Source organism: Mustela lutreola, chromosome 8, assembly GCF_030435805.1.
Source record: "Mustela lutreola isolate mMusLut2 chromosome 8, mMusLut2.pri, whole genome shotgun sequence".
NCBI lineage: Eukaryota > Metazoa > Chordata > Mammalia > Carnivora > Mustelidae > Mustela > Mustela lutreola.
The window spans coordinates 67,767,285-67,911,463 of record NC_081297.1 but is presented as its reverse complement, the minus strand read 5'-3'; the positions used below and the strand labels follow the sequence as shown (position 1 = coordinate 67,911,463).

At 38.9% G+C, this 144,179-nt stretch overlaps 1 protein-coding gene and 2 long non-coding RNA genes across 7 annotated transcripts; 1 reads left to right on the top strand and 2 right to left on the bottom strand.

Moving 5' to 3' along the window:
• Positions 1-46,724: 46,724 nt before the first annotated feature.
• SLC38A4 (solute carrier family 38 member 4) lies at positions 46,725-110,907 on the bottom strand. 4 transcript variants are annotated; one of them, XM_059185565.1, is made up of 16 exons: positions 110,771-110,907; positions 74,901-75,130; positions 71,149-71,239; positions 70,531-70,646; positions 67,725-67,798; positions 67,163-67,255; positions 62,782-62,863; positions 62,412-62,494; positions 62,253-62,311; positions 61,102-61,377; positions 60,910-60,989; positions 60,341-60,441; positions 58,507-58,631; positions 52,611-52,755; positions 51,142-51,239; positions 46,725-49,689 (listed from the first exon to the last, which is right to left on the bottom strand). In XM_059185565.1, the coding sequence occupies exons 2-16, from the start codon at positions 75,017-75,019 to the stop codon at positions 49,588-49,590; spliced, it is 1,644 nt and encodes a 547-aa protein (XP_059041548.1). In that variant the 5' UTR covers positions 75,020-75,130; positions 110,771-110,907; the 3' UTR covers positions 46,725-49,587. The 4 variants fall into 4 exon arrangements, with proteins under 4 accessions (XP_059041548.1, XP_059041549.1, XP_059041547.1 ...); XM_059185566.1 differs by lacking the exon at positions 110,771-110,907 and adding an exon at positions 104,081-104,379; XM_059185564.1 differs by lacking the exon at positions 110,771-110,907 and adding an exon at positions 83,646-83,734.
• Positions 110,908-110,986: 79 nt separating this feature from the next.
• Positions 110,987-141,392, top strand: LOC131838847 (uncharacterized). Of its 2 annotated transcripts, XR_009356718.1 has the most exons (5): positions 110,987-111,064; positions 124,918-125,138; positions 126,560-126,620; positions 135,908-136,153; positions 137,722-141,392. It is a non-coding gene; the product is annotated as an uncharacterized LOC131838847 (long non-coding RNA). The 2 variants fall into 2 exon arrangements; XR_009356717.1 differs by lacking the exon at positions 135,908-136,153 and having other exon boundaries at positions 110,990-111,064.
• LOC131838848 (uncharacterized) lies at positions 116,313-125,579 on the bottom strand. The gene is made up of 3 exons (XR_009356719.1): positions 125,402-125,579; positions 117,231-117,353; positions 116,313-117,124 (listed from the first exon to the last, which is right to left on the bottom strand). It is a non-coding gene; the product is annotated as an uncharacterized LOC131838848 (long non-coding RNA).
• Positions 141,393-144,179: the final 2,787 nt, after the last annotated feature.

The window sequence follows — 144,179 nt, the reverse complement described above, 5'->3', positions numbered from 1 at the left end:
AGCCTGCTTCTCCCTCTGATCCACCTCATCTAGTTTTCTCTCTCTCTCTCAAATAAATAAATAAATAAATAATTCTTAAAAAAAAAAAAATGATTCCACTACAGTATGGATAAAAAAAGAGTATTTAAAAACCCCTAAAATTTCCAAGTAATAGTCACTGCACCTCTTCTTTTTCTACTTTTAAGACACTCTCTATATCCACAGACAAAATAAATACTAACTTAGAAGTTAGAAAGTATCACTATTCATACCACAGTATGCTATATTCTAGAAGAGATTTTCTCAGAAGCAGTTTAATCTGATTGTCATCCCATAGAACTAGGTTTGAACTTAGTTTTCTTAAAAAGAATTGATAATCCAGTTGTTTATAGAATAAACCACAAAATTCATTTTTACTGAATTTTTACTTATTTTTATTTTTAAAATTCATTTTTACTTATCAATTATATTTCTTAATGCTATGCAATGACCAATGGATATTTCTTTAGAAAATATTATGAAGGAGGCATTATAATAACCAGTTATATAAAATTACATTTAGTAATTCAGCATCATAGTAAACCATATAACATTTTAATTTTGAATTAAATTTGAATTAATTTTGAACAACATTTTAGTACAACAGACATGAAGGTAGAGAACTGCTTTTTTGAAGTAGGTGCAGTGGCTCTAATATTGTATATATATTTTTTTCTTTTAGTGAATTTCAAGATCAATTGTTGAATTTGAAGGGGTTGGAATCAATTTTCTCTGCAATATTAGTATAATACATGTGAAAAAGCTGTTGTGTTAGAGTAGAAGTTGGTGTGGTCAAATAGATATGGTTGATGTGGTTTTTTAAGAAATAGCATGAGCTCCAGATTGGACATGAACATAGAAAACAAAAATACAAAAACAGATAAACCTCTAAAACATGTCACAGCCTCAGTGGCAACTTGAGAAAATAGATATAATTCAGATTATAATTTACAATGGACTTATGCATCTGGACCCCTGGGCAGAGTTCTTTGTGTGATTACAGTATCACTGAAATTATGTGATCAACTAGGAAGAAAACCTAAAGACATCAATAGATGGGTCATATACTGGAATCCTTTCTATCATCTTACTTCTGTAATAACTGGGACAAATGCCATTGGAAGATGGGTTTCTTGATGTTTAGGTGATTTCAAGATCACACTTGTATATGCTTTCTTACTTTTGTGAATACTTTGTGTTTAGACACTTACAGGAACTCCATTTATTGTTTCTTACCCAAATGACATATTTTCACTCATCTACTCTTCCTTTTTAGAGCAGCCCTAATTTTTTTTTTTTTTTTTTTTTTTTTTTTTTTTTTTTTTTTTTTTAGAGCAGCCCTAATTTTTAACTTTCTCTTCTGTGAACTCTTTCCAGTTTATTTATAAATACTTAGTAATGCTTGGGTGGTTCACCTCTTTTCTTCTTTGGGAAGTAGAAGAAAAAAGAGGAAATGCCATTTTATCATTATTTTTTTCATGTGTTTTACTAAAATGGCCACCAGTTCTTCCCTTCACTGCAGCCACATGCTTATAATGTGAAATTACAGATCCTCTCTTTAAAAGGCTAGTCTCTAACCTTGCCCTTTGAATATGGGTTAGTCATGTGACTTGCTTTGACCAATGGAATGTTAGCAAACCTAATGCGTATGAGGTTTGCCTCCTTGCTGGGTTTAGAACCGAGACAGACCCCTGTTGAATAATCAGAGCTAATCTGCTCGAAGATGGAAGAGAACTAGAGAGTCCTACACAGTAGCCTGCCAACCATCAGATGTGAGTGAGGCCCTCCAAGATGATCAGTCACTGTCAAATGTACTAGCTTACCCCAGAGAGATGAGAAAGCCTGGTAAATATCAGATGAACTTGCCCAGTTCTAAATAACTGAAGATCATAAACTGTAGTGAGGATTAAAAGTACCCACAGTGTATGACTTTTCTATTGCTATGTAATAAACCTTCCCCCAGTTTTGCAGCCTGAAACAACAAACATCTATTATCTCATGATTTCTGTAGGTCAAGAGTCCAGACACAACTTTTCTGGGTGCCTCAGGCTTGAGCCTGAGTCAAGGTGTTGGCTGAGACAACAGTCATTCCAAAACTCTGCTAGGGAAGAATACACTTCCAACCTCACTCACATGTCTTTTGGCAAACCTCAGGTCCTCACTGGCTGTTAATAGGAGATATCAGTTTCTTGTCACATGGGTCTCTCAACAGAGCTCCTCACAAAATGGCAGCTTATTTCTTCCAGAGAGAGAGAGAGAGAGAGAGAGAGCGCGCTAAGTGAAAGCAAGTGACAGAAGACACAGTCTTTTTATAACCTAATCTCAGAACTGAAATTGTATTACTTCTACCACATTCTATTTGTTTGAAGTGATTTATTAAATTCAGCCCCATTCCAGGAGAGGGAATTACACAAGGACATGAAAGCAAGAGCCAAGGATCATTGGAAGTGATCTCTGAGGTTTCCTACTTCACATACTCTTATAAAAAGATCAATTTTTCTCTAACCATTGAAACAAATAGTCACCATACCAATTTTAAATCCATTTAATAGATCAACTATACCTTGCTTCATTAAACGTGCTTTCATAAGCCCAGCCATCAGTATGGGCCTCTGACTTTCGTAGATCAATCAGTCAGGAATGAATTCACTGTCTCTGAGTGTGCCAACCAATCAACAGAAGTCTTGTCCAAGTAGCCATGATTCAATAAATGATGCCAACTCACTTGTGACCCTGAAAATCCACCCATCTTTGTTCTCCATATATCCTCCAAGCCCTGTATAAGATTAGCATTCTGCTTGGAATGACTGTGCCTGATCGGGATAGCTCTCCCAGATCAAGCTAGCACAAAGTTCAGTTTTATCATTTTGTTTGGGATATTGAGTGATGGTTTGTCATCATCTAACAACCTAGTAGATGTTTTTAAGTCACTAAATTTTGCTGCATTAAGCAGCAAAAAGCTAACTTACATGCTTTGGCAAATAACAGATCAATCACAAGTAATTTTGTTTTTCATCCTCAAAGAAGTAGGACCCTGACTCATTTGACATGGTATTTGGAGAGGGTATAGATTTTCAATCATTAATGGAAATGCTGGCTTGTAAAAGTGCTTGAGAACCAAAGTTATCATGATCGTGAATTCAGATTAATTTGTGATTCAGTACATTTTATTGTGTCACTCCTATTAAAGTCCAGAATTACAGATGTCTTAAATATTTCTGAATCTTTTCTCCTTGGCTTTAATGCATTCAGGGGGCTTGAACTTTTCTTTTAAAATACTAAAGATGCTGGTGTTGATCTTGTGAAGGCACATCCTCTCACATAATTGCAGAATGGATTCTGAGAAATTGGTATCTGGAAGGCACATTTTAAAAGCTCTGATTTATTTTTATGATGAAAGAAAGAGGAATTATTAAGAAATTCTTGGAAATGGGCTGTGACTATGGTTATTTTTTTCCTGCCACATTTTACAGGCTTTCATGTGAAGCTCCCTTAGTGCATCATTGGTCAAAACAAGCTCCATGATATCTTGTGCTAATTTTCCTTAAAAAAAAAAAAACAAAACCAGCATCCTTAAAAAGATTCTGAGTTTTATCACAAGTTGGTCAACAACCAGATGATCAGTAAGCCCTACAAAGGAGCCATATGGCAAGAAATAGTCTGAGAAATAAAATTGTTTTCTTCAAAGACAATTGTATTCAGTACACATTTTTTTTAAAGCCAGTTTGATGAAGAATGGAAATCTAGGGGGGAAGATATGATAAGCCCAAGAGTATGAACTGAGAGTAGTAAACTGGGGGAAGCTTAGCAAGGCCTATTTGTTTGGATTCTTCTTAGTGTTCCTGTCTTGGACATAAGGATGCTCCTTTCCTTTGAGTATAAGGAGGCACCTCTCACGTGAAGATCTTATGACTTGCCTCAAGTGTGAAGGGTGGAGGGAAGATCAGAGAGACCTCCCTGTTTCTATGTTTTACTCAAACTCCTTAAGCTTAAAAATTCAATGTGTCAGAATGCCATATTTTGGGGTGCCGTTCTAAACTCTGTTACTATCTACTACCTCTAACTTGGAAATGGCTATAGTAAACAATACCTCTAAAAGTTATCTCATCTATTCCTTTTGCCAGTTGTCTCAGAAGATGTGGTAAATGAGGATAGGAAACTTGTGTTTTAAAAACTTCAGTTAAAATTTTTAATTAGTTGAAGTTTAGCTGTTGTCTTTGAATGTTTTATTTTTAATTGAAGTGTAGTTGACATGAAATATTTTATTAGTTTCAGGGATACAGCATAATGATTCAACATTTCTATATGTGATGAAATATTCACCATGATAAATGGAATTACGATCAATATAAATTTATGTCTCAATGTATATAAAGAACTGGGTTGAGGGGCTGGAATTGGAGATAAAACCAAGAAAGTGGAATCTTTAAAATGCCATAATAAAGAATTTTAAGTATGTTTTTAAAGAGCATAGGAACTTTTGAAGTGATTTAATACAACAATGACATAATCAGAGCTGTGTTTTAGAAACAGTAGTCTGGCATATGTGTAGGAAAAATAGCACCGGGGAAATAATAGATGGAAGGAGACCAGTTAGGAAACCACTGTAGCACTCCAGGTCATAGGTTCATACCTGTTCTACCACTTACCAACTATGTAACCTTTGATGCCACCTAACCATTACACTTCAAGCTCCCCATCAGTAAAATGAAGGTTGATTCATATAATCTCTAAAGTCCTAAGTAGAACTTGAAAAACCAAAGCAAAACTCTTTCACTCAGGGTTTCTCTGGAGCAAAATTAAAGCAAATTAAGAGTTTGGGACATTGACAGAGCAAAAACAGCTTTAGTGAGTGTTGGTCAAGGGTAAGCCTCCTTCATTTCCTTCAGCCATCTCCCAGTGCAGAGATCCCACCTCCACAATAGCTAATAGATGGTCCCCAGTCTTGTCTTCAATACCTCCTGTAATAGGGAGCTCATCTTCTGAAAGCTTTATCCACTGCTGGGCAGCTCTCTTTATGTCTTCATTTGCTTCTATGGGAAGTCACATTTCCTCATTATTAGCAGGTCTGTTATCTGGAATTACACTAAACAAATCCATTAAACTTGAGCTTGGTCCATCTTAGTCATTCTAAAGTATATTTAACTGTTTTCTGAGGATGTGAGGATGTGGTTTTTGGACTCTTCACCATCTTGAATATCCAGAACAAAATGGTTGTAGCTTGTATGAATGTCTAAATGCTGCTGTGACAGTCATGGCTTCTCCTCCTCAATCTCCTCTTCCATTGCTGGAATGAGAGCACAACTCAGACTCTCCCTTCCTGATAAAAACTTGTGGTTCCCCAGTGTGGGGGCTCCAGGAAAGGGGCTTGTGGAATGGCCCAGGAACCCCCTGTAGATTGTTAACCATGAGTTGGCTGGAACTGAAGGCCCCCATTTCCTAGAAAATCTACTAAGTGAAAAATTCAATCCACATGTTTTGAGAAGAGAAATTATATCCAAAATTCAGGGCAGGGCTGTACCTGGACCCTATTTGGGAAGGAAATCATAGCCTCTGGACTAGTGGTTTCTTTTCCATAGTGGGAGGGGCTATGGATTCCTATGGACCCTAAAGGTTTCCAGGTCCTGGGGAGCTAACATTTCTCGGTACTCCCCCAGTAAGCCTGCATTTAAGTTCGGGTGGCTTAGCACCAGAGACTGAGAAACTGTTTCTTCCCTTCACTAATAAGTCCACTTTCAAGCTTGTACCATAAAGAGAGCAGAGGTCTCCAAACTTCCTTGGATTACACGTTTCCCCAGTAAGTCTTGTACTTGATACCTAGTCTGAACGTTTGGAATTTACCCTCATCCACGTCACCTGGTTACAGTGTACACACCTACACCCACACCCACCCACCCACCCACACACACACACAGGCGTGCACATGATTCCCCTCCTAATTTCTTCCCTTTGCTGAGGGATTATGTCCTGGTTTTCAGATATAATTTCTCTTCTCAAAGCCATGTGGATTGAATTTTTCACTTAGTGTGTTATCTGAAAGCAAAAGTATTAATTCCAACCACCTGTCTCTTACTCAAGAGGCAATACATGTTCTTAGCCCAAAGGACACAGCGTTACCCCACAAATATGCCTGCCAGCTAAAGATAAATTCTGGGGGAAGGAGATGCAGGGGCCTCCCAGGCCTCCAGAACGTCCCTCTCTGGGTGACTCCTCTATTCAACATCTAGAGCACAGTCACACAGGAAACAGGAGCTGGTGTTTGTCCAGACTAATCTCTACCCCCTGAATCCAGAGTTCCTATAGTTTCTGTTCCCTCCAACCTGATCAATTATTACTCAAGCTGGCCTCTGGTCCCTTAGTCATCTTTCTGTTCAGCATGGTACACTGACCCTCCATCACCAGCAAACAAGAAGGGGCAATGTCTTCTATTGGGAGGAAGTTCTAGGGTGGCAGTTGTCCATCTCCCTACTGGGGCAGAATTAGGGAACTTCATGGAGGTAAAGGACTTATAGGTATCAGCTAAAGAATAGGAGCCCCTAGGGAACAGATCATACCTGTTTTTTATGATCTGTTAAGAAACCTCTATATCATCTCAATCAGGTAAAAAGGCAGAGCCATTTCTTGGATCAGAAAAGCCCATTTATCTTATAAAAACAGATTAAATTTCCTCTGCATGGTTAGCACTTATAGCATGCCTTCTGGCTATGACACTTCACTGTGAATATTTCAGCCTACTAACAGTAAGAACTAGTTAGTGCTTATTTGGTATTTACTATGTGCAAGACACATTTCTGATTATTTCACAAATTTTAACCCTTTGAATCCACAGAACAGAAATATGGAAAAGGCACTTGTATTAACTCCATTATACAGATGAAGGAATGGAGGTGCTGAGAACTGGTACTCTACTCTGGGTCACACAAGGACATGGCAGACCCAGGACTGGGACCTAAACATCCAGTCTCCAAAGGCAAGGCCTAATCACTGCACCACCCTGGCTCTCCAGACATTACTACCCCTTTAGTATGGCCCTAGCTTACCTTTCTAAGTCAATCTTTTTACTTCCCACTAGGAAAATTGGAGAGCATTCACCATTTTCTTTACAATATTCATTTTCCCCACCTCAGCGTCCTCTCATGATCTTTTCTGGGCCTAAAACACCTGTCTCCATGTCCCACTCTCTGCCTGTAAATCTCAAACCCATTTAGAGGAGAATCCATCTCAAAGATACCAACAAAGCAAAAGAAACCAACATTCACTAAGTTCCTATATCTTTTGGGTAGCATACTATGGAAATTCACATAAAATATGTTTCGTACTCAATATGACTTTTGGATATAGGATACAAAAAAAACGGTTTTGAGTTGAGTTCCCTGCTCAGCCAGGAAAGGGCAGAGCCGCACTGTCTGTAGCACCATGCACATGCTGTGAGCACTAGGTTGTTCTCTCTTTTCCTGTCCCTCCCACATAGTACTTTGAGCATCTCTCAGGACACTTTGCCATACCATATAGTACAGGTATTTGGGTAATGCCCCTACAACAAGACTTCTTCTTCTTTTTTTAAGATTTTGTTTATTTATTTGACAGAGAGAGACCACAGGCAGGGGGAGCAGGAGAGAGAGAAGCGGACTCCTGGCTGAGCAGGGAACCCAACACCAGGCTCAATCCCAGGATTTTGGGATTATGACCCAAGATGAAGGAAGATACTTAACCAACTGAGCTACCCAGGAGCCCAACAACAAGACTTCTGATAGCAGAAATTGTGTCATGCTTCTTTTCCTCCTTGGGGTGCCCAGCCTGGTCCTTTATACCAAAGTCAATTAATGAAAGTTTGTGTAATTAAATGACACTGAATTGAGGATCAGGGAGGTAGCCTTCATGGGGAAGACAGGCTCATGCATGCCAACCCCAACACTTCTTCCAATTTCTGAAATAATGAGCTGTCAGTTTCCTTGAGTTGCTAAGCCTTTTGGGAAGGAAGATGTGAACAGAAACAAGCAAGTACCTGCCTCATTCCACCAGGAGGAAGCTCCTGCTTTCAGACATGACAAATTCAAAAAATATGTGGTGTTAACTCCAATAGCGTGCATCTAGCACAACCTGAGACTACATAGGCATGTGCAAACCGGCTTGGGAACAAAGAGACATCCTAACCCCAAAGGTGCCAGAATATATGACACCACCACAAAAGCGATATTAACTTGAATATTGCATGGTGTCTGCAAAAAGAAAATAAGTTGTAAATTTTCTTTTATCATATGCCATGTTTTTACTTAAGTGTGTCTAATTAGCCTGTGTTTGTTGTGGGCTAGCTGTGCAAGTAATTAGATAAGGAGCCCAGGGCACCATGTCTATTCCACCATGGCTGGATCCTGATTTCTAAAAAATAATAAAAAAAAAAACTTTTCAATTTCTGTGGCCCTTTGCTCTCTCATTCTGAAGCAGAGGGCTGAGAGCCATAAAGGTAAGCCTGCCATTCAGGGATTGCAAAAGAGCTTCAAGTTGCGAGCCCTCTTTATCTTGTTTTGATTCTAGATGGTTGGAAAGAGGAGTGCCTTTAAAATGCATAAACCCAATGATACTATTGCCAATTAAATACTGGAGGAAGAAAAGAAGGAGGTTAGCTTACATTTCATCCTATACATAAGAATGCAGGGAGGTTAACAGTATGATGTGGTAGAAGTTGGGTCTGATATCCATCAAAAAGTCTATACGTGGGAGTGATCAGTTTCAAGAGGAAAAGAAATGGGTCCAGTGAGACCCAGAGAAAACCATTGTAATCATTTTCTGAAAAATGATAAGAACACTCTGGGTCATGTTAGAAGGAATGATGAAGCAATGACAAATCTGAGAAGTATCAGGGATGTATTGGGAAAATGTGGATAATCGATTAGTTGAGGATTGGTGAGGGAGCAAGGACGATCCCCTTTCTACAGACCGGCTGGGTGGATAGTTTGTCAGCACCTGAAATGCAGAATACAGGAACAGCAGGAGGTGTGAGTAGAAGATGATGTAGAAGTTGTAGCAGCTTAAGCCTGCTTGCTCCAGTGTTCTGGGTGAGTTAAGATGCATTGCCACCTGCTAATAATGAGAGGAGTAGGAGTGTGTTGGGGCATGGTGAAGGTTTACTGTGGTAACTGAATATAGGGAAGATGCTGAACAAAGGTTAAAAAAATAAAAAAGCAAGGGGCAGAAGTGAAGACTCAGCAGAGCCTGGAGAACACAGATTGGCAGAATAGTATGACTTTCTCTAGTAATGTAAACTGCCCACCTGTTGGAAGAGAAAGAGCAAAGTGGGCACAAATGGACCAAGAAATAAGCTTCAAAAAGGTGACATTCTATAAGGCCTATTCTGGTCTTATGTACTCTAATTGCTAAAGTCTTGGCTGAGATAGGGAGTATCTATTCAGGCCAGATACTGATCTGAAGAGTTTTTGTTTTAAATGAATTGCTGTGTGAAGAAACATACTTTGAATAATCAGTGTGAGAAAGATTTGAGGGAGCTAGGGAAGGAGGAAGGGAGACCCACCAGGAGGCGGTCTGTGCAAACAAGAAGGTTCTGGTCTAAGACATTATTAGTTGAGATATAACTCAGGACCTTATGAAAACAACAGAAATGTAGATTTTTCATTTCTCTATTTTTTCCTCTGCATTATTGTATGAATGAGCATTTAAGAGAGAAAAAAAAAAACACAGGTGTTTCATTTATAAGAGATGGTATGATTTGGCAGGTAAAAACACAGGCTCTGTTAAATCCCCTCCCCACTGGGTTCACATCCCAACTTTACATGTAAGAGTTGTGTGATCTTTGACAAGTTACCCAACCCTCATCTGTAAAATGGAAATAAGGGTCTTACTTATGTTATACAGTTATTGTAACAATTAAATATGTTAATACAGAAAAACTGCCCAGTCCATATTAAGAACTCAATAAATGTTGGTATTATTCTCATATACACTTAACTCAAATGTCATCATCCCAAAAAGTCATCTTGTTTTTTCTTTTTATTTAAATTCAGTTAGCCAACATATAGTATATCCTTAGTTTCAGATGTAGAGTTCAGTAATTTATCAGTTAATTATAACGTCCCCTGCTCATCATATCACATGCCTCCTTAATGCCCACTACCCAGTTACCCCATATCCCTCACAACCTCTGTTTGTTTCCTGTAGGTAAGAGTCTCTCATGATTTGCCTCCCCTTCTGATTACTTCCCTTTCAGTTTTCCCTTCCCTATGATTCTTTTTTTGTTTCTTATATTCCACATATGAGTGAAACCATATGATAATTGTATTTCTTTTATTGACTAATTTTACTCAGCATAATAGCTTCCAGTTTGATCCATGCCAATGTGAATGGTAAGTATTCATCCTTGCTGATGGCTGTGTAATATTCCATCGTATATATACAATCTTCTTTATCCATTCATCTGTCAATGGACATCTTAGCTCCTTCCACAGTTTAGCTATTGTGGATATTGCTGCTATAAACATTGAGGGGGCAGGTGCCCCCTCAGATCAGTACCTTTGTATCTTTGGGGTAGATACCTAGTAGTGCAATTGCTGGGTCATAAGGTAGCTATACCATACCGTTTTCCAGAGTGACTGCACCAGCTTGCATTCCCACCAACAGTGTAGAAGGGTTTCCCTTTCTCTGTATCCTCATCAACATAGATTGTTTCCCAACTTGTCAATTTTAGCATTCTGACAGGTGTGAGGTGGTATCTCATTGTGGTTCTGATTTGTATTTCCCTGATGTTGAGTGATGTGGAACATTTTATCATGTGTCTGTTGGCCATTTGGACGTCTTCTTTGGAGAAATGTCTGTTCATTTCTTCTGCCCATTTCTTGACTGGATTCTTTGAGGTTTTTTGGGTGTTGAGTTTGCTAAATTCTTTATAGATCTTAGATACTAGCCCTTTACCTGATATGTCCTTTGCAAATATCTTCTCCCATTCTGTAGGTTGACTTTTAGTTTTGTTGGCTGTTTCCTTTGCTGTACAGAAGCTTTTTATTTTGATCAAGTCCCATTAGTTCATATTTGCTTTTGTTTCCCTTGCCTTGGACACATATCTTGTAAGAAGTTGTTGTGGCCAAGGTTGAAAGGTTGCTGCCTGTGTTCTTCTCTAGGATTTTGATGGATTCCTGTTTCACATTGAGGTCTTTCATTCATTTTGAGTTTATCTTTGTGAATGGTGTAAGAAAATGGTCCAATTTCATTCGTCTGCATGTGGCTGTCTAATTTTCCCAACACCCTTCATTGAAGAGACTGTCCTTTTTCCATTAGATACTCTTCCTGTTTTGTTGAAGATTAATTGACCATAGAATTCAGGGTCCATTTTTAGGTTCTGTATTTTGTTCCATTGATCTATATGTCTGTTTTTGAGCCAATACCATACTGTCTTGATGATTACAGCTTTGTAATAGAGCTTGAAGTCTGACAATGTGATGCCACCAAATTTGGTTTTCTTTTTCAACCTTCCTTTGGCTATTTGGGGTCTTTTCCAGTTCTGTACAATTTTAGGATTAATTGTCCCAGCTCTGTGAAAAATGTCAATGGTATTTGGATAGGGGTTGCTTTGAATGTGTAGATGGCTCTCAGTAGTATAAATATTTTAACAATAATTATTTTTCCAATCCAGGAGTGTGGAATATTTTTCTATCTCTTTGTGTCTTCCTCAATTTCTTTCATAAGTGTTCAGTAGTTTTTAGAGTATTTTTTAGATCCTTTACCTCTCTGTTTAGATTTATTCCTAGGTATCTTATGGTTCTTGGTGCAATTATAATAGTTCGATTCCTTAATTTCTCTTTCTTCTGTATCATTATTAGTGTATAGAAATGCACTATTTCTGTGATTTTTCAATTTTTTTATTTTTTAATAAACATATAATGTATTACTAGCCCCAAGGGTACAGATCTGTGAATTGCCAGGTTTACACACTTCACAGCACTCACCATAGCACATACCCTCCTATTTCTGTGATTTTTATGCATTGATTTTATATCCTGCAGGTATTGCTGAATTCCTGTATGAGTTCTAGCAATTTTGGGGTAGAGTCTTTTGGGTTTTCCACATAAAGTACCATGTCATATGAGAAAAGTGAGAGTTTGACTTCTCCTTTGCCAATTTTGAATGCCTTTTATTGATTTTTGTTGTCTGATTGCTGAGTCTAGGACTTCCAGTGCTATGTTGAACAACAGTGGTGAGAATGGGCATCCTTGTCGTATTCCTGACCTTAGGGAAAAAGCTCTCAGTTTTTCCCCATTGAGAATGATATTTGCTGTGAGCTTTTTGTAGGTAGCCTTTATGATAATGAGGTATATACCCTCTACCCCTACACTGTGCAGAGTTTTAATCAAGAAAGGATGCTGTATTTTGCCAAAAGCTTTTCTGCATCATTGAGAGGATCATACAGTTCTTGTCCTTTCTTTTATTAATGTGGTGTATCACACTGATTGATTTGCAGATGTTGACCCACTCTTGCAGACCAGGAATAAATTCTACTTGGTTGTGGTGAATAATGTTTTTAACATACTATTGGAACCTATTGGTTAGTATCTTGGTGAGAATTTTGATATCCATGTTCATTAAGGGTGTTGGTCTATAATTTTCCTTGTTAGTGGGGTCTTTGTCTGGTTTTGGGATCAAGATAATGCTGGCCTCATAGGAAGAGTTTGGAAGTTTTCCTTCCATTTCTATTTTGAAATGGTCTCAGAAGAATAGGTATTAGTTGTTCTTTAAATGTTTGGTAGAATTCCCCTGGAAAGTCATCTGGTTCTGGATACTTTTGGGGAGAGTTTTGATTACTGCTTCAATTTCCTTTCTGGTTATGGGTGTCTTCAGGTTTTCTATTTATTCCTGTTTTGGTTTTGGTAGTTTATAAGTTTCTAAGAATGCATCTATTTCTTTCAGATTGCCTAATTTGTTGGCATATGGTTGCTCATAATATGATCTTAAAATTGTTTGTATTTCCTTGGTGTTGGTCATGATTCCTCCTCTTTCATTTATGATTCTATCAATTTGGGTCCTTTCTCTTTTCTTTTTGATAAGTCTAGCTAGGGATTTATTGATCTTATTAATTATTTCAAAGAGCCAGCTTCTAGTTTCATTGATCTGTTCTAATGTTCTTTTGGTTTCTATTTCATTGTTTTCTACTCCAATCTTTATTATTTCTCATCTCAGCTGGGGTAAGCTCTATTTGCTATTCTTCTCTAGCTCCTTAGCTGTAAGGTTATCTTGTGTGTTTGAAACTTTCCTAGTTTCTTGAGAAAGGCTTGTATTGGTATGTACAGCTCTCTTAGGACCATTTTTGCTGCATCCCAAAGATTTTTTAATAGTTGTGTTTTCATTTTCATTTGTTTCCATGAGTTTTTAAAATTCTTTTAAATTTCCTGGTTGACCCATTCATTCCGTAGTAGGATATTCTTTAACCTCCAAGTATTTCATTCCTTTCAAATTTCCTCCTGTGATTGAGTTTGAATTTCAAAGCATTGTGATCTGAAAAAATGCAGGGAATAATATCAGTCTTTTGGTACTGGTCGACACCTGATTTGTGACCCAGTATGTAATCTAATCTGGAGAATGTTCCACTCAAGAAGAATGTGTATTCTGTTGTTTTAGGATGGAATGCTCCGTGTATATCTGTGAAGGCCATCTGGTCCAGTGGATCATTCAAAGTCCTTGTTTCCTTTTTAATCTGCTTAGATGATCTGTCCTTTGCAGTGAGTGGGTTATTGAAGTCCCCTGCTGTTATTATATTATTATCAATATGTTTATTTTATTTTTTTATTCATTGGTTTATATAATTGGCTGATCCCAAGTTAGGAGCATAAGTATTTATAATTATTAGATCTTCTTGTTGGATAGACCCTTTATGTATGCTATAGTGTCCCTCTTCATCCCTTACTACAGTCTTTGGTTTAAAATCTAATTTGTCTGATAAAAGCACTGATACCTCAGCTTTCTTTAAATGTTCATTAGCATGATAAATGGTTCTCCACCCCCTCACTTTCAATCTGGAGGTGTCTTTCGGTCTAAAATGAGTCTCTTGTAGATAGCATATGGATGGGTCTTGCTTTTTTATCCAATCTGATACCCTGTGTTTTTGATTGGAGCATTTAGCCTATTTACTTTCAGGGTCACTAATAAAGGATATGAATTTAGTGTCATGGTATTACCTGTAAAGTCCCCATTTCTGTATATTATCTCTATTTCTATCTGGTCTGTGTGACTCTTGGGCTCTCTCTTTGCTTACAGGATCCCCTTTAATAATTCTTGCAGGCCTGGTTTAGTGATCCCAAATTCTTTTAGTTTCTGTTTGTCCTGGAATCTCTTTATCTCCCTTTTCATTCTGAATGACAGCATTGCAGGATAAAGTTTTCTTGGCAGTATGTTATTCTCATAGTACCCTGAATATATCATGCCAGCTCTTTCTGGCCAACCTATCTCTGTGGAAAGGTCTGTCAAGCTCTTGTCTCAAGTTACATTCAGGATTGTCTTTTAGATCTGAAATTTGAAAGCTTCACTAGTATATGTTGGCAGTGTTGACCTATTTTTATTGATCTTGAGGGGGGTTTCCTGGGGACTTGAATGCCTGTTTCTTTCCCCAATTTAGGGAAGCCTTCAGCTATGATTTCCTCAACTATACCTTCTCTCTCACTCTCTCTCTCTCTTTCCCGTCTTCCTCTGAGACCCCAGTAATTCTAATATTGTTTTGCTTTATGGTCTTGCTGATTTCTCAAAGCCTGCCCTCATGCTCCATTAGTTGTTTTTCTTTCTTTTCATCAGCTTCCTTCCTTCCCATCATTTTGTTTTCTTTTTTTGCTTCATTTACCCTAGCCATTAGAGCATCCATTTTATTTTATTTTATTTTTTTAAATATTTTATTTGTTTATTTGACAGACAGAGATCACAAGTAGGCAGAGAGGCAGGTGGGGGGTGGGTGGGTGGGGAAGCAGACTCCCCACTGAGCAGAGATCCTGACACAGGGCTCGATCCCAGGACCCTGGGATCATGACCTGAGCCAAAGGCAGAGGCTTAACCCACTGAGCCACCCAGGCACTCCTAGAACATCCATTTTAGACTGCATCTCCATTAAAGCATTTTTTAAAAGATTTTTTAAAATTTATTTGAGAGAGAGAGCATGAGGGAGAGAGAGCACAAGGAGGAGGGAAAGTTAGAGGGAGAGGGAGAAGCAGACTCCCTGTTGAGCATGGAGCCAGATGCGAGATTCAATCCCAGGACCCAAGGATCATGACCCGAGCTGAAGGCAGATGCTAACAGACTGAGCCACCCAGGCACCCTCAGTTAAAGTATTTTTAACTTTGGCCTGATTAGGTTTTATTTCTGCACTAAGGAATTCTCTAGTTCTATGTTTTTTTCAAGTCCAGCTAGTAACTTTATAATCATTATTCTGTTCTAGTTATGACATTTTGTTTATATCCATATTGATTAAATCTATGTCAGAGAGTATTACCCCTGGTTCTTTCTTTTGTTGTGAATTTCTCCTTCTAATCATTTGGTGCAGAGAAAAATGGATGAATGAGAGAACAAAATCAAGGATATCAACCACAACCCCATTGAGGCATACACTAGACACATCCAAAGAGATCAGAAACCAAAAAGGAAAATAAAAAACAAAAAACAAAAACAAATAAACAAACAAGCAAACAAACAAACAAAAACACAGGGTGGAGGCAGAGAGTGAATATAATCTAACAGACACTTAGGGTGCCTGGGTGGCTCGTGTGTTAGGCCTCTGCCTTAAGCTCAGGTCATGATCCCAAGGTCCTGGGACTGAGCCCTGTGTTGGACTCTCTGCTTAGCGGGGAGCCTGCTTCCCCCTCTGTCTCTGCCTGCCTCTTTGCCTACTTGTGATCTTGCTCTCTCTGTCAAATGAATAAATGAAATCTTTAAAAAAATTAAATTAAATAAAAAAACTAACAGACACTAGATCCCAAAATTGTAAAGAAAGAAAGAAATGTATGTGTGTATATATATATATATATATATATATATATATATATATTCACAAAAATAAAACTGAATACAATAAAAGGAAGCCCAAATGAAGAACATATCTATAAAATATAAATATAAAAATGTAAAATTGGGGCGCCTGGGTGGCTCAGTGGGTTAAAACCTCTGCCTTCAGCTCAGGTCATGATCCCAGGCTCCTGGGATCGAGCCCTGCATGGGGCTCTCTGCTCAGCAGGGAGCCTGCTTTCTCCTCTCTCTGCCTGCCTCTCTGCCTACTTGTGATCTCTGTCTGTCAAATAAATAAATAAAATCTTAAAAAAAAATTTAAAAACATGTAAAATGTAAAAATGACTAAAAATTTAAAAAGACTTAAAAAAAGACTTGATAGGGGCGCCTGGGTGGCTCAGTGGGTTAAGCCGCTGCCTTCGGCTCAGGTCATGATCTCAGCGTCCTGGGATCAAGCCCTGCATCGGGCTCTCTGCTCCACAGGGAGCCTGCTTCCCTTTCTCTCTCTCTCTGCCTGCCTCTCTGCCTACTTGTGATCTCTGTCTGTCGAATAAATAAATAAAATCTTTAAAAAAAAAAAAGACTTGATAAAATAAACTATTTGAAAAGGGGGGAAAAAAGAAAAAGAAAATTTTAAACTGAAAGACTAAAGACTCATGAGAAAAAATCTTGAATTCTATATACAATTTTCCCCTAGTTCAGGAGTTTTCTAATCTGTGTACTCTGTAAACTTGGTATCAGCTAGTCTTCTGGGGGAGGGACCTGTTGCCCTGATTCTCAGGTGTCTTTGCCTGGATGGAGTTGCACCTTTCCTTGGCAGGGGACCAGGCTCAGTGTAAGCTCCTTTGGGTTGCTCTATGTGGTTTTTGTTCCCCGAAGGCTTTTCTTATCACTTCAGAGGAGGAAAAAGGAATAAAAATGGTAGAGCCCCATCTCCAGCCCTGGAGCTGAACAATTGTGGCCACCACTCTTCAGTGCACCCTCAGGGAAAAGCAATCAATCTCTTTTGTTTGTGCCAAACTCCACACACCCACTCCAATCCTCCCTGGGGAAGGAGGGGTTGTCCCACTAGGCTCTACTGTTTGCTGGGCCCCTGCTCCAGCAGTGTTTGCCTGATCCTGCACACACCTGTGGAGCTTCTCACCAGGAAAAGGAGAGAGGTCATGTTGCTTATTGGGCCCCTGCTTACAGAGCAGTCTTCAATCTTGTCTTGGTTGGCAGTTTATGGCAACACCTAGCTGAGAGGTTCAGCTAATTGAAGGTTCACTAATTGAAGCCAGCTTCCTGCTCCAATGCTTGGGAATTATGCTGCACTCAGCTAACCCCATTCTTTCTGTGACCTTGGGGATCCTGAGACCACACTGTCCCACCTAGGATTCTGCCCTGCTTCACCACCTGAACACCTTTCAGCCAGAGAGTCCCTCACAGGAGCAGAATTCTAAAAGTTCTGATTTTGCACTCCATTGCTCTATCACTTTCCAGCAGCCAGTTTATGGAAGCTCCCTCCCCGCCCCCTCTGTGGTTTATCTTCCTATAGATTCCCTCAGATTCACTTCTCCACATTTCCTATCTTGCAAAAAGTGATCACTTTTCTATTGCAGAGTTGCAGCAATTCTTTCTTAAATCTCAGGTTGAATTCACAATGTTCAGAATGATTTGATAGATAACCAACCGAATTCAAGAGATCACTTGATCTCTTGAATCCCTACTCTTCCTTCATCTTCCCTCCCTCTCAAGACATCTTCTTCTTGATTTTAAAATTAAAATGGCCAAAGAGCCTATCTTCAGTGCCCTCCCCCCATTCATGTACATTCCTGTAGATTCTAGCAGCTCTTGCTTATTGAACTTTCACCTTTTTTCTCACCTCCTCTGCCACTTCCCTTTTATCTACCTATTGGTCCAAAGATAGAACACAGCGTCTTGTCCTAGATTTCCCCAATGTATCTCCATCACAAGGCACGTCAGAAGAATTTTCTCTGAGGCTTTGAGGATAGCTTTGAGGCAGCTTGTAACACAGAGCTGAAACTTACCTGGGACTATCACACACCTCTGCTTTCAGCAGTCCATTGGACATGCCCATTTGCCAGGAATGTGTCCCTGCTGTGTCTCAAATGTTCTGATCCTGAGCTCTTCCTCTTTCAGCTTCACCTCCTTCACCTTCCTTCCTTTTGAGTCTAGATGCTTCATGTTCTCTTTCCTGAGCTGCCAAAGGAGCTCCAACTATTTTTCTTCATTTTTCACAGCAACTAGCTTTCTCTTTGTGTCACACCTCCACCTTCCAGAACCATGTCCTATCAGGGTGTTTTGTCAAGTAAAAAAAAATAATATGTTCACTACAAAATGCTGCTGTTGACTTTTGAAATAATTTTTTCTCACTAAAAATGCTTATGTTAATGATAAATGCTACATAGTGCTCTTCTACTATTAATGTCTCATTCTTCTATATATCAATGATTCTCAAACTCCAGTGAAAAGTCTCCTTTTATGAAGAAGTTTTCCATCTTTGTTCATGAGAGAGACTGATGTGCAGTTTTTTATTGAAATATTCTGGACAGTCTTTGGTGTCAAGATGATTCTGGCCTCAGAAAATGAGTTGGGATGCATACTATTTTTCTCTTCTCTGGAAGAATTTGTATAAAAGTACTGCTATGTCTTCTTTAATGCTTGGAAGAGTTTACAAGTAGGAACATTGGACCTGGACTTGTGTGTGTGTGTGTGTGTGTGTGTGTGAGAAGGTTTATTGATGGGAACTCAAACTGTTTTTGTTCTCATGTTTTTATATGTGGAAAAAAAGAGAACTAGTTATAAACTCCACATGGTCCATAATTCCTATATAAATGTAAGGACAAAATTTATATGCTAAAACCCAACAAATCTATAAAAACCATAATAATAAAAATTAACAATATTATTTCAGTGGGATGGATAATTGTTTTCTTTGGCTGAGTTGCAATTTGAAATGTAGATGTAGTGTCGTTTGGGTCTTCTGAGTTTGCTGTACCTACACTCTCTTGTGCCAAGGGATGACTCAACCCTCCCTTTCCTTTTCTTCATCTGAGGTATGAGAAACTTTTCTCATAAGGTACACAGTGACATCATTGGGCCTTCATTTAGCAGAAATGCCTCATCTATGCATAAGTCCTCAACCACTAGTTTTTACCCTAGTCTTAATCATTAAAATAGTCCATTTATTACTTTGTTACAAGAGGTCTTTTCATGTTGTCAGATCAATCTCATTTATTAACTAATATGTGAGATCGAGATTGCATGCTATGGGAAAATCTTTTAATAGAAAACTGTCTTCCAAAAGAGAACTTGCATGTTCATAACTGGTAAAATAATTCAACTTGAGTGTAATTGAGAGTAAGGGATAGTCATTTCTGTTTTGATATTAGGATACCCAAGGTCTGACTGCTGATACAACATCAGGCAAACATGCTTCCAATGCCTTAAAACTTATATGTGGTCACTAAAAGTGATTCCTCTCAGCTACTACAAATGCAGGTGCAGGGGCCAAAATTGCATGATAGTATTCCTTGAGGGTAAAGTGGTTGTCTAGATGATTACTAATGTGTTGATAATATTTTTAAAGATTATCATCAAAAAGAATATGTAGACTTAAAGAATTTCTGTAGGGAATGTGTGGGCCATTAAAAATATACTTACAGACCCCCATGAGTCTAGGGACACTGGTTGAAACACTATTCCATATTAAGGAATCATTTTTTTTTTAAATTCTGCTACTGTCTGATGGCCTATTCATCATCCAGCGCTTTTTTTCTCTCCTGTATGCAATCTGTTATTCTTGTCCCAAAGCCAAATTTTCCTTTTAACAGGGCTTTTACTGTTGGGCAGAAAGATTTCAGGCTTTGCATGTGCACATGTGGAGTTTATACCAAGTGTTGAGCTAAGAAGACTTTGCCGTCCTGAACAGATACTGTAACGAGAATGGCTGCCTACTATGGAGGGGGATCATATTCACCCATGTGGTTTTTGTTATTTAGTTATTTGTTTATCCTGTTACCTGCCCCTCTTGGGACTAGACTAGAGGCTCCTGTTGTCCAGAGAAGAAATCAGGCCATCAGACCCAGAAGATAAATGCCTTAAGTCCTGAGTTTTTAAGTGTCGAATGTCCTATCCTATCAAAACTGCCAAGTCTGTTTATTAGCCCTTCTGCTCCCTGCGGGATGGGGTGTTAGAAGGAGTTAGGGGAAAACCTCGAGTAGAAGTAGAAAGCAGGATGATGGCGAGGATCTCTAAACAGGTGAGCTGCACCCTGCTTCTCTGCCTTATGGTTACCACCAAGATGCGGGAGTGGGTAGATACTAGAACAATTCTTCAAAATATGAGAAGCCTTGAGTGAAGATGTTCTGCTTCCTCTCTAGAACTCTGGGAAGTGTTCATTCAGCAGTAGCATCTCATGCTTAGAGACAGAAACATGGATTGCAGGGCTCAAGGGGTCTCAGGCAGCCCCTGCAAGTTTCCTGCAACCCATTTTAGAAGATCAAGGAATTGGAAGGAGAGCAGAATTTTCCCATACCCTCAAGAAAGCACAAAAAATAGCAATGAGAAAACTGGCAGATCTGAAGTTGTTAGATCAGTTGCTAGGGGGATATCATTAAAAGACAACAAAGGATGGTATGTCTAGAAAGTCACTAAGAATGTGGTTGTTTAGAAGCTGCCAGCAAGGAGCGGCGGGACCATGACCATGGCTGTGACTGGGCAGGTGACTGTGGACAGATGACTAAGGACTAGATGTCTCCCCGGATGCCATCATGGTACATGAATCCCAACTTAGACGCCACCTCAGGCGAAGGAGGGGCAGGGGACAATCCCCAATGACTGAACCCAGGACAACTACAATGATCTGAGATTGACTAATCATATTTTACAAATTATTTTTCAGTATCTGGCAAAACTTTCAAAATCATAAACTTAATTGATTAAGTACTGTCCTGTAAACATATTTACCAAAGAATTATATCCCGAGGGCAGGCAAAAAACTATTTTCTGAGAAGATATTTGGGCTCCAGACTGTTGAATTATGCCCAGTTTAGGCACATTTGTTGAGCTTTCCAGGTACCTTATAGAGAGAGATCTTCTCTGGTAGACAAAATCTACAAAACAGGTTTATTTAAAGGCATCAATAATTTAAAACCTAGTAACCATAAAATGTAAATTTGAGAAAATTGTAGCTATAACATTTCTTGAAATGCCATATTTAAAAAGATAAATTCTAAAAAAGATAGACATGATGTTGAAGACAGGTAATGTAAGACTGAAGTTTGTGAATATGTATAAATTAGTAATTTTATATATTTTTACAAGGAAACACAATTTTAAATTTTATTTATGAATAACATGGATATATAAAAGAGCAATAATAATAAGTGTTGAGTTCACTGAATTTTCATAAACTGGAATCAGCAATCAGATGAAAAGAAACAGGACACTCCCAGGACCCCAGAAGCCCTCCACCTCTGTCTGCCTACCCCTCTCAAGACAAACACTATCCTGGCATCTATCACCATAGATTAGTTTTCCTTCTGCTTGAATTCTATTTATGACTTCTTTTGCATCTGGCTTCTTATGCTCAATATTAAATTTGTGTGATTCATCCATGATTTTGTATGTAGTGGTAGGTTGTTTATTCTCATTTTTATGTACCACAATTTTTTCATCTGTTCTTCTGTGGGTGGACATTTGTGATATTTTCAGTTTGGGGCTTTTGTGAATAGTGTTATAAACGGCATAAGTGTATTCTTGTGTAAGTCTTTTGACAAATATCTGTATGCTTTTCTGTTGGGTCTTATGGGTGGAATTCTTGGATTGTACGGTCTACATAGATTCGGCTTTAAAAGATGCTGCTAGACAGTTTGACAAAACAGTAATAGTGATGTACATGCTTATCTGTGGTACCTGTTCCAGATGCTGATGGCATCTTTATCCTCAGTAACATCTGCAGTTCTTCTTCTCCCACTTCTTTCTCCTTTTTCTCCTCTTCTCCCTCCTTCTCTTCCTCCTCCTTTCCCCCTGCTTATCCTTCTCCTAATTTCTCCTCCTTCCTGTCTCCTTTTCCTCTTCCTCTTTCTTCTCTTCCTCCTTCTGTAGCTCTTTTTTCTGGTGGATATCTACTGGTAACGTACTGTGGATAATTTGCATTTCCTTGATGTCTAATGAACCGGACCATCTTTTCACACGTTCTAGCCATTTGAATATTCCCTATTGTGAAATACCTGTTCAAATCTTTTGCCCATTTTTAAAAACTTGAGTTATCTGCCTTTTGCTTATAGTTATAGAGGCCATTATATATTCTGGATATGAGTCCTTTGTCAGATACGTGTATTTCAAATATATCTTCTCACTTAAAAATTATTACCATTAAGTATGACATGTAATACACAATTTTTATAATACTCCTTATCAGAAAATGAATTTCCTTTTGAGTTCTAATTTGATAAAGTTTATCATAGAAGAGTGTTGCATTTTATTAAGTGCTTTTCTGCATCTCTCAAGTTGATCATGACCCTTTTATCCTTTTTTCTATTAATGCATGTGAGATACATTGATTGCATCTGGAATGATAAACCAACTTCAAATTCTTGGAACAAACTCAATTTGGTCATTGTACATTTTCTTTTTCTTTATGTTTCAGAATTTCATTTTTTAGTATTTCATTTGAGGTTTTTGTATCTATATTGTTCAGAAATAATGATCCATAATCTCCCTATCTTTTTATGTCTATGCACAGGGTATTTCCAGGTTTTGATGACCCCATAATACAAGCTAGTAAATACTCTGTTTTTTTTCTATTCTCTGAAATATATTATATAAAATCAATTTTTGATTCCTAAAATGTTTGGAAGAATTCATGGGTAAATCTATCAGAGTCTAGAATTTTCTTTGTGGGATGGTTTTAAATTACAGATTGAACATCTTTAATAAATATAAAATTATTCAAGTTTTCAATACCAGTTTTTGGAAGCTCTATTTTTCAAGAAACTGGTCTAGTTCATTTAAAATTTCAAATATATAGACATAAAGTTACAACTTTTCATTATCATTTTAATATCAGTAGGATCCATAAGGATGGTTTTTTCCCCCCAATTCTGACATTGTATTTATAGTTTTTCCCCTTTTCCTTGATCAGTTTTCTTAGGAGTTTACTCTTTTCATTAGTCTTTGCAAACAACCACCTTTGGATTTGTTGAGTATTTCTATAAAGCACCAGATTTCTATTTTAATAATCTTTGTTCTTTATTATTATTCCTCTTTTCTGCCTCCTTTAGATATAATTTGCTAGTATCTAAATTTCACACAATACATTTTCTTATAAGCACAGCTTTGACAGCATCCCACACATTTTGATATGCCATATTTTTATTAACCTTTAGTTAAAAATATTTTTCATTTTCTGCTGTTATACCTTCTTTTATCTATAGTTAATTTCTAAGTAGTTGGAGATTTTTAATTTCTCTTTTTTTGTGGCTGATTTTGAGCTTAATTCCACTGTCTTGACAGCATACTTTGTATGGCTTCAATATTTGAAATTGTTTGAGGTCAATGACTAAGTAGGGTAACTATTCCATAGATAATTGCAAAGGAAGTGTCTTCTGAGACTGTTGGTGCAGAGTTCTATATATGTAAACTAGAAGAAGTTTGTTAATCATGTTGTTCAAATTGTGTATATCCTTACAGATTCTTAATCTGATTATTATAGCAGTCACTTAGAGATATATGTTAAAATCTTCTATATATAATCATCTATTATATTTGTGGAGTATATAAATTTCCTTTTAGTCCTATAAGTTTTTGCTGTATATGTTTTGAAGCTAAATTATTAGATGACTACAGATTTAGTATTTAATGTGTTATAGTCAACTAACCCCTTTCCCATTAATACATGACCTTTTTTATCTTTTGTAATGCTTCCTGCCTTAAGTACTATCCTGATACTAGTTAAAACTTACCAATTTGGGGGGCCCCTGGCTGGGTCAGTCAGTTAAGCATCTGCCTTCAGCTCAGATCATGATCCCAGAAATCCCAGGGTCCTGGGATTAAACCCCGCTTTGGACTCCCTGCTAAGTGGAGAGTCTGCTTCTCCTTCTCTCTCACCCTCTCCCTCTTTTACTCTCTCTCTAAAAAAAAAAAAAAAAAAAAAAAAAAAAAAAAAAAACTTAAAAAAAAAAAAGACTCGTTATATTTTGGTTAGTGTTTTTATGGGATATAGTGATTATATGGGACATCCTTTTTACTCTTATTCTTTGTTTTTATATATCTGTTATAACCAGTATGTATTTGTGGGTTTTTAAAATTGGGTCTGTTTTTGTCTTTTATTTAAAGTATCTATTCTATTTCTTTTTACTGTAACTACTAATATATTTAAATTTATACTCACCATCTTACTATTGTGCTCTCTTTGACCCACCTGTTCTGTTTTTCTCCACCTTCAACTTCTTTGGATTAATGAAATCTTTTATTATTCTACTCTTCTGCTTGATTAGTTTGTTAATTACATACTCTAATACCATTCTTCACAGCTTGCCCTAGATATTACACCATGCATTCTTGATGGATTGCAGACTAATATGAATTGTCACTGTTACTACTTTTTGGATAATGCAAGAACCAGAGAACACTTTATTAACTCTTCTTATCCTTATGTTATTCTTGTATTCTGATTTTACACATATGGTAAACTCCTTAAGACATTATTGTCAGTGTTTTGTAGAAATAGCGTTTACTTAGATTAACTCCTCCCACTCTTCATTCTTCATTTCTATTCATTTCTATTTTTAATGGAAATCTTGGATCATTTTTCTACTGCTTAAAAAGTCTCTTAGTGTTCTTTTAGTAAAGTGTTCAGTTTTTCTCTTAAAAATAACTTTATTTTACTATAATTTTTTAAAAAATATTATCTTCAGGTTGTGTGGTAGTTACTATCAACACTTTAAAAATGTTATATCTTTGTCCTCTGGATTCTGTTATTTTTATTGGTAAGTCAACTCTCAGAATTATTGTTGTTCCCTTGAAGGTAATGCCTCTTAACCTGGTTGCTTAAATTTATTTTGTTTTGTTTTGTTTTCAGTGATTTGATTATGCTGTGCTTAGGTGTAGTTTTCTTTGTATTTATCCTGGGTTCATAGGATTTTAAATTAGGTGATTTGATATATTGGTCAATTTTAGAAAATTCTCAAATATTGATTCTGCCCCATTTTTTTCCCTGAGTACCAAGTATATGTATGGTAGGTCCTTCCATCATATTCCATTATATAATACATATATATTACACATTATACACACACACACACATATATATATATATATATATTTGTTTAAATTTAAATTTTTTTCTCTCTTTATGTTTTAGATGCTGTACTGCATCACTCCCATTCCCCAAATAGGACTGAGAGGCTTATTTTTCCAACTGCTTGGTGTGTTGGTGCTGACAACTCTCAAGTGTTGGTCCTTTCCAAAAATTTAATTCAGCTGAAGCTAGCCACCTTCCCGAAGTTCATGCCCTCTTCCTGGGAATAGCCTGCATCAAATCACTGATCAATGCAGAGACATAAAACTGGGCCCTGTTGAACCACCCTTAGTGAAATTCTGAAGGGCTCTCCCAGTTTGACCACTTCCCATGGGATTGGCTGACTGAATGGGACCTGATTTTTCCCTCTGTCCAATTCTACTTCCTTCACTTTCTTTACTTCCCTCCAGATATTTTACCCAAAAGCTCTCCTGCCCAAAGAATCTGAATTCTTATTTCTATCTTAAGAGTCTACTTCCTAAGGAATCTGTCCTGCAACACTATCCCTCACTTTGTAGTTTTTCCATTAATCTATCTTATAGTTCACTAATCTTGTCTGTGGCTGTGCTGGCTGTGGCTAACCAATTCTTGAGTTTTTAAGTTTAGTTATCTAATTTATAGTTCTAGTTCCCTTAAGGTTTTTTTAAAAATAGATTTCACTTATTTGAAGAAACTCTTCATCTTGCTAAAATCTAACATGATAACCATAATATCTAAATCATCTGTGGGGTTTTCCTTTTGTTGTTGTTCCTTTCTGTTAACATGCTTGATGATTTTTTCAACTGAATATTAAACAACATGAAAAACCATGAAGATTTGGGGTGGGGTCCTTATTCCCTCCCAGGAAAATTTAATTTTTTTTCTGGAAGACAGAATAGGGTAGATTACCTCAATGCAGTTAAGCATAGATCTGACTTGAAGGTGAATACAGGCATTTGCAGAAACCTGTTTATTTCTGGCTCCCCTTGCTCCTGTGTTTAGGTCTGTAGGACTACCTTGAAACATAAGGTTTGTAATAGGCTCCTCTTACTTTTCTGGGTCCTAACTTCTATTTTGTTTGTTTGTTTTCCAGTAAGTAAGACTTCTGAAAGCTCTGTTTATTTTCTCAGGCTGTTATACGATGCTTTCTGCTCAGTCCAGGCTGCTAATTTGAAAAAAGTGCTCCAAATGAAAAAGTGTAGACCTACTGGGTTCACATCATATCACATCAATGATGTTGTCTTCTCTCTGACATCTTGGTCTTCAAGCCTCAGACTCCTAGATAGTTCTGCAGTGTTTCAAAAGAAATCTAAAAACAAACTTTCAATTCTTTTTTTTTTTTTTTAAGATTCCATCTATCTGGGCGCCTGGGTGGCTCAGTGGGTTAAGCCACTGCCTTCGGCTCAGGTCATGATCTCAGGGTCCTGGGATCGAGTCCCGCATCAGGCTCTCTGCTCAGCAGGGAGCCTGCTTCCCTCTCTCTCTCTCTCTCTGCCTGCCTCTCCATCTACTTGTGATTTATCTCTGTCAAATAAATAAATAAAAAAAATCTTTAAAAAAAAAAAAGATTCCATCTATCTATGTGACATACAAAGATCACAAGTAGGCAGAGAGGCAGGCAGAGAGAGAGGAAGGGAAGCAGGCTTCCCACTGAGCAGAGAGCCCAATGAGGGACTCGATCCCAGGACCCCAGGATCATGACTTGAGCTGAAAGCAGAGGCCCTAACCCACTGAGTCACCCAGGTGCCCCCAAAAAGCTTTCAATTCTACTTTCCTTACTTTTCTTGGAGAGATGATTGGTTTCCAACAAAATTCTTGCATGAATTTTTAATGTTTAGGTAATCAAGATAAGTTTCTTTCAAATTTTGTTTTAATGTACAAAGGTATATTTTTAAGGGAGAATTTTCTTTTTAAAGAGTTTTTGAATAGAAGTCTTATACATGTATACCAAAATAACAAGCCAACTTATTGGTAATGTTTATACATGCATTTATTTCTAGTGCCCATTTTCCTTCCCCAAACTGTTCTCAGTTGGAAATAACACCGCTGTATAACAAATAATTTTAAACCTCGAATGCAGAGGCCTAATTTGAATCACTTCAATAAAATGTCATAGCCTCTCCTATAATTTCTAGACCTAGCTTTGTGGTAGGGAGGGTCAAGTAAAATCTCCTGCAGTTCTTTGTCCATAACAAATAGTAAAAATGAGGCCATACTGCATGCCATTTAACTCACCTGTGTGACTGTGAAGACCTAGATGTTGGAGAATGACAGTAGGGTATCAGAAGCTTAATCAAATGGTCACTTTAATTGCAACTGCTATTCCTGGATCCTGGGTTGTGAGCTTGAGATGGTTTTCATCCCTTTTTGATTATTTTATCCTTCTGTGCTATACTGATTCATTTTCACATCTCAAAGTATAGCCAGTAATTCACATTTAAGATAATCAACCAAGCAAAAAACTAAAATCACTTCTAGCTGCTCTAACTAGTATAACAAACCTCAGATCTCTAAGTGCCCCCATATCCTTACTTTTAGCTGACATAACGATAACCCCACCCCCACCCAACTTGGTCTACTCAAGTACCATTAGAATCCATTTCCTTATTTATTTATTTATTTGGCCAACTTAGTTTTATTGTTGTCATTACAAATACATGGTAGGTTGAAAAAAGGATTACAAATTATTTGCCCCACTTCCACCAAAAAGTGGAATCTACTTCTCCACTTCTTAAAAATGAGCAGACTTCTGATTAGCTTTAACCAACTGAATGTAGAGAAAGTGATGTTGCTCAGGTTCTGAATTTAGGCTTCAAGAGGTTTTGTAGCTTCTTTCACAGTGGAAACCAACCATTCTACTACCTTGTGAGCAAACCCAAGCTAGCCCGTTGGCGCATTCGAGATCCTGTGAACATTTCTCGACTATCCACTTAAGGTCCCAGACGTGTGAGTGAACTCAGATGTGAATAATTGATCCCAACCCAGAGCAGAAGGACCACCCAGGCCTTCTCAGCCCAAATTGACAACCAAACTCACGAGCTAGATAAAACTGTTATTGCTTTAAGCTGCTAAATTTTGGGTTGGAATGTTATGTAGCAATATGGAAAATTAATTAGCAAGGTTTTGTAATTTTTTGGCATGTGAACATTCTCCTCCTGGATTTGACTTTCTCATTAGTCTCCTGGGGAATGCTGGGATATAATCAAAAGTCTGAAGGCAATGAAAGAAGGTATGTGTGGAACCTGAGGACACTTCAAGCAAGAATAGTGTCAGGGAGGCTGATGTGACTCTCAAAGGAGGATTAGTTGAGTTTGGGGAATTCAGAATCCTCCGAATCCTCCCAGATGTTACCTAATTCTCATGGTTCCACTCTTCTTCGTCAGTGCTGTTTCACATAAAATACATTGTAAGGCTCAATGCCCCAACCCACATGACGAAACTCTGCATCTGATTTTTATCTATTTTATCTGTTTTATCTATATATCCATTTTATTTATATCTGTTTTTATCCATCTGTTTTATCTCCCTAGCTAACTGTGTCATTCTTAAGTGGTTTTTTTTTTTTTTTTTTTTTTTTTTTTAGAATTCTATAAACATATATTTTTATCCCCAGGGGTACAGGTCTGTGAATCACCAGGTTTACACACTTCACAGCACTCACCAAAGCACATACCCTCCCCAATGTCCATAATCCCACCCCCTTCTCCCAAACCCCCTCCCCCCGGCAACCCTCAGTTTGTTTTGTGTTTTTTCTTTTTAGAGTAACCTGAGAAACTCCCTGGTTCTCTGTCTTTGTCTAAACATTTACACCACTAAGCCTGCAATTTTCTTTAAGTTCTGAAGTGTAGTTAAAAGCCTTTAACACTCAGCACTCGTATTTCATACTGTGCTATGGAAGAAGCCCCCACATGCCTAAATCATTTCTTCAACAGGCACTTTCCATGTATGGCTGTAAATGATAGTTTTTGTAGCTCTTTTGCCACTGCTAGTTGTGAATTCTAAGTATTCCATTCTCTCTCTCTTTTTTTTTTTTTTTTTTTAAGGGAGAGAGAGAATCTTTTTTTTAAGATTCTGTCTATTCTTTTGACAAAGAGAGACAGAGATCACAAGTAGGCAGAGAGGGAGGCAGAGAGAGAGGGGGAAGCAGGCTCCCTGCTGGGCAGAGAGCCCAGCTCGATCCCAGGACTCTGAGATCATGACCTGAGCCAAAGGCAGAGGCCCCAACCCACTGAGCCACCCAGGCTCCCCCCCCCCAACCTTGTATTCCATTCTTAAATGGCGAACGGATCCTCACTCCTTTCCCACCCAACCAAGCCAGATAACCAGTCCCCTTCAGTCCCTGTACCTCAGTGAAAGTTCAGTGGTAGATAACAGAATCCATTCAAGCTAGTTAGGGGAGTTAGGGGAATTAGGAGAGATTTAGTTAGGGAATTAGGTGCTTATAAAACTTTGAAAGGTGAAGAAGCAGTCTCTAGGCTGAGCTTCTAGGAATGATTCCCAAAATGTTATCGCAAAACTTGTCTACCAAGTGAGGGAGCTTGTGCCTCTGTCGTGATTAAGAACCTGGGGAAATAGGAACCTGCCTCCACAACTGCTGGTTCTAGAGACCCTCTCACCCCTGACCGCCACCGTGATATGGACAGTAAATGGATCTTCTGTTCCTTACCTCTCAAAAAAGCTAGGGATGGTCTAGGGAGCCAGCTTCTTTTATGTCTGACACAGAAATACTCTTATGATGTTGTTTCCCAGAGGAATAGAGTTGTGCTCTATTTTTCTAGATCCCCTAGAATATGAATCTTCCAAATTCCATGCAGGTGTAACTGCTTAGCCTAAGCTCTGTGAGTGGCTGAACTATAAAGGTATTGGAGAAGTAACCGTTTTTACACTTTTTATCCTCTGTCTCTTGATTCTTCAGAGTGTATCTGTTGCCTGATGACCTCCTCATCCTCTGGAAAGGGATAGCGATGAGTGGGATTATCTGTGGCCTATGACACAAGGACTTAAATACACATGATATACTTTGGATGAGTGCCAGTAACATGGGTAATGTTCAATTCATGCTGTTTTTTGTTTTGTTTTGTTTTTAAGATTTTATTTATCAGAGAGCATGAGCGAGGGAGGGGAGAAGGAGAGGGAGAAGCACACTCCCCGCTGAGCAGGCAGCCCAAGACAGGGCTGGACCCCAGGACCCTGAGATCACGACCTGAGCCAAAGGCAGAGGCTTAACTGACTGAGCCACCCAGGCGCCCCCTTTACTGTTGTTGGCCTGGAATTGCTCAACAAAAGGGAAAAGGCGGACTCCAGGGCAGGGACAATTTGAAGAATCAGGCCAGAGTAGAAATATGCCTTTTTGTATTTTCTTTTTGCCACCGGTGTTGTGCTCTTATGAAAGGTTTTCCCAAAATACCAATACTAGAAGGGGATTCGTTTTCAATGAGCAGCTTTTCACACTGTCTCTCTCATCATTAACTCCCTTCAGCAATTACTTCAGTTTTTTTCCCACCGGACACAACTTCACTTTCAGTCCTCATCTTTGATTCTCGATTCCCTCTAGTTTCCTCTCTTGCTCACCTCCCTCTGTTTCCATTCCTGCCATAAAAATAAGGTTTTTACATTATTAGAAACACTTTGTATTCTTTTTTTAGAGTTTTTGACTTTGCTGTTGTTGAGTTAATATTTGTAAAGCATTTAAAAACAATTCCAGTCACATAGTAAGCGTTGTTTGAAATATTCACTTCAATTTATTGACTAACTTAATTTACTAATTAAGAAATGACCTGCCTTAGGCATACTCCAGGGTCCACCATGTCTTATAGTGGTGTTCTTTCAAAACTTCAGGAACTAATATGCTTTGGCTGTGAACCCAGATGGACCAATTGAAACCAAATTTTGCTCCTGAGAGTAGAACACTGGGAGATGATTCAGTGTTAGTACAGCAAAGATCCTACCCCCCATAAATACTGTTGAAAATAAGCTGGTGCTGAAAGTCAGGTCTAACTGCACGAGGCTAACCTTAAATATGATAAATAAAAACAGCCCAGTTGTAGAAGATGCTCAGTTTCGCAGATCTTCAACACCTGTTCATGCGTACTTGTACTCCTGCCCAACAAGACCAGATACAGGTTTTCCAGAAGAACCCAGGAATAATTGAAAGGGAATTGCACACCTATTCATCACATACACGTTTATGTTTGAGACTATTTTAATTATATCCTGAACTTTTTTAAAAGCTGTTATTTATTTATTTGACAGAGAGGGAAATCATAAGCAGGCAGAGAGGCAGGCAGAGAGAGAGGGGGAAGCAGGCTCCCTGCTGAGAAGAGAGCCTGATGCGGGGCTCGATCCCAAGACCCTGGGATCAATCATGACCTGAGCTGAAAGAGAGGTTTTAACCCACTGAGCCACCCAGGTGCCCCTATCCTGAACTTTTTTAAAGGCCTTGAAGTCCGTAAGAAAACAGGGATACACTGACACAGAATGAACACTTTCAAGTCTGAGAGAATGTACTAGAACCTACATTCAGAGCCTGCATTCTGGAAAGCCCAAATCCAGGAAAACCTTGCTGGTGAGGATGTCATCTAAGATTCATAGGGGGCAGACAGAGGTTGTCAGTGGGAAAACCTGACTCTGGCTCACCTGGGCCCTTAGAGCTCTTAGCAGCGTTGTTTTCCTGTGCTTCAAGCCCAGTTGGGTTTAATAAGCCTGGTTGATGGTCTTTTTTGTCTCCACATGCTTCCTTATGTTTTCCTTAGCTGTGACCAACGGATATGAAGACAGCTTGCAGAGCTCTCCACCTCTGAGATAGTAGTATTATCTCTTAAATCCCTTCAGAGGAACATTTTATGGTCTTGGCCTCTCAGGTGTTGAATGTGAGGAAAAGATCATTTTAAACAAGGGTTGCATTAGACCTCAAATTGGGCACCTTCATTGTTAGATTTACCTCAGGAGTAAATGATGGCAGAATGGGAGGCTCTCAACCAGAATAGCCATTAGCACAGCTTGATTCAAGAACAGAGCCTGGTGTTTGCCAATCATCCCTTCCATGGAAGTACATACGTTGGAATGAAAGTTCTTCAACGATGCTGATGAAACCCCTAGGTGATTTGCAGCCAAGCAAGGATCCAGCTGTTTTCTCCAACTCCAGTGTATAGTAGTGGGTGTAGGCAGTGTGACTAATGACTACCTTATAGGTAGGAGGACTGTATAGCTCCATTTTCCAGACAGTCCTTGTTCACTCATATTGATTGTCCTGCATTCATCCAGTGAATCATCCCATTTAATCTCAATCATATCTAGATTGATCTACTTTCAGGTATATCAATTATCAGGGTAATAAACTTTATGGACAACTTACTTTCAAAAAAGAGGTCAGGAAACAGAGACAGGATAATGCAGCATCTCCTCTTGCCCTCTGGAGTTTCTGGAGTCCTGATGAATTGTTGGGATTCGTGCTAGTTGAATTGGGACATTAATGGAAACTTCAGTGAAAGTGGGGGCCCCTTCTTCCCACTGATCCAAACCCTTCTGACTGCTGTGCCCTCCCTCTGGCCTTCCCTTAAAACCATACAAGTGTCTTGGCGTCCATTAGCTCCTCTTCAGGCTTCCCATTTCCTCTCCATCTCCTAGCTGCTACAACGATTGTTACAGATTGCTTTTAAATTACCTTTGGGACTCTTCACTCAACAATTTCAATATATATTACAGTTGTCCTATAGGAAATTATTTGTCTTAATGATATGCTCTCCTGGTTACTTGTTCATTTCCTCTATTATTGTTTTATTTCTTGTGTCCTATCTCTTTCCCTTTCTTGGATTACATTTTTATTTTTGAGTAATGTTTTCATATTTATTTTTGAGAAATTATGTGGGCAGCAAAATTTCCAGATTGTTTGCATGTTCAAAATTATCTTCATTTTGCCCTCATACTTGAATGCTAATTTGGTTGGAAAAAGTTTCCAGATCTTTTTTCCTCGGAATATTTTGGCTATTCCTTTATGACTGTCCTAGCTTCTCCACTTGCTAGGGAGAAGTCTGGTGCCAGGTTCATACACACATTTTTAAATTGTAACTTTATTTGGAGTGGAAGATTTTCCTTACATGATGGTTATTAAAACCTCTATACAAACTATTTAGAAAATAACCTTTTATTTCAGAAGGGTGTTGCTTACATGGTTTTCTGTCCTCTTATCTTCTCACTATTAATATTTTCTTTATAAATATATTATCCCCTGTAATCAAATCAGATGACTAAATACTACGTGTACTAAGATATCCGAGATAAGAAGACTTGGTTCAAAGGTCTTTTTTTTAATCGTCAGTACACTTATTTTAGTTACAACAAAGAAAATACAGATAGAATTGATGAAGCATTTTTAAATCAACAAAATCCTAGAATATACATCATAATACAGATTCATTGCTCTGAACTTAAAGAAATGTTTGTATGCAGGTCTTTTTTCCCCCCATCCTCCATTTCACCCATCCCTCGACTCATGTCCCCTCTGTAGTCATCGGTTTGTTCACCATAGTTAAGAGTCTGTTTCTTCGTTTGTCTCTTACCCTTTGCTTGTTTGCTTCTCAAATTGCATATATGAGTAAAATCAGATGGTATTTGTCTTTCTCCCACTTATTTCACTTAGCATAATACTCTCTAGCTATACCCATGTTACTGCAAATGGCAAGATTTCATTCTTTTTTATGGCTGAATAACATTCCATTGTATATAAACACCACCTCTTCTTTATCCATTCATCAGTTGATGGGCATTTGGGATGTTTCCGTAGTTTGGCAATTGTAGATAATGCTGCCATAAACATAGGAGTGCGTGTGGCCTTTTTGAACTAGTGTTTTTGTATTCTAGTAAACTAGTAAACTAGTGTTTTTGTAAATACCCAGTAGTGTGAATACTGAACTGTAGGGTAGTTCTATTTTTGTGTTTCTGAGGAATCTCCATGCTGTTGTCCAGAGTGGCTGCCCCAGTTTTCTTCCCCACCAACAGTACAAGAGGGTTCCTTTTCTCTGCATCCTCATCAACACTTGTTGTTTCTTGTGTTTTTTATCTTAGCCATTCTGACAGGTATGAAATGATATCTCATTGTGGTTTTGATTTGCATTTCTCTGATGGATGGTGTTGAACATCTTTTGATATGTCTGGTGCCCATCTGTTGTCCCCTTCTCTGGGGACATGGCTATTCATGTCTTCTGCCAATTTTTTACTTGGATCATCATTTTTTTTGTGTATTGAAATGATTCAGTTCATTATATATTTTGGATACCAACACTTTATCAGATATATCATTTGCAAATACCTTCTCCCACTCAATAGGTTGCCTTTTGGTTTTGTTGTTTCCTTTGCTCTGCAGAAGCTTTCTATTTTGATGTAGTCCCAATAGTTTATTTTTGCTTTTGTTTTGCCTCAGACATATCTAGAAAAATGTCGCTATAGCAGATGTCGGACAGATTATTGCCTGTGCTCTTTTCAAGGATTTTTATGGTTTCAGGTCTCACATTTAGGTCTTTAATCCATTTTAAGCTTATTTTTGTGTATAGTGTAGGAAAGTGTCCAGTTTCATTCTTTTACGTGTGGCTGTCTGGTTTTCCCAACACCATTTATTGAAGAGACTGTCTTTGTTCCATTGTATATTCATTCCTCCTTTGTCAAAGATTAGTTGACCACATAATTGTGGGTTTATTTCTGCATTTTCTGTTCTAGTCCATTGACCTATGTGGTTTTATTTTTATGCCAGTCCCACACTGTTTTAATTACTACCACTTTGTAATAAACTTGAAATCTGGGATTGTGACACATCCAGTTTTGTTTTTCTCTTTCAAGTTTGCTTTGTCTATTTAAGGTCTTTTGTGGTTACCTACAAATTTTAGGATTGTCTGTTCTAGTTCTGTATTGGTATCTTGATAGGGATTGCACTAAATCTATAGATTGCTTTGGGTAATATGGATATTTTAACAATATTTTTTCTTCCATGAGCATGGAATGTCTTTCCATTTCTTTCTGTTGTCTTCAATTTCTTTCATAAATGTCATAGTTTTCAAAAACAGGTCTTTCACTTTTTTGGTTAAATGTATTCCTAGATATTTTATTGTTTTGGATGCATTTGTAAATGGGATAATTTTCTTAACTTCACTTTTTTCTGCTTCATTATTAGTGTATAGAAATGCAACAGATTTCTGTAGCTTCATTTTGTATCCTGTGACCTTACTGAATTCATTGATAAGTTCTAGTAGTTTTTTGGTGGTCTTTTTGGGTCTTCTCTACATAGTATCATGTCATCTGAAAATACAGAGAGTTTTACTACTTCCTTGTCAATTTGGTTGCCTTTTATTTCTTTATTTTTGTTGATTTGCTCTACCTAGGTCTTCCAGTATGATGTTGAATTAAAATGGTGAGAGTGGACAATCTTTTCTTGTTCCTGACCTTAGGGGAAAGGCTCTTAAGTTTTTCTCCATTGAGTAGGATGTTGGCTGTTGGTTTTTCATGTAAAGGCCTTACATGCTGAGGTATGTTCACTCTAGACCTACTTTGCAGAGGATTTTAATCATGAATGGATGTTGTACTTTGTCAAATGCTTTTTCTGCATCTATTGAAATGATCATATGATTTTTGTCCTTTCTCATGGTGATGTGGTTTATTATGTTGATGTTTTTGCAAATATTGAACCATCCTTGCATCCTGGGAATAAATCCTACTTGATCATATGCCCAATTTATAATGAATTTTTAGATTTGGTTTGTTAATATTTTGTTGAAGAGTTTTGCATCTATGTTTTTCAGAGGGATTGGCCTGTAGTTCTCCTTTATTGTAATGTCTTTATCTGGTTTTGGTATTAAGGTGATACTGGCTTCATAGACTGAATTTGGAAGTTTTCCTTCCTCTTGTATTTTTTGGAATAGTTTGAGAAGAATAAGTATTAACTCTTTAAGTGTTTGGCAGAATCTCCTGTGAAGCCATCTGGTCCTGAACTTTTGGTTTCTGGTAGGTTTATTTTTTTATTATTATTTTTATCGCTGATTTAATTTCATTGCTGATAATTAATCTGTTCAAATTTTCTATTCCTGTCTCAGTTTTGGTAGGTTATGTTCAAATCATTTTAAACTCACATTAGCACAATGTGTATAAAAAACTGTTAATACAGATTAATAGAAAAACAATTATAATAGGAAAAAATGGGTAAAGGATATAAACAATCAAATTTGCAATGATGGAACAGTGGTTATAAACACATTTCTAAATATTAATAAAATTCATGTTAATTAAAATGAAATTCTATATTTTATCCATCATGAAGACATTTATCAAAATGACAATATTAAGAAGTTATCAAATTATAAGGAGATGAGTAATGTCTATTCAACTAGTGGGAGAATAAATTGATACCGTTGTTTTGGAGAACTTGACCATTTTTATAAAAGTTGTATGTGCTATTTGGCCCACCTAGGAAAACACCTGCTTATGTATATAGGTAGATATGAATTATGTTCTGCGGGATTTTTGTAATAATGAAAAAATTACAAACAACAAATGACAGTGACTTGAGAAATAGTTAAAATGTGCTCTATTAAACAATGGAGTTGTCATAGTGAAGGCAATAAACTCAATCTACATGAATCAACAAAAATTTCAAAAAATATGCTGATAAAAAGTTATAGAAATAAAGATAGCATATAAACTTATGTTTAAAAATGGTACAAAACAATTTCATATTTTTATCTATGACAAAGTCTACTGGCAAACTCTTAATACCAACCCCCACTAAGAGTGTGAAAGTAGAAGCTTCCAGGCCCTTTGAAGGACTGGCATAGGATCCTTTCAACTACATGCTCTTGGTGATCCTTTCAACTACATGCTCTTGGTTAGAGCAAGTCTGAAGACAAGCCCAGGTTCAAGGGCACTTCATCTCTTAATGGGACAAGTGGCAAGCGTATGGGCAGAGCTGGTGGTTGTGGGATTGATGGCCACCATCTTTGTAAACCGAATACCATTTTCTTTCCCTTATTTCAGGCAATTAACATCCTCTAGCTTTTGGCTCCTTCACCCCCTGATTTGCTCCTATATCAAAGCTTGCTTTTAAGGGAAGATTTTATAGAATTCTTTACTTTAATTGAGAATTTAAAACAGATACACCATTCTAACAGGACATTTATATTTTATATCTCTCTCTGATCGAGGCAAGAAATAATTTATCTCTTAGGGCAAGTTCAGGCATTAATAAGTGGGAGAAGTGTTTTTCAGAGTCTTGCTTTTGAGTCACACTTCATAGTTTTCTAAGTGCTTCACCTCTTCCACCCTTCTAAAAGCTGGCTGGGGATAAAAGGGTAATGTCACCCTGGAGGGACTTAGCTCTCAATTCACAGATGCTGCCCAGAGCTTGTCTTGGAGCCTCTGAAGAGGTGTTCATTGCCTGGAACAGAGGTGTCTTTAACCATATTTTTTCTGGGCCACAGTTAGTTATTGGCCATGTCAGATATCAAATGGAAGGAGGGGGACAAGAAGAAGCTATCCACTGAAAAATACCTGGTGAGGACATTGTAGCTGGATATGATGCAGGGCATGAATGTACCAGTAGTGAGCAAGATGGGCTGAGAATGCCCTTACAGAGCCTCTAGTCTGGTGGGTTGTATAGACAAAGAACCAACAAGTATAGTATGTGTTAAGTATGATAGAGGGAAGGTGCTACAGGAAGACTGCAGAAGGATCTAAAAAGTGGGGTGCTGCTACATTTTCAACAACTAGGTTTACCAATGAAACAAAACTAAACTGTAAGGAAACCCCCTGATTTGCAGTATTTGACAATTTTCCTGGTGTAGATTCCCTATTAATTTCATGCTACCGAAATGATCTCACCAAATGGAGTTATAAAGAGATGCATCCTGTGCAAGCCAGCACAGGCCAACCATGGCATCACCACTGGTTCGAAGCAAGTCGCCAAAATACTGTCATAAAGCTCTGCTAAACAGTACTTCATTTCATAACAGGAATTAAATAGAAAATGAACCATGTGATGAACATACTTCACAGGTAAATTACTTGATGAAACAGCCCATTTTTTTTTCAGTTTCCTGAACAGCAAGATTATTGCCCTCTTAGCAGTAGCAAGACCCTTTTAGTATTAGCTGGCCCTCAGTGGCTGGCCAAGATGTACACCTTTAGGTAAAGAGCTAAATGTAAAAATGGCAACTGGTTTTAGTTCTCCTTAAATTGCCGTGTTTGCGTAAGTTGAAAGAAATGCTGATTACCCATCTGGGAACAGAAGTTTGGGCTGCAGACCAGGCCAGGTTTAGATAATATCTTACCTAGTAAAACTTGGTGGTTTTCCAAAATTTTAAGTTCCAAAGCTGGCAGTGATAAAACAAATATGTCCATCACTTTCTGGAGAACAAATTTTCCTTTCAGAAGAGAATACCAAGGACTGGACCATAAAGAAATCATTCTTGAGTAGCTTGTTCACAAATGACCCTGATAAAATGCTCTATGACCCAGTGTCAACGGAGCCTGAGCCATGAACAGGGAAGAATTGGGTTTCTGTCCTGTTCCTGGAACCTCCCAGGGCTGGTGGAAAAACTTGAGCTTAGGAACTCTTAAACTGAATGTCAAACTAAGTGTAAAGATTGCTTTGTAGGAGCCTTATTGCTGGCGCTACACATTGCCTGAGTCAGGCTGGGGACTTAGAGACCAGGAAGGCCAAGTGCAATGTGGAGGCCATTTTACTATCACCCTGTCATTCCTGGAGCCTCAATTTCCCTTTGGCAAAACAGATAGATACATTTTCTTATGAGTCTTGAAGCTAAGCAATTTGACTAAAATTAACGCTGATTTGGAATAATTCAGTTTGCAGTGAGTTCATGTTTTCTTTGGTCATCTTTTGTAACCCCGCCTTTGGTCTGGCCTGGCCCATCTAAACCATATGCATGCATGCATATGCACACACAGAACTATTCTAGAATTCAAGTGTCACACAGTGATGGAAACCATAACATTTTGTACTATTATGAACAGAAACTTTTAAGAAAAAAAAAAAAAGGAATCCATATGCTATACACCAAAGTATGTGAATAAGGTTGTTTTATTTGTTTTTTACAAAAAATATATTTTATTAAATTTAAGAGTGCCTACATTTTTAAGATGCACCATTGTATCATGTATGACTAGAAGAGGAAAACTGCCAATTGAGACCCAATGTTTTTTTAAATTTTCATCAGTCTTGCCAAAAGTTTTACAATTTGGAGTTTTCCAAGGAACTAGCTTTTTGTTTCCCTGATTTTTCTCTATTGTTTTCCTGTTTCCGGCTTCACTGATACATGCTCTTACCTTTACTAACTTCTTTCTGCTCCCTTTTGCTTTATTTTGCCTTTTTCTACTTTTTTACTGTAGGAACTTAAATTATTGATTTGAGACCTTTCTTCATTTCCTTTTTTTTTTAAATTTATTTTCAGCGTAACAGTATTCATTGTTTTTGCACCACACCCAGTGCTCTATGCAATCCGTGCCCTCTCTAATACCCACCACCTGGTTCCCCCAACCTCCCACCCCCGCCCCTTTAAAACTAATGTAATTTTCGAGGGCTACAAATTTCTCTCAGTACCACTTTAGACACACATTATATTCTGATGTGTTATTTTTTCATTTTTATTCAATTCTACATACTCCATTTTCCTTTAATGCTTTTGCTTTGACCCACAGATTGTGTAGAAGTGTATTCTTCAATTTCCATACCTTTCTGCTATTGGTTTCTAGTTGATTCCATTATGGTCAACAAACATCTTCCCTATGATTTCAATTATCTCTAACTGAGGATCATGCCACCCAAGACATGATCTATCTTGGTAAGTGTTCCCTGCATGCTTGAAAAACAAAACAAAACAAAACAAAACAAAAACAAAACAAAACAAAACAAAAACTCTACTGTGTTCTTCCAGGTGGAACATTCTATATATTTCAGTTAGAACCTTTTGGTTGAGTGTATTGCTCAAATGTTCTGTATCTTTGCTGATTTTCTAATAGTTCTATCAGGTTCTGAGAGATGGGTGTAGAAGTCTGCAACTGTAATTATTGATTCATCTTTCTCCGCTTGATTTTTCCTTCAAAAGATAAAAGGCATGGAGAAGGTAATGTCTTTTGAGGCTCTGCTATTCTGTGTGTGTGCAAATTTAGAATTAGTATGTTTTCCTGCTGGATCACCCCTGTCAGGTACCTAATAAAAGGATCAAAGAACACCTTAATGTCTCCAATATTTTCTTTTCTCTGAAGTCTACTTTATCCAATGCGAATATAGCTATGCCCACTTTTCAATTTTTTTTTTTTTGCATGTATATCTTTTATACCCTTTTACTTCTAACCTACCTGTGTCAATGAATTTGAAGTGAGTTTCTTATTCAGTATACAGTTAGGTCATGATTTTTATTTATTCTTTTAATTTTTTTATTGGTATACTTATACCATTTACATTTGATGTAATTATTGATGTTATTGCTTAAGTCTGCCATTTTATGATTGCTTCTTTGTTTTTTCTTGTTCTCATTCCTCTGTTTCTCTTGACTTCCAGTGGGTTAAAATTTTTCGAGAAATTCACCTTTAGTTATGGTGTTTCTCAGTGTATCTCTTTGTATAGTTTTTGTAGCAGTTGCTCTGGGTATTGTAAGATACAAATATGACTTACATAGTCTACTGGTATCAGCATTTTACCACCCAGAGAAAACTGGGAAAACCTCAGTTCTAGAAGTCCCTTTTACCTTCTTCACTTAAAAAAAAATCATTGCCTTGAATATTAGGTGATGATAATTTCTGTTTCAATCAGAAAATGTTATTTATGAAGTTCAGGAAGAAAAAGGTTGTCTATTGTGTGTACCCATATTTCTGGACTTTCCTTTGTTCTCTCCTGATTTTCTAACAGTTGAATCTTTTTGTTTGTTTTTTTTTTTTCTTTATCATTTTCTGTTTGAAGAATGTTCTTTAGAGCATCTTTACAGGTAGGCCTGCAACCATTCACTTAGTTTTCCTTTCTCTGAGAATGTTATTTCCCCTTTATTCCTGAAAGATAGTTTTGCCAGATATAGAGTTTACTGTTGGAACTTTTCTTCCAGCACTTGAAAAATGTTGTGCTGGTTCTTTGTGATCTCCATGTGTTTTGGTAAGCAAAGCTTAGACATCCAAATGAGTGTTCCGTATAGGTAATGTGTTTCTCACAGGATGCTTTCAAGATTTTTTATCTTGTTCTCAGAAATTTTGATGATTATTTGGGCAGATTTCTTTATGTTTTTTGTTTTTGAGAACTCACTGAGTTTTTTAAGTGTGTAGCTTGGTATCTCTCACCAAATTTTGAAGTTCTCTGCCATTATTTCTTTAAATTGTCTTTTAGCTTTAATCCATCTCTTTTCCTTCTGAGACTCTCATAATACAAATGTTGACTTTGTTTTTGTCACACAGGTGCATAGCCCAGTTCTGTTCTATTCTTTTCTTTTTTTGTCCCCCCTAATTTCTTTCCTTTTTTTTTTTTTTTTGGTTCAAATTAGATGAATTCTATTGATACTTACTCAGGTATGCTGATTCTAATTCTCCATCTCCATTCTACTGAGCACATCCAATGAGTTTTTCTTTAAATTTCTGTTATTATATTTTTCAGTTTATAATTTCCAGTTGTTTCTCTTCTTATAAACTTCTGTTGCTTTGCTGGGATGTTCTATTTTTTTCATATGGTTCAACAGAATTTATAATCTATAATCAATAATTGATTATTGAAGCATTTTTAGGATGGCTCCTTTAAAATTCTTGCTAGGTAATCTGAACATCTGATTCATCCCAGTGTTCATATCAGGTGATTATCTTATTCAAATTGTCATTTTCTTTGTTTTTGGTATGGTGGGTGTGTTTCAAGTGCATATCAGACATTCCATTAAAATATCTCATTGTAGCAAGCAGTCACTCTGTTTAGATTTGGCACACAGGTCTTGGACTACTTTGGGGTTGTAGTACTCATCAGCTTAATCTTAAGGATCTTTGTTGTTTTCCTTGGTTTTTATGATTTTTCTGGGGCTTGCACTGATCCCTGCTCAAGCTGCCTGTAAGATTTATTTATTCTTTTAAGTTTTAATCTTTATATATTTTTCTTTATAATAATTTATTCTTTAAAGTTACTAAGTGTGTGGTAATTTGTTATAGCAGCAAAAGGAATCTAATACAGAGTAAGTGGGAGGTGTATGCATGTATGTGTCTGTATGTGTGGAGTGGGAAGTCATAGGAGAAATTGTGTTTTGTGTGTGCTGCTCTCTTTCTCTGTCTTTTTGTCTTACAACTTCAGTGTGTCCTTTGGGATTCAACTTAATGGGCATCTGCTGCCAGAAATCTGACTACTCTCTTTCCCCAAACTTGATTTGGGCATTCATTCTCCTTAGAGGTTCCATAGAATCCCGGGTATATGGCAGGCTATTTACCATTTTATATTATAAATATTTGTATACATGTGCCCCCTCTCTATACTGTAAGCTCCTTAAAGACAAGGACTACTCTGTATTCTCATGCCTAGGATGGTATTTGATGCATGGTTTTCACTGCATGCTTGTCCTTTAAATTATTCAGCCTGAGTGGCAGGGAGGAGTATTCCCCAGAAGCAACTGACCTAATCTAACTCACTTCTAAGACCAAGCTGCAGAAATCATTGCTGCAAGGTATGCTTCTTCTTTTTTTTCAAAAGTTGTTTATATTTATTTAATGCTAAGAACACAGATATTCGAAAAAAGAGACAGACGATAAGAAAATTTCTTCTCAACAGGATTTTGATCATTAAAAACTAGTTGTTAAAATCTCTAAAACTGAAGATGACACATATCTCGAAAAACACAAAATGTATTTTTCTCTCTTACCTGAATTAGCCTGAGACCCCCTAAATGCTCTCTGTAAGAGATACCAATACTCAAGTCATGCAAAGAAACTGCACCCACAGTGTTTCAACCTTAAAAGCAATACCTGGTTTATATATGACGAAAATAAGATAAAGGCATGTAGAATAATGAGATCTCTGATGATCCCTGACTTATGACTATCAAGCATTTGTACTAGAGTTACAACTATGCAATAAGGGCTTTCTGAATTCCAATGATTTCAAGCTAAATCATCTTAGGAATTGTATCACACAGAAATTATACCAAGAGAAATGAAGAAAAAACCCTGAAGCTCAGTAAAATTAAGTGGCTTCCCCAAACCATGTATCTGACATCCTGGTCTATTGGCTATGCTACACCATTCTTTTTTAAGTCCTTTGCATGCCCCATCTCTGGAGATGTGCTGCCCCATCCTTTCAATGTCTGCTCTAGTCATTAATGACTGTTTCCTAATTGTGAATTGTACTCTCATCCAATTCTGCCTTTAGACTCAGCTGAAAATCTAAAAATGGGTAGAAATTGGCAGCATATCTTAGTTTTTCCAGAAAATATAAATTGAGAGAAAAAGGTCTACTTTTTTTATAGTTAAAAAAGGAATATATAATCTCTGTAGAAAATTTAGAAAATAACAGAAATATTGGAGGATGAAGATTGACATCACAATCTTACTACCTATGACATTTATTTTTATCATTGTTTATTTTCTTTTTTCCCGTTTCTATTTTTCTATTCCATGCATTTTTAATATGTAAAACTGGTATAATAAAGCATTTATTCTTTTTTTCCACTTTAATATTACGCCATAATTTTTCATTTTATTGGTGATTGTTCAAAAACTTTTTTTTTAAAGATTTTTATTTATTTGTCAGAGAGAGCACAAAAGCAGGGGAAGCAGCAGGCAGAGGGAGAAGCAGTCTCCCCGCTGAGCTGGGAGCCTGATAGGGGCCTCGATCCCAGGACCCCAGGATCATGACCTGAGCTGAAGGCAGACGCACAACACACTGAGCCACACAGACATTCCCCATTCAAAAACATTTTTAATGACTAGGCCTATTTCAGCCTATGAAGGTCCTAGAATTTATTCAATCATTCCAGTTTTGGACTTTTGGAATGCTTCAAAAATGTACCTCATTATATGGTGATAGAATACTTCAGTAGACAGAAGTGAATTCACTTATCTGATTTCTTCCTAAGAACAGATTCTTAGAAAAGTTAGTGGATCAAAAGCCATGAACATTGTATTTCCTACTTTCCTGTTGCTACAACAAATTGTTATCAATTTAGCAGCTTAAAACAGCACTCCCTCATGACTCCACAGATCTGGAGGTCAGAAGTCTGGAGTCAGAAGTCTAAGTACTCTCCTTAAGGTGTCTCGAGCTTTAGATCGAAGTGTTGGTGCCCTGGGCTCCTAGCAGGAGGCCCAGGAAGAGAACCATTTTCTTGGCTCATTAAAGTTGTTGGCAAAACTCCTTTCCTTCTGTTTCCACGTGGTCTCTTCTGTCTTTAAGCCAGCATTGGCAGTTTGAGTCCCTCTAATGCTTTGACTCCTTCTGACTTCAGGTGAAGAACGTTCTCTGATTTTAAGGGCTCATTTGATTAGATCTTGGGGTGGGGGGCAGTTCCACCTAATACAAACATCCTTCGGGATCTTTAAGTGTTGCCAGCTTTCCGGGGAAGCTGAGCCAAGATTTCTGCCACCAGTGCTGAATAAGTGTTCAGCTCCACACACTCACCAGCACAACGGATTAACTTTTCTTCTTTTAGTAATACATCAGACAAAACAATTGTACTTGTGTTTCTACTTGCATGTCTTTGACACCTAGTGAGATCAAACAATTTATTTATTTTTCTTCAGTGATTTCCTATCCATTGACCATCTTCTATTAGATTCTTAGTAGTTCCCTTATTGGTTTTTACCTCTTCATACATTAAGGATATCTTGGTCTGTATTTTATAGGAGGTGATGTTTTGTTAATTGCTCTTTAATGCACTGCTATATAATCCCATCGTTGGCCTTATTTCCTTTACTGTGTCTTACTTCCTCAGGCAGCTGTCATGTCATTCTTCCTAAAATGCTGTTGCTTATGTGTTGCCTTTCTTATTGCATTTCTCCACTTTGCTGTGTGGTATGAAGAAAAGCTCTAAACTGACTTTTTTTTTTTTTTTTTCCCCAATCAGTTTCTTCAATACGGTTTATTGAATAATTAGTACCCAATATTTTCTTGGGAAAAGATGGTCACAAGAGTACATGCAAATCTGCTTCACACATGGATGAAAACAGAGTAAAAAGCAAATGATACAACTTCCAAGCTGGTGAATTAGAGCCACATGAAGAGATTTCTTCCGTTTCATCTGTGTGTGCCTGTAACAAGAGCTGAGGAAACTAATGATGTTGATTACAAGTGGCCACAAAGGATTTTTGAGGTCCTGGGCCTATCTAAGTGGTAGTGGGTCTCCTAACCAAGAGACAGAGTGACTTAGCAAAAGTTATTTTTAGACAATTACCTGTAACATATAAAATAAGAACTCTATTTGCATATATTCAATAAAGCTCACTACCAGGCAAGGAAACCTACTACCTACTCCCCACCCCAAGAAAGAGAAAAAGAAGACTTATTCTCTGCATTTGAAAATCTAAACATTAATAATAACACGATCCTAATTAATTTTATCTTAGTAAGACAGAAATTGCAGAGCTGCAGGCTACAAAGACACAGCCCCAGAAAGACAGAATTAAGACACCTTTTGGCAAATGAATAGGCATGTCATAGACTGAGAAAATATATTTGCCATCTCACAAAGGATGTGTGTCCAGAATATATAAAGAACTGACAGATCCACAATAAAAAGACAAACAACCTCTTAATTCTTAAAATGGGTGAAAGATTGGAACAGACTCTTCACAAAAGGAAACCTGAATGGCCATGAAACACATGGAAAATTTCCAACACTAGTCACCAGGGAAACAGAAATGAAAATCACAAAAAAGGAACCATTTCCCACCCACTGTAAAGGCTATGAAGTACAATGCCTGGTGTTGGCAAAGCTGTGAAACACCTGGAGCCCATATATCTTCTTGGTGAAAATGAAAATGGTAGAAAGGCTTTGGAGAACTATTTGGAACTTTCTTAGAAAGTCAAGCACACAACTTAGTTGGTTTCGACCCAATCCTCTCATGTTGCTTTCCTTCTTCCATGTCTTCCATGTCTTTATTTGACTACTTTCATATTTCTTCTATTCTTTTTCCATCACAAATGAATTCTCTCTAATTAAACATAAAGAGCCACATTTTCCCACACCCATGCTACAGGTAGGTATGTGATGACCTAAATGAAAGTGATTGAGGATTAGTTGTGTATTTTGCCAGAAGAAGATGGTGACTATTTTTCTTCGACAGCTATAAAGGTTAGTTACATGTCAAGAGTACAATGAAAATGGAACATATGCCAGTAGACAAAAGACCATATGTCTTAAGTCTTTTTAAAGACTTAAAATGATTTTCATATACAAATAATTTAAAGCCTTCAACAACAGAAAATCAAATCATGGTCATTTGAAAAGTTCATTTATTATACCAATATACACTTTCTGTAATAAAAAAAAATGCCTCCCAATACATTGAACCATCTTATAAATGAAATAAGAAAATAGAATTTTCATCTGTTCATAAATGGGGTTAAATTATCCAGTACAATATAGCATATGTAAGTCTGCCCTGCAGTCTGTGTAAGTTCTAATCTTGAAAATGGCCATGAGAAGAAAAATGGTACTTCATTATTTGGCACTCTAGTATTGCTCTTGAATATCTGTGTAATTGCAGAGGTTGATATTTTCAAGTTAGTCATATAAAAGGTGTAAAGCATTCAAAATATATATAGATTTTATACTTTCCCAATTTTTTTGAATTAATCTTTGATATTTACATTTAAATACAATCAGATTAAAACTTCTTTTTTTTAACACTCAGAAGGTATCTTTTCCCACTTTCCATTTTGATACACTCTTTAGGTGAACATAAATGGAAACCAATCTTAAAGATTCTATTTGGCAAGTATTCTCCAATAATAATGACATAAAAATTATGATAGTTTTTAGTAATGTTCAATTTCCATAACAAAGTGCACCATTTGACAGTATTATGCCTCTAGAAATGATACATAAAACAAATGTGTATTTTCTTAAGGCACATTCCAAAGCAACTATTGAAATATGATTTAATATTATACTGCTATGATACTTGTATTTCATACTTGGCTTTACTAAAATACAAAAATATACAATAAATGTTCTTGCTACTGACTTGGGGGGAAAAAAGGGTGGCAAACTCCAGAAATTCTAGGCAGTGAGTGTTAGTTTTTAAATCCATTTCATGTAAGTGTGTTGCAGAAGTGAGCAAGAATAATAGTTTGCATTTCTCTGTAGTGTTAGCACTCCTATTTTTATGGAGAGCCATTTAACATTGTGTTAAATGACAAATGAATGTCAGCAGACTCCTGTGCAAGCCAAAATGAACTAAATCCTATTTTAGACATGCTCAGTTAAAAGAACAACCTTAGCACTGATAATTACTTGCAAACAAGGAACTTATTTTCTTGTGAATGATTGTGTTATTATTGTAAACATTGGCGAGCATTCCTGAACTATGTATAACTTAGGTTTCAAATTTAAAATCCCCAATAGACAGATACGTACAAATGGATTTTTTGAGCCCATCAACTTAATTCCCTGCCCTTACCCTCAATAGTATAAACATTTTGACTGTGAAGAGAGAAAACTACACATGTAAAAAATAAAAATCAAATGTACCATACATTAAAATTCTGATGACTACAGAATAAGATTATATACATAAACATATAGCAATCACAGTTTCCTGCACTGAATGTTTATCAAATAAAAATGTATCAAACAATACTGGGTAATGTAGGTCCACATGAATCGTGGTCTATCTAAAACTTCTGGATGACAATGGAAGACGAGAGGGAGAGCATTGTTCAATGACAAGCATGACAAGAGTACTAGGAATAGTATTGAAAAACAAATGCTTCCAGATCAGGCAGTTTAGCAATAAGAATTATTTTTGTTGTTGCTCTATCATTTAAATAAAGCCCCTCTCTCTGTTTAATTAGATGTTTTAACATTTATAAAAAAAAAAATATCAAACGAAGAAGGCACTCATTCAATGTCACAAACAGAATGGGCAAAACATTCCTTTACTGTTGATAATAAGGTGTTCTAGCCTGGTGTCTCATCATTCATGTATATACCTTACTGGGACAGGTCCTAAGACATGCAGGCATATCTCAGACATTGCAGGTTTGGTTCCAGACCACCGCAAATATTACAAGAAAGCAAGTCAAATGGATTTTTTTTTTTTTTTTTTTTTGGTTTCCCAGTACCTACAAAAGTTATGTTTACATTATAGTCTATGAAGTGTGCACACCTATTCTGTCTAAAAAAAAGCACATACCTTAATTAAAATATTTTATTGCTAAAAAATGCTAACCATATCTGAGCTTTCAGCAAGTCTTAATCACTGATCACAGATCACCATCACAAACATAATAATGAAAAAGTTTGAAATACTGTGAGAATTACCAAAATGTGACACAGAGACACACAGGGAGCAGATGCCGTTGGGAAAATGATGCTCCATGCAAGGTTGCTGCAAACCAATTTGTTAAAAAAAAAAAAAAAAAGAACAACAATCCTCCCCAAAAAACAAACAACCCCCCCCAAACCCTCAGTATCTGAACACAATAAAGTCAAGCAGAATAAAACAAGGTATGTCTGTGTTTAGTAAGATGTTTTAACATTTACCAAAAATCTATTGGATGAAGAAGTTACGAATTCAATGTCACGAACAAAATGGGCAAGATATTCCTTACTGTTGAGAGTAACGTGTTGTAGCCTGCTGTCTGATCATTCATGTACTTTACAGGGACAGTTCTAAGACCTGCCTTCTGCCTCTGTTATTCAGTAAACCCAGAATATTGGGTATTGGATTGCAGAAAGGCATTAAACAGTTAGATAGCTTTGCCTCCTGGGCATTTTTGTTTGATGTTCCAAAAATACAAGTATTTGGTAATTGGGGGGGGGGAGGGTATTATCTGAGGACCATTACCTGCAGCTACCCTTACTCTGCTTGCATAACAGCAAAAATACATCCTCTTACACTGCTCTAGGAGAACATGGGTAGCAACATGCACCACAGGTTTTAAACACATAAACAGCCATTCTTGACAAAAACGATGTTTTTTCTCTTCCTCAGGTGCCTGGTGATGTTACTCTAGACATCTTTGGAATCTTCCTGTTATTTCCTGTGAATAACATTCCAATCAACAGAACTCAATGTCTTTTGCAGCATAATTTGCAGCCATTTCCAATGGAAAAAGTATTTTTTTCCTTGGGTTAGTGATGCTTGGAATTTGGGGGATTGTAAATCCAGTCAATTATAATGAGTGCCATGCTTCCAATCATGAAGATGATTCCAAGCACAAGGAAAATTAAAGCCTGTCGATCAGAGAGAACTGGTTAGGACACACAGAAACCATCTTTAGCACAGCTTGCTCTTTGTATGTTGTTTATAACTAAGGCATATTGCATATTGATTTGTCTCATCCTTATAGCTCAGTTGGCTGTGCCTAACGGCTCAGTGAGTTTAGAACCTGAGTTGGGGAAAGAGGGTGAGCTTTAACCCAAATCCTCAAAACAGAGAAATGGTTGACTTGGTACATCGAAATGATAGAATAGCCTGTAATCATTAAAAATCAAGTGACAGAAAAAGATTTAATGACATTGGGGGTGCTCACAATACTTTAGGTGAAAAAGGGCAGGTCCTAGATGGGTGTATCATAGTATATAGGATAGGATTAAATTTTATAAAACAAACAAATAAGAACAAAACCCTAAAACCCTAAAAAAATTTGAAAACAAATTTCATATTCCTTTAAAAAAAAAAAGGCAAAGTATGTGTGGGCACACACATACACACACACACGCTTGAAGAGGTCTTCTATATTACCATTTAAATCAATGTCTTTATTTTATATATAAGGAAGCAACAGTTAAAAATTTTTTTTCACTAGAAAGGATATAGGAGACTCTTTCACTCGTTCTTACATCTGGTTAAACTCAGAATGGGTCACAAACAGGACAAGTAATCTGCCAAGTTCACACTGCCCTAAAAGTCCAAGGAAGATGGACTAAAGAGGGTAGGAATTCAGGGGTGAGCTGATGAGAGGAGTTTTTGATGCCAGACTGTCGTGAAGTCCCTGAACAGTCCTGAGGGTTGAATGGCTCTTGGGCAAAATTCAGCGTAACTCACTAAGGGGCATTGGTTTTAAGCCTTATGTGGAAGACTTCATTAAATAGTCATTGATAATATTTAATTACTGGAAAAACAATTCTTTCTGGCATATGTTTCTATACCATCATTTTAGGAAAGAAATATGCTCTAGTTTAAAAAAATTATATCTTCTATCTTAAGAGGTTAACTGGAAAAGGAATGATTCTGTTCTGGATCTCTGTCTACACCAAGGTACTATGGAGGGGGAAACAAAGCAACATCTTTTCTTTTGGCCTCACAAACCTAACAGATATGACTGAAATGTTTAAATTATTTTCTAACACCGCCAGGGAGCCCATTTTCTTCCCACATAATTTCCCATAGATAGTGCTGCAGTCTTGGTGGTGGCATTGGTACACATGCATGTCTGTGGGAAAACCCCATGAGTGTTCAACAGGTAGGAAGGACTCAGCACAAGATACTTAATATGAAGGGAAAAGATCTGGAAGCATCTCAGTACCAGAAATTCACCCCCCCCCCCACCCCGTTCTCTCCACTAGAGTTCCAGCCCATCTGATTTTTGGTTTTCCTTCATCCGTTTTTTGGAATTGTGTCTTTTCTGCTCTAAGTAGTGGAAGAGCAACTTAAAAATGGGGGAAATTGAAAGCCTTACTTACCCCAACCTTTTGCGGTGACCTAAGGGGTTCTTTCTTGACAAGTTTAAGATAAAACACTGCTGGAAGGATGAAGATCAGCATAGTGGCAGAAGAAGCTCCTGGGGATAGAGGCACAGGACAGGTCAATGTCTTAATTGCCAAGGCAGAGACCCAAGGTCATGCACTTCAAAGAAACCAGCTCTAACCCCACCCTAATCTTAGCATTAAAGGTACCATCAACTTGTCTTGGTTGCTTATTCAAAGATCTGTTTATCAAGAAAATTTTAAATATACCTCACCTCACAGTTGCATCCTAAGTGCACATAATATACAATTGACAATAAAAGGCTGCCCGTTAAAATTCAAAGGAAATTGATAATGCAAACACATACTAAGAAAGCTGAGCTCATCATATACCCTTCCTATCCACTTCTAACTCTTCAAGTTGTTTACCTAATTTTTAAAAAATCTTATATTGTCTTTAAAATTTGAATCATCCCTCGAATCAGGAGATGAAAACTAAATTAATAGGCTGCCCAGTTAAGAGAATATGCTTTGAAAGGCCAGCTTCCTCTACTTTCGGAGACCATTGGCAATGCTCAGCTGATGCTCGCAGAGCTGAAAAAGCATCCTGTAGGTAAAATCTATCTTCCTTACTGTCTGATGCAGCTTTAAGACCTAAATCCAAAGCCTGGATCTCCTGCAAGTCACAGGTATTCCCCAATTTTGAAAGTTCACGTTACGCCCCTTTGGTTTTCAGGAAGACCTACATTAGTACCCATTTTTGCTAATGGAAAGAAACCTGAAGAGGATTTTTGGCTTTCTGAAAAAAAGGCAAAAAATGAAAATAGCATTCAGACTTTGTTGTGCAGCAAGCATGAAGAGAGGCAGTGTACCCTGAGCAGTGAGAGTGGCATCACCAGGTTCCTTCCCTGGGAGCTACCCTCCATCTCGACATTAAGCTGCCTTAGCTTTTGAACTATGTCTGAATATCTGTGTTTTCTCTCAATTTATTTTCTGCATTTGCTACCAATAGGTCTCTTCCGGTATCAGAAAAGCCCAAGAAGGTGATTTTGGGGGTGGAAGGGTGGTCTGGGATGCTCAAAAACTTTTCCATATAAACGAATAGTAATTGCTTCTTTGCTTTACACCTTTTAGGCTTACAAAAGGCTTCCTAGGAACACTCAACTTTTGGATGGGGGGGTAGAGAAGCTTTATATGACTTGACTTTTATGGGGCTCCATTTCCTCATCTCTCAGAAAAGGCAGCTGGATTAGATGGCATCTAAAGTTTTTTTCTCATCCTATGAATAACTTCGAGTCACCTGAGAGGAAGGGAAGGTGACCAGCTGGAGACTGGCTGGGCTAATAGGCATCCCATAAGCCTAAGATGGGACCAGGGATCTTTGACTCCCATCCACCAGCTCCCTGTCTGCCCTTTAAGGAGTTATCAACTTGAGTTGATGAAATAAAAGCTTTTCTCAAACTTACCTATGAATCCAAAGATGTATTTTATTGTTGGTACAAGGATCACCAAAACATTATTCAGTGCAAGAAGCATGGCTGCAATCAAGAAATGTCTTATCCAACTGAAGGGTCTTTTGGGAAATAAGAGTGTGGTCACTGATGTACGAATCTGCAAAAAGAAAGTCCAAAGTTGATTTTCATCTACAATTTCAAATATGTTTGTCCCTCTAAAGCATCTTCTGTGTTTTTTCTTTTTCTCCCTAAAATGATCCCGATGCTGATTTATCTTTCAAAATTTCATTATTGTGGTAAAATATACATATTTACCATCTTACCCATTTTTAAGTGTACAGGTCGGTTATTAAGTCCATTGATACTATTGTGCAACTTTGATGCTGACATTTGTTTGAGAGAGTGTTTTCCTTGTGCTCACTTCCTCAGCTTTCAGACTTTTTTCTTAAAATTCTCAGAAAGATGGGGCACCTGGGTGGCTCAGTTGTTTAAGCAGCTGCTTTCATCTCAGGTCATGATCTTGGAGTCTTGGGATCAAGTCCTACATCAGATGTCCTGCTCAACAGGGAATCTGCTTCTCCCTCTGACCTCTCCCCTCTCATGCTCTCTCTCTCTCAAATAAATAAATAAAATCTTTTTTAAAAATCTCAGAAAGAGATAAAATAACGGGTAAGGCATAGAATTTAGGGACACGGTAAAAACCTTTTCGATTTCTAAATGCATCTGTTAGACTGGATTAAGTATCAAGCACAGGCACTGAATTGATTTATATACTGCTCGTCAATAGAATTTTTACAAATCTTTTTAATTTGGCATTGTATTTAACACTTTTGCCACACAATGTTTTTAAAAAGATGATACTCTTTGTATTTGCTCCTCTCTCATTTTTCCCTTCTGCCTCCCCCCTTCCCAATTATAGATTATAAATGCAAGGCAAAGAATAGGGCCTAATAATTTTAACATTCTTCAAAGTTTATAGTTTGGTGTCTTGCACACAGCAGGCACTCAATACATGTTGAATTAAACTGAATGGAACAAATCCCTTCCCTCCCTTCAGGAGCCTTGACTGACTTCAGCCCTATTTTGGAGGCTACAGTAAGTAGGTGAGGGGTCAAGAGAGACTCCATTTGCAGCAGCCTTTCAAGTTACTGTGCTGTAACCCCGGATAAAAAGATCCTTTTGGCTAGAGGGAATGCCCTGCATGTTTGAACAGCTCAACAGAGTAGAAAATACTCATCGCTGGAATCTTTTAGAGGACACTTTTTACTTAGGGGAATTACTCTATTGGCTTTTCAATAAGTGAGCACGTCAGTGAAGCTAGGACTTCACATTTTTAGAAATGCTGGGGTTGATTTTTCACTTAAAATGTTACTTCTGAAGTCTCTTGCTGGTGGAGAGATGGGATCTCATTTGAGAGAGAAAATGTAAAATGCATTTAGAAACACATGCATGCACGACAAAAACTTCCAGCCGAATTGCTTGTAGTGTCTAATGGGACATTCCTTTCATACCACTGCACCAAAAATTAAAGCCATCTGTTTAGGTTTCAAAAGCAATTTCATTTCCAGAATGGCAGACCAAATAGTCTCTGGAAACGGTTTAAGAGTGACTTTGTAAAGGATTTTAAAAATTGGATTAGTGAAAATTATGAAACTCGCTCTGAAAAGTAGGCTGAAGAAAGCAAATGGTTTGAGAACATTTTCCCCAGCTGCCCATAAATTCTACATTATGATCCACAATTCGTGCTTATTCAGTCTGTCCAAACTGGTCTCATTAGGCTTAAAAATGAGCTTTCTATGGTATAGCCACATGGCTTCAGGACTTATTTGTCTCAGAATGCTAAACATACAGAATGAACAAGTAGCATGCAGGTTATTTTCAGGCAGAGGTCATACATATGTGCTTTTTTTGTCTTTTGTTAAAATAATACTATTTACTTAAGAGGCTGAGTTAGAGGTAAACCTATAGGTTACAGGTAAACCTATAGGTACAGGGTCCCTGACTGTAAATTCGGTTTCCTACTGTCTCTTGGCTCCCGGGAAGACTAGGGTGGGGACTGATAATGTAAGAGTACAGAAGTCTTACAGGATTCATGGTTGGAACAAGGAGAAAGCTGGCTTCTCACGGCAAAGAAGGTATTTGGAGCTGCCAGTGCATTCCTAGAAGGATAAGAGGGCACACTGGGTGGTCGCAGGTTGCATCTGGTGGGGGGGTGGGGGGGGTGGAAAAGAATAGAAGGAAACTTGCTGGTCCTTCTATGTTGAAATGCAGCCTTGAGAGGTGAGCCTGGATCAATGCGTCCTCCACAGTCTGTTTACCTATGGTCAGGAGCCTCAGGAGCAAGGGGGGCTGGCCTCTTACCCACAGTGCAATGCCTGTTGTTCCACTTATCTAAGCGCCTTTTCTCTACTGACACAAACTGATAAGAACCTGGAAATGTGGGTCAGGTGCCAGGGTGGAGGGAGGAGGGAAGTCCCTAGCAACGGCCATGGCCTCTGACCCAGAATGATTCTAGAAAGGTCCTTGGAAGCTCTAGGAAAAAAAAAAAAATTTGTTATTTCCAGAGAGCATATTTGGAATATGGAGTGTGTGAGGGGGTGCCATATTCCAATCTGGGGACCCACTGAGAGGCAGAGTAGAAAGTGGAAACCTGTATTAGGTCTGAACTCTCAAAAAAAAAAATCAAGACTATTATTTAGAAGTGAATCACAGTTTCACTTTTAAGACTGCTTGGGATAAGGGTGTTGGAAATATCTGTGGATCATGACTCTATTCCAGTTCACAGCAATAATCACCATATTTCTATGCCTATCTCTAACAGGGGTTCTGAAGGCAGCAACTGTGAAAAGAAAGATTTTACTATCATAAAATAGAATAGAAGTAGCTAGAGAATCTGAAATATGATCTTTTTTTTTTTTTTTTTTTTTTAAGGTGTGGCAAATGGAATGTGAGTCTGTGTTCCTGATAAACTCATTAGGATTATCTGGTTTTCTGTTTTTCATAGTGATGTGTGAGCTTGAGAACATAAAGGGAAGTATAAGCTGAAAATGATGTTCATAGTCTTTGTGAAGGAGGTGCAGTCCCATAATGGACAGCCCTGCCCATACCACCACCACCCCAACATGAGAAGCAGAAAGGTTGGGACACTAGTGAAAAAGCAATTCACTTCATTTATTCATTTGTTTGATAATCATTTTTGCACTCAATATGTGTCTTCGATTAAGAAGGAAAAAACTGACCTAACTGGAGAAAACTAAGATAATAAATGGAATAATCTAAGGAAAATCCATCCAAACACCCAAGTACAGAAACACCCCGTTGTCTCTTCTTGGGCTCCGAAGAAAAAGAGCCCACTTGTCATTTGTTGAAAGAAGTAAAATATAAAATTGTTCCTAAAATTGAGAGAATTTAATCCTAATAGACTAGGTTTTGTTTGTTTTTATGATTTGTATGTGGGTATATCAAAGCAAAGTAAATAAATTTCTTATTGGTCAAGAGCTTCATAATTTGAAGAAACCCTCAGGAGAACACTGCCACACATAACTGCATTTGACATGTTGAAAGTCGTGGCTGTAAATCACAAGGAACAAACATACCACCAACTTTTTGCACTTTAGGGGGAAAGTGTCTGAAAGTAGCCTTGTGGGTTTAACTGGGACAAGGAGGCTGGCTTGCTTTCTTTCTTTTTTTTTTTTTTTTTTTTTTTTTGCCCTCCATGTTCACTTTTATGCCCTCCATCATATCCATGGAGGCTTAGATCATTTAGCCCAGATCCTCACCCAAATGAAGTTTATGGCAAATGTCAACAAGTGGAACAGCCTCTGCTTTTGCTGGAAAAGGAAGTTTATATGAAAAGGCAAGATTCCTTTGGAGACCATTTTTCTTGGCAACCACTGCTGAGCTCCTGAGCCAGTCACCTAACCTCCAGGACTTGTAACCCAGGGGAGAAGGTGGGCACTTACACAGATGATCTCAGTGTAACATTGGAAGGTCAAAGACAGAATTATGGGGGCGCCTGGGTGGCTCAGTGGGTTAAGCCTCTGCCTTCGGCTCAGGTCATGATCTCAGGGTCCTGGGATCGAGTCCCGCATCGGGCTCTCTGCTAGGCGGGGGCCTGCTTCCTCTCCTCTCTCTCTCTCTCTCTCTCTCTCTCTGCCTGCCTCTCTGCCTACTTGTGATCATTCTCTGTCAAATAAATAAAATCTTAAAAACAAAAAAAAGACAGAATTATGTGCAAAGCATTTCATAAATGTTAATGTTGGGTTAAAGTTCTTACTTAAGGATAACAGTTATTTTTTGAAAATTTGGTTCTCATAGTCCGTTTTGATCCTAAGGGCCATCTCATGGGAGATGTTTCCCACCTACTACTGTACCTGATAGTCAGACTTATACCAGTGCCTTATCTGTCATGAGAGAAAGAACTTTTATGGAGAGATCTAGATTTCAAATGTTGAGGTGAAATGACCATCAGTATATGAAAGGCTGACTTCCACTTCCCATTATCTCGACCCTAGCCATCAGTGTCCTGATGGGAGCACTGCATTGGTCAACTGTGACTGACTAGCTTCATGACCATGGCCAAGTCCATTAATCTCCTGAGACCACAACATGAAAGTGCTATATTTAGGGCACTTACAGAAGCACATAACAGATTTCTTTTATACATTACTTTGATTCAATAATGATGGGAGTGCCTACTGAGTGCCAAAACTTAGTCAGTTATATCTTTACACACAAAAAGGTCTTTCAACATTATTTCCTCAGTCACTGTTTGCTTAGAAATTTTACCCTATGGTATACTTTCTGTCTACAGCTGTCTTCTGCTTTGTTCTCCTGATGGAGCTGATTTTAGGCTAAAGCTGTATGCATGTCATTGGAAATACTTTCAGACACATGAGAGGCGAGATATTATTTAAGAGTAAAATATTAGCCCTCCTGGCAATAAGGATCCGATTTCATGCACTCATGAAAAAGGAATGTGTCAAAAAATATTTCAGCACACAGGCTGCATTTAAAGTAACCACAGTGTCATTAGAGGAGTAGTTCTCATATGCTGGGCCCTACATGGAACATTCTGTACAGGACGGCGCTGCTTACTAGGTCGCTTATTTTTCCCCCTAAAATGAATGAGTAAATTCAGTGTTTATGAAAGGAGAAGAGTTGGCAGGAGAATGCAGACCCGTGTTTATCCATAGGTGGTGGTTTTAACTCATGCAGCCCAAATCTCTTCAACCAGCCCTGCCCTGTGATCTCACAACAAGTGACGCCAAAGGCAAATGCCAAGAAGAGGTAATTCCAGCAGGAGTCTCACAGAGGACGTGGATCAGTTTGGGGGGTTGTAGAAAAGATGTATGATCGGTAATATAATTATTTTTCAAGAAATTTATTTCTAGCATGTAATTTACTTAAGAGGATTCCCCTTCTCATTGGTCTTCAAGGAATCAAATGAAGGAGACTTTGAATGTTACTGCAGCAGAACCCACTGGGGGAGGGAGGGAATTAAATACCATCAGAACTGGTGAAAATGCAATGAATTGAAAAGTAATGTGGTTTTGGCTTTCAACTTTCATAAGTTCTACAAACTCCTACTCATTTCTACTAACCCATAAGATTGAAACTCAGATCTGTTTTTTGAATTTGAAACTAACAATAAGTTTTGACCTCAACAAAGCTGGAAAATAAATAAAGAAATACACTTGGTGATCCCCTCCTAATATTTTATAAGTGCTTAATGTCTAAATATTTGTTGTATTTACATATTAAATTGTCCTTTTTAAATGGTTCCAAAGTGCTGTATAAAAATGACGTCTTCAGGCATTGCAATTGATGAAATCCACATCAAATCAGAACATATGTACTAATCTAGGAGGTTCAGCACGATTCTTCCACCAAAGTTTCATGTACTTACTGGGAACAGAACAATAGGCACCGTTAGTGTCACCGCCACAAGGACTGCCAGGCGTACCATGAGGAGAGGGGTGTCGAATGTGTATACTTTGCTATAAGCGTGTAGTAATTCGTCTTCAACTTCTCCTACAAAGAGGAAGAAGAGAATGGGTTCGCTTGGTGCTGTCAATACCAACAGTAACATTTTGCAAAGGGAAGACAGTATAATGTATAAAAACAAAAACCAAACCCAGGTACGGGAATCTAGACCCCTCTGTTTTAATCATATCTCTGAGCTTATTAGTTGTGTGACCTTTCTTCAATGAACAAGGGAACCCTGAAGTTTATAAAACAGAAGCTAGAATCCAGTTATGAAGGGTGCCTCTCTAGCTCATTTGCTTCATAATAAGTCTATCTCTACTGCATAGAAACCTCGCAAAAGAGGTGACAAGCTGAGGTGCTCCGTTGAAGGGGATGAAAGAGCCAAGCCCCACCAGCCTGTCCCTCACATCCTGCCACCGCCTCCACTCCTACCTGCCCATGAGCTTTGATGCAGCTTCTCTGAACCTAGTATGGAAACCTTATGACAAATGAACTCTAACTTTTTTTTTAAGTTTAACAGTTATGACACGGATATACTGACTTCTGGGGATGTTTCAAGCTTTTGCTTGTCTTATGAAACTCATTAGAGTCAGTATAAGGAACATGCAAGGATGAATTAGCATGATTTTTACTGGGTCTCCTAATTAATATTGATCTAAGATTAAGATGTCACCCACCAAGAAAATGTATTCTTTCAGAATTCCAGATACAAATGACGTGGAGATGTTTATAGAATCAGATGTAGTTTGATTTTTTTTTTCTCCTTACTCCCGTCCAAAGCAGACAGAGGGGGGTAAAAATAGATTCCCTGGTATTAATCTGATTTTTTAAATTCACAATCTAACAAAGAGCTCATGTCCAATCCAAAGTGAGTGCTTGGTTAATAGTGGAATATTAGTCAAATGGAATTAAAAAAAAAACAAGTAAATGGTACCCCCTCCCCAGTCTTTTCCTCCACAATTTGTCTTGCAATCAATTTGATTTACTGAATCAGAAAAAAGAAAACTAAACTAAAAAGTTAAAGAGGTTTATGTAAAAAATAGTTTTATGTTGCTAACACTGATTCATGACAATAGGCCAATGTTAGAATCCCTGAAATATGTCTATAGGGCTTTTGTGTCCATTAAGATGCCATAGAGAAATTGTTTTTAGACATAATCTAAAGTGTCCATAGTTGCTTTTCTTTGTTTCTGGTAGTACATTTCCAGATTGCTGGGAATTGTCATGTCTTCTTTTCTTGGGAAACCGTTCACTATAACAGAAGAGAATGAGATGAGCCAGAAAACTTGCCAAACGCTCCAAGCCTCCAGATTCCACTTGCCTGGTAAACAAAAAGCAGATTCCAACTCCAGGACTTTGTACTTTTCCTACCACTTGTTGGGTAGTTAGTTATTCTACCAAGAGAGTTTTCCAATATACAATTGGACTCACCATCATTGTTTCTAGCTTGAGATGGCCTAGGGAGTCAAGTCAAAGAAATACAATCTATCCCTTAGGGAAAATAATTTAAATATGAAGGCTGGTTTTCATAAAATATGCATGAATTCACAAGTGGTTGTATCCTGTTAACTAGGCTGGATCAGGTCCCATTTTCTTAGGTCAAATGACAAGACTCACATAGCCGGTTAAATGATCATGTGTACTAGAGATCATGCCGCTTAGAGAAGGCGGTTAAAAGAATTACACCTACCCAGGTTAAAGATCAGCCCAACTAGGATTTGCACAAAGAGAATGACTTTGACAGGGTGACCTACCATAGAAGGTTAGGTAACCAAAGAGGGCAGCAAGCAGGTACATGACAAGCATCCCCGTGATGGAAATATTTGACACTGTTTGCATCTTCCTCCGGGACCGACTGAAAAGGAAACACCAAGCTTTGTGGGTTTTGTTTTGTTTTTTAACTTGTGAAGTATCTCTTTTCATAATTAAAACTTTTAAAAAATAGTGAAAGACTGTATGCTTGTGTTGCTTTTATAAAACCACATTTCTAGTGCAGGAAACCTAGCTTGTTTCGATTTGTCTTTGAGAGCTGAGGATTTGTCTCCATTTTACTCATTGTTTCTTTCTTTCTTTCTTTCTTTCTTTCTATCTTTCAGGTATTTATTTGGGAGAGAGAGAGAGAAAGAGAAAACACGAGCAGGGCGGGCGGAGAAAGAGAGGGAGGGAAAGAATCTCCAGCCGACACCCCGCCGAGGGTAGAGCCCGATGCAGGGCTCCATCTCACGACCCTGAGATCATGACCTTGAGGACCTTATAAAAAACCTTTGAACATATGAGCACATTTTCAAAACAAATTAGCATGCTAACATGAGGGCTGCCTTACTCTTTAAGTTCACTGTAGATGGGCAGGACCTCGGGGTGGCACACAAAAGCAAATGCTAGAATAGGAATCGCGTAGGCTGTCTGAAAAATAAAGATAACAATGCCGATGTAGCCTTCCAACACAGAGGATGATCCCAAACCATCTCCCCTCATGAAACAGAGATTCGGCTGTAATATTAGGCTCATCACTCACCCGGGAGTTGAATACAAAGTATTTGGGTTGGCACTTGTCATCACTGTGTGCTTCATACTCTACTCCACTGCCATGAAGAGAACCCTTGGCCTGGTTCTCATCTAGCCCTGCAGGATTCTGGTGGGTATAATCCATCATGAAGTTCACCCCACTACTCTCGGAGTTGTTAGGCAGCATTACCACGTGCACTGGAAGTGTATTGTTGAATGTCAGGTTTCCAACATTGTGATCCAGAACAGGCAGAGGGCAGGGTATTTGAAATTTCTTGTAAATCACCTAGGCCCAGGCATTAAAAGAAAAAAAAAAAAATCAGACTTTTGAGGAAAATAATGAAACAAAATCCATATATGTGGCTTATGGGGTAGAGGTGAGGGGTCTCTGCTGAGGACTCCTTTTAGACTAATGGACAATGGAGACTCCCTCCAGCTTCTGCTCTAAGGAAAGAGTTGGAACAATGGTTGCTCCTGAGAGTCAACAGGACCGTATTTTGCATGAATCCATCCTAAGCGTCATTAATATTCTTCTGTGAGAAAGGTGATCATTGCCTTACTACATTTTTTCTCTCTTAGTTCTTCAAACTAATATAAAAATGAGTTATCAAAAATTCTCCTCTCCTCCTTTGTTTTCTTAGGGAAATGCTGTATACAACTTGGCATCCATGAGATTATAAAAAGAAAAAAAAAATCTCCCTTTTGGTGCAGAGTGGGGGCACTGGGGAGAAGGATTTCTTCTTTAATTCCACTGGGTTTGCCCTCTTTTCATGGGTGGAATGTGCAGCAGAAAATGGCAGGTTGATGTAGATGTGGGTAATTCTATAGCCTACTCATTTCTCTTAAGGGACTCTTCACTTCTTCCTTCACCTTTCTAAATGGTCAGTTGTCACATTACTGCTTGAAGGATTCCTTTTGTCCAAATATACATCCTGTGTGCTTTGAACATACTACCAGCCATGGCCTTGGCATTCTAACTCAACTATTTTTAAACTCATGACTGTCCCTTTCCTCATTCCAATTTAGAATACAAGAAAATGGCTTGTGATGCAAGAAGCATTTCATGCTAGTTAAGTGCTTGAGAAAAATGAGGACACTAATTTAGGTACTAGGTGTCTCATGCTCACTGACCTACAGGGATCATGTCAATAAATCACTTACCACACTGACAAAAAACACCATGCAGGTAAGAGAAAATCCACTGGTATAACCAAGGTAACCTAAAAGTTAGCAGAGAAATTCTGGAAGGTGAATATTGTATCTACAATTGGATTACCTATTAGAATATGAAATGAAAATAAAAACTGAAAATGACTTTACCTAAATTTTTAAGAAGAGAAAGTGGAAGAATGATTCCAAGAGACACAAATATGACGAGGTAGTTGCCATTGAGGTACCATTCTCTGAAAGAGAAAGAGTGGCAAGGCTATTAGGATGCACCTGGGTGGCTCAGTTTGTTAAACGTGCAACACTTGACTCATGATCTCCACATTGTGAGATCGAACCCCGCTTCAGGCTCCATGCTGACCGTGAGCCTGCTTAAGATTCTCTCTCCCTCATCTCTCCCCATCTCTCTAAAAGAAAAAAAAAGAAAAAGAAAAAAAGGAAGGAAGGAAGAATCAGGATCAGAATAGACCAAGTAGAATGAGTCAACAAATGTTACAGAGAGAACATAAGACATAAGACATACCCAGTATTTTCTTCAAGTCCCATGAATGCTCTGATTACTTCAGGTAGTTCATATTTAATGATAAAGAGGTAGCTTGACATCGCTAAAATGGAAAACGTGACAGCTTAGTGGTGTACATAGCACTAAAGTCATAGGCAAGTTGTGAGAAGTCCTGGCATTTGGGACATTCAGTCTTCTGGTAAGATGAGCACCTAATCCCCCAGACAGAAAGAAAAGCCACCCAGTGTGTTTTGTACAGCTTCCAAGTTCTTTTCCAAAATAGATATTTGGCCCTCCGACTCTTGCACATGGACCTTTGCTAACAGTATCAATGGTGATTCTGTTTTTAATCCAGCTCTGAGGTTTTCAGTGACATTGCTCTTTCAAAGTTTCCCCCTAATTAGCTGTAAGTCATCATGGCCTATACGGAGTGCTTGTTTTAGTGTCCATCACTTGGGCAGGGGTCTGGCCACAAAAGGCCTGGGCCAGAGTAAAGAGGGAAGTTCCCAAGGGGGTGCTAGTCTAGTCCTCTGTAACCTCCCTGAGGGGCACCCACTCTTCAGAGCACAGATCATCTCAACTGGAGGCTGACTGGATTGACAAAGAATGTAAGAGATGATAGGTTCTCCCACCTTGGTCAACGGATTTGCTTTCTCTATATCTCAGTCTCCCTTTCCCTAATAAGAAATTAAAGAGTATGGCAAAAGTTCTTGAGCATCTACATAAGTGATAGGATATGTGATAAATGTGATGAATGATGTGTTATCAGGTACTCTTCTGAAAATCTGTCGGTATAATCTATAAACCCTCTCCCTGGAAAAATGCATATGTATACATACTCATATCATATAATGTTGCCTAAAGTTGTAGGGCTTGAGGCAACATCTCTTTCCCAAGTCCATCCATGCCATGAAATATAATGCTAATTTGACACAGGGTCCAGGAAGTAAAAATAAAATTCATTTTATTAATTTAAATTAAAAATAAGATTGATGAGTTTTGCATTGCAATGTCTAAGTATATCATACACCTTTCTGGTGAATTTTTGCTCACAGACATGTGAAAGCAGATTTTTAAGTTGCAAATTGTACTATTAATAGTTTCAAAGGATTTCTTTAACCTCCACCAAAAGTAATAATGGTGATATTGATTTCCTACATTGGTCAGTCCTACAGATTACTCCATTTGAGCAGCTGAAAAGCCATGTAAGACAACAAGGTGTAGGCTATTTTCATTCCACAGGTGAGGATATAAAGGTTTGAAAGCTTCCTTGACATGTCCAAGATCTCACAGATTGAGAACAACAGACCACAAGCAAAATATAAGATCCTGACTTCTGGCCAGTGTTTCTTCTCTATTGTGAAATGAAATGATTTTTACAATACCTGATGTGTCTTCTGTAAATACTATTTGGTTAATCTTTACAAAGACCTTGGCTAAAGCTAAATCTTACAGAGCGCAAACAGAGGAGATATTTCTGATTAACTGGCTCAGTGAGGTACCCTTCAATTTTAGAGCTGTTAATTGCTGACTTTCAGTGATGTCACCACTGTTAATGTGTTTGGTCTTTGAAAATTTAGAATGATCCAGACCTGTCTGGGTAATGTCAACATTATTCTGTTAATGTTGAAACATCTGTGGTAAATGTTAATTTTTCAGGGGATTGAGAAAATTAAACATTCTAAATGTGGAGTTGCTAAATACAGAAATACAAGTGATTTCCCTTAGGCTAATATAACTACTAATCACATAGAATAACCAAAGTGAGAGCATTTTCAGGAATGGCAGATGAAATTTTGTTTTATTCCCTTAAAGCCACACTTCCTCCATGGGTGTGCATCTTGACTGAGAGACCATTTTATCGTTTATGTCATTATTTAGAAGCAATGTGAGCAAAAGACAGTGTTGTTGCTCCTTAGCTCATTGGGTTTAGGGCTAAATATGTGCTTGCCCAGGTACTTCAGTTATCCAAACAAGTAAACCAGATCAACTATGAGGTGATCTTATGAAATGCCTGACGTTTTAAGTCTTGAAAAGTCTGAAAATCTGAACCAAATGTAAAGCAATCTATTTGGTGGGGGATGGCTTGTGGCCCCAAAACAATCCAGGGAATTGCTGTCAAAATAGTCTCAATATACACAGATATGAAAAGAAATAAATACAAATCATTAAGAAATGCCTGGACTTTATTTAGCTGCTTACCAACCATACATTAGTAGGAGCAGGTTTAGTTGGATAAAACTTATTAAGAGAATTGCCTTATTCCAAAAATCCTAGATAACTCCAATGATTTTATTTAAGAAGGGTCACTTCCTTGCAAGATCTCTGTGCAAATTTATTTATTGCAGCAATTATTTGTCATAGTGAAAAATTGGAAACAATCCAACATCAATAAGGGATTCAGTAAGCCCATTATGGTACATTTGCGCAATGGAAAATTCAAAAGCCATTTAAAAGAATAATATGCAAATACATTCAAGGCATATTGTCAAGTAAAAAAATGAAGCTTCAAATCAGTATTATAGGATGATTTAATTTTATCAGTAACAATATATTTATTAAATTTTGCATAAAGGAAAACCTTGGAGTAGTTATTTCTAAGAGTGAGTTATATAAACATTTCTTTATAATTAATATATTTATGTAATGTTTTAGTTTTTCATAATTAGCATATATTTGTCTTATAAAAATAAAAAGGCCCATTTAAAAAATATTCAGGAAGGCTCCAGAGACATCAAATCCGAGAACGAGGGAGGAAAGGGTGTACTGAACCCTTATTATGGGCCATATGTTATCTGATTTCACCCTCACAATGACCCTGTGAGATGAAATATTACTCTCATTTTCATAGATGGAAAAATTAGACAAGTCACAGACAGTGACAAAAACAGACTCAAATTTAGGTGCACCAGACTCCCAAAGTCTATTCTCTACTCAAGTGCTTTAAAATATTTTAAAAAATCAGTGTCATGTCTGATACATACAAACAGGGCCAAGGGAATCCAGAGGGACTAATATGCACTAGTCTAGAGAAGCAATGGGTCATGGGAGCAAACAGAAAGAAAATTTGTGTGTGTGTGGGGGGGGATTTGGGTTGGGGGACTCCAAGAGTAGGGGAACTGAATATGTTTGTTATGGTATGACAGGACATATAGAAGATAGCTAGCTAGATAGGTAGGTAGGGGGGTGGTAGGAAAGTTATCCAAAAGGTAGGCAGAAGAAAGATGAAGACCCTTATGGTGGGCCAAGGAGTTTTAAGTTTTATCCTGAAAATAACAAGGTCATGCTGAAGAATTTTATGCATGTGAGAAGCAAGACTAGATTTGCATCTGAGAAAGTGAACTTGGAAGATAAATCAGAGATAGAAGCAGGAGAAACTCAAGGTAGGAAACCCAGTTAGAAGGCTACTGCAAGAGTCTGAGCAGAAACAGTGACCACCTGAACTGTGATGGAGAGCTGGAAAGAGAGAACATCTCAAGGCAGGTAAAAAACCAGAATGGACAGGAGCTGGTATCTGATTGGATGTTCAGGGTTAAGGAGGGAGAGAGAGGTTATAGGATGACACCTATGATGTTCAGCTCAAGAAAATGGATGCTGCTGGTATTGTTCATTGAGGAAAGAAAGAAGAAAAGGATAAAATGGCAGGTTTGGGGACTGGAGAGGAAGTGAGGAAGTAAGCAGCACTGTGTGATGATAGATTCCAGGTCATCTAAGAGGACGTAGGCAGTAGGACATAGAAACCAAGGGTCTGGATGCCTTCTGAGGGTCAAAGACTCCATAGGGCTGGTGAAGCTGATGGGCAAACATGACCTGGAACACTATTAAAAATACATATTCTTAGGTTCTACTCTGGTATTATAAGAATTTGTAGAGCCAAGGAATTTGTGGTTTTAATATAATGCTCCTGATGTCTACCTAGCCAGATTTTTCCTTTTGCACAACTTCTCGGGACACACTCCAATAGTCTGGCTCTGCGCAGGCTTCCTCAAGGACCCCTCATATTTGGCTATGCCTCTCAAATACTTAATTTTCAGGTTTATGAAATAGACTCAGTCATATGTATGAAATATCAACTGTTCTGGCAATGACAGAAATAAGCACTAATGTTTTAATCTTGTAAATTTAAATGAAAGCCATAATAGCCTTTGAAATCAAGAAAGTTTTTACTTTCTATTTTACTTCTAGAATTCATTTAGTGGGATCCTATATAATATTTTCTTAGATATTATTTTTAATTAAAGAAGGACAGCAAATCTACTTAAGAATCCTTATTTTTAAAATTTCTGAATATAAAACAGTTGTTTTTCTGTATTTAAAGTGCTTGTTCATTGCTGTAAGAGTTTTCTGGTTTATTGAACATTCTTTAGAAAGTTAAGTAGTAGCGAACATTATATGCCCTTACCTCCAATGTTCTGCATTGTAATGGAAACAAAAGCTCCGATTTTTCCAGGCCATCCAAATGCCTTTTCCCCTAGTTTTTCGTAAATTAAAGACCCTATAATAAAAAGTAAAAGAAACAAAAAAACAACCTCTTGAAAGTATTGTTTTAATGACTAAACTATTTCTATAATTGTACACTAGAGTCTCAAAGGTGTACATACACACACATAGAAATTATAAGCCCCAAATATGCAATCTTAGAAGCCAAAACAAAACAAGTTAAATGTTCTGCAGACAAGAAGCAATGGCTTCATTCATCTTAGCTCTGTGCAGCGAGTCAGAACTGTTACTTCTGTCATCCATCAAGACTCCTTTTTCCTATTTGGCTTGAACCTGAGCCAGTTGCCTTTCACTTCTCTTAGCTGCCCCAAATTACTAAAAACATTGAGAAGCCATGTCATTGGGGTCAGAAGAAAATGAAATGTGAAATTGACTAAAATCCTCCTGTAGTTAGAGCGCAATAGACTGAATTAGCCTTCAACAAGGTTCAAAGTAGAACATCTTGGACTTGAGGGGTAGCTTACCTCCTTCCTTGGCGGTCTTTAATAAAAGGTGAACTGAGTAGAGTGATAATATTGCTACAGCAAGCAGCATGATTCTAGAAAGGGAGAGTAGACAGTAAATTTCTATAATAAATAAGACACACTCGTGTTAGATATTATCATAAATTATCACACTGGTCCTTTCAGCCATTAACTTTCCAAAAGTATGTGGAATTGGGGGAAGCTGAGAAATTCTTTGGAAGTCACTCTATTTTATGTACTAAAACATACCACCAGAAGTTCTTCGCTTTTTTTTTTTTTTTTTTAGTGTTACCCACTAGTAGAATCTGGTTCATACTCAGACGCTAAATGTATAGGAGAATTAGCAAATACTCTATCTACATGCTCAGCTTATGAATATATGTCCATCGTATTTGTGTGCTATTCTCAGCAACATTTATAATTGAAGGGCTACTTGACAAGCTGGCTAACCTTTAATGTAAAATCTAGAAATACAAAAGCTAGAGCACACAGAGTCTAACCTGCATCACTACTGATCCTGCACATGAGACAATAAGATACTGTGTGAGCCAGAGGTCAGGGGGTTGCCTATATAACAGAGCAAACAGAAAAAAGGAAGGATAGGGCTCAGAAAAATGTCTTTTTGTGTTGTGGTCAGAAAGAATCATTTCTGGATCAGGACCCTCTACATGTCCACAGGCATGTATGAATTCCTTATGCATATAGTGATCATTGTTTCTCCAAAAACAAGAATTGGAAAACAAAAACAAGAGCATAGATAAAAGCATCTATATAATAAATAAAGAAATAATACTAAAATTACCTGACATCATAAAAAAAAAAAACCTAAACCAAAAAACCCCTTATTCTTTGTTTCACATGACCAGAACACATTAAACATTTTCCCCACAATTGATCTAATTCTTTAGTAATTCCTGATGAAGTCAATGTTGCAAATGTACATTTGGCCATGAGTTACACATTTTTAAAACTACACTAGCTATCTTGTGCTCTTATTTTCCACAAAATACATTTATCAGAACTGTCTAATCAATTACTTACTTATGTAAGTTTCCATACACCTGTGAACTCACCTAAGGTGAGATTTGGATTACAGAATTTTGTTTCCTGGAAAAATAATGAGCATTCCCTGTGTTCTAAAACCATACTTCCTTTGGCAGGGAATGCTAAAAGTAAAACCAATGAAATCCTGTGTCACTTGCTGTGAATTAAGGGGGATAACCAAATTCAATCTGTGCTCCTTGGATATACACCTTCCAATATCCAACAATGTAATTGCTCTGGACAGTATAATCTGTTAAATGTTTAGGCCTGAAATGAGGGCCTCGGTTTTAAAAGTGGAATATCCTCCCATGAAAATCATCTTGTGGCCCTAGGCCCAAGGTCAGCGGAAGAGTCTCTTCTTTCTATTCCTCAGTCATCGATGATAACTGCCTAATTGTAATGGTATGTATAATGAATAAAGAGAAGGCAGTCTGTCTTAGAGATAGGGACTATGACAAAAGTATACAATTGTGTGTATGAATACATCTCTAAGCCATTAAGAATCAGAGGATTAAAAAATGACTTTGTTTCAAAAGTGACATTGATATAAAAATCCATCCAGCTAAAAAATATTATACCCAAAACAGATCAGAGCAGTAACACAATATAAATATTTATAGTTCTGCCTGATCCTTAGCCCTCAAATAGCTGTGTGATTATCTAATCATAAGTGATGCTCGAAACATAAATGGCATATATTTATAACATAAGCATTGCATTCTTAGACAGCTATTTAACGCTCTAACATTGCATTAAGGATGGTGATCTGCATTCACACAGTTGCCTAATATTAGACTATATTCCTGTGAAGAATTCCATGGCTGCCAACTGTGTCTTAGAAAATACCAGGCTGTATGTAATGCACATGAACATCTGTGGCTATTTGTCACAGACAATGTGGTATCCATCGCCCAGGTTGTGATGCTGCTGCCCTTAGGCAGCATTTGACCAAGTACCTAGGTTTAGGAATAAACTCGGGCCTGTCTATAAATATTTCTGTCCCAAGCACTGTACTAGTCTCGGGGATACAGACATGTGGTGAGTGAAAACAGACAGTGGCTCAATCCCCTGGAGATTATAGTCTAGCAAAGGAGAGAGATACTAACCAAATAAATCGAACAACTGCACTAAAGAATTAAAGTTGTGGGGTGTATATAATAAGTATTTGTCCCATTCATGGAGGTCAACAATGGCATAACTTGGGTAAGGGTGAGCTGTGCTATGAGAAGTCAACTAGATGAAGAAGAAAGGAAAAAGAATTCTAGGACCATGTGCAAAGGTCCTGTGGTGAGAGGGGAATATGGAACCTTCTGGGATGGAGAGAAAGCCAGTGTGCTCATTGTATCAGGCATCTAGGGGGTGTAGGATATGGGGCACAAGATGGGACCAGGGCATGCAGGACTCTGTAAACCTGGTTTGGGATGGGATCTTTTCCCTCACAGTGTGATATTGTTGTATCTGCTTCTGGGAAAGGTCTTTTTACAGAGAATCACTTTGTAAAATGCTTCCTTTGAACTGGTAGGGCTGCTCCAGTACTTTGGGTGGTTGAGCACATATATTTTCTGCGAGGTGTTTAGGGGCAGCTGGTTGGACAAGCACCATGATTAGTCTGCTCTGATTAGTACTCAGGTTGTTGTTTTATCTAGAAGCCAGAGAATATGTTAATACTTTCTCAGATCATTCCTGTTCATAAAGATCAAACTTGAGATTGTTAATTAAAAAAACACTAGGCATACATGGGCTTTGAACCAGATATACTTACATAAAAAGTATGATCCCCGTGTTGGCCATGGCATAGGACAGGCCCAAGATTCCACTGCCCATGATGGCATTACTCAGGTTGAATGAAGACATTCCAAAGGAGGTGGTTCCAGGATGCTTCAAGAAAAAAGCATATATTTTAAGCAAATATTTGCCAAAGGATGAACTCTTTTCAAATTATTTTTATTCTCACATTATCTTTACTGGAGGAGCTTATGGTTTAAAAATGAAGAGTAAGATAAAAATCACAGTGAATAAAAGCTTTTGCTTCCATAAAAGCACATAATTTTCAAAGGAATGCTTGGTTTCAGCAGGGGTCTTGGGGAAAAAAAATAGAAAATACCGGTTGGGTATCGTAAAGAAGGGAAAGCATGTCTGATTACAGATTACATTTGGGTTAGAATGATTTCTCCAAAAAACAAATGAATTTCATAAATGATTTATGTAGCCATATGGTGAACAGCAAAAACAAGTCCTTATTCCAGTAAGGGCCTGAATAAACAGAGAATGTGCTGATCAAGGCTTGGAAAATTTCAGTCACATTGTTTTCCGACAGAGACCTAGGTAGATCAGGCACCCTCAAGTCCTGTTTACTGCCCCAAAGCAGAGATTCACTTACATGTTCATCATCATAATTGGCCAGCTTCTTTTCTCCTAAAAATCCATTCGTCAGGAATTTCTGACTTTCAGCATCTTCATTAGTAAATTGACTGGATGCACATAAAAAAAGAAAATGAAGGAAAAACATCTAAGTAAATGCTCTGAATTATAGTTATGTTTCCGGTGATCTGTCACTGAATCTGGGAGGAAAAACAAAGCACTTAAAAAAATTTTTTTTTTTCTTTGCAGAAAGGAGCTGGGATCCTTTCCTGAATAGATTTGGGAAGGAGAGAAGTTATGAAGGAAGAAAATAATTTTTTAAAACACATTTTTTCTTCCCACATGAACTGTGAAAAAAAAAAAAAGAATAGTTACAGCTAATTTTGTTTTCATTTTGAGCCCTCCCAAAGAGAAAGTACAGAGCAGTGACTGTGTTTTCTCCACTACTACCACACCAAAAGCAGATGATTATATTAATTCAGTAAATATTAAGCACCTAGGCACAGGATCCTCATCTCATTGAATGTTCAAATATCTCTACGAGAGGAACTTTCATGTCCCTGCTCTACAGAAGAGGTGACCCTGCCTCAGAAAACGGAAATAACATGCCCACACCCACCAAGCTCCAAGTCTAGGGTCTTCCATGGCACCTTGCAGTCCCAGGCAGGACTCCATAACTAGTGTTTTCCTCTTTTCTTGGCTCCACCTGTATAGTCACATATTCCTTACTAGAATGTAGTTCACTGTTAGCTCTGTGTTGTGTTTGGTTGTTTTTGTGTGTGAGTGCACAGTTTTTCATAACTCTGAAGATATACTTGGAAGGAAGCAGGGCTTTCCACCGTCACCATTTACGAAAACTGTGATTGTGGTCTACCTGGGCAGAGGCTGGTCTCCACATACAGCTGTCCTGTACAGATCCTGGGATTATTTGCCGGGGATTTGAGGAGACAAATCTAGTCCAACCACATGTCCAAAAGGCTTGACTAGTAATTATAGGAGATTTGTACAAATTACCCTTTATAACAGAAGCTAATCCTGAAAATATCTTGTGAGAAAGAGAGATAACAGGGTTACTTTGGGAGAGTAAAGGAGAAGAATGTCAAGTACAGGTAGAAACAGCAGACAACGTTACTAAGTTTGATGTGCGTTTCTAGATATCCACTGGCTGTAAATTAGGAACATCTCCCAGCATTCTCCTCTTTCTCTTAGGAAGCATAATGTCTGTTGGTGTTTTTTTCCCATCCCTGCATGAACCCCTTTACTCCCTGTTCCCTTTTTGTGCTTTATTCTAATAGTCTGTAGTTAATAGACTTCCTATGTGGAGATTGGTACATAATGTTCATATTTGGAAACAGACAATATAAGATGAAATGGAGCCTAAAAAAGGCCTAAGGATTAGAAAGCAAAAGTGTCACCTGGATTTAAACTCTGGAATGCCAACATTCTATTTTTTTTTTTTTTTTTACCTCAGTCAATAAATTAGAATCCTTTAGTCCGTGAGTAGTTTTTAAAATTTAAAGTGTGGAAGTAAATAGATTTTTCTTTCTCGAGGCATTCACATGTTTTTATTTTGGCATGAGATGAATTACAATCATAAAGCATGACAAGATTGGATAAAATATATGAGAAATGTTTTGAATGTCTTAAATGTTTTGATACCGAATCCAGCATGTATTGAGAACATAAGTATAATGATTCCAAATAAATGAATTATGTTCAATTTCCCAACAATTTACATTGAAGGGATCAATCCCAACCAAATATAAGCAAAACCCATCTTCTTAAAGTGATTATAAAATTGCAAAATGATGACCTGGGTCTGAGTCAGGAGTTAAAAGCTAAGTCACTGTAAGTAGTCCAGAGCACATTGTACGAAGCTTAACAAAAGCATTCCCATCTTTCCACTGTGGCTTTTAGAGGACCAAAATCGAGTGGCTCTTATAGGACTGTTCTCAGGATGATGCCCCCTCTGCTCGGTCACCTTTGCAGGGTTCATATCTCTGGGCCTCCTTCGGAACAAGAGACCCCAGAGTTGGTCCATTGGCAAGTAGGTTCTGCATTTTTCACTGAAGCTCACGAGAAGATAAATATCTTCTTGCAACTTAGGCAACCACTCTGCAGATCCCAAAGCCCTGAGTTCTGCCACCCTGTAACTTCTCAAGAGTGGCTCAACCGAGAAAATGCCACGAGTTACTTCTCCATCATCTCTAGTCCATCGGCTTACAAACCAACTGTATGGCTCCATGGAGGAAGAACAGGGCTTCCTCCTGATGGTCTTTCCTGAATGTTGTGAAATGAAATGAGATGTCCTTGTTTGAGGGTCATATTCTCTACTTCAGGCCTTGAGCTGGTCAAACAATTCCTTTGAAATATCTGAAGTCATGCATCTTTTGTGTTATATGCCATTTTGTGAGAAATGAATTTCCTTTATCAAATGGCTGTTGTGCACCTACTATGTTCCAGGCAGTATGTTATGTGCTGGGTCCACAGAAGCCAGTAGACTGTTGTTGTGGAATGATGGAGAGAGGGCACACAAGGGAGGCTGTGGTCACTTCCACCTGAGGGAAGGCTCTATAGGAGTTCCACTTTTGAACTATATCTTGGAGGATGAATGGTATCAACAGACAAAGGGGAAGGTGGGTGGGTGACACAAAAAGATGGCATTCCAGACAGATGGAGCAGGATGAGTGAAGGTGCAGGAAGCTGGGAGTGGCCCAACAAGGCTTTCCTACAAAAAGGGAGCAGAGCAAGAGATGGACAGGAGAGCCAGGTCAGGGATAGGTCATGAAGAGCCTTAGATGCCAAGCAATGTAGGGCCCAATCTTTGTCTTATAGCTAATGGGGAGTCTTTACTAAGGGATGGAACCCAAGTCACTTTGCAATTGTAAAAGATTACTTTTGCAGGGATGTGAAGAGCAGTTGAAGGTGAGCAAAATGTAAAAAGGGAGACAAAAGAGAAGTTTTATAGGTGACAGAGGATGCGATCCTAGAGTTAGATGGCAGCAGAATGGGTACAGAGAACAGGGTGGATTTGAGATAGAACCAACCAGATATAATCAAACACACTGGATGTGTGGTTGGGGGAACGGATGATTTGAGATTGATAGTCAGGGTCTACTCACTGAGATGTATAGGACAGTGGCAACTTTTACCATGATGATGATTACTGGAGGAGGAGGAGATTTCGAAAAGAAATATAGGAGTTCAATATTAGACCTCACAAGTCTGACTTTATAAATGAGGCAATTCAGACACACAAGGCACCCTGCAGAGATATGTGGTAGACAGTTGGGTAGAGTGACCTGAAATGAAGTTGAGAAGTCTATCAGGCTGAAGACATGGTGCACACTCAGTGAGTGGAACCGTGGAGAGTTGTCAATGAATTTGGTCACAGGTCCATTTTAGGGACCAAAGACTCCCTACAGAATTCTGGAGATGCCGCAACACTGAGGAGGCAGTCAAAGGAAGAGGACAATAGTCCAAAAGGTGAAAGGAGTGATAGGTCAAGATAACTTCAAATGTTCTATATTAGTGGGGAAAAGAATACTATAACCTCAATTCTAAATTAGTCACATACAGTCTAAAACAGAGTGACATATAGTAATGACATAATAATGAACTTCAGGACCAGAGAGTTGATGTGTGAACATCAATGTCATGGCTATCTTGCAATTAGGTAATGCATTCAGTTCCTCCTGACAAAAATCTTGTTTTGCACATCTGTAAACCTGACATTTTTCCATGGGACCTGGTCATTTTTTAATCCCATACCTGCTCATTGCTGCCTTGTCTAAATTTCTCATCCCGGTGTAGCTATCTTGAGCACTTTCTCCACTGATGCTCTCGTCCTCCGGCTCAGTGTTGACATTTCTCAGCTCCATGGGGTCCATTTGAGCTGCCAGCGTCTCTTGTCCACACACCAGCTCCTTCAGTGTAAACAGTACACTGCACCTTCAGCCTCAGGCTCCTCCACTTTAGGTTGGTGTTCAGAACACTCTTATCTGCAAGCAGAACATGATATAAATCATGATTTTCTTTAAATTAGATAAATGACTATGAATCACCCACATTGTGTAGGATCTCTACAGAAACATAGAAAGAAAGTATACTCCTGAAAATGTCCTATGAATTTATGTCTGGCAAATTTCCTCTACTGAATATAAAAACAGAAAATCAAAGAAGGAAAGTCATTGAATAAATTGCTACATCAGCGGATGTTTACAGAGAGCCTGTGTAGGTGAACATGGCAGGTGCTTTGCTAGTCACTATGGGAAGAAAAAACAGTAAGAGCTGGCATCCAACTTCAAGAAGCTTTCCTGTTTGCAAGCCAACTGCTTAAAAGAAAAGAAGACAAAAGTAAATTGTTGACAAAGACCTGACAAGGCAGACTCTAAAAGTGTCTCTACTAGCAGTAAGATAAGAAAATTACTGCTTGAATTTGCTAATTGGGTATGAGAGAATTCCCATCCCCAGAATGCCTGATAACATGCAACACAGGGTAAAAACACTAAGGGAGCTGCTTTCCAGGCACTTGGATCAGGAAGCCAACGCTAAGAACGTACCAAAAGGAAGTATAGGTTTATCTCTGAATAAGTATCTGTCACCATCCATATAAAATTAAAATGCATTTTAACAGCAAAGAGACTCAGCTTTTAGGTTCTGTTCTGCCTTTAATTCATTGGATCCCAGCACAAGTTAATTTTTTTTTTTTAATTAATGTTATTTACTTATTTTCGCAAGAGAGAGAGAGCGCATGCACTGAGAGTGAAGGAGAAAGCGCACAAGTAGGGGGAGGGACAAAGGGAGGGGCAGATTCCCCGCTGAGCGAGGAGCCCACCTCTGCAATCTGGCACCTGGGCAGCACATCTGTAGCAGGCAGCTCACACTTGCCTGCCAAGTTCACAACCCCTAAGTACAAAAGCCACAGAACATACATGGGAACTCAGGGTGAGCATCAGAGAGAGTGAGAAAGAAGATTCATACCGGAGTAACTGGAGCTAGCAAAGCAATCTAAAAGGGACTTTAACACTATATAATAAAAACTAATAGAAAGATTCAAAATAAGAAATAACATCCACAAAATAAGAACATTGTAGAAGATGATCAGGCTGGTTTGAAAAAGAGCCAAAAAAGGAATTCTAAACAAAAAAAATATAGTCATCAAAATAAAGAGAACTCAGCTGAAGGGAGAGTCAAGAAACTGAAACATAGATCCATGGAAATCACTCAAATTATATCATAAATAGGTTAAAAAGACAAATATGAAGTTGAGGGACATGGTAGGGGAAGCAAGAATAAGAAATCTAATATACCCCACTTAACTTCCTATTATGAGAAAAGTATGAGGTCAGGGAAAAGCAAAATAGAAAGACATAATGACAGAAAACTGTCCAGAACCAATAAAAAGATAGTAGCTCCCAGGATCTTTTTTAAAAAGCACATAGTATTATAAGCAGAAGGAATAAAAATGAATATACTCATTAATATGATAAAGCTAAAGAGAAAAAATATAAAAGCCCACAGAGGGGATAGAAGATAAGCATATGGTTAGAGAAAAAATAGAAACTTATATTAAATGAGTAAAGAAGTTTCTCCTATCCATCACACAGACCAGCTTCCCCTAAGAAGAGGAACTCTGAATGATCATTTCTATTTTAGTTCCTTATTTAAAGTTAGTTATTCTAAATTTAAATTATTCACTAAAACCTCTCTGACATGGTTTATCAACTCTAGACTTGTACATATGACAAATGAGGAAATTAGCACACTTCCTTCTATCTGTCCTTCTCACAAGCTCCTGATTGTTTTAATGAAAGACTTAAACAATGTTGAGTTTCATAAATACTTTCCTACTATTCTGTAAAACAATGAAATCTCTCACGATTTTCTGTAGGTTGTTTCTGAACACTAAAAGCCCACAATCAGCATTGACAACATTATGATTGTGTGAATGGAATGTTCCAAAGAGCCAAGGGATAATAAATGATAATAAATACATAATAAATGACCTAGAAGTCCTCTGTTAGTAAAACTTTGCAAGTGAATGTCCCATCCTTTCACTTTCTGAATGGTTTCCTTCTCCATCCTCTGGGTCTCACTCAGCTGCCAGTGTCTTCTGAACTCCATTCCATCTTCTTTCTTCCATTCATTTTGCATTGTGCTGAAATCCACCTCGAATAACTCTTTTCACACAATGTGTCCATGTGTGTAAACAAAATTTCTGTGTTGTTTCATGTTGGATAAAAGCTTTGCCCTTAAACTTTGTTTGATGAAGTACTGAGTAGAGTAGAAAAACACAGTTTACTTTGTTTTTTAAGTTTTTATTTAAACTCCAGTGAGATAACATACAGTATAATATTACTTTCAGGCATATAATATAGTGATTCAGCACTTCCATAGATCACCCAGTGGTCTTCAGGACAATTATTCTCCTTCAGCCCCATCCCCTATTTCCCCCAGCCTCCTATCCCTAACCACCAGTTTGTTCTCTATAGTTGAGAGTCTGTTTCTTGGTTTGCCTCTTGCTCTTTTTATCCCATTTTTCTTGTTTTCTTTTTTAAATCTGACAGTGAATGAAATCATATGATATGTGTCTTTCTTGGAGTGACTTATCTCATTTAGCAGAATACTCTTGTAGCTCCATCCATGTCGCTGCAAATGGCAAGATTTCCTTCTTTTTTATGGCAGAATACTATTCCATTGAATAACACTGTTTACTTTTAAGCTGTATCTATTTTATTTTTCACCCTGTCCACTAATTTTACACAATCATGTTTTTAATTTGTAATAGTTTGGTCTTCATCTTCTTCTTTTTGCATCCTACCTTTTTTGTTTGTTTCATGGTGGCAGTGTTTTCTCAAATCTTTCTAAGGACATTGACTGGAAGTTTTCAGAAGCTCTTTTTGTTCTGTAAATTATGTCTTTTTTCTGGGAATAATTCTGTTTGTTCATCTTGGTCCTTCTCTTGCTTTCAGGTTTTCCATAAATTCTTAGTGATCCTAAATTGTCTGTTCATCTTTATGAATGAAGAGTATTGGGGTTCACTGAGACAGGTAGTATTAGGGTTTCTCTTCAATCTTACAGCCCCATTTCATTAATGGGTTGCTCTCTTGTAGGTCCCAGAAGTGGCTTCTCTGTAAGTATCTATGTGTGGAGCATCCTGGAGAATGCCACTCCCGGATGCAGCAGGTGCTCTTGGACAGGTTTCTTTCTTTCTTTTTTTTTTTTTTTTTAAGATTTTATTTATGTATTTGGCAGAGAGAGAGAGACAGCGGGAGGCAAAATACAAGCAGGGCGAGTGGGAAAGGGAGAAGCAGGCTTCCTGTTGAGCAGGGAGCCCGATGTTGGGCTCGATCCCAGAACCCTGAGCTGTAAGCAGATGCTTAAGAAATGAGCCACTCAGGTGCCCCTCGGACAGGGTTTCTATGGGAGCAAAAATGCTGTCACGTATTTTCTTCTTGGGTGGAGCTTCCATTCCTGCTTATAACCCCTCTTTGTCTGCTGTGGAGGCCCGAGTGCCTTTTGTAAAGTTGGGCATTCTTTTTAAAATATGTATATTTTAAAGATTTTGTTTATTTATTTGAGAGAGAGAAAGAAAGACAGCACAAGTTGGGGGCAGGGGAGCAGAGGAAGAGGGAGAAGCAGACTCCATGCTGAACGGGGAGCCCAATGTGGGGCTGGTCTCAGAACACCAAAATCAAGACCTGAGCTGAAGTCAGATGATTAACTGACTGAGCCACACAGCACCCCCCCAAAAAAATCTTCTTTCAATAATCAGAATTTAATTGTTGTCTTTATCTGCATATAAACGTACATAGTATTTTATATACATATCTATAATTTTTTTAAAAGAGGACTTTACAATTCTCAAAACTCACACAAAAAATGTAAGCAACGTAGGTACCCTTCCCAAATAAGGAAAGTGAGACCTAATCTCATGGCATTTATAGAATGGTATAAAACATTACATTCTCTTTTGACTATGACATGACATAGCCCATGAAATATGAAACAGTGATTTAAGGTCTTGGCCCCAAATCCTAATTTTAGCCCTGGGCAAGGGCATCTTCTCATAAAAGCTGGAACACATTTTCATAGCTTATATCTTTAGCTCTGAAGATTCTATTATTGACCTATTTTAAGGAAACAACAGCTAAAACAAAATTGAAAAAGAATTAAAACATTATGAGCAACTAGACATTCTGCACCTTTTGCCTGCAGCATAAAGTACATACCTTGAAACATTCATACCATATCATAATTTTAAAATTTATTAACATGGTTATACTTCAGGGTGGAAGTATTTTACAGATGGCATTTATTCATTCAACAAATATTGAAAATGGAGTATGAGCCAGAAACTATGAAAGAGAAAGCATGATTAAGACAGAATCCCATGGGTCACCAGGTGGCTCAGTCGGTTCAACATCTCATTCTTGGTTTCAGCTCAGGTCATGATCTCCGGATCGTGGGACTAAGCCCCAGGTCGGGCTCTGTTCTCAGCATAGAGTTTGCTTGAGATTCTCTCCCTCCCTCTCCCTCCCTCCCACCTCCTGCTCGTACACTCTCTGATAAATAAATAATATATAAATAAATAAATAAAATTTTTTTAAAAAGAAAAAGAGACAAAATCCCTGCACCAGATGAACTGTTAGGTTAAAAAAAAAAAACAACAGATTTTGAACAAACTATTCTATTATAACATAATTTACAGTTTTATTTACTTTTTCTCTCTAAATAACTACTTAATGAACAATCAATGAATCTTTGCATGGGTAGGTTAGGAAGAATGATGTTGGCATCGATTGAAAAAATTATTATGTGTAATATGTGATACATGATATGTAACATTATGAGAGAATAAAATTTTCATAGGCAGAGGTTCTTCTACTGCTCTCCATCTCAGTAGGCAACACTTCATTAACCCAATTGCTCATGGGAGGAGTCTGGCTATAGATATTGACACCTCTCATTCTCGATCCTGAATCTCCCTATCTACATCCAATCTGTCATCAAGTCCTATCAATCTTTCTTTCAATGTTTAAAAATAATTCATTCACTGCTCTCTCCATGACCAATGTTATTCCAAAGGACTATCGGCTAAAGGCCCTGAAATGATTTTTTTCATCACTTTGTAGAACAAAGTCCAAGTTCCTAGTATATTCTAAGGTTCTATCTGTCTCTACATACTTTAACCCCCCCACACAGCTCTTTGGGCCCATGTTGAACCACACCTCCCCTAATTCACTGGATACCCTGAGCTGTTTTCATTTCTCCTTGCCACCTCGGGACATTGTAACAGGCTGTTCTCTCTGCCTGGAAAGTTCTTCTCCACATTCTTAAGCCCAAGTGTCTCCCAAAGTAAAAATAAAACAAAACAAAACAAAACAAAACAAAAAACAAAACAAAACAAAAAAACCCTAAAAATCTTTAAATGCCAAATGGTCAGAAAGGCCCCCTACCAAACTAGATCCCCCATTATATGCTCTGGTACCATATTCTCCTCTCCTTCACATCCTTTTCACACTTTGCATTTCTGTTTTAAATTATGTGATTATTTGATAAATACCGGTCTCTTCTACTAGGCAGAGAGCTTCATGAAGGTGGGAAGAGTGCTGGGTTTGTAGATCCTATATGTTCCCGGCACAGTGGCATAATGCTTGGTGTCATATTCTACCAAGACCATTGCATCTCTATATGGTCTTCTTTATAGATACAAGAATGCATTCTTGTTATACCTTAAAAAGTTAATATTTCAAAATGAAATGGAAGCATTTCCCTCTGGCTACCAGAAGAAAGAACAAAAAATGTTCCACAAAGAATGTTCCACATTCTTGCTGCACAAAGAATGTTCAAAATTATTCTAAAAGAAAAAGCAAATTTGATCCGACAGAATTTTCTGTAGTCTAGCTTTTCAATGAAGTGAAGTTTCTGTGTGATACAAAGACTTCTTCGGTGCTCTGGTCATCTGCACTGTTGCTTCAATTTACTTATTCATGAAAATAAAAAATCAGAACTTGAAACAGAGGTATTTAGAATGCTCTTACTGTCAGAAGGCTTTGTTTCTTCATATTTATTGAGAGCTATCTAAACGTCCTAAATTGTAGCCAAATTCGTTATTAAAAATTGTGTCTTCTTCTTTGAATAGGTACCCAAGAAACATAGCATGGGAGATTCTCAGCAAAGCAGACTTCTATTTTACTTAGGTAGTTCAACTTCAAAGAAAGACCTCAAATCTGGAAAACAAAGCTGTCCTTGAGTCAAGAGGCAAAAGTTATGACCTTCCCTAGTGACTGCAAACATTTATTTTACCTGATAAGCGAATGTGAAGAGGAAGCTGACATTGGCAGGGCATTTCCCACCATCCCAGTCTGTCTCGTCGTTAATGCCTACCTATTTCTGATGAATCTACTCTGAAATCTAGCCTTAGTTAGCAGATTGCCTCCCATGTCATTTACCTTCTGGTTGAGCAAGTGGGAAGTAGCTGGTCATACAACTTCTAAAAGCTAAATGATCTTTGCATCCAAGGAACTGACTTAAATCCACATTCTAAATGTACCTTAGGTAAATGAATACAGCTTTAACGATGAAGTCAATCTATTATCACCTTTATATTAAATTCTTTTGAACAATTTCCCCAACAATGTCATTCTAGTTGAATATTGAGTCAGATGTCTTGTTAGTTTGTGGCATGATTTTTCACAGAAATTAGCTTCCAGAAATGTCCATAAAAAACATTCAATATCATTCAGTCTGAGATACAGCTTAGAAAAGAAACAGCTAATGACAGCAAAACTGTATTTACTTGACTACTTCCTATTGCTGGGGCTCCTCTTCTAGCATTTCCATTCCTTTCCTCTACTCAGACATAGCTTAGAAATAATACGTAGGGAGAACCAGAAGAGTTAAAAGAAATAACCCTATGTTGAGAACTTTTCCTTTTGCTAAGAATATTAAATGCTTGCTAATATAAGAGTTCCAGCAGCCATTGGATGAGGTATAAAGGTATAAAGGCTAAAAGATAATAAAATATAATATAAAGGCTAAAATAAAATATAAGCAAAATAATATTTCTAGGTCTGTTTTTAGAAAGCAACCTAGATTCTCTAGTCATCTTAAACAATAAGAAATATCTTAAATTTGTGCATAAATTTCAGTTCCTATCTTCCCAATCAGTAGCTTCTAGAAATTCAGAAATATATATACCATGTATGATATTATCATAGTGAACTCTTCATGCTTCATGTATTAAAGCATGGCATTTAAGAACCTGAATTGTGGATGCAGTAAATTCTAAAATGTCTACATTCTGTATAATAGATAAGGGGCCACCTCTAGAGGTACTTTTTTTTTTTAATAAATCATTTTATTTTCTCTAAAGTAACTCATGTATTAAAAATAAGAGCTTTAGTAACCTACAAAGCATCCAGTATAACAGTTATAGAAAACTCGAAAGTTTAGTCCATAAAACTATACTTCTCAGTGCTTGAATCTTGCTGACATACTTCTTAAGAGTAGGAAAATGAAGATGTTCAAGAAAACCCTAAAACATTACATAAATATAAATCTGACGAACTGGAGGATCTTGGCCTGTAGACTATACAGTAGTCTTTTCTAGAAAACACACCTACATTTCTTTAGTGTGTCAAAAATCAAACTTTCAGCCAACTGTCCATGACTGTGAAATATATCCTCTGTCTAAATATTTTTTTCACTGAGTCAGGAAGGACTCTCTGCTATCAGCTGGGCATTCAGTTAAACCATAACTATACGCTCTGTAAGATACCCAAAACATGGGGATACTCAAATCCACCAAGAATTCTCCTCCATCTAATTGATAAATTTGAGGAGTACAGCTCTATTTTTAGATAACTGATTTTAACCCTTCCAAATCTAAAGCTATGTTTTTATTCTCTTCAATTTCCTGGTTTCTTCTAGTAAGTTTACTCTAAAAATACTCCTCCATTGAAAGGGACATATAAGATAAAAAGGCAAGTCACAACTCTTTTTTCTTTTTCATTTGATAATGGTGCAGCCCAATCTCTTAGCCATTCATATCTGCTGTAGTCATGGGATATTCCTCCTTTGGTTAGTTTTTGCGGGTGTTTTTGTTTTCAAGATTAAAAAATTCTTTAATGTTGTAGTATTGAGAATGCACTTCCAAAACCTTCCATATTTTTTAAGACAAATTATGTCCACTCTTTATTCAATGATTAACCAGGAGATGTAAATAACTAAATACTTATTATCTACCATTTTTTTTGTTTTGCTATATTTCCCTTTTCTATTATCCACTGTCCTAATTTTATGCCCAAACCTAAAATTATCTGCAAAAGAAAGCTGCAATTAAGACCTAGGTAAATAATTTCAATGTCTGACATTATACTGAAGTTACCTTTTTTTAAAATGAGAAAAAGTGCAAATATTTAACCTGTAAAAAATAAATAGTCTACACCATAAAAAGAAGAAAGAAGCATCATTTTAACTCTGTAACTATTCATGTAAAAAGAGCTTTACCTTAATTATTTATCCAGTCCTGTGCAATCTTTCTGGAATTGTTTGGAATGGCAGACTCTTGTAACAGTGTAGACTTATATGAACCTTTGGGGATCTAGACAATGATTTAAAGACCAGTGGGCGTGAATGAGACAAGCCAATCACACCACCACCACCTCGCCCCAACACCTCCCTCTGTCCAACTTGCGTCAGCTCTTCAAAAAACAAAAAAAGAGAAGCTAACTCAGTTTACTGTTGTACATGTGGATTAAACATCGGTTACACCAATTTCTATTTGTTTTTAGAATTTTGGCTTTTATACAGCAAAATACTCCACTTACTGAAAGTTTAATCTTGATTGGTATCATTCCGTATCAAGATGTTACAGGTTGGTTGATAAAACTTTTAGAAAATTAACATTTCTAGATTTATGAACCGAAGGCAAAGTATAATAATACAGTAACAATGATTGTTAGGGAGTCAAATTGTTTAATGAAATTATAATAAGAATACATAGAAAATATTAATTATAGAGGAGAAGAGTTATTTTTCTTGGAATTGCTGGCTTATTCAGAGGAGATTTTACAGGATGACAGACACAAATGGCACCAACCCCTCAAGGCACTGCAAGACTGAACATCGTTGGTTCTGTCCGCCACTCTTACCATTCCCAAGGCGCGGTGCTGAGTAAGCAAAACGCTGTTTGGAGTTTTTAAAGAATTTCTTAACGAACATTTCGTACTTTTCAAAGAAATCTACCTGGATTTCCAACATCAGAGAAGGAGTTAAAATGTATTGGCATATAATTTATTCTGTTACCAAAATGCATCCGTTGCACTTACCAAAGTGAGGTGAGAAAAAGATTAAAAATCAATCCAGAATTAAGGGTCCTCTGCCTTTTAAATATTTATGACATGAGGGAACAATCTGATGACCAATCAGAAGAAATGCTGGATTACAACAGGTGAGTCAACTCCTAATTTCCATAAAAACGCAAGTAAACATTGTTCTTTGAGTAAGAAATTCTTAAGCTGAGGCAAGGCATTAAATATTAAGTAAATTGTCCAGTTACCCATTTCTTATTTTCTTTTCAAATGTGCCCATTTGGGCTATTAACTTATATATGATATATTTGCTTATATAACTTGTTCTTTATTTTTCAAAATTACTCTGTAGATTTGTCTTTTATTGGATGAAAGCTATTATGGTCTAAGAAAAATTTTAACAAATATATTAATCTTAATTTCAGAAAAATTTAAAAGGTTCCTTTTCAAATTACTTCCATCATTTAACTGTGATCTGTCCAACTTAAGATTTCCTTTTTTTTTTGCAAAGTTAACAGATGAAATGAGCAAAAACCTGCACTGATTCTTAGAAGATTAAATACCTCTCTTCTAGTAAAATTCCATTTCATAGTGGATCAACTGAAAAAAAAAAAAAAGGATTCAAATATGTGAATTTCATACTATGATATCTTCATATAAAAAAGGATAGAGATAAATGTCTAAGTACCTCAAGTTTTACCTCTCTTAAAATTTCAAGTTTAGATTTCATTTATAATTCAGATCCTCTTCAAGAATACTAAATTAGGGGACGCCTGGGTGGCTCAGTTGGTTAAGCAGCTGCCTTCGGCTCAGGTCATGATCCCAGCGTCCTGGGATCGAGTCCCACATCGGGCTCCTTGCTCAGCGGGGAGCCTGCTTCTCCCTCTGCCTCTGCCTGCCATTCTGTCTGCCTGTGCTCGCTCTCTCCCCCTCCCCTCTGATAAATAAATAAAAAAATCTTTAAAAAAAAAAAAAAAAAGAATACTAAATTAGAGTATTAGATTAAAATAAAGAGCACACTTAAAAGACTTCTATGAAGTATCTTGTATTTCCTTTGAAATTGCAAAATTCTTATCACAAACTTTCCTAATTTTCCCTTAAAAATCAAATGTATACCTTGAAAATTAATTTGACAAAAGTAGCTGAATTAAAATAGCTTAGGAACTTTGTTGTCTATTTTTATCCCTCGATTTTTGTTATGTTTAGCTATGTTAATTAATGAAAAAATGTGTAGTCTGGTCTTGACAGAACTCATTTTAAGTTTCCATTCATAAGGAAAATACATATTTAACACTATCATTTAATGTTCTGCATGTTTCTTAAATTCATACATGATGTATTTTCACATACACTTGATAATATGTCTATGCTCTTTTGATTTTTAAAGCATGGCAAATGCAACATATTCATTTGGTTCCAGGACCACTGTAGAAAGAAGTGATGAGCCAGAATATGTCCCAACTTACAAACAAGAATAAAATGAAAAATATGTAGGTAGTGAATATTGAAGCCAGTCTGAACAGGGAGATGACAAACACTCTAACTGATCCTCCATATGAGGAATTCATATAAGTACCACCAGGAACAGATTCATGGGTTGGAGGGCAGGGAAAGGAGGCCCAGAGGGTAAGATATGTCCACATAAAGGGATACCTGACTTCCCAGACTATAACACAGTTAACGTCAGCAGATTTGTACAATATTCTCCAGGACTCCAGAAGATGAAGAGTCCCCTGGGGCAGAGGCCATCCAAGAAGGCATGAGGGTACCCACGGACCTTTGGGGGGGCACTTAAAAGTTCACATGAGATCCCAATAGGTAGAGAGAAAAGGGAAAGTCCTCCTGGGTGAACATTGTAGATAGGCTAAAGCACATTCTGGCAAGAGTGAGAACCAGTCTGGTTGTAGCGGAGACTTTAAGAAGGAAAAGTAGAATAGAATGGAATAGTCCAGACTGTAAAAGCCATTAAGTCTACAAAGCACAGAATTTTAGTGATAAGGATCTCTTGAAATCTTCTGGGAAAAAAAAATCATAAAGTCAGCAGGGAAGGAAGGCAAGCAGGGAGGAAGATTGGATGGAGATAGAGACAGAGACACGGAGGGCAATGGGAGGCTGAATGATAGTTTGCTTTGGGTGATTTCTGTTATCCTCAGGCAGATGAAAAGGCAGATGGAAAGGATTTAAATTGAGGTCAGTGGTAGTTTGACTCTTTGGGTACTGTTTCCATTTATCACTTTCACTGGTTCACAATACAGGCCATGAATTTTATGTGACTATTCTATGAAAAACAAGAAACTTGCAATAAGACCTTCATTTTCCTTCAGGTACTGAAAAAGACTACATAGTGATACTCCTCCACTTCAGCATCCTTTCCATCCATCTGTGGTTGTCATTTTCAAACAGTGCAGAGAAGGTCTTAAAAGAGTGTATATCCCAATATGTTATCTATGGGAAGTACCAAACTGTTGGCTTGAAATAAATCCAAATCATACCTGTGCACTGAATTAACATTTTTCTTGCTCATCTTTAAAATCCTTGATCATCTTGTTTAAAATTTCTACCTTTCATGATGTCTTCAAAGAGAAAGTTCCAGCTGGATCAAGGCAAAATAAGTCAACAATTAAAAAAAAAAAAAATGCCTTAGCCAGACCATCATGGCATTTTGCAATGACACTGGGAAAGATAACCTCTTGTACTCATCAGGACTGCACCCAAATTTCTAACACTAGTCATGAGACAAAATAGTACTTGGTAATAGGATCTGGTTATACCAAACTGGAAAATGACGGGTTGAAACCGTAATGACGAAGAAACCAAATTACCTAATTTTTAATAATTTTGTATTGTGTCTGTATCTGCATTTACTTCCTTTTCTTTGCCTTTACTTCAATTTCTCTTTAAGTCCCCTACCTTTTTCTTCTCTTTCTCTTTAACTTTTTTATACTACATTCTTTTTCTGATGCCTTGTTTTTCAGGAAGAGTTACTTTTAAACAAATTATTTGAGAGAGAGTGAGTGAGAGAGAGAGAGCGCATGCTCATGCACGCTGAATTGGGGGCGGGGGAGGAGAGGGATAGAGAGAATCTCAAGCAGACTCCCTGTCTGGCATGGAGCCCATTGCGGGGCTTGATCTCAGGACCCTGAGATCATGACCTGAACTGAAATCAGTAGTTGGATCCTTAACTGACTGAACCACACAGGTGCCCCAAGAAAAGTTACGTTTCAGCATTTTCAGCCTTTAGCTTCATAAACTCAAAATCTAATCAAGTAGATCAAGTCCCAAGACCCTATGTCTGTCATCCTACAGTCAATATTAGTGCTTCCAAATACAGACACATCAATCCAACTATTTCTTATCATATTGTAGGAAAATGTCTATCTGATCTACTAAGCCATTCCCCAAAATGAAAGGTACTAGCACAACTGCATTTAGAAACAAGATCTTGATTACTTCTTGTTGACATAGGATTTACCCTCTGGATTTTAATTTTCAGGCTTATAGTGCTGAAGAGAATTTGTGATCTTTTTTGATGTCATGCTTTCACACTCCAAAATCTTTAGTTTATCTCTTTTAATATGGATAGATGCAAGAAAGGAAAAAAAAAATCCATTCTGAAATGGTACAGAAATCTTCTTAAACTATTCCAATAGCAGAATTTTGTGTTCTCCTGAAGGTGAGTTGAGTACTTCTATCCCTGTGCTATTGTAGTCTTTGTTTCATTTGTAGAAGAATGAAACCTTAGGTATTGCTATTGGTATCTCTTTTCATGGTTATGTAATTGTCAACCTTAATTTACAGAATAAAAAATACAGAATAAAAGAAGACAAAACTGAATATTACTCTGAAGAGCCAAATGTCAAAGTAATTGTAGACAGAAGTAAAGATTAATACTTTCTAATTCTCTATCAGAACAGCCTCTCAGATATCTGTGGAATCTTAGGCCACCTCCATTTTTTTTGAGGCTCCAAATGTATTTAAAAATCAACTTAAATCCACTACAGGGTTACTAAAGTGTAGTACATTGTCAACGTGGCTATTTAGCAAATCAACACTTAAATGCACACACAATCCAAATGACTTTCAATGGCCTCATTTGAAGATACCTTCAAAAAAGTCTATATTCAGGACACTCTCAAAAACGAGGCTCCAAAGGGCTTCCCAGCCCAGGCCCCTGGGAGAGGCCTGGCTTTTCTGCTCTAAAAACCTCCCTGGTCAAGAAAAAAATGTAATGACCCCTGAATTCTGAGGAATTGCTTAGTTGATGGCATGCCCCTCTCTTCAACCCAGCCGAAAACACCTTCACAGTTTACAATGGTGCATTCTGGAAATGTTTGAATTGTCAACTACTATGTTGCAAAACTAGCAAACAAGTTTGGTGCAGATTGACAAACTAACTGACTTTGCTACAGAGCTAAATAGAAAATTCCTTTTAGCCTCAACTGACAGAAAGAAAAAAAAAGAAGACAGCTCATGTCATCGATATCCTGTTCTCTGACATTTGCCTTTGAAGCAACTCAAATTCTTGTCCAGTTTTAGGTCTTGATTCCTCATTGATATGATGCAGAGAAAAAAATGTATCAGAAGTTCATTCCAGGCCTCTGCTCTTACATATCTATTAGGATAAAGAAGAATAACAAGGTCTATGAGGCTTATGGCTGATTACAACTTAAATAATACAACGAAATTCTAAATGTTAAATTAGAGCTTCTAAAAGTTGGTTCTAAAGAATGATTCCTACCCTTTGCAATGCCCGCTTGAGTAAACAGAACTGGGAAGGAAGGAGATGTGTAACTATAATGATAACAACACACCCAGATAAATCACCTTCTTAATCTCTTTGTACGGAATGCAGTATTAACACAATGGTAGTTGGAGGGATTGCCTTTCTAATGAATAGCAAGGGATGGTTTAAAGTTTACATTCTTTGGGGGCCATGGCATGTTAATTTCCATTGCTCTTTTTCATAGACCCATCAATCCCTTTCCTATAAAAATGAATTCTCTAGCAGAGCAAATTCTATACATTTTGATTTTGTAATTTCATCAGTGATTGGAGATTGTAACACTGGTGCCCTCTTGCTTGCATTGGGACTCCCAACTGTATCTCGAGCTGTGACTCAGACAATTCTTAATGTACCTGCTCTTAGGGAACACAGAGGATTTCCTAAGTCAGGGCTGTGCAGTAAATGAAAGGCATAGGTTTCTGCCAGGAATGTTCATTTCTCTGGCTGGACTGTAAGCAACTCTAGGGCAGGGCTGCACTAGTCAGAGCTCTTCATGGGCCACCTGCAGACAGAAGTACCATCCTTTGCTACAGGGGTTAGCAATGCCCAGTGCAGTAAGACGACCTGAGCTTTTTATACTTTATAGTTTGCTTGAGTGAGGATCCTGGAGGGCTGGGTGTCAAGTTAGTGCATCAATCTTTCCTTAAATATTGACTCCATTAAAGTAAATGTCTTGACCTTACTTAGCCGGACAGCAGCAGATAAGAGATATTGGGTCTGGCGGTATAGGAGGTTTGGGGATGGATTCGAGGATTCTAGATGGATTCGAGGATTCTAGACAGCCAATTTAGATTCGTTGTAAACAGTCTCTTTTGTTTGTTTCCCTTGATTAATTTTAGCGTCTGCTTGGGTTATAATGGGTACTGTATAAATGTTGAATTAATGAAAATCTCTATTAAGGACACTGGTTGGATCTATGCATCCAAAACCTTTCTTTGGAACTTACATATGAAGTTTTAACAAGCAACATTGTAATAATTATTTCAACTGACCAATCCTGCAGTAGGTACTTCCTTCTTCTGCTCAGAGCCAATGGCGAGATGGTAGAATGATTGGTCATACTGTACACATTAGCTCCTTATAACGAGCTGCCTGCTCAGAATATAAAGCAGAATTACCAGTCATGTGCTCAAAGAATATTCAAGGAATAATAAAGGCACAGGGAAATTATAAAAGTTCTAAAAGCAAGATACAAAATCTACTAGTAATACGATCCCTATGTTTTAAAAATTATGGACATGTAATATATACTAACATATGCAGAGGGAAAATGCCTGAAAGTATATCTATCAAAATATGAATAAGCAGTTATTTCTTGATTGTGGAAATGTGGGTAATCTTTTTTTCCCCTCACCTACGTTTGCAGCTAACCTTTAAAAATTATAGATTACTTTCCCTATGAGAGAAACAGTAAACATTTATTAAAAACAAAAGCAACAAAAACAAAGAGTTCCTCTCCTAGGTTTTGCAACAACTGTTAATCAATCCTGGATATTAGCCACTAGCCAAATGTCTATTTTTAATGAGAATAGTTGGGTGCTTGACCAGCAACAATCAACTCTCTTAAAAAATCGTTGATTCTGAATAGGCACTTATGAGTTATTTAGAGCCCCAACAAAATTATACATGTCCAGTTTGTTCTGAAAGGAAGGATTGGATTTTTCCCCCCACCAGCAGAAGGTACACAAATAGATCTCAAAATGTTGTTAAGAAAAATGGACATAGATATTTTTTTCATAATGCTGTGAGATAGTCCATTTCTGTTATAGTTTGCATGTTTAAACATTGGCTCTGAGACAGGTTCAGGGATATGTACCAGGTTCATATGCCATGAACACGCTTGTAAACGCAACTCGAGTTCAAACTGGCTAAATAGTTATTTCTTCCTGGGGAGCTCCTTTTGGCCACTGCCTGGACCACAAAACTTAGAAAGATAAGCAGTAGGTAGCTGCACTTCTATGGTAGTCAGAGAAATACCAAAATGGCAATCCGGGAGAGACCTGTTAGACATAAAAATCGATATGCTGACATCAAATCCCACTTCTGCATGTTTCAGTTTAATTAATTCTCATCACAATTTTCACCAAAGTTAAAAGGTGAACAACAGAGAATGCATTGTCTCTAATCTTTTTTTTTTCTTTCTTTTTCCTGTTATGTCTACGGCCATACCACCCTGAACGCACCCGATCTCGATCTTGTCTGATCTCTTTCCCGTTATCAGTAAGTCAATCAAGCAGTTAATCAGCAGTCAACACTGAACATCTCTTATATGCCCAGAAGGATGCTCATCTCTGTTTCCATGTCTTTAGGCTTTCCTTCGCTTTTGAGAACAATGGACTCTGTTTTTTGTTTTGTTTTGTTTTTCTGATTGACTGTGAGCCTTAGAATAACTGGTACTTTACAGTTGACTTGATACACTTCAGAGTTCTGCTGGTATCTACGTATCTATGATGTGTTATAAGGATTACGCACGCATGCATTCTATGTTACACAGATGAAAGGGAGGTCTGTATACCTGTATCTAGTCTACACTTGTATCTGTTAGGAACCACAGTACTTTCTTTTTTCCTATTCAGAGAAGTCCAGCCTTTATCCTGTGGTTCATAGGCTGTGTTCTGTAAGTGCATTGTTTGCTCACTGCCATTCCAAACTCTTATCAAATACAGGCTTGCCCTATGAAATGGAGACCACATTCACTCTGGATTCCAAACTCATGGATTCTAATCTGATTCTCATTCTGCTGCTTGTCAGCTGAGAACCTTTAGACAAGTTTTAGTTGATCTTTCCTTCTTCGTACTGCTTCCGACAAGCTGTACCGACACAATTGTCTACACATCTGCCCTTTTGGACTTTGAAGTCCTTGGGAGCAGACACTGTGCCTTATTCAGCACAGCACAAGGTCAGAGAATATAGGTTGTAGGGCTTGAATGCTTAGACTTAAATCCGATTCCCATCATTCATCAGCTGTCCAACTCAGGAGCGAGCTATTTGCCATTTCTGTATGTCAAGCTTCTCATCAATAAAGAGGAGGTAATAACTGGTAATAACTATAGGTTATTAACTGGAGGTAATAACTGTAAGGTTATTGCAATAACCTTACACTGCTGTTCTGAGGAATAATGAAATTAATATTTGTAGACAATTTAGAAGCACAACATAGTAAATGTTATGTAAGCATCTGCATATTTAAAGATTGTCTCTAACTTCAAAACCTAGCATGGCACCTACTTAATAGATCTTCATTGAGTAAGTCATGTAAATATTCTGGAACTCAATTTTCTCTTTAAAACTGGTCTAACAAAAGTCATTATACCAGCTAACTATGAGCTGTCACTGAGATAATGGATGTTTAATCATTATAAATGTAAAAGGTACATGTGGGGTTTTTCTTTGTTTTGTTTTGATTTTTGTTTTGTTTTGGTTTGGGTTTTTTTGCTGTTCATTTATAAGAGTGATTTGATATTAGCAAAACTGATCGTGAAATAGTTTCAGCACAGTTGCTTTGGAAGCGTCCTGTCACTGTTTAATCAGACCGTTATTCCATTTGTTAAACTATTGATTAGCACTGTAGAAAAACTAGAAAACGGCAGGTTTTGACCCTGACCCATGGAATCTCAGAAAACAAGCTCGTAAGAAGACATGATTTGCAATGTGTTTGTTTAACATTAACCAACCTGTGAAGTTGATCAGCACCATGGTACACATCCCTGGACCTGTCCTCAGACCCAGTGTTCAAACATGTAAATATACTTGTAGATTTCAGGGGGGCTGTGGGGTTGGTTTGGCTTTGCTTTGGTTTATTTTTTCTTTTTGGTGAGACTGACAAAACGTCAAGACTGAAAGATATATCAAGAACACATTTTCCAAATGCCAAAAAGCAAGTGATTTGCATGTTGCTTACACTCTAGGATTTGAGATTGTTGGGCATTTTAGTACTCCTTCTCAGGCTGGCCAGTCCCAGTTCTAGTCTAATTGTCATCACTTAATTCAGTTCCAAGACGCTTTTCATCATTATCAATCCGTGGATGAATAAGAGGGCAACAGGAACGGATGACTGGCTCTCCAAGGCAGCTTCTTGAGCAAACAGAACCCCGTAACTTCCATCTTTATGTCTCTTACATACAAAGAAGTCTTACAAGCATGCCTAGATGCTACTTCTCATTAATTTGAGGTTAACCTGGATACGATTGTTTAGAATCTGAATTGAAGTTTAAAAGACTGTGCAGTCAAATCCTTGGTTAATTTCAGTTCAATTCATTCTTTGTGATATAGACATGAGGAAACATACATGCAGATGTTTTCCAACAGAATGCTTTTTAGAAATTAAAAAGAATTGATTAAAATCTTTAACATTCTTATAAAATATTTTTAAACTAGCTGAAAAACATGCCAGTTTTTTTTTTTTAGCCATCGGGTGGAATGGGTATAAATGTGAGTAAGTGTACCGCTGATGAAAGCTAGGGTGATGTACACTCTCGTATTTTATTTTCTTTCCACCTCTTCCCCTTTTAAAGAGTTGGTCTTCCAGTCGCTGACATACTAAGCTGATCTCATTGAATATGTTCACATGCACAAGTCCCTGTCGTCCTCCAAAACAGAGTGATACTGAAGTGTATTTATCAAACAAGTATAGACGTCTTTTGGCTTGGTACCTACCCAGACTACTAAGATTCATGGTCTCAACAACCCACTTTGAATTTTATAAGGCAAATGTAGTTAAAAAAAAAAAAATCAGTTCTTCTATTTGGTGGTAGAATAACCACAGCTAGTCTGCTGAATTTGTCATTGTCCAATGTATAGGCTGGTTTTCCTGGGGCAAAACCCAGGTTTTCCTGTACCAAAGCCGGATAAAGAAAAGAAACAATAGCAGCAAGAGCTACACTATGAAATAGGAGAGAGAATGAGGCCACAGGGAGCTGCTGGAAGCCTCCCTAAGAGTTTACTTGGTGTGTTCTGGTCATGTTTTGGATCATAAGAAACATTATTTAAATATTTCTTAAATATCCAATACAGCTTATTTTTATTATACTAATACAAGGATTGAGAACTATGTGGCAAAAAGATGAAACGCATTTTCGAATGTCTTAGAGAAATCTCCTTATGATGACCTCAGTTAGCTAAATCATTCCAGCTGGAGTGAAAAACGGAGGGCTGTGTTTATTCTTTTTCCTGGGATTTCAACAAATAAAAGCACTCAGTTTTTATTATAGACATCATCATAAATGTTTGGATATACCCAAATGATTCGTTTTTAGTATGCAGAAATAGATGAGATCACCTGGCTTTGTGGCATGTGAGTTTTCACCTAAAATGTTTAAGAAATGATTTTTTTTAAAGCATCCCATTAGCTCACCTAATCACAATTCGTTATCCTATGTTGTGGTCACTGAAATCAATTGAGAATTGACATAATTGATACATAAGAGTACATCTGTATTAACCAGATTTGGGCAGAAAATTATTTTTCAAGGGCCCTTCGTTGTTAGAGAGTCTATCTCATTCTCAATAGCTCTATGAGTCCTATGGAAATGGTCCTCACTTTATGTCATGAGTAGATGGGTAAATTAAGACCTCTTTTTATTTTTTAGTTCCTTCCTTCCTTATTTTTGCACAGACCAGTAGCTTATTAAAGAAGACATGTGTATTCTTTGTTTACTTTTCTATAAGATAATGACATGTAAAGAGCTTAGAACAGGGCCTGGGATATAGTAAGCGCTAAGTAAATATTACTTATTGTTGTTGCTGGTTGTATATTTTTAAATCCATGAACCACATAAAATAGCCTAGGTTCTTAAAATTTTTATGAGAACCTACTCTTTTTTTTTTTAAGATTTTATTTATTTATTTGAAAGAGAAAGAGAGAGCACGAAGGGAGAATGAGAAGGAGAAGCAGACCTCCCACTGAGCAGAGACACCCCCCCCCCCCCCGCCACCATGCAGGGCTTGATCCCAGGACCCTGAGATCGTGCCCTGGGCTAAAGGCAGATGCCTAACTGACAGAGCCACCCAGGTGCTTCTATGAGAACCTACTCTTAAGCAGGACATTCTTTTTGAAGAATAACTATCATATACCAACAAAACCATAATTCAAAAATTTTAGTTGGTATTCTTGCCTGAAAACCAAATGGCAAGTTTAATTTCGAGGCCTATTGCGGCTTCCAAACTTCTATTATTTATAATATCCACAGATCTCCAGAAGAAATATCTTTCCTTTATTTCCTGTTTTAGGGCCCCTTGAAACATTCAGCCACTTGGGCATTAGCATTTGTTCTCTTGTGTGAACTTGTCACACAGTTCACTTTTCACATGTAGGACACTCTGAGAAAACAGATATCTGTAAGAGAAATGGCTACAAAGTCTTGATGCCTCCAGTAGTAACGGGGTCTGCTGCAATGTCTGTTTATTCTGGTCTGGTCTTTAATAAAATATGCAGACTTGCCTTGACAACCACTGCAACACAAATCATAGATGTGCTTCTAAGATAAGGAGAAGTTATTTTTTATTAAAGGAACATTCAAAAATATGTTAGATGTACATAATAGTGACTCTGGCAGAGAAGACACAACCCTAGCAATGTGAAAATTGGGGTTAATGACTATCGTTTTATTAAAAACATAATATGGAAATACGCCTTATTTTTATTTTGTCTGATATTTTCTATGTAAGTTTGGAGTTTATTTGTGAAAAGTGAACCCCAAAGAATTGAAAAAGAACCCCCAAACACTCTATACCAATTTCTAAAGAGCAAATTTAAAACATTTCTTCCTTGGTTATTGTGAGAAGATTATTTATACTTTATATGTCAGAAGGATAAATGACTCAGGCTTCTGTGGCCTCAATTAGTGTATTTGGTGACCGAAATCCCATGGAATTTGCAGTCTGTCATACCTATTTCCTTACTTTCTCTATTCAAAAGTATACTGTCCTAATTTATTTTTCTCAATTAATTTTGGTAGAGAATAAAAGAACAATAAAAATGTACTCATATAGGCTATAGAATTGTTTTTCTAAATTGTTGGCAGAACTTAAAATGCTTATAAATCTACAAGCTCAGAAATATATACATATATAATAGTTTTACTGAAGGAATTACAAAGGGGCACCAAACAGTTTTTTTATTTTAATTCTGATTAATTTTTTTTTAAAGTAACTATGTAGGAAGTAACAGCTCAGAGGACCTGGGGGATCTGGGTATAGAATAACTTTTCACCAGTTGAGAGGATCAAATTCTTAAAGTCTATGACAGGAGAATTCCAGGTTGGGTAACTTAATAGCTTATGGAGCTTATGGAGAAAACATAGTTTATGGGGTTGGGGCCAAGCCTGTGTGAATCTGTAAAATATTTTACCCTCATAAAAGTGAAAATATTACCAATGATGTTATTACATATTTTAAATTGGTAATAATAAAAACAATTAAATTAAGATTTTTCACTTTTGCTGACTAAAATGTCTTCAGAATCTCTCCCAGAGTTCCAACAATTGCAAACTCGTACTCCTTTGTTGTACATAAATACACATCTATTGGGACACATTCTTAGTGTATGACCGTATTTCCATAAAATGTTTAATGCTTTTTTGAGCTTATGGATTAGAGGCATTGTCTCCTGCTTGCTATCTCCCAGTGTAGGCCCAGGAACAAGAGGAATGTAGATGCTTGAGATGGAGAAACTTCTGAAAGCCTTCATTAACCTACTAGGCCTAGATGAGTAGATGTTTCTCAAGCCTATTCCTCTCTCAAAGCAGGTGTTTCTAACCTGGGACATAAAAACTACATCCTAAGGCACAAACTGCTTGGATCTCCCTCCCCTTGAAGCAAGAACCCAACAGGATTGACCCTGAGCCCTAAGATCCCCTGAGGTGTTCCAAGCCTTCACACAAAAGCAGTTCTTCTGACTGTGCATCCATTTTTCTTTCCTTTCCATTTTCAGCCTCAGTTCTTACTCTTTTCCCCTCTATTATCCTCAAGTGGGCTGACTGGGACTTTGTACGTACTGCTTGGTATTAAGTTCACATGAGTTTGGAAAAGATGTCATGAAGCAGCTCCATACGTGACTTTTGCAGGTGCATGGCTGATCACAGTTAAAAACTACCATTATGAATCATTTAATACGATGCTAATGAAACAACAAAATTATTAATGAAGGCTATATGTCCGTTAAAAAGCATTCCCTGGTTTATACGGCTAATGTAAGCGTAAGTGTTAAATTCCCTTATTTTTCAACAGTTGAACAAAGCAAAGAGCGACTGGACTAAAGTTAAAAGCTGGAAGGTCTCTGAAAATGTCTGTGTTTGACTTTCATCTTGGGAGACAGGACCTGTACGTTCTTCTGGCATAGTAGCAGGGAGAGCTAGAAGTGTGATCTTCATAATTCTAGAATCTCTTTCTTACAGGTTAATCAAGTAATTTGTGTCCCTCCTCTTCTGGGAGTCTTTGGTCAGCAATTAGGAGAGTACAGGGTCATGTCCATGATTTCTGCCATGCCAGCATCTTAAGAAGGGCAGCTCAGACAAATCACAAACCTAGGGAGCACCTCTCCCTGAGTCCTATTTTCAATCATTCCAAACCACGTCCCTCTTTTATTTAAATATATCTATATGGTGATTTTATTTTACTTTGAAGCTGACTTGGTTTTAGGCAAACCAGACTTAGGGAATAGGAAAAACGAGTATCTTGTTCCTTAGGCACGATTTTCTGATGATCTTTAGCAAAGGTGTTCCAACATCAGCCCTAAAATGAAATGTTTCATTATTTAGCTTAGGTGAAATACCATAATTCATTTCTATTTCTTATTATGGAAAATTTCATATGTATACAAATAAAGGTAGAATAATACAGTGTAACCCCACAGATGCATTATTTAGCTTGAGCAATTACCAACCATGGCCAGTCTTAAATCCACACCACCCCTCTCCCTCCCCCATTATTTTTAAAGTAAATCCCAAGTATATAATTTCCTACTAAATATATCTGTGTATGTCAGCAATCAAAAAGTACTAGTAGTCATGTGGCACAATTTTTAAAATCAAGACAACCTACTGATTACTGGTGATGTCTTTTTTTTTTTTTTAAAGATTTTATTTATTTGTGTGTGAGTGTAAGAGAGAGAGAATGTGTGCATGTGAGCACAAGCCGGGGGTGGGGGCAGAGGGAGAAGCAGACTCCCCCACTGAGCTGGGAGCCCAATGTGGGACTCTACCCCAGGACCCCAAGATCATGACCTGAGCCAAAAGCAGACGCTTAACCGCTTAACCTTCTGAGCCACACAGGTACCCTATTGGGGATGTCTTGAGACAATTTAGAGAAAGCTGAGTAAGCACTTGGGGGAGGAGGCCGGTACACATTTTGAAACCTGACCAAAGGGCATTTCTGGTTGGCCAGGTTCTATTAGGAGGGAGTGTTAGGTAAGTCATGGGTATTAAAAAGAAGGATATTTGGGCAAAACTGAGCAAAAGGTAGGCTGGAAAATCCTCAAGGAAACAGGCAAAGAAATGACAAAGTATAATTGTTCTTTAAAAGAGAAGCAATTTTATAAGGGTTAGATTTTAAGAAGGCAGATTATTGAAGCTTGAGGATGACATTTTAAATCAACAAAATTGAGAATATGGGAAATTTTATAGGACAAGTGACTTGGTTTCCCCATCCAATAATTTGCAAGAATGAAAAAGAGAGATGAGGCTTGGTTGAACTTATGTCTCTTAAGTCTCTTTGATTCTGTATCAATCAATGAGTGTGTGAACCCCATTTGAGACAATCAGGCCTATGTGAACATGGCCTAGATATTCGATATTAAGAAAATGGTTCATTTAAGGTGTGATAATTTGATTTCTTTAAGACTTATCTTTGTGAGATAGATACTGAATCCTACATGGGTCAAATTATATGATGACTTGAATTTGCTTGGAAATAATGTAGTAATGGTTGTGGTAAGGGTAGCAAGGAGGAAAGGTATGCATGAGGGTGAAATAGAACAGACAAGTATCAGTAGTTGTTGAAGTTTTGTGAAGACAGAGTGTTCTTGTTCTACACGCAACTTTGGAATACATTAGAAATGTTCCATATTAAGAAGGTTTAAGTTTCCTAGTTTAGAGCTTCTACATGTATTATTCTTTTTTTTTTAAAGATTTTATTTATTTATTTGACAGAGAGAGATTACAAGTAGGCAGAGAGGCAGGCAGAGAGAGAGGAGGAGGAAGCAGGCTCCCCGCTGAGCAGAGAGCCCGATGCGGGACTCAATCCCAGGACCCCGAGATCATGACCCGAGCTGAAGGCAGCGGCTTAACCCACTGAGCCACCCAGGCGCCCCTACATGTATTATTCTTGATATCTCTCCCAAAAGTCTGAAAGCAGAAGGAAGATACTATAAATTCCTTCAACCAACCAGAAATTTCTATTACCTAGCATCTTTGTGTTTTGATAGATGAAGTTAACAATAGAGTAAGCCTAAAGCACACTAAAACATTAAATCATTTTCAATAAAATTTGAATTTTAAAATGGATCTTGCTGCATTCTTATTCTTTGAAAATTGTCCATCCATGGCAGGTATAATCTCCTCTTAACCAGAACACCACACTCTCTAATTATGTAACAGTTTTTCTCAATCCTTAGCTAGACAAATGAGACTTGTAAGCAGAATTTTTCTCTTCTGTGTCTGTGAAATTTATGAATATCCATGTGTGCATGTATCCCTCCGTGATTTTTGGAGGACATCTTAGAGGTTGGGGTTATTATTCTGGAATACTTATACACAGAGAGGTCCACTCACTTAACAAAGAGTAATTACTGAATGTAGGGCCCCAGGAATAGTATAAAATCAGAATCTATATGTGACTATCTGCCCCACCCAACCCAAATCCGATCTACTTTGCAATTTATTTAAAGAACTGTTGTTCTGTTTGTAATCACATACTGTGGTCTAAACACATCATTTTTAGATCTGTACTTTAAAACACAAAAAGGGTTTTGTTTAGACAAACACTGGTAAGCAAGAGAGCACTAATGCTTCTGCCTTTGATTGGAATGAAGCTATGCTTCAGTGAAATACCAACCAATTTGTAGGGAAGTGTCAGAAAACCTACTAATTTGGTATTATGCAGATCAAACCACCAGTTAATTTATTGAACTTTTCACTTTCCTAAGGCTACCGATTGGATCTGTAATAGCTTCACGGACAAATGACTCATCATGAAACTATTTTAATGACTCTCTGAAGCCAATATCTAGGATGTGTTCCCTTCTTCACAGAAATTAATTCATCATTTGATTACTGTTTATCAAAAATAAAATATGTGCCAAGCCACACATAGTTTTGTTAGATCTAAGGAGGAAAGAATCTTTCTGCTTCAATCTGTCTGCGTCCCATCTTCGTGGGTGGGATTAGAGATTGTCTCCTGTGTAGATAGGCATAGAGGGACCCTGTCCCTTCTGATGACCGCAGTTATGGTTAAGAGACACAGAGAAGCCCAAACAATCAAGTTTTCTAGTCTAAAACCTCCACTCTGACCATAAGTCTGTTAATTTTTAAGTCTGAAGTCTCATTTTTTTAATGTTCTCATTAGTAATAATCATATATGTGACAGCCAGCCCTATGCTAAGCCCATCACATATACTAAATTAGTAACACCCTTACCTTTGGGTAAGTAGTATTATTATCCCCATTTTACAAGTGAGGCTTGTAACTCCTCTGATGCTCAAGAGGATTGAGTAATTTGCTCAAAGAGGGAACCTGATAAATAAGTGAGTAAGCCAGGATGTACAGCCACACATCAAACTGCAGAGCCCAGCTCCCTAACAGCTTTCCATCACCACTGGGTACCTACTTTTTGTTGGACACTATTCATAACAGGATACTGTCTTCAAGACATGGAACTGAGCAGGAGAGCTCAGTGTGGGAGCTGGGGCAAACAGAACAGGTATCATGGAAGAAGAATAGTATGACTCCAGAGAGAGAGGAAGGTGATTCCAGGCAAGAGAAATGGGATGAGAAATTTGGCCCCAGTTTTACCCAAACAACTAGAGTCTACTTTAGCTCACATGGGATATCTTTGTAGAGTCTGGCTAAGATTCACCTTGACTGCCAGGTTGAGGAGTTTGAACTTTCTGGAATTCTGGTGTAAAGAGTAATGTAAAACATCATATATGGTGTCATTCTTCAAAGGGTGGATACTGCTATAGTATTACAAAGTTGTTTGAAAGGAATTGTATAGCTGGTTGGTTTTTGTCTACATTGATATAGTACATGAAGCATTTCTATTTTTTCTTTCAGAGAAATTCTATTTTTTTTTGTTTTTAAAGAAAAAGTTTAAGAAACAAATAGCACCCCCCCACACACACACTCCACCACCACCACCAGTTACCCCTTCAATCAAAAAACAAAGCCTGTAATATTGGGAACCATAGCCTGTGTCTGCATTTCATATCACATCTTGGAATGGGTGTCGTTATTAGTTAAATAAGTAAATAGCATAATATAAGAGAGGTAAACAAAATTCAGCATACCTTTTGGTCAGTCTCCTGACTTAGGTGGAAATGTTCACTTCCTAAAGATTGCAAAGCCACGTTCCCTGCCTGTCCCAAGCTGTGGGACCTTAGGGGCCACATACCAGAGATACAATCCACAAGAACAGCCTGCAAAGCTATGTGAGGTGTCTAACATTTACACAAAAATAAAATAAATTACACAAACAGTACAAAGATTCTCTTCCATTTGGAAAGACTCGGGAAATCAGATTTGCCTATAAAAAGAGTTATAAATGATTAGAGTTATGACAGCTCCATATGTGTTTCATCTTTGAAACCAGCATCCCCTCCCTACCCTCCATCTACCGGCGAAGTCTGGAATAAGGACTATTTTTCTGGTAACAGAAATCATTAAAACCGCGACTCAGCGCAATGCCTTCAGCTCAACTTGGATCTAGTCAGGGCTCTAGACTGAAAATTCTGTCATTTTGTGAATTGATACTATGTATCCAAAAGCCCAAAGAGTGAAAATCTAAAAACATAAAGGGGTATTTATACTTTCCAATGGCATCGGCCATTTGTTCTCTCCTTTGTGTGGGGGGGACAGAGTTAAGCAAGAGCTCTCCCACAGGTACTGGCTGAAGGGAGGCATTGAGCCAAACTCTTCTAGGTACTGTTCAGAAGTGTGGCATTTCCCTTAGTGAGCTACAGCCTTTGGAGAGTCCAGGTTCCCCTTGCTTGTGGGTGTTCGGGTGAAAAGTCATGTCCTCTTTTTAAAACTTGACTTAAGTGAACTCTGGGAGATGCTCCTCCCACCGATGGGTGGCGCCCGTGACCAGAATAGAACATTGACAGTCTCAGGACCCTTGATGGTTTCCCCTGCGGGGGGAGGGGGGGGGGCTAAAGATGTTATTTTTACTCTGGTGACCCCTTGTCAAACTGGAGAACCACTCATGGTCATTTCCAACCAGGGCCCTGAGTTATCAGCTATGTGACTGAGCACAGACTGGCAGGGATTCCTACTGCAGAAGCATTTTTTAAAATTAGCTTCAGGAAATCTGAGTGGTCCTAACTAAAGATAAAAACCACAGAATAGATTATCCTATTGGTGTGGAAATCTTAAAAAGTGCCAGGTTTTCTATCTTAACAGTCTAACTACATACTTTGCTCTGCCACCTTCCTTTTTTCCTTTCCACTATTCCAGTGGTGTCTGTTTTGAATTAAAATGTAGTTTATTCCTCCCTTTGCCCTATCACACACAAATATCATTTTGAAGTCGAAAACATCCAAATTTTGTCCTCACACTTTTACCGAGTACCCTTAGCACCTGACTGAAGATCTAGACAAAGATATCAATTAAAAAAAAACCTCACCACTAAATATGGCGACGCAACTGGAATAATATGCAGCAATAAAAAGGACCCAACTATTGATACAACAACTTGAACGGATCTCAAGAATGTTATGCCCAATGGGGGGGGGGGATAGAAATCAACCTCAAAAAGATCACAGATAATATGATTTTGTTACTTAACATTCACAAAACAATTAAAATATAGGGACAGAAAATACCTCATTGACCAGGGAAGGGAGAAGGAGGCGAGTTTGCTTGTAGAGGATCCGCACAAGGGAGAACTTCCGGGTGATAGAAGTTCTGTATCTTGGTCATGGTGGCGGCTGCACAAATCTGTGCATGTGAAAAAATAACGTGGAAGCCAGGCATCCATTTTGAGCACATATGTTGCACCAACATCAATTTCCTGGTTTTGATCTTATATGAAAATTATGTTGGATGTAACCATTGGAGGAAACTGGGTCAAACGTATATGGGGCCTCTCTGTGTGACCTTTACAACTTCCTGTGACTGTATTACTTCAAAATAAAACGTTAAATATGTGTAAGTCCACCAAAACATGGATCCCTCTGTACAGCAAGTATAATTAAATATAGCATAGTGACACATGCCAAAAAAGTGTCTGAAATTTTTTTTAAGTGTGCTCCTTCTAGAAAATTGCTTCAGAAACCCAAAAGAAATAACATAGGGATGATGTGTGTTCTCGGGTCTGTAATAAAACCACCCCGTGTATGCAGTGCCCTGAACCATCTGATTGCTTTTCAAGCACTCACAAAGCCCGGGTGGAAACAAGAATGCTTTCAGTTAGTTCACTTTCACAGTCAAGATCAGTCCGATCATACAGTTTATAAAAACATTTTGCGTCTATGGACCACATTCCTTCCATCTGGAGAAAGTGCAGAAAATAAGACCACAGCATGAGTATAGCCCCACGTTGCAGGCAGGAAATCTTCCTTAACACGGAACGGGCTGCCCGCCCCCTTCCCTCCTTTCTCAGTTGCTCTCTACTTCTCTTTCCGAGTTCATCTCACTCACTCGCCTGGTTTCTCTAGCGCAGTCCCAGCGAAAGCAGGCAAGCTTGGGAACGGTGCCTGTCCCCCAGACGGCGGCTGCCCGCGGTCCTCCCTGGCGCGGCAACGCAGCTCCTGCTCCCGCCGCCGCCCGCACGCACCCAAGGACGGCGGGGCAGGATGCGTGTCCCTGGTGAGCCCCCAGCCACCGCTGGAGATGCTGCAGGAAGGTGCCCGGACTGACACTGCAAACACCCCGACGCCCGACCAGCTGTTGGCCAAAGTTGCCTCTTGGGGGATTACATCTTTTTTTTTTTTTCCTTTCTTTTCCTTCTTTAACATTTTTATAGTACCCCGAGTGTACCCAGGGTTATAAAATTACGCCAAAACAAAGAGCAAAGTCCTTGTCCTAGGAGTATGCAGTGTAAAAAGGCGCAAATGACGCAAGGCAAAATGACAGGACAAACACGGGGCGGGTGGGGAGGAAGTTACCCTGAAATGTAAGGTAGAATCAATAAGACTTTTAGTGGGCCCAAAAAATGGTAAAGCCAAGTCAGGACTGGGAACAATAGAAGTAAAGGGTTGCAGTAGTAGCCCTAGGAAGAGGGATATTTTGGAGGGCTTATTACACAGAGCCATTATGCTCATCTATAAGGTAGGTAATAGCAGTCCATCTAATTGGAAAACCAGGATTTCTTATAACTGTTTAAAAAACACCCCAATGCTCACCATGTGCCATACATAATTTTATTTTACCTTCCTAAAAGCCTCATGAAGTAGGAAGTGTTTCCCTCATTTTATAGGTGAAGAGAAGGAAACAGTCAGGCTAAGACACTAGCTCTCTCTGCATCACTCAGGTAGGAAGTGAGAGCGCCAGAGTTGGAAGCAGCCAAGAGCCGAATCCAGGAAACCCCACTGTGTGATGGCACAGGCCTTCCTTTCCACACACCCCACTTCCCCAGCCCACATGCTTAATTGTGTGCAGTAACACACACTGAATAAACAATTTAATTAAACAATATTTATATAGACTGTCGGCAGTGCATACATTCACTTTGCAGAGGCCTTTCATATTTCAGGGAAAACATGCTTCCCTGAAGAATAAGTACTATTATAAAAAACACAAGAGGGTCATTCTCCTTCCTTCCTTCATTCAGCCAACACGGATGGGTAGCTGTTTGTGCCGGGCGCCATGGGAGGCCCCACAGAGACAAGAATGACCAGAAGAGGCAAGGAGGAGAGAAAACAAGGGAACTGGAGATGATGTTCATTTTAATAATGGATGCACACTAGATTTATCAGGAGAAATAGGGGCAAATAGCCAACAGGAAATAAGGGAACATTTCAACCTTATTATTATACAGGGAATGACGTTATTCTGGGCTGGACTGTCCTGCGTATTCTTTATCCCTCTTTCCATTTCCTCTCTTCTGTTTCCTTCATTTTAGTTATGACAGAGGAAAACACACTGTCAGGGAACATCTAGTATAGACATTTGCTAACATTTCAAATACTTCTCTGGGTAGCAGAGTAATATCATTAAACAGTAATGTCTGTCCTACACTGAGTGCTCACTATGAATCAGGCATTCGTTTAAGCATTTTACATGTGTTAACTCATTTAATCCTCATAACAATCCCATGAGGTGGGTGCTATTATGATCTCATTTTGTAGCCAAAGAGATTGAGGCTCAAAAAGATTAATATACTTGCCTAAGGATATAATGTGAAAAAGTGGAGGATTTAATGTATTAACTGAAATTAGGTTTTGGATTATTTGTGGATTTCATTTACCCTTTGAATTCCCTTCCAAATAACAGTTTGACTGCGAGTATTTTTTAAGCGTGGAAATGGTGCAGAGACATGCAGACCTCTGAGCCAGGGATGAGAGGTTGTTATGAAAGATCCCTAAAGAAACAAGAGACCCTGGGAGTTGTGTTTTCCAAGTCCACTATCAAAAGCCAGAATCTTAACTGGCATAAACATCTACTTTGGAGGAGGTTGCCATCATTACTGTCACTCCATGCCCTATCTCATGTTATTTTTTTTTAACCACATTTTTCCTTCCCGACTCTTGTGTACCACACTAAAATAAATCAAGCCACTAAAAACTAAAGTAAGGAGAGAAATCCTCCCCAGTTAGCCCTCCTCAATGAGAAAAACACACAAAAGCATTTGTTTGGAAATATTTTTTTGTTATTGTGTAGGTTGTACCTTAGTTAAAATAGACTATCCCTTTGAGAGCCAGAAAAGTAATTTGATTTTCTCATAAGGAGGACAACAAAGTCAAGTCTTTCCATTTAAGCGCAGTGTTTAAAACATTACAAGGAGTCTAAAACACTATAGTTCAGTATTATAGGAGCATAATATAATGATAAAATAATAAAATGTGTTGCTGATTCCCGTATGCAGTCGTTTTGTCCCTTGTTAACACAGTTAGCTTCTGAAATTTCAAGGGCAGGCAGAACTTTGGGACCCTTGCTGAGAGGATGAGCTAGGACATCACAGACCACACCTTCCTCCCAGCCTCCTCCCTCCTAAGTTCCCAGAGTGGCTTCCACTTTCTCCTTTCTCCCTTCAGAAGGCCAGTCTCTGTTGGGAATTCTCTCCTACTACCTTTTATTTCTGCTTCATTACCTAGTCTTGAAATGTTCTCTGACCCTTTCCTGAGCCAGCTTCAGTGGTGGCATGCTCAAGCCTGAATTCTTCCTGGCTCTCAACATGCTGTCAGTATGCCTGTTTGCTTGCTTATTCTTTCCTTCCCCTAGACTAATTCATTTCTTCAACAACCATTTCTTGGGCACCTAGTATTTGCCCAGGACTGCAGTAGGTGTTAGGGAAACAGGAATAAAAAGAGACTCCCTACCAGGGTTCCTGGAAGATAATGATAGTCAGTGATTGTTTGTGGAATGAATGAATGGGATTAGGTCATTACAAAAATAGTAGAAGGAAGACCAGGGGAAGATTAGCAGTCACACGAAAGACATTTGGCAATTCCATCTCTCCCATCGTGCACATCCTTCCCTGTTGGGTAACATCGTTGTAAGCCTCTTTCCTCCTTAAGTTTTTGTTTTCCTTGTTGTCTTTCTTTCTGCCAGCTTTATTGGAAGCAGGAACTCTGGCATAGAAGGGACTTAGTTCTGATGCAAGCACTGTCATTTACTACTGGGTGATCCTTGGCTCTTTCCTCAATTTCCATGGGCTTCAATTTCCTCCAGTGTAAAATAGAATAGAGATAGCAAACATCTATAGCATGGAGGTTTGTGTGAAGATTAAATGGGAGTCACATTTGTAAAGGGCTTAGCTAAAAATCTGGCTTTTAGAAAGTTCTTTCCTTTCTCTTTTCTTTCCCCTATTTCCAACCCTTACCCTTCCTACAGGATGTCATCAAGGCAGTGGTGGCTTGTAAGATGGCTTGGTGATACATGAAGCATATTATTTAAAAAACTAAATTATTTTGATGAATATCAAAAAATATCTAAGTGGCCATAGATCCCATTAACTTTTGTTATTTTTTTTAATAGAAATCATTGCTTTGGATATGTAAAAATTAAAAAAAAAACAAACTAAGGCTTAAGTTTTTAAAAAAATAGTTAGAAAATATGAGTAAGTCAGTACAAAGGTGAGGAGGAAAGATAGAGGAATCAACTCCTGAAAAACACTGAGGAAATAAACAATGACAATGACTCGAAAGCAGAAAAACATTTAACACAGAAGTCCAAAGCTGCTGTAATTATTATGCTTGGCCTCAGCATTTGATAAACCGAGAGGTAACCATTTACCATACTATGCATTTCTCAAATGTCACTTATTGAAAAAAAACTAGTTCTGGAGCCGCAAGGATTCAGTCTACAGCTGTATGATCCTGTCTTGGCTTTCTTAGTATTGGATTAGTCTGTAACGGGCCAAATGGTCAGCTTTGGGTCCCTAAAAGTCACCTTTCAGTTCTGCTCCTATAATTGTTCATTTGGATTTAAGAATAATGAATGAATAATGAATGACCCCATAGGACTTCCGAAGAGGTTCTGTGTTGTCCAGACTGTGTATGTCTCCATCCTGCTCTATAAATGAATATAATAATAGAGTCTATAGCATAAGGCTGTTAATGAAGATTTAACATAAAAGAAATACGGTAATTGATATATATGTGTGAGCCACTGTGCTCATTCACCTAGAACAGACTAGCCTCCTTGAGTGCCTAGTAATGCATACTCAGCCAGAAGAGCTCATCCAGCCCAGCGGCCTTGAGAATGATCTACCCCCTTACACGAATCTCTCTGCTTCTTAAAGTTTTGTGATAGAATCAGCCCAGTGAGAGCTTTCAGTCTCTGAACACATGGCATTGAAGAGTCCACCTGCTCTCCCTCAGTTTCTCTGTCCTCACCAGCTCCACCCACACCATGGACTTTCTGTAGATTCATTTATTAGCATCCGAGAAGCTGTGTTACACACGTGCGTGCACACATTCCAGGTGAGAGTCCCCCAATCTCCATACTCTTCTTTTTTTTAAGATTTTATTTATTTATTTGACAGAGATCACAAGTAGGCAGAGAGGCAGGCAGAGAGAGAGAGAGAGAGAGAGAGAGAGGGAGAGGAGGAAGCAGGCTCCTCGCTGAGCAAAGAGCCCTATGTGGGGCTCCATCCCAGGACCCTGAGATCATGACCTGAGCTGAAGGCAGAGGTTTTAACCCACTGAGCCATCCAGGTGCCCCTACTCTTGAAGGACAGTTTGCAGTGGGGCTCATGTCCCAAACCCCACCTCTCCCCAAAGTTAAGGTCTATAAAAGGCTATAACCAAACAAACCCAAACCAGAGCCCTGGCCACCAGGCCCTGGAAATCGTGATCTAGGTGTCGCAAGTTCTTTTCATAACGTAAGACAATTCAGTCAAAACGACTCGGTCTGTGCTGCCTGGAAGCATAAATATGAACATAACAATCCAGGAAATTGGGAGATGGACCCTCTAGGCTCCCTCCCTCCCTGAAGGGTGAGACAGCTGGGCCACTCAGAAGTGCATAACAAAGAAAGCTGGGCTAGAAGTTGGGGGCAGAAGGGGCAAAGGCGGTGGAGGGGCGGACGGAAAAGGTGTAGGTAGGACCTGCCCTCCGAGGGGGTCCGCTTACACCTCCAGGGCCGCAGCTACCGCTCCGTCTCTTTTCTCAGGATCTAAGATGCTCCTGAGACCGGTAGAGATGCAGTTTTGTACTGAGAAATTGACATCAAGATCCTCCTGTTCGGCCAGGCCCAGGTATCTAAACACTTCTGCTTAGAACTGTGGCTCCGGATCTCCCGGTCCTCACCAAGCCTCACTGCCCGGTACACAACACTGGCACACCACTGACCAAGCCTCCCAGGTTGGGCTTCCCAGTTTAATTCATCCTTTTCCTCTAACCAAGTCGAAAGGCGGGTGCGCATCTCCTGGGCTGTCGGCCCAGGCAGGGCACTCCCCCACTCTCCCTGCTGGATCACTAACAGGAGCTGAGAGCCCGCGGGGCGTACTCCACACCCCGGCGCCACCGCCCCAACCTTGGCGCCTCCACCCCTGCCCGTGGCCAGGGTGCAGCGCCCACCCGTGCCACGGCCAGCGAGGAGCCACTCCCTGAGCGGCTCCCAGGGCCGGGCCCGCCGGTGCCCACGCTCACCTCTCTCCCCTCTCCGGACTCCCACGGGCTCCCACCTCCCCTCCAACCCCGCAAGGGGCTCCCTACGTCCAGGCTCCCTTCTTTCTTCACTTCTTTCATTCAATCTCTTATCTCCATTTCCCTCAGACTCTCACGCACTCCCGCTCTAGCCTCTTACCCCTCCTTGCCTTCTCCCCACCTCCTTGGGCTTCTCTCCTCTCTCTGATGTCCCCTCTCCGTCCCCTCGTCTCCACTGGCCTTTCCCTCTCCGCGTTTCTGCACTTCCCCTGCCTTCTCTCCAGCGCGCTCCAGGCTTTCCAGTCCCACGGCGCTGGACGCCTCTCTTGGAACTTCGGACTCAGGGTTCCCACCACCCCCCGCCACGGCCCCCAGACCCGGCGCAGCTTTCACCTTCCTCCTCTGTTGAAGGAGACTCTCTGGGGACTCCCAGGCCCGCAGCCCCCCACCCAGGGAACCGTGCTGGCCGGGCCCAGGCAGCCCAGCTGTCAGGGACAGCGGGTCTATTTTAGGTCCAGCACCCAATGTCCCCGCACCCAATGTCCCCGCCCTAAGGACATGGGCCCGCAACTTTTCCTATCCAGATCCCAAGCTGACTCGAGCTAGGTTGGTGGCCCCGCCAGGGCTGTGGAAGGCGGTCCCGGGACACCTAACTGGAAATCCAAGTGCCTAGGGAATCTGGGACCGGGGACAGGGGTAGCTGAGTAGCGCTCCGGGGAATGGGCTACCTTGGCACAGCCACCTCTCTTGCAAAGAGAGTCAGTCCCCTTAACCCCGTATGCCCTGGTTTCCTTAATTTCTAGTCAACCCGGTCATTAGTTTGCAATAACCCACCCAAAGCGCGATCCTTTGTGAAATCACAAGAAGAATAAGGGTCAATCAACAAATAAATTACAAAAAGCTGCAATACCTAACCTAAGTCCCAGACGGTTGAGAGACCAGACGGCACACGTGTGCGTGTCCCTGTGCGCACACGCACACAGGAGCGCACAAACTCCAGTCCGAGCTGGGATCCAGCCACAAGTTTGCACACTGACAAGTCTCTAAGCCTAGCAGAAAATAGAAAAGTTTCACTCACCTGTGCTGCCTTCTACCTCTGCGACTGAGATCCAGGGAAAGTATCGGAAAAGGGTGGATTGAGAGACCCTCCTTTCTTTTCTTTTCGCCTTTCCGAAGAGTGGAAATTTCCATCATGTGATAGGGGGCAGCATCCTCAGTGTCGCATTTCCTGCGGACCCTCCCTTCCAGCCCAGCCACCAATCGTTGGGCGGCAACCTGAGATGTAAACAAAAGCATCCTCCCAGGTGGGCTGAGTTGTCCAGCTGTCCCGCTAGAGCCCAGCCTGGGAGCCGACAACAGAGAGGATCTTGGTGTGAGTTGGGATTTTCGTTGTTTGGTTGGTTATTGGTTCTATAATTAAGTCTCTTCATGTCAATGTGGTCTTTGTTGAATCTGCCCTATATGCGGGAATAGGTGTGGATCTTCACTTCTAAGTCAGTAAAAAAGTATTTCTGGTAGGTGATTCTAAACTGCCTCCAGGTTTAGGGTTATCAAACACGAACTTGATATCAAGGAGGAAAAGAAATTGAGGAAGGGGTACAAATGAAAAACACAGTTAAAGTCACTTTATGATCAGTGAAGTTGGGGATAAGTTGTTAGCATTTAACCATGAGTGGGGATCTTTGGCAATGTTTTTTTCTGAGACTTCAATTTAAACATTATTCCCAGTACATATGGAGAAAGAATTAGGATACAATAAATAGCACTGTAATTTTTTATTGTTTATTAAAAGCTTTAACCTACCACTTTAAGGAAAACTGTTTATATTAAAACTATTTTCTGATTTAAGCAAAATTCTTGTTTCAAAAAGGCCTGTGTAACAAATATGTTCACAACCCTCTGTTTATTTTAATATTCATTTGTCATTCTTTGGGGAAAAAATATTCTCCAAAGGAGAACTGATGCCACAGTTCAGAAATTGCTTTCTGAACTCTGGCTTGTCCAGTATCACTGTATTCAGAAGGGTAAGTCTCACTGTTTGATCATTCCATGAAAGCCTAGAACCATCTTCTCTTACTTAGAGTTCCCATTGACTAAAACACCAGCCTCACCTTAGCACATCAAAAAATAGAACGATAAGAATTACCCAGATAATGTCTGATGATCAAGAACACTCAAGAAACAACATTAATATATACATACGCATATGTACATATATACACATCAAACTGTACTAAAACCTCCAACAATGCAAATTCAACAGAAGGATGATGCAATAAATACCTTCACTGGGGTTTCCATTTTGGAGCCTAAATATGAATAAAAATCAGTATTTAAATAGTACTTGTTTGGGGGCATCTGTGTGGCTCAGTCAGTTGAGTGGCTGGCCCTTGCTTTCAGCTCAGGTCTTGGGATGAGCCCAACCTAGGGCTCTAGGCTCAATGGGGCGTCTCCTTGAAGATTCTCTCTCTCCTTCTCTCTCTGCCCCTCCGTCTGCTTGTACACCTGTGCTCTCACACTCTCTCTCTATAAAATACATAAATCCTTAAAAACATAAAAAATAAAAAATACCTGTTTTATGAAAGCAGATTACTCCCTCCTGACCAATTACTGTATACCTGCATAGTTTGTCATAACAAGAAGTTTCCATTCCGAGAAATTAGAATACATCAGAATGATTTTCAAGTCCCTTTAAACTTGCTGAAACTAGATTATTTTTGTGCTCACACTTCCCATTGATTCTTATTTAATGAACATAAGTATATTTTACAAAGCTACTGAAGTGTCAAAATTAGTAGGATTGAGAGACGATTAGTGAGAGATCAAGACAGATGTGTATTCCTCTCTGCCTAACCTAACATTTATTAAAGACAAAACTCAGGTTTCTAAAATGAAAAGCTATTTCAGAATAAAACAAATGAAGATGACGTCATGCAATTCAAGACAGATACTAGTTAACTGTGCAACTGCTCAACTCTTTAATGATCTGTTCAATCAGTTCTTGGCATCTATATCCTAGTACAGAAAAGATTAAAAAACAGTGTTTCTTTGCCTAATTTTCTGGAGCCCAGTGGGTTAGTCATCTATATAAACTGTTGCTATCAGGTGTGTGTTGAGCTAAAATGAGACGCATTCATCTGTGAATCAGTGAAGTGGCGGACAAAGTTCAAGTGTATCATCTTTTGCAGCTACTGTCCATTAGAGTTAAAGAAGAGCTCAAAGCCACGTCTCCATGGTATGAGGCAACTGACAGCCCTTTATTTTCTCTGCTACAGCCCAAACCTGAGCTGCTGACAGCTCTGATGAATCTACCCAATCTTCAAAGATCTGCTTAAACCAGTCTTTGAGATGATGAGAAGAAGCCCTAACCAGCAACATGAATACATCTGCAGGACCACAGTGTAAAACACATTTGATTTACCATCAGATCATTCACTGGCTCCGGAGGTGTTAGCTTAAGTCTGAATCTCAGAGCTACCACTCTCGAGCTATGTGACCTTGGCCCAATCACTAAGTTCTTTGTGACTCATTTTCTCCTTCTGAAAAATGGAGCGCATTTCTTAATATATTGTTTTCCTCACTGAAGTTATTTTCAGATGGCCTAAAAACTCACCTAGTGATGGAGGAAAATGAAATGTTTGCAATTGAGAAAAAAATTTATAGAGCAGATAGCATTTACTACCATCTTGACAAAGCTGGCTTGATCGAAGCTGTCTGCTCTAAAATTGTATTAACACATTAGCACATATATTAACACAAAATTAAATGAGCACATAAAAGCTCTCTTTTCTAAAAGCACATTAACCTAGGAGTGGTTATTAGTTTTGTCATGAATACTTTTCTTTTTAAGAAAAGTCTACATGGAAAAATATTCCCCCCAAATAGTCTTTTGAACCAAAGCTAATACTTGAAAACAGAGCTCTGTGTTCCAGGAAGTTTGGAAAACATTGTGTCAAAAGTTCTTATGGGATTCCTCAGAAGTTTTAATCAATCTCCCTAAAGAGCATGAAGTATTTCTCCACGACTGTGAGCCCATTTTGGAGGAACATCTCCCAGAGCTGATGATCCAGAGTATACCCATTACCAGATTTTAGCATAAATGAATGTCTGATGAAGGAATTAGAACAGAATTATTATTTAAGGCCGCAAGACAGTGCTATCAAATTCCTTGGTTTACGGACTATTGTTGAGAAGTTTGATGGCAGTGATTTTAGTAGACTTCGTATAAATATTTTTCTTTGATAGTAAACTTTTAACAAGGATTATTTTTCCAACTAATAATTATTAAAATTGGTTAAAATGCTTTAGGCTATAAAATACCTGAATGTGTATTATGGCACCGGATACTAAAATAAGTTAGCCGTAATATTATTCTTCTCCCTATTTAATGAGAAAGAAAACAAAGGTTCAGGGGAGTTAGGTGGTTTATCCAAAGACACAGTACTAATAATTGGCAGACTGGAGCATGAACCATTAGCTTCAAGTTCAGTATCTTCTACAGCTCACCTTCCTTTTCTTGTGAGCATTTTCTCTTTTAAGACTGGTAAGTGTTTTCCTGCCTATAATGTAGCCAACACTGAATAGCCTGCTTAGCCATAAAATTATGATTTTTAAAGTAATCACTATCAAAGCAATTATCTATCATAATTGCATGAATTCTAATGTCAGTATAATGACTTTATTTTCTATGAATTTGAGCTTGATTTATGTGAGAAACTGAGTAATACCAAGAATTGTATTTATGGTTGAATTTTAGTGTTATGTTCTATAAATGGGCTGCAATTTCTTACTGGTACTAGGAAAAAGATAGCTGAATAGATCACTCACCATCTCAGTTTCACACATGACAAAACAACTAGCAACCAGTTCTCAAAACAAAATATCAGAATAGATCTAGGCTCTCAGGAAGGCCTCATTTCCAATATTGGGATGCCAGGGGCTAAGCTCTGGGGCCCCCTCCAGGGGGTGAAAAGGGAGAGCAGAGCCCACATGTCGCACATGGATAGCTCAGAGAGGAAAATGTGCCCTGTGTGGTCAGCATTCAACACCAGCCCCAAGGACGTTAGCTCCCGTCTCTCTGGTCTGAAAATGGCATTACATGCAGTCACCTGAACAGTCATAGTCACCAAACACAACAACTTCCTTTTCCAACTCGACACTCGTGGCACGAATCAACTATAGCCATCTATACAACCCATCTTCTAAACTGCTCACTTCCCCCTGGCTTCCCAACACCATGGTCTTCCATGCCTTCATGCCTTTGAGTGTATTCTGTCCACTTTCTGGAAGCCCTTGCCACTGACTCTGCCTGTCAACTTCACCTTTTGCTCATCTTTCTAGTCTCAGCTCACATATCACCACTGAAGTGAATGAAACCCTTCCCGACTCCAGTTATCTTTTTTCTTGGTAGGCTGGGGACGTGGGGTGGAGGTGGAGAGTTCAATGAAGGCTGGAAAAAGAGAACCAGCATGTTTTGGACATGGAATTTAGTACTTAACAAGCACCCTGGGAGATGGATGTTTTTACCCTTGCTTTTCAGATGAGATAATAGGGACCGAGTTCTGTGGCTTGCAAGAGGTGGGAATTGAATTAGGACTCAGGTGGATGGGATTCCAAACTCTTCTCATTCCATCCCATGATTAAACTGGGCTCAAGAAATAGATCATAATACATTGTTTGGCCCCCGTTAGACTCTGGGTCCCTCAACAGCCAGTCTCTGTTATTCTGATCTGTGTTCCAAGCATTTGCCATAGCATCTGACACTAGGAACTCAGTACCCATAGCCAATGAGCGAGTGAGTGAATGAAGAAAGCTCTATGATTTGCGTACTGTAACAAACACTTTCTATTCCTGAGTTATTAAATGAAATGATCTGTGATTTATTCCTAAGGATAATCTGTATCTTCTCTCTATTTATTTTTTCGTAAGTCATGAGGCACCACCATTAGGTGTCCAGCTGTAGTTTTGGTGCCCAGAGAGACAGTGATGAAATCTGCCAGGCCACCAGCTACTCTGACGTGCTTTGCACAACTGGTGTTTGAACAGGGACTGACACTGATTTGACATCGCCAGGTAACACAATAGCATGGCGGCTTTCGGAAAATGATATCAAGGTAGTCTAAAAGCAAATTTTACCCATGTGACATTCCTCCGAGAGTTAAAAACTAATTCATGTCAGTCTTAACTTCATATTTTCTTTATCAGGAAAAATCAAATGAAAAGACTTATCAGCCAAAACCAGACATGTTTAAGGAGAATTACCACATTCTCCTTAATGGGTATTCCAAAGTGAGAGTTTGAAGGTTGAAAATGGGACTAATTTGAGTGTACAAAGGATGGCTCTGACAGAAAGCCTCTTGAACACTGTCTTCACTTGATACATTCCTCCCCTCTAGACTTTGCCTACCACATTCTCCTTAAACATGTACATTCTTATGTACAAAAATTTATGTACGAACTCCAAATGTATAGGAGACAGAAAATGAGAAATGAAACACTTGGTTTCGAATTTCTAGAACCAGATGTCCTTTATTTGAACTCCAGCTCTGAATTCACTTACCAGCTAATAACTACTTAGTAGTTACACAATAATTAGGCAAATGATCGGCCTCTCTATACTTCAGTTTCCTCATCCGTTATTTGGGGATAATTGTTGTACCTATTCACAGAGTTGGGTTTTTTGTTTTTATTGATTGATTGATTGATTTGTCAGAGAGAGACACAGTAAGAGTGGGAACATAAACAGAGGGAGTGGGAGAGGATGAAGCAGGCTCCCCTCTGAGCAGGGAACCTGATGCAGGGCTCGATCCCAGGACTCTGGGATCATGACCTGACCTGAAGGCAGACACTTAAGGACTGAGCCACCTAGGTGCCCCTCACAGAGTTGTTTAAAAAACTTTAATTAAGTCACTTGCACCACATACCCTTTTCAAATAGAAAATGTTGGGATGCCTGGGTGGCTCAGTTGTGTAAGTGGCTGCCTTTGGCTCAGATCATGATCCCAATGTCTTGGGATCGAGTCCAACATCAGGCTCCTTGCCCAGTGGGGAGTCTGCTTCTCCCTCTGCCTGCTGCTCCCCCTGCTTGTGCTCTCTCTCTCTGACCAATAAATAAATCTTTAAAACACACACACACACACACACACAAAATGGAAAATGCTGGTAATAGTCACATCATTTGTTGGTGAAAAATTCTTATAACCACCCCAGAACTTTATTCAGGTCCCCTGGGCCTGTTTCCTCATCCTTAGTACAAGAGACAGACTGTTTGACCCTTGCATCCTGTGTGATCTACACTCTACAAATGAATAGCTTCTGAGTGCTCTTTATTCTCTTGCCATCACCACAAAACTCCAGTTTCCTATTTGCCTTCTGAAGAGATGGAGGACAGGAAACAATTATTAATCTACTTCTTAATTTTCAGAAGACTCAATCTAAAATAGAACAAAACAAAACTTGCTAAGTTCCATGAAAGCATTTAACTTCTAGTCTTCAAATGTAGGAGAGGTGGTGTGAAAGAGGACAGAAATATGTGCTCACTTTTACGTTGGGCTCTAGCCTCCAGCGGTCCCAAGGGTAGAGCATTACTTCATTCTTTCTCCTTGTTGGCATGGTTTCTCTTGAGACTGTGAGTTCTGTTGCTGTTTTGTCAAGACATATTTGCTGAATAAATAAAAGAATGGAGGGGCACATCAATGATGTTTCTCTGTTTTTCAAGAAGTTAAAAAGTTGAATAATAAAAAATGGACTTTTTACCAAACAAAAACATTTCAGATTAAAACACTACTGTGAAGATGACTTTGGCACTTATTGGTCTTAAAATTATAACTGGTGTTACTGGGGGAGATATTCCTATCCTATATGGGACCTTGGAGAAGTTGAGTCTGACTGAGATCATCTTCTGTGTCATTCCAGCCACTGACCAGGGTGGAGTCTACCTTCTGTTCTTCCCAGAGTGGAAGCATTCTTCCAGCCCCTTCTTTGATGAGGGTCTCAGCAAAATAGGAGGTCTGGGCCCTTCTCTTCTGTAGCATTCCCACCCCGTCAGTCCTCAACTGCCCACAAACACAGGACTATGTGGATGTGTTAAAATTCTGAAGAGTGAGGCACATCTCAGAAGGGTATTCCAAAGTGAGAGTTTGAAGGTTGAAAATGGGGCTAATTTGAGTGTACAAAGGATGGCTCTGACAGAAAGCCTCTTGAACACTGTCTTCACTTGAGACATTCCTCCCCTCTGGACTTTGCCTACCCACAGCTAGCCTCTCCATTCAAATCTGGTAACCCCATCTCCTCCCTCAGAAAACCCAGTCCTGTCCATAGCTACTCACCTTCTGACTTAATTGACACTTAGTGGGTGCCCCTCAGTGTTAGGTGCTAGGGACAGAACTATGAGCAAAACAGACATGATCCCTGTCCTTGTGGAGTTTATAATGTGGCAAGAGAAAATATTTTCATCAAAGTGTGACACAAATAAATAGAAAATGACAAAGACTGTAGTGAAGGAACGATCCACTGGGTCCAGGGAAAGACTTCCTTGAGACCATGATTCAAGAATCAGCATGAGGAGAGTTTTGTTTCTTAAGACAGTCATGACTTTGGCATAGTCATGTGCCCATGGGCAACCCATGCCAGCATTTGAGCTGTTGCTCCTGAGATAGGAGAGGTGCAGATCCATTTCAGGTCGCAAGAAGGACTCCTCTCCAGAGGCGGACAAGCTCCTATGCCGAAAATTAGGTAAATGTGGGATTCTATTCTGTCTCCCTGCCAGTAAGAGCCATGAACTGACTGGTCTGTTTCTAGGTCCCCTGTGAATCAGCACATCTTGCAGAACATGCTTTACCCACCTAGAGATAACCAGAGTTACTTAATCTTTTGCTTGATTCTTTAAGAATCATAGAGCTCATCCCACCTGAATACTGTGCTTTCAATTAATTTTCTGTACTGCTTTAGACCAACCACATTGCAATGAGAATCATTGTGTATTAGTTGTCAAGGCTGCTCCCTTTGCTGTCTGGAAGGAACGATCCAGCCTGATGGAATCTTTTTCATTCTGGATCGTCTGGTGATGATTGAGGTGTGAGAGGGAGGCATCTGTTAGTTCAACTTGCCATCGAGAGCTCAAGAGCAAAAAAATATTTAAAAAATAAAAAAATAAAAAATTTCTGGTTCTTTTAAAAAGCCTGACTGTAAACTAAAGGGCTATCTGAGTGAGTCAGTAAGGAATTAGCCCCAAAAATGGGGCATGGGGGTACCTCCATTTAGAGAAAGCTATGGTCCATGATCCAGAGGTTCCTTTAAATCTTGAACAAACAAAAATGGTAAAGTCAGTTTGGAAGTGAAATTTACAGTCAGTCCCCGCATTTTTTCTTAAACTTATGTTGACATATTGCAGCATGTAGTACGTTAGGAAAGACATGTTGCAATATTCTGCAATATTTAATGTGTAAAGGACAAAGTCACACCTCAATCCCATGTTCTGGGTTTTGTGGGTTTTTTGTTTGTTTGTTTTATTCTGTTTTGTTTTTTACTCCGTAATCCCCACCACCTGTTTAACCCATCCTCCCGCCCACCTCCACTCTGGTAACCATCAGTTTATTCTCTATAATTAAGAGTCTGTTTCTTGATTTGTCTTTCCTTCTCTTATTTTTTCCCTTTGTTTATTTGTTTTGTTTCTTTAATTCCACATATTAGTGAAATCATAGGGTTTTCTTTCTCTGACTTATTTTGCTTGGGATCGTCCTCTTTCTATCCATATTATTGCAAATGACAAGATTTCATTCTTTTTTTATGGATGACTAATATTCCATGACACACACATGTGCACAAACACACACACCCCACTTCTTCAGCCATTCATCAACCGATGGCCACCTGGACTGCTTCCATATCTTGGCTGTTGTAAACAATGCTGTGATAAACAGAGGAGTACATGTATCTCTTCGAACAAATGTTCTTGTATTCATTGGGTAAATGCCCAGGGGTGTTGGGTCATAGGATAACTCTATTTTCAAGCTTTTGAGGAACCTCCATACTGTTTTCCGGAGTAGCTGCATCAGGTTACATTCCCACAAACAGTGTAAGAGGTTCTTCCTTTCTCCGCATCCATGCCATCACTTGTAACTTTATTTATATGAATCCTTTCTCTTTTTTTCTTGATTAACCTGGCTAGAAGTTTATCAATTTTATTGATTTTTTTTTTTCAAAGAACCACCTCCTGGTTTCATTGACCTGCTCTATTGTTTTTTTTCTTTATCATTTATTTCTGCTCTAATCTTCATCATTTCTAATCTTCATCATTTCTTTCCTTCTGCTGGTTTTACATTTTTGTTTGCTGTTCTTTTTCTAGCTCCTATAGGTGCAAGGTTAGGTTGTTCATTTGAGATTTTTCTTGCTTTTTGAGGGAGGCCTGTATGTCTGTGAGTCTCCCTCTTAGAACCACTTTTACTGCATCCCAGAGGTTTGAGGCCATTGTGTTTTCATTTTCACTTGTTTCCATGTGTATTTTTTATTTCTTCTTTTATTTCCTGGTTGACCCATTCATTGTTTCATAGCTTGTTATTTAACTTCCGTGTATTTATGGTCTTTCCAGATTTTCTCTTGTGATTGACTTCTAGATGCATAAGAGTTTTATGTTTTTCAGTGTAACCAATTTTTATGCTAGCAATTTAACTTATAACATAAAGGGAGAATCCTACCAAAGGTGACTGCGTAGGTAAGTCTGTCATCATGATTATGACATTTGGTTTCCAACTATAATTTCCAAATAGCCTCTTCAAACCAAATCTGCTTATAGGCCTGCTCTTATTTAAATATCAGCACCTGAATGTGTAAGGCAAGTAGGCCTTTAGGAACTCCCTTTAGGAACCCAAACCTACAGAGTTGCCTCCTCAGCTTGCTTGCAAAGCAGGCCCTAGAGAGAGCTGTTAGGGCAGCCTAAGAGGTATCCTGAAATGGGAGAGGTATCACCCTTTCTGGAACTGGCCTTGGCTCTGAAAATGAATGTTTGGCATCTGTCTAATATATCTTCCACTTTCTCTGGCCCCATGAAAGGTGGTGTGTGTCCGTGGCAGGGGATGGGGGTGCGGAATTGGAAGGGACAGTGCCCTCCCATTCTCATCCTTCTCCATATCAAAGCCTGCTCAGAAGCAAGGCCTGATAAACTCCCTGGCTTTGAGGTGTGAGGGTTTAAAGTACTATCTTCTATGTATTAAGCAACAATTTACTGACTATTTTTATGCTAGATAATGTCTAAGATACAAGAGAGACAAATTAGACATTCTCAGTTTTTTTTAAATGTGCAATCTAGTGGAGGGGGTCATACATGCAAGAGTAATTATTGAAAACAGAGTCCTTGTCGGCACTGGGTGGTGACCGGTGCAGAGGAAGTCATCCAGAGGAATATGAAGTAAGCAGCCTCGTGGTTCCAGTTGGGACATGGTAGGACCATATCTCTGTACCTTCCCAAAAGCAGCAAGGTAGTGTTTAATGTTAATTATTTTCTCTGGCACTTCAAGCAGGCTTCTTCCTTAATGATGTTTACTATTAACAGAATAATAAAACAATCTTTAGGCCAAAGGACCTAGACCCTCTACATTGAAATTTCAGATACCCAGAAGGAAGGTGCTCTGTCCCTATAGTGCCAGATTACTGACAGGCCTATGTGGAGGTTTACACCAGATTGATGCAGAGCAGAGGGTAAAATAGAAACTCTCAGACTGCATTCTGGAGAAGCTGATTCAGTAATGTTGGCCTTTGCCTCAATAGAGTTTAACCACCTACCCCAGGTCATTTTCATGTATGGCCAAGTTTGAAAATTTCATGATGTCCTGAAACGCCTGAAATTATACCAGGTTGGGGCATGTCTATTTGGAAGTCCAGCTCTCGCCCTTTCCTGGCACCATAGCTCAATGTCAAACAGTGACGTAGGTCCCAAACAGATGGGATTCATTGTGTTTGGGTGTCCATATGTGTTACATGGATGCTGCTTGCTCCAGAATCCTGGTCCATGAATTTCAGCAGGATGGGCCTTGGGGCCAAATCAATAGTTTGCAAGCAGTGTCCCTTGGATGGCTACTTGAATAAGAGTTCTCCAGGGTGCTTGTGGAAAATTCCCGAATCCTACCCCAGGCCTGTTGAATCAGAATCTCAGGAATGAGCAGGAATCTAATTTTAACAAGTTTAGTCCATATTAAAAGTATTCCTCAAGTGGTTCTTGCTCCTATTGAGAACATCTTGACCAGGTTCACTGACTGAGATGACAGATGAGGGCCGTGTCGGAAGGTGACAGGTCCAGGTGGCCAAATATAGTACCTACAGGGTCTGGTGACAACTCACCATAATGGAGGGGAGCGTGGTGTCTGCGCAAGGGGAGTGGCTGAGGAGGAAATTCTAGGGGGTGCTATGGGGAGGGTGGAGGGAGACCTTGATGTAGGAGATTCAGGAAATACTTTTGTCATGGATTCTCTCAGCAGAAGGACCCTAGTTACAGCACTCGGAATTGGGGGCAGGACACCAGTCCTCCAAGGAGACCGGGGTCCAAGGTGGATTCCCAAAGAAGAATTAAGATGGGAGGCAAAATGTAGCAATTTGCTGTGAACTCTGGGTACAGCAGTGACTCGAGGTGGAGTCTCTGAATATGAGATTCCTCCAAACTGAGTTGAATGGGCTTCTGCAGATAGAAGTCAAAGGGCCACCATGAGTAAAGAGAGGTATAAGGCTGAAGGAGGCAGCACTTGACAGCCTGGCATTGCTGGGAAGGCTGAGATGCAGAGGAGGATGACCACAGCACCCTAATAGCTGGAAGAAAGCCATGTCCCTGAACTCTAGAGACCCATCTTTCATGGTACAAGAAAATGATTATAAGAAAACTGAACCCTGAGTAGTTGTAAAAAACCCCATTTGGGGGCACCTGCATGGCTCAGTCTGTTGAGGATCTGCCTCCAGCTTAGGTCATGATCCTAGAGTTCCAGGGTTGAGGCCCGCATCGGGCTCTCCCTGCTCAGCGGGCAGCCTGCTTCTCCCTCTGTCAGTCCCCCTGCTTGTGCTCTTTCTTTCTCTCCAAGAAATAAAAAAAATCTTTTAAAAAAAAAAAAAAAGAAAGAAAACCATCATTTCTAGTTTCACTTATGAAAAGCAGCTGCTTTATATAACCAATAAGATTGGGCCAGTTTACACAGCCAGTAAATGGGGAAAACTTTTGCCCATTTTAATAACAAAAAGGAATTTAAAAAAGAATGCAAAGAACTGTGCATAACTAAGTACACAAGTAGACATTAGTTAAAACAATGCCATTCTGGAGGTGTTTTTTTTTAAATTATTTTATCAGTAATTAGTGTTATGGGAATTGGAATAAATAACAAATTTTTTAAATGTGTAATTAAAGGGGTGCTTGGGTGGCTCAGTGGGTTAAGCCTCTGCGTTCGGCTCAGGTCATGATCTCAGGGTCCTGGGATCAAGCCCCGTATCGGGCTCTCTGCTCAGCGGGGGGCCCGTTTCCCCCTCTCTCTCTGCCTGCCTCTCTGCCTACCTGTGATCTCTCTCTCTGTCAAATAAATAAATAAAATCTTATAAATAAATAAATAAATAAATAAATGTGTAATTAAGCAAAAGGATAAAGTCATCCATTTTCTCTTTCTACATGTCTATGTATAAAGGCATTAGACAGAACTTTAGCATCTTAAAGTTATGTTTTTTCACTCAGATATTTATTGCCTATTTATCCTAAGATGCAATGTTGTCTGTACCAACATATAAGCCTAAATTTAATAGAGGTTAAATAGTACTATATTATATACATTGTATAATATATAATATAATATATGGTATTATATTATCATTTATAATATATATTAACATTTGTTACATACTGTGTTATATTATTTACATAATATATTACATGTACGTGTGTGCATGTACACACTTATACATATCTATTACATGCTATGTGTATATGTACACATATATAATATATACATAGATACGTAATCTCCTATTAAAATAACGGAAGGAGCTAGTTCCTCTCCTTTCAAAGTGCCCCATTTATTTCCAAGTATGTCCAAAGGTGACACCTCACACATTTCCACAGACCAATCACTATGGTCTTCCATAGTCAACACGCTGTTCTTCCTTTCCTCCTCTGGCACCCATTCCACCACAGCTGTCCAAGAAGCCACATGGAAAAGCTCAGAGTATATCCTAGCCCACACTCACAGTGTGGTCTCCATAATTCCTGTGCATCCATTAGTGCCTGGAGGGGCTGGGACAGTGGTGGAAAGAATTTACTTCTCTGTTCCTTAGGCCATGGGCAGGAAGAAGAACCCATCAGTCCCAGCATCTGCCTCCTCCTCTAGCTCAGTCTCCAGCCTTCCAGTGATAAAAGTCTTCCCCACACATGGTACTGGCAGGAAATGACTAAAGGGCGCGGAGTGGGGGGGCAGGTTTGGTGAGAAGGAGCTAAGACCTGGCAGCTTCTAGAGTGATGGCTGAACCCACGCTTGGGAGAAAATAATTATATCCTGTTTTTAATAAGCTTTCAGACAACTACCAAGGAGTATTGCCTTTTGTTCCTATGGTCTTTAGGCAAAAATTGTTTGTAGGCTAGTGTTGTTTTTCCTCTACATGAGATAAGAGAAGGGGTGAGAATATTGGAAGTGCTTATAATGCTAGCATTTTGTTAACTTAATTTGTCCTTCTGGAAAATCTGTTTTTACTGCTATGGGAAACATACAAAGATCCAATACTAAAATTTCATTTAAAGTCCTGGGGAATGTGGCTTTCCATTCCTGCATATTACAACCTCACATATAAGTATAGTAACTAGTACTCACACTGACAAAGGAATTGGGACCCATGTGCAGCTATGATCAGTTTCAAGTTGAGAGAGAAAAACCTTCACTTTAGGAAGCTGAGGCCCCCCGGGTCCTGTCTGGGAGAGTGAGCTGCCCTCCCTTCCTCTCTGGGGCCCCAGTGTTAGAGCCTGGGTCAGGGGTGCCTTGGCGGTAAGACTGAGGAGGGAGGATAGAAAGAGCTGTTTCTACTTTCCTGGCCTCAGGCTGGTTGTCTTTGAGGTCTCCTTAGCTTCCTAGTACCTGAGATCCCCTGGAAAAGAGTGGTACAAATATAACCCTGTCTGACATTGAAAACAGAGCACTCTTTAGGCTCTCCTGACAAACACACCGGAATCCCATGGTTTGCTGGATTTCTCCCATTTCTCTCTCCTCTTATGTAGCCTCTGACAAGAAATTTAGAGATCAGCTCTTTCAGTAACGTCTCTACCCAAGAGCCTGGACCCCTTTGGGGTGAATGATGCCTCAAAAACCCTGAGATAGAATTTCCAAGCCATCACTTCAAATTACTGCATAACTGTGTTCATGGAAGTAGTAATGATGATGCTAATACATGTGTGGAAAAGGAAGAAAAGGAAGAATCTGGGCAACTCAACTCAATGAGGTAATTCCCTTGGTTGCTTTTCTTTTTGCAAAGGGAAAAGTTGAAGTTTTTTATTCATTTGATGACCATTTCTTCAACACTTCTCTTTACTATTACACAGTACAAACATGAGGAAAGAGCTCACAATTTCATGGGGGTGACAGAAATGGGTTTTCAAGATGGTAGTGGAGGGACGGAGGCATGCTAAGCATAAGGTGCCCACCCAGAGCCAGACAAGGAACTTGGCACCTGGAGGCAGAGGGAATGAGAAGAGGTGCTCTAACCTGATGTCTTAACGTTGGTTTCTCAGTGCCACAGACCTGGTGGCTTGTTAACAACAGAGATCTATTTCTGTGACTGATAGTCTGAGATCAAGGTGCCAGCGTGGTGGGGTTCTGGGGAGATCTCCCTTCTGGCTGCAGACTGCTAATTTCTTGTGTCATCTCTTATGGCAGAAAGAGAGTTGGTGAACCCTCTGGGGTCCCTTTTATAATAGCATTCATCCCATTTATGAGGTTTCCACTATTATGACCTCATCACCTCCCAGATATAATTATCTTCACATTGTGGGTTAGGACTTCAACAGATGAATTTTGGGGACATACATGCAGTCTATAACACCTGAATCTCAAAGAATCATGAAGGATGGGGACTCGGGGCAGCATGGTCTTGCTGACAGATGAAAGTGGGACATGGAATCCAGAGGAAATACTCCCATTAGACCAGAGTTTTACAAAACAAATATTTCTCTGCAAAAACATAGAGTTTGGGTTTCAATTTGGAGGAATACTTTTACCCTACTTCTTGAGGGGCACTTACCAAATATGTCTTCATTGGACAGATTTATTTAAAATGGTTCAGGTGTAATTAGTTGGTTTCTTAGTGATTTGGCAGTGGAACTGTTTCTGAGAAAACCTGGTTGCTACAATTAGTGATTGCCAAGTTAGAATGTGAAAGATAATATGGTGACAGAAAAGAGACTTGGGGGATGCCTGGATGGTTCAGTTGGTTAGTGTCTGACTCTTAGTTTTGAGGTCAGGTCATGGTCTTAGTGTCTTGAGATAGAGCCCCACATCAGGCTCTATGCTTCGCATGGAGCCTGCTTGGGATTCTCTCTCCCTCTGCCCATCCCCATTCATGGTCTCTCTCTCTCTCTCAAAATAAAATAGAATAAAATATTTTTAAAAAAAGAGAGAGGGAGAGAGAAAGAGACTTGGTTCTGCTGATGAATAATGTGAATGAACACCAGCAGAAAACAAGTTTTCTAGTTTGTAATTGCAACTTAATTAGGTGTATTAATGAGACTGACTCTGAACAGCACCATGTCCTTTCCCAAAGTGCTTTTCCTATACATTCTTTCATCAAATCTGCTGATTTTACTGAATAGCTTCCTGAAACAAGATCTTGTGTATATTTACGGTTGTTTATTGGCTGTTTACTAGGAGCTGGGCACCAGGACAAGCACTTCCCATGCTGTTCAGCTTGCTGATGCTGCCCTATGAGGTAAGAGCTTAACTGTCCCATACTACAGAGCTCACATGGCAGAGGCCACCAGAATTCATCACTGCCTCTCTCATCTCATGACTATGTCTTCGATATTATCATTTTAATATTATGTATTAAATTAATATTACATTAATATTAATATTAGAATCCAACTATCTTTTAAAAAATATTTTTATTTATTTATTTGACAGAGATCACAAGCAGGCAGACATTTTGCAAGCAGAGAGAGAGGAAGGGAAGCAGGCTCTTGGCTGAGCAAAGAGCCCGATGCAGGGCTTGATCCCAGGACTCCAGGATCATGACCCAAGCCAAAGGCAGAGGCTTTAACCCACTGAGCCACTCAGGCGCCCCCCCAACTATCTTTAAATACTTTCTATACCTACTCTTCCTTCATTGGTTGGTAGATCAGATACAACTTACTTAGTTTAGGAAGAATTTTCCAGTTCAGCATCTTACCAGATTCTGATACATGGAATTCTTAGAATTGTGAGCAACTGTCTACCAGAGTGGCTTTGGGGAGTCCCCCTGGGCTTGCACCCTGGTTCCACTGGTCACTCCTGAGTGAGCCATTGTACTTCTCTGTGCTGCCCTTAGCAAAACTGGGGGAGTAATGCTATACTTCATGAGACTGTGTGAGGCTGGACAGACAATACAGAAAATGGAATAAAATAGTGCCGCATGTAATAAATACTCAGTAAACACCAGATTTTAAAATTATTGTTCTTAGGGATGTCATTGATTCCATTACTTTCTCACATTTGCATTTGCAACTAACACTCTTAATTTTATTTATTTATTCATTTTTTAGATCTTATTTATTTGACAGACAGAAATCATAAGTAGGCAGAGAGGCAGGCAACACTTGTTGTTTCTTGTCTTGTTAATTTTGGACATTCTAACTGGTGTAAGGTGGTATCTCAATGAGATTTTGATTTGAATTTCCCTGATGGCTAACAATGATGAACATTTTTTCATGTGTCTGTTAGCCATTTGTATGTCTTCTTTGGAGAAGTGTCTGTTCATATTTTTTGCCCATTTTTTGACATCATTATCTGTTTATTGGGTGTTGAGTTTGAGGGATTCTTTATAGATCTTAGATACCAGCCCTTTGTCTGTAGTGTCATTTGTGAATATCTTCTCCCATTCCATGGGTTGTTTCTTTGTTTTGTTGACTGTTTCCTTTGCTGTGCAGAAGATTTTGATTTTGATGAAGTCCCAAAAGTCCATTTTTGCTTTTGTTTCCTTTGCCTTTGGAGAAATATCTTGAAAGAAGTTGCTGTGGTAGATGTCGAAGAGGTTGCTGCCTATGTTCTTCTCTAGGATTTTGATAGATTTATTGCCTCATTTTGAGGTCTTTTGTTCATTTCAAGCTTATCTTTGTGTATGGAGTAAGAGAATGGTTGAGTTTCATTCTTCTACACATAGCTGTCCAATTTTTCCAACACCATTTATTGAAGGGACTATCTTTTTTCCACTGTATATTTTTTCCTGCTTTGTCGAAGATTATTTGACCATAGATTTGTGGGTCCATTATCTGGGCTCTCTACCCTGTTCCACTGGTCTATGTGTCTGTTTTTGTGCCAGTATCATGCTCTCTTGGTGATCACAGCTTTGCAGTAAAGCTTGAAATCAGGCAACCGTGAAGCCCCCAGTTTTGTTTTTCTTTTTCAACATTTCCTTAGCAATTCGGGGGCTTTTCTGGTTCCAAACAAATTTTACAATTGTTTGTTCCAGCACTTTGGAAAATGCCAGTGGAATTTTGATTGGGTTGGCATTGAAGGTGTAGATTGCTCTAGGCAGTATAGACATTATAACAATGTTTATCCTTCCAATCCATGAGCATGGAATGCTTTTCCACCTTTTTGTGTCTTCTTCAACTTCTTTCATGAGTGTTCTGTAGTTCCTCCAGTATAGATCCTTTACCTTTTTTGGTTAGGTTTATTCCAAGGTATCTTATGGTTCTTGGTGCTATAGTAAATGGAATCAATTTTCTAATTTCCCTTTCTATATTTTCATTGTTAATATAAAAGAAAGTGACTGATTTCTGTACCTTGATTTTGTATCCTGCCACATTACTGAATTGCTGTATGAGTTCTAGTAATTTGGGGGTGGAGTCTTTTGGGTTTTCCATATAAGGTATCATGTCATCTGCAAAGAGAGAGAGTTTGAACTCTTCTTTGCCAATTTGAATATCTTTTATTTCTTTTTGTTGTCTGATTGCTGTTGGTAGGACTTCTAGTACTATGTTGAACAACAGTGGAGAGAGTGAGCATCCTTGACATGTTCCTGAGCACAGAGGGAAGGCTATCAACTTTTCCCCATTGAGAATGATATTTGCTTTTGGTTTTTCATAGATAGATTTTATGAAGCTGAGGAATGTTCCCTCTATCCCTATACTTTGAAGAGGTTTAATCAGGAACAGATGCTGTATTTTGTCAAATGCTTTTTCTACATCAATTGAGAGGAACACGTGTTCTTCTCTCTTCTCTTATTGATTTGTTCTATCACATTGATTGATTTGCAAATGTTTAACCACCCTTGCCTCCCAAAGATAAACCTTACCTGGTCATGGTGGATAATCTTTTTAATGTACTGTGGGATCCTATTAGCTAGGATCTTGTTGAGAATCTTGGCATCCATGTTCATCAGGGATATTGGTCTGCAGTTTTCCTTTTTGATGGGTCTTTGCCTGGTTTGGGGATCAGGGTAATGTTGGATTTATAAAAGAGTCTAAAAGTTTTCCTTCTGTTTCTATTTTTTGAAACAGCTTCAGAATAGGTATTATTTCTTCTTTGACTGTTTGGTAGAATTCTTCAGGGAATTTGTCAGGTCCAGGCTCTTGTTTTTTGGGGAGGTTTTTATTCACAGCTTCAATCTCATTACTAGATATTGGTCCAGTCAGGTTGTCAATTTCTTCTTGTTTCAGTCTTGGAAGGCTGCCTTCTTCTTAAGGATGGCTGCCAACTACTCTTGGGGCTACATGCATGACACCCCCATCCAGAAAAGAGAGAAAGTGAGGGACTGGTTGTGGATGGGGGTGGGGATTAAGGATGCGGTGGGGGGAGGTGTGAGTCACTGCTAATGGGTACGAGATGTCTTTGGGGGGTGAGGAAAACGTTCTTGAGTTGATTGTGGTAATTGGTGTAAGTGTATGAATATACTTAAAACCATTTAATTGTACACTTGAAGTGAATTGCATAATATGTGAATTATATCTCAATAAAGCTGTTATATTGTTATAAGTGAGAAAAACAGTACTCTACCTGATAGCTCATTCTCTGCCTACACCCAAGAAGTTTTGCATGACCTTGATTGAATTGAAGCTTGCTTTATCCCAAGTTATGTGTAATCTTCAGAACAACATGAATGTGGACACGGGTGAGATGTGTGGCTCTGCTGTGCATGAAGTCTGAAGGTCATTAGAAGAAGACAGGAAGAGAAGAGGACATAGACATTGGGGACACTTTACCTGTAGGGGAATTCTTCTTCTTTTTTTTTTTTTCTTTTTAAGATTTTATTTATTTATTTGACAGACAGAGATCACAAATAGGCAGAGAGAGAGAGAGAGAGACAAGGAAGCCGGCTCCCTGCTGAGCAGAGAGCCCCATGCGGGGCTTGATTCAGGACCTGAGCTGAAGGCAGAGGCTTTAACCCACTGAGCCACCCCGGCGCCCCCTACCTGTAGGGGAATTCTAATGGAACTCAAGCATCAATTTTCCCCTCTTCCTTTAGATTACCTCCTTCTAGCATTTGGGAGGAAGTGGTACAGTTACATTTATGTCCATTTCTTTTTATTTATCTACTTTTAAGATTTTATTTATCTACTCAAAAGGAGAGAAATAGAGATTGGGCATGGGAGAGGAGGTGCAGAGAGAAAGAGAATCCCAAGCAGACTCCCTGCAGAGCCTGGAGCCAGACCTGGGGCTCAACCCCACAACTCTGACATAATGATCAGAGCCAAAATCAAGAGCCAGATGCTCAACTTACTGAGCCACCCAGGCACCCTGGACGTATATAGATTTCTAAGCTGTCTACTCGAACTGCTCATGTTCCACTCTGCTCCTCAGCTCTCGGTAGCAGGCCACTGCCTACTTTACTGCTCTTCACAGCCCCGAATTCAAGGATTCTAGTCACTCTAAAAGAAATGTTGCCAACCTCATAGGGCGTTTGCAGAGATGTGTTAGTTTGCTGGGGCTGTTGTAACAAATTATCTCAAACTGGGCAGTTTAAAACAACAGAAATTTATTCTTCCCAGTTCAGGAGCCTGGAGGTTTGACATCAAGGTTTTGGCAGGGTTGGTTCCTTCTGGAATGAATTCCACACCTCTCTCCTAGCTTCTGACAACCACAGGCAGTCCTTAATGCTCCTGCTAATGGGTCTCTTTAATCTCTGGCTCTGTCTTCACATGGTTTATTCTCTTCATCTCTAGGCTTTCTTCCTTTCTGTATTTTATAAAGGACATTACTAGTCACTGGATTTAGGGCACACCCTATCCAGGATAATCTAATCTAGAGATCTTTGCCTGAATTACATCTGCAAAAGCTTATTCCAAATGAGATCACATTCTAAAGTCCCAGGTGGGGCGTGAGTTATTGGAGGACACTATTCAACCCACTACAAAAAGTGAAGCAATCCTTGCACTTGAAGCCTATCCTTTTATCCCCTCTATAATGTCATCATACACAGTTATGTGGGTTCATCAGATTTTGATGAAATTTGTCAAGAATAAAAAGGAACTATTAGCCTATAAGGGGAAGCATCTATAACCTCACCATGATAAAAGACAAAAGATTCCTCAAGAAATGAAAACTTTCATAGCCATCATGCCATGAGTAACAGACCTTCTACCTCAGGCCCATGAACCATGCAGGAGGAATCCCTTCTTTAAGCCTTCACAGTACAGCTGTCCCTTCAGTACTCCAGGGATTGCCCTCATCCTAGAGCCCTTCCCTTTCCCCAGCATGTAGTCCAAGGGACTGGTCATCATTAACCATTTCCTTAAGTCTGAGTTACTTACTAATAGAGGAACACCATAGGGATGAGTCAAACAGGATGGTCCAAGATGGGGTTGGCAGCCCTGCAGTTTGGTAGGAAAATCAGGGCTGGATATAGCACTCCATACAGCATCCTTGTGAGCTACAGCTATGTCCCTTTCTTTTTCTAATTATCTCCACATCTCTCCAGCCTAGCTTCTCAAAACTATGAAGTTTGTATTCTTCTAGGTACTGTGAGAAAAGGTCCATTGTTGAGCCATATATCCCTTAATATAAGGGCCAGAGTAAGTTTTTAGAGGTGATATGCTTCAACAATCCTCCTCTTGGGGGTAGTGAAGAAGAAGAGACAGTGGTGGTTGTGGTAGTTGGTGGTTCTGGGGAGGCAGACGGTGGTTTCATTGTCCTGTTATACTATCAAAGTCATTGCCAATTAGACATCACTTGTAGATCACTAGTCTTGTTTCAGACGTAGCTTGCCTCCAAATTTTAAGTATGCTATGTATAGAAGGCTCACAAAAGTACCATCTATTCATTAAACCAGGCGAATGACTTTTATGTGCAGCCAAAACAAATAATATTGGCCAATTTCTTGCTTCTCATTATCTTGAAATATAAATAGAGCCAAAATTTTATTTGTTACGGTCTCCATAATGTTGGAAATTCCTGAAAATGTATCAATAGAATCTTTTAGGGCACATCTTCTTAGGCTGGGCCAAAATCTTTCATATTGGGGCCAAATGACTCCTTGACCATATCTCTAATCCTTTTTTTTTTTTTTTTTCCCTTAACTGCTTCTGGTATTTAATTTTCTGGCCTGAATTTTCATTGACTTAGTCTCTATTTCCTGGAACATTTTATTGTTACTACTTGTTTAATTATGAAATATTTCACTCAAACAGAATCTACAAAGACATATAAAAAGCACCTATGTATTCACCCCTAGACTTAAACAATGTTGTTACCTTGAATGCTTTGGAATTTTTTAAAAATATAAGTAAAACATTACAGATTCATTTGGGGCCAGAGAGGTGCAGGGTTCTTTGTTTTGTTTTTTAATCTTATTGATGTTAATATTTCAAAATTTATTTAAGAGAAATTTTATCTTAAGAAGTTGCTAAATTTCTTCAGAACATGTTTTTCTTTTAAATGATCAGAAAGTGAGTCCTTTCAATGATGGCTTTCTGGATGTCTCTATCCAAGGCTTCCTCTCACTCTCCAGTTCTTCCCGACTTGTCTCATTCATGCCTATGGCTTGATTACAACTCCACTGATGACTCCTTAGTTCCTATCTTCAACCCAGGTCTCTCTTTGAAATTCTAGACTGGTATAGCCAAAACCCACCTTGTTGTGCCAGAGACCCTTCCATCTTAACATAACCCGCCAAACCCATGATTTCCTCCAACTGCTTTTTCTGTCTTTGCAAATGGTGCCATCACTCGTGTAGTTAGTCCTCTCCAACTCCCGAGACTACAGCACTTCTTTAAATCTATCTGCATGTCCTACTAATTCTACCTCCTCAAATAGATATTAAACTCTTCAACTTCTCCGTCTTCCCCCGTGACCACACTAGTCCAAGGCAATAGCCTCCTGACTCTTCCCTATCCTTCCTGAGACCCTCTGGCAGATTTTCCACACAGCAGTAGATTTTTCAGAACACAAATCTGGTAAGACCCCTCATCCTACTGGACTCTGAGTCTTAATATAAAAAAGAGCATGGTCAGCATAGTCTGGCCCAGGCTACCTCTTGGACCCTTCTGTTACCCTCACTGTATGCCCTGACTGCTAGGTTTTGAAAGCAATATGCCTCTTCTTCTATCCAGAGCCTTTGCATGTGCTGTTCTCTCCTTAGGAAGCACTCACCCGTTTATGGGCTTCACTTCCATTCATCACTTAGATCTTAACTCACATGTTATTTCCTTAGGGAAGCTTCCTTGACCTCCCAATCTGGGTCAAGTTTCTTTACTATCAGTTTGTATTCAACTGTACTCTTTTTGTCCTGGGACTTTTCTTAGGTGTAAAAATATACTCTTTCATTTATTTGATTAAAATTGGTCTTCCCACCTCTCCCCATACCTTATGGATATATTGTAAGAACTGGAAAACATGAATAAATAAGTGAATCTCAAGCTACATGATTTATAGTCTTTCCTGGATCATGTGGAAACAAGTTGGGGGGGGGGGGTGGGTAGTTCTGATAACAATGTTATAGCTTCCTGGGTTTCCATTGCTATGATCTCTCCCTCTCTGTTTCAAAAATAACATCAGGTGCCACTTGTGTAATAAGGTCAATGAGGGGAAAGCTCCTGGCATAAAATGAAAAATGGGCTTTAGATTTATTTTTTTGTACCTTAGGGAAATGTAAAGAGCTGTGGATCCAAATTCTTAGTGTACTTCTTAAGAACTCTTAGATGGCAGTCAGGAGGGACAACTGCTAGCCTCAGTTTTAGCTTCTAAAGTGACAATATAGGGCACCTGCCTGGCTCAGTGGGTTAAGCCTCTGCTTTCAGCTCAGATCAAGATCTCAGGGTCCTGGGATCAAGTTCCACATCGGGCTTCCTGCTCGGTGGGGGGCCTGCTTCCCCCATCTCTCTCTGCCTGCCTCTCTGTCAAATAAATAAATAAAACCTTTAAAAAAAAATAAAGTGACAATATGCTATCTTCTAAGTGAGTTGTAATAACTAAGGATTACACTTGCACAGCACCTATCCCAAGGTAAGAGTCAGTAAATATTTGCAGCCTAAAGAAATAACTGAGGGGCACCTGGGTGGCTCAGGCAGTTAAACATCTGCCTTTGGCTCAGGTCATGATCCCGGGGGCCTGGAATTGAGTCCCACATCCGGCTCTCTGCTCAGCGGGGTGCCTGCTTCTCCCTTTATCTCTGCCTGCTGTTCTGCCTACTTGCCCATTCTCGCTTTCTCTGGCAAATAAATAAATAAAATTAAAAAAAATAACCAAATGTATAAATTAGTGAATACCCAAATAGCAAATGTTCCATGAATTATAACCATAATACTATTACAAAAAGATGGGAAAACATGCTTTCTTATAAGGAAAAGGAAGCCGTGAGCAGGGTTTTGTGTCCACACATGGTGCCTGGGCAGACACCTAATGCTGGTTGCTTCCTGATACCCGAGGTCCACAGGCAGCAGTAGATAAAAGTGAGTGGAGACGTAGGGCCTCACCCCAGAATGGATGAGCCACAGACAGAGCGGCAGAGCCCTCAGAGGGGTGGGTATGTCAGAGAGGCCAAATGAGGAGGCGGTGGTCACAGCTCCAAAGAGTCCGCTCAGAGGGAAACAAGACCGTGTAATCTGGATCTAATGACAGCAATATGGAGGCCGAGGATGACTTTGGCAGAGACGGTTTTCAGGGAAGTGGTGGGACAGAAGGCAGAGTCAACCGAGCCAGTCCGCGAGTAAGGGGCGAGGAACATAGACATGGAGCTTGGGTTGGTTCTTTCAAGAAATGCGTCTGAGGGGGTGCCTGGGTGGCTCAGCAGGTTAAAGCCTCTGCCTTAGGCTCAGGTCATGATCCCAGGGTCTTGGGATCGAGCTCCGCATCAGGCTCTCTGCTCGGCAGGGAGCCTGCTTCCTCCTCTCTCTCTGCCTGTCTCTCTGCCTACTTGTGATCTCTCTCTGTCAAATAAATAAATAAAATCTTTAAAAAAAAAAAAAAGGAAAGAAAGAAATGCGTCTGAAATTGGCAGAAGAGAGCCTGGGTGGGGGTACGTTGAAGAGGAGACAGGGTTGAGAGAGAGGCTTTTTGTTTGTTTTTAGGTGAAGAGGGTTAGCATATTTATAGTCTGAGAAAGGAATTGGAATTAGTTACAGGGGAGAGAGAGGATAATTAATAGGTTGAAGTTCCAAAGAGGGATCAGAGTGCCAGTCCAGCCCTCATCAGCCCCTGGAACACCCCAAAATTTAAAAAAAAAAAAATGCATTCTTGTTATCCCTTCTTTTTTTTTTTTTTTTTTTTTTTTTTAAAGATTTTATTTATTTATTTGACAGAGAGAGATCACAAACAGGCAGAGAGGCAGGCAGAGAGAGAGGAGGAAGCAGGCTCCCTGCTGAGCAGAGAGCCCGATGCGGGGCTCGATCCCAGGACCCTGGGATCATGACCTGAGCTGAAGGCAGCGGCTTAACCCACTGAGCCACCCAGGCGCCCCTTGTTATCCCTTCTTGATTCATCGATATGGCACTGTACCCTCTCGCTTGGTCTGGGCTTGCATGTGCATTCTTGACCTCCTGCTGGATTCCCCTGACCTTTTACTTTGCCTCTTATTTCCTTTAGCCTGCTCTTACCCTTAAGGTCTGATGACGGATTTAGCTTATCAGGCACGGAGCCACTGTTCCCCTTGGCGACACTATTGCTTTCAACCTCAGCTGTTGCAACTCTTGGCCACCTTGAGCAGAGGCCCTGCCAAGCGCCCCCTCCCTGACTCGTCCACGTGGAGGGGAAGTGCTTCCAGAAGGAGCTCGCAGCAAGAGGATGAAATCTGGGTGCAGGGGGAAGGTGAGCTTGGAGGCCAACAAGGAGGTGAGGAAGGGAGCCAGTGGAATTTCCATGCAGAGGGCGACTTGGACAATTCAATTCCCTTCCATCCGATTCTGTACTATTCTGAATTTTTTTTTTCCCATGACAATATATTCTGTTAAAAACAAAACTTTTGTGTTTTAAAACAAAAACTGATCAAGGAGGGAAAGGAAGTGGGTTCCTGCCCTCATGCAACAGATACTTCCGGAACCCCGGGGAGACCATGTGCTGGTACGTGTAGGGGACACCGGTGAACAGGTTCCATCCCCGATCTCAGGGAGCTTTCCGCGCCGCAGGAGAGATGCACAGACATTAAACAAATCATTACACACTTCTTTATGTCAGTGCAGAAGTTGGGACTCTGGGAGAGTTCTCCTCTCCCTGAAAGGTAGGAGGCAAGGTCATTTGCTCAGAAAGGGGCTAGAGCTGGGTATGTACGGGGCTTGAAAGCCAGGGTGAAGATTAGGAAGAAGGTTGCAGGAAAGGGGGGAACACGTAAACAAAAACAGAGCTACGCATACTTCTTGCTTGAAGGTCTCCAAACCCAGGTGCCCCGAGCTTGACTTTTGAGCTGGTCATGCATGTCACGTATTCGCTTTAAGCAAATCCCTTTTCTTTAGACTCTGTTAATCACCATTCTCCTTTTAACTCTGCCAGCAAGGATCTCCTTTGGCAAACTATCTTCAATCCACAGTACTTGTACTGGTAATAGCCAATCGTGTCTTCAGGACTGTTCAGTGACAGGATAGATCTTTAGATTAAAAGCAATACAACTGTGTCCTTATTAGGTTCTTAATTAGAGTTTAATGTGCTTCTCTGTAGAGTCCCTCAGCCCTCCTCCCCTGGGCTTTGGCAAGCTCAGAACCATTGCCTTCCTAGGGCATTGGCACCATAGCCCTGGTTCAGTTTTAAGAGTGTTTTACCAATAAAGTGACTCAAGTTTTATCTAGCATATTTAAACAGTAACACCTTAGTCATTGTCTTGTAAATTATGTGCCTTGGAACTTTTTTCTTAATCTTACATATACATTTCTTAATATCATTCACTATTTTATGAGCATATATTTTCCAAATATTGGAAAAGAGAACTTAAAAAAAAAAGAGAGAGAAGCATCTCCTAACATTCTTCTCTTGCAGAAAGCAGTGCTTTATTTCATTGATCCATAGGTTTATGGATCTCCAAATTTTTTTTTTTTAAGATTTTATTTATTTGTCAGAGAAAGAGAGAGCCATGCACAGGCAGTGTGGGGTGGGGGGCAGCAGACAGAGGGAGAAGCAGACTCCCTGCCAAGCAGCGAGCAGATGCGGAACTCCATCCCAGGACTCTGGGACCATGATCTGAGCTGAAGGCAGACGCTTACCTGACTGAGCCACCTAGGCGCCCCTGCAAATATATTTAGAGTTTGCTATTGTGTGCTGTACTAAAATCAGGGTCTTCAGATGTTAAAGAATAACAAAACAAGGGGTTGTGACAAAGAGAAGTCTTTCACTAATATTTTCTAAATAACAGATTCGTTGATTTTATGCACATCTTGTCTAAATCCCTCCATGCATTTTATTTGTTTTTACAGGAGGTATCTATCTGGGGCAGCTAAATCTGTTATGAGGTGTGAAGAAAGAGACAAGGAGAGACAAGATTTGTTGCTGAATTTAAAAAAAAAAAAAACTGCCTATGTTTCACATAAGAGACAAATAATAAATGTTTACTAAATTGACCTAAATGGACCCGGGATCAAAGACGTGTTGGCTTATAGTTGAAATGCTCCTTGCTGTGGTATGCAGTTGAATCAACAGTACTGAGATCCAGAGCCCTCTACTGTATTGAGGCACCACGGCTCCCTGTGTTTTAGAATGCCAGGTTGAAGTCCAAATAAAGGAAACAGTACCAAGTAAGTGCTAACCCAATTCCTGCGTCCGGAGAAGTCCTCACCTTGGAGTCTGGTTGGGCGACTCAGACATTGCTTATCCTTAAAGCAGAAATAAATCAGCGACTGACTTTTTTCACCTCCTCGGGAGCAAGGGCTGAAAGCAACTTGGGAGTCTCCCACCCGGGGACCAGAGAGACTTGGACACGGTCCAGTGCAGTGGACAGAGCCTGTGCTTGCCTGATCACCCCCAGTCTGCACTTCAAGGAGGTAGCACTGATGGCTTCTTTAGACCAGCCCTCTGTTGGAATGGGGGCATTTTCTAGGTCTGTCACCCTACCCTGACATCTCCACCCAAAGCCTCAGCGAGCTTGTGAGGGGCCTTTCTGTGCAGAAGAAAAAGCTGCCCCCTCCTGGCAGGGGTGGGTCTCTGCCAGTATAGGGCCCTTCTGCTTGGGCCCTTTCAGGGGGTCCCGGAGCTATCCGTGCTCCTTTTCCTAAATTTCTGTTTTGTCAAAAGCCACCCAAATTTGCCTTGTGGCTGACAACAACAAACCCCTGCTGATATAATAAGGCTACCACACTTGTCCAGTTATTTTCAGAGGCCTTTCATAGTATTATGTGCCTCTGAAAAATAGAATTCTTTTATTAAGACATATATTATCTGGCGTTACCCCAGGATCTGTTCTATACCCCTAAAATAACAGAACTAGCCAATGTTTCTACTTAGTTAGCCCTGGTCTACTAACCCAGAGTATATCATTAGCTTAGACCTTTAAATGTTCATATTCAACAATATAAAGGGCTCAACTGCCAATATCTACATGAGATATTTTAAAAGTTGAGTTTATCTCACCCTGGGAAGGAGGAAAAGGAAAAGATTAGTGTTATCAGCTTGGACCTGGGGGACCCTTAAAGTACACATGGCACAAACCCATTCCTGGAAAGAATAACCTGGGTCACTGCTGACCCCACTCCCTCTGCCACTGAGAGACCCCAGCTTCACTCTTGCTGTGCATCTTTTCCAAACATCCTCCGGTCACAATGCCTACCATCGCCAGTGAAGGCACACAAGCCTCCCACTATTGTCAGTGAACTTACTTCCAGAACACAGTCAAGTCCTACTAAATCATGGTGGTCCCCTCCTCCTTTACACCTCCTATCTGAATTTCTGTGGGTCCCATGAAACATAGGCAGGCATCTCTGGTCACCTACCATCCACTGAGGGCTCCTTCCCGTGTTGCTGTTTTCTCTGTCCTATCTGTTAAACCAAACCCTGAGCTTCTCCCCACTCTCCTACCCAACCCCTGTGATCTCTGGAATTCCTGCCCCATAATCATTCATCTTCCTTACCTTCCACTTCTTTCCTGGACATTGGCTCTGCTTCCTTGACATCACTGAAATAATCCCCCTGGTGACATTAGACCTCCTGGAGACTTCACCTGAAGGCTGTTTTTGTGCTTGCCATTGTCCTTTCTGTATTCACAGAAAGTGTTATGGACAAGTGTTGCCATAGTTACCCAAAACATGTCTCTCCTTGAGTGCTCCTCTCACCTTCCCAAAGACCTTGAGCTACTAATGATCACAACTTCTTTTATGCAGATCCTTCTGGAGAGGAAACTCTAGCCTCTCCCCTCTTATTGATGTGTCATCGATATTGTCTCCCAGGGTGTGGTTTGTCATTTCATTCTTTGCAGTGTTTTTTGATGAACAAAAACTCTTAACTTCAATGTGATTAAATCCATCAATCATTTACAGTTAATGAGCCTTATATAATATCTACAACATAACTTTTATTTACAATTTATAGTTTACCTTTATTTACTTAGGACTAACATTCATAATTTATGACCTTAAAGCCCTAAAGATAGTCTATGATATTATCTTCATAATGTTTGATAATTTTTGGCTTTCTTATTTAGATATTTGGTCTACCTGATTATTTTTTATTTCTGGTGTGGGAAAGGCATTCAACTTTGTTTTTGTCTGAAAGGAGGGTCAACTTCCCAGGATGATTTATTGAAAAAAAAATCATAATTTCCCTACTGACCTGCAGTACTATAGTGCATTTGTTAAGGCATCTATTTGGGAAGACTAGATTTTTCTCTGCCTGTACCAACAACTTATCTTAATTACTTTAGCTTGGTAGTACTTTATGTAAGCAATGTCTACTTGTCAACTCACCTATTTTTTTCCTTCAAAAGTGTCTTATTCTTGACTTTTTGCATTATGCAAAATTTATAATCAGCTTATTAATTTTCAAAAAAGAAAAACCTGTTGGGTATATGACTACTTTTCCACTGAATCAACTTAGAGACAGTCAACCTTTTTTAAACATTGTTTTCCAATCAATAAACATGGCCTATCTTCCCATTTACTTAGGCCTCCTTAAACATCATTTAGTAAAGTTTTATACATTTACCCAAGAAGTTTTTGCCTCTGTTATCATTTTTATTACTACATACTTTTTTTCTATTATTTTAAAATCAGATGTTTAATTTTATTTTTCAACTACTGCTGGTCTGTGAAATGCATGCCAACATTTATTTGATTTTATTTCCAGCAATTTGCTAAATAAATTCTCTTGTTATTTCTACTAATTTTCTGAAGCATCTTTTGCAGTGTTTCTGCACAAAACCACATCATTTGCAAGTAATTTCAATTTTGTTTCTTCCTTTCTAAGCTTTGCAGTTTTACTTTCTTCTCCTTGTCTTCTTCCACATAGGCATGCTAAATTGAAAGAATTGTGTGGTGTTATAAGCAGATGTGTTACACAAGTTCCACTTTTGTAAGCATTTATTTGCAATAGTTCATTGCTATTAAGTGGAGAGGTAAACATATAATGATAAATGTTCAACAAAACTTTTTAATGTCATGTTAATGAAAACTTCTAAGATGTTACAGATGTTACAATGCTATCTCATCTTGATGCCATTATGTAAACTTCACAGAACTATCAAATTGTGCCTCATTAAAAATGCCATTTGAAGATTTTTCATTGGCAAATGTTGACTACCATGACATCTGATTACCTTGAACTAGCAAGCAAAACTTTGTTAGTAACATCATTTTTTACAATAGATTAGAGAGTAAGCATTTGCATTTGTATTGTTGCTTAAAAAAACAAAACAAAACAAAAAGACACAGACTTCATCTTTCAACTATTAAGTCAAGCCTTGGCAATTTAGTTTCTGCAAAACAATTGTCTTTTGCAATAGTGTATTAATGTTCCAAATTTGAGATATATTTTTCTCCATGTTTAATTTGTAAATTTATTTGGTCTTATGTGGTATAAGAGCAATGATTTGTATAAGAGTGTTTATGTTTAGTTTTAGTACATATTTTAGTAACATTGTAATTAAAGTAGCTTAAATCAGTCCTGGTTGCTTGGTTGAAATGGTGTCTCATTTCATTACTTAACATTGGAGAAATTCTGTTCTAATGAGCTAGGAGACACTCCTTGGTCTCACTTTGGAGGACCCTAGCTTTGCTGGTCTTCCTAAATGTGTAAATCACCTACTTACATTGGGTAAATAAACCCGACTACATCTATTTCTCCACGGAGAAATAGTGAGGGCTCCTGAGTGCTCTTTTTAAAATGCAGATCTGCTTTAGCCTTTGTCTACTTAGAAGTATTCAATGACTTTATTTTTTAAGATGATGTTAGAAATTCTTTCTTTAGTTTTATTGAAATATAACTGTATAAATGTATAAGTGTATATACACTGCTAAGTGTAAATACACAGCATAATGACTTGACATACATATATTACAAAATGATTATTATCACAGTAAGTTAGCTAATATCCAACTCATACAGTTACAAAAAGAATTTTCCCCTTGTGACAAGAACTTTGAGATCTACTCTCTTTCAAAATTCTTAACGTAACTCAGAAAACTCTGTATAATGCACTTCCTATCCACCTCTCTAAACTCACCTTTGCAAACTGCTCCATTCACAGTTAACTCGAAGCGGAAACCTCAGCCTTCCTCAACCTTTGCTCAGACCAAACCCCAGAGTCACCCTCGGCTCTTCCCAATTATACAGCACATCAGCAACTCATTCAGGTTCTACTTTTAAAATATGTAGAAGCGGACCATTTCTTATCTCTCTCATACAGTTGTATGGTCCAGCCCACCAACCTGTAGTCACAACTCTGCAATAACTTCCTGATTAGTGTCCATGCCCTTACCCCTCTGTTAGTTTTCTGTTTCCGTAACAAATTATCACAAACTCAGCATCTTAAAACAACACTAATTATGAACTCGTGGTTCCGCAGCAATCTAATAGGTTTGGCTGGTTTTCTCATCTGGGAACTACAAAGTCAAAGGTGCCTGGAAGCTCTGGGGAAGAATCCACTTTCAAGCTCATTCAAGTTGTTGGCAGCATTCAGCTCCATGTGAGCTGAATGTAAGCTGCCCAGCGTTTCTGCTCAGAAACACGTACAGGCTGAGGGTCTTTACAGCATGGTGGGTGTTACTCCAGTGGCTGAACTGGCCCTGGTTGAGCATGGGAGAAATACACACAGACTCAATGCACTGCTAGAGAGTGTTTTATATAAAAGGTGCTCTGTGTGTGTGTGTATCTTTGAACAAATAAATGTTGCATACATAGGCTGGTCATGCTCTTGCATGACCATTTAATATGAGGCCCTTGCCCTGCTAGACTGTAAGCTTCCACAGGGCAGAGGTTGGGATTATGTTACTCTATCCTCAGCGCTAAATACAGTGCCTGGCACAGAGGAAACACTCAGTGAGCACATGTGGAAGAAATACTTGAATAGCATCAGTTAATGTTACCTTCATAATCAAGATAAAAGCACTTAGGTCTCTAATACTTCTGAGTGGATTTAGGAGAAAAGATGTCTATCAGAAGTAAACTTCTGCTCCTGAAGCAATAGTCCTGGGGCGAATCAACCAGAGAGAAGCAGGTCCTGCTCCAGTGGATAGATGTGGTCTGAGACTTGAACCCACAGCAAGTTGGGGCTGCTGGTATATCTAGCTCACTGGTAGGCTGATACTTTGAGACAGACCCATTCTTTGTGTCTTGTCCCTCTGGCAAGAAGGCAAGGATGGAGATCCAGTGGCAATCAAGCCTTGGTCTGACAGGGAAGTCTAATATCACATTCAGCCCAAACACGGCCACCCCAAGGGAGACTATGTAGACTCTCAAAATTTATTACTTTAGAACTTAGAGAGGAGGCCGCATGGGGGATGGGTTGGTCAGCCTTCCTGAATTTTCTTTATTGATCACTCTTCCCTTTGAGTAGGCCCTTCTTTCTTTTGTGAGGGCCTAGTATTGAGGGCTCAAGTCCATCTGAGAATGTGGGTGGGTTACAATGGCTCTCTATAAATCCACTCAACTAGCAGAGAAGATATCCAGATTAAATTGTGCAAAATAAAGACAGTTAACTCCTGCTGTTTGCAAAGATTTTTCTCTACTTCCAATATTATGGAAGCTAAAAGGAAGGGTTATACTAATCTATGGAACCTAGTCCATAATCCAGAAAATATTCAGTAAGCTAGTGATAAGCATGACTCATAAAAATCCTACCTCTTTAGCCAGGAACCCTAGCTCCACATTTTAAAAGTAGGCTTGTATTTGTTCAGTTCATACATTCAACAGGCATTTAAAATAATCATCATTCAACTTTTGTTAATGGTTCAAAAAAGAAAGTTGTATTGGATAACCCCCTATGGGTGTTCTGTGGGTTTCTTGAATTTCCTCAGTACATATCAAGGTCAAAGCCAAGTAGACGAAACCACTTGCGGTGAGAGCTAATGGTTTGCCATATGATTTCAGATGCGGTTTTCTGATCTATCTGGGCTCCGTTCCCTGGTCTCTGACAGGAGGCGAACATTTCTTCTTCAGGGTTTTGAGAAACAATCAACAAGCTCATTATAAAATACTTTGCCAAAATACCATGCCACACACAACTGCTCAATAATAAAGGCCGCTTTGTAACTTCAGAGTGTTTTGAAAGTTGATCAGAGATGACGAGGGTGTTGTTCATTTTGGAGCTAATGTTTTGGTTAGATTTTGTTTTCTTTTCCCGAGGGGTGGTCCTGTGAGCAGCACTGTAGGTCGCGGGCGGGGGTCAGTGACTTAGGTCTGGCCACACGGGGTGGCAGGCATTTTGACAAGCCAAGGAAAGACAGCAGTG

Excerpts from the sequence above, each read along its gene's own strand:
- SLC38A4 (XM_059185565.1), bottom strand. The coding sequence starts at position 75,019 with ATGGACCCCATGGAGCTGAGAAATGTCAACACTGAGCCGGAGGACGAG. Across the intron at positions 71,240-74,900 it reads GACAAGGCAGCAATGAGCAG|TCAATTTACTAATGAAGATG; the intron begins GTATGGGATTAA and ends ATGTGCATCCAG. Across the intron at positions 62,312-62,411 it reads TTCTCTTCTTAAAAATTTAG|GTTACCTTGGTTATACCAGT; the intron begins GTAAAGTCATTT and ends GCTAACTTTTAG.